The 112586-nt window shown below is 42.1% G+C and overlaps 4 protein-coding genes and 1 long non-coding RNA gene across 8 annotated transcripts; 2 read left to right on the top strand and 3 right to left on the bottom strand.

The window, feature by feature from the left end:
• Positions 1–36043: 36043 nt before the first annotated feature.
• Positions 36044–66884, bottom strand: RTF1 (RTF1 homolog, Paf1/RNA polymerase II complex component). Its single transcript, XM_055715239.1, has 18 exons — positions 66702–66884; positions 64035–64145; positions 55101–55248; positions 53395–53599; positions 51165–51279; positions 49450–49561; positions 47859–47994; positions 47110–47287; positions 46100–46182; positions 44842–44929; positions 44645–44752; positions 43981–44058; positions 42762–42883; positions 42338–42395; positions 41699–41776; positions 40409–40504; positions 39987–40098; positions 36044–38189 (listed from the first exon to the last, which is right to left on the bottom strand). Exons 1-18 carry the CDS (start codon positions 66777–66779, stop codon positions 38083–38085), a joined length of 2013 nt encoding a protein of 670 aa, XP_055571214.1. The 5' UTR covers positions 66780–66884; the 3' UTR covers positions 36044–38082.
• Positions 66885–66960: 76 nt separating this feature from the next.
• NDUFAF1 (NADH:ubiquinone oxidoreductase complex assembly factor 1) lies at positions 66961–75870 on the top strand. The gene is made up of 5 exons (XM_055715243.1): positions 66961–67128; positions 69312–69937; positions 71844–72029; positions 73121–73195; positions 75403–75870. The coding sequence occupies exons 2-5, from the start codon at positions 69428–69430 to the stop codon at positions 75541–75543; spliced, it is 912 nt and encodes a 303-aa protein (XP_055571218.1). The 5' UTR covers positions 66961–67128; positions 69312–69427; the 3' UTR covers positions 75544–75870.
• Positions 75871–76631: 761 nt separating this feature from the next.
• On the bottom strand, positions 76632–88730 carry NUSAP1 (nucleolar and spindle associated protein 1). 2 transcript variants are annotated; one of them, XM_055715241.1, is made up of 12 exons: positions 88562–88730; positions 87505–87570; positions 86285–86470; positions 85124–85298; positions 83290–83382; positions 82453–82565; positions 81615–81680; positions 81241–81425; positions 79514–79686; positions 78791–78901; positions 78108–78219; positions 76632–77681 (listed from the first exon to the last, which is right to left on the bottom strand). In XM_055715241.1, exons 1-12 carry the CDS (start codon positions 88652–88654, stop codon positions 77594–77596), a joined length of 1461 nt encoding a protein of 486 aa, XP_055571216.1. In that variant the 5' UTR covers positions 88655–88730; the 3' UTR covers positions 76632–77593. The 2 variants fall into 2 exon arrangements, with proteins under 2 accessions (XP_055571216.1, XP_055571217.1); XM_055715242.1 differs by lacking the exon at positions 81615–81680 and having other exon boundaries at positions 88562–88728.
• Positions 88731–88965: 235 nt separating this feature from the next.
• OIP5 (Opa interacting protein 5) lies at positions 88966–95090 on the top strand. Of its 3 annotated transcripts, XR_008733091.1 has the most exons (6): positions 88987–89303; positions 89476–89542; positions 90290–90412; positions 90887–90968; positions 91249–91378; positions 92343–95090. XR_008733091.1 is itself a non-coding variant. In XM_055715567.1 (5 exons), the coding sequence occupies exons 1-5, from the start codon at positions 88997–88999 to the stop codon at positions 92433–92435; spliced, it is 672 nt and encodes a 223-aa protein (XP_055571542.1). In that variant the 5' UTR covers positions 88995–88996; the 3' UTR covers positions 92436–95090. The 3 variants fall into 3 exon arrangements, 1 of the variants encoding a protein (XP_055571542.1); XM_055715567.1 differs by lacking the exon at positions 91249–91378 and having other exon boundaries at positions 88995–89303; XR_008733090.1 differs by lacking the exons at positions 90887–90968; positions 91249–91378 and having other exon boundaries at positions 88966–89542.
• On the bottom strand, positions 93411–112162 carry LOC106631151 (uncharacterized). The gene is made up of 5 exons (XR_008733092.1): positions 112033–112162; positions 106779–106815; positions 105982–106213; positions 95863–105198; positions 93411–93425 (listed from the first exon to the last, which is right to left on the bottom strand). It is a non-coding gene; the product is annotated as an uncharacterized LOC106631151 (long non-coding RNA).
• Positions 112163–112586: the final 424 nt, after the last annotated feature.

Raw genomic sequence — 112586 nt, 5'->3', positions numbered from 1 at the left:
ACCTAGAACAACAACCAAAAAAATCATACATATTCTAAGAGAAACAGAAAAAAAAAGAAGAGAAAGTACCTCTACAACATTTTCTGCCTCTGGAGCTTCCTGTCTGGACCCAGCTTTGCACAGCTCTGGCTCCAATTTGTTTTCTGTTTACTTAATGCCTTAGCTCGAGTAAAGAGAAGGTGTATCCTTGAATGCTATACGTACAGCACAACCCATTACTGTCTTTCTTCAGCAAGGCAGTTTGAACTTTTTTTGCAGCAATATTAGACCCTAGGAAAAATTGAAAGAAAATATTCAGGCTGAGTGACCTTTACCTTCATTTTTAACATTTTCTTTGCTCTTAAACATTCTCCTTCATCCGTACACTATCCCCAGGCTATGCAGCCTGTCAATTTCTACTTCAAAAAGGGTCTGATTCAAAGCTCACAGAATTCTGTCTGAGATGTTTCAGAACTGATGTCAAACACATTGATTTCTACCTATTCTGGAGTGGTATGCAACCATTTCACTTCTAGCCTTCCTGGGTGCCAAGAGCTGTTTGGTCACCTAAGGGTGGACAAACATTCATATCTGAAGTATTCAAAGGGATGTGGATGAAATTGTGTGCATTGGATTCACCTTGAGATTCACATTTAGAGAAGGAGAGAGGAATCTATGAAGGCAGAAAAAGGGATTCAGTATTTTAATACTCTGCATGTGGAAATCTTTTTCCACTATCTGTCCTTAATTGTCTTGCAGCTCACTGATGATATTATGAAAAAAGTTGTTCAACTCCAACAAATATATAAATAAAAAATGGACCTATCCTACCCATAGGACCCCATAAACTGTGACAGCACCTTTGTCATGAACAAGAAGGGGATTCTACCAGGTAAGACAGACTTTCTAAGCCTGACTTATTACCTGCTGAGACTAACAGCAAGTTGAGCTCACAAAAGCTTTAGGTCTGTTTCGGGATATAGTAGCTCCCTGTCGTTCTGCATCAGCAGCTCTGCCTAGGCTTGCCTTTTAGTTCATTTCACACCCTCATTTGTATCTCAGAACTGAAACTCTGCAGTCTGCAATAGAGTTAGGTGTTTAGTTTGGGAGATGGAAATCAGACCGCATCATTAGACCACGCTGACAGCCTAAAGACATGTATCACTGGCACTTAGCTATCCAAAGAGAAGGTCAATACCCTAGGAACCAAGTTCACAGCACAAGCCTGATGTGTTCAATTCCTGTAAAGCCTAAAAGCAGTATGGTTTCTATTAAAAAAATGCAAAAGTGCAAAGTGGCTTTTATGGTAAAGTTTCTGATTCTATGCTTTCTGCAGGAATAGCACTCTGAACTGTTGTCCATTTAAAGGAAAAACAAGAAAAGCCACAGAAGTTCACTGCAAGTTGCCCCCCAATACCTGTGTTTGTCATCTGTGACTTATTCATCCTCTGACAGATGATAGACATTTATTGACTATTTTGGCCAAACTTAATTTAATAAGCTTTTAAGACTGAATAATCTCCAGATAATCTTTGTACTGTATCCCGTTAGGCAGAACAAAACCTTATCAGCTAAAACCACTAGCGTACCAGTTACACATTATCTATATGCCTTTATAAGTGAAACTACCAACCCAAACAACTGCAACAGAAGTATGACCTACAGGCAACAACCACCAGTTATGACTGTTTCTAAGACAGCAATACCTAGAAAAGAATCAGACGATGGTTGTTCTTATCTGTACGTATAACAGAAAGACAAACCCCACCCAGGAGGCCTGAATTACAGAGGAGTACTGTGGATAAAACTAACTGATCCTGATGGAGCGTGCTCATTATTAGGAAGCCTAAGCAGAAGCCTCCAACATATCAGGATAAGTGACATTTGTAGTAGAGAAATAAGGGGTTTTTTTCTTCCTTTATCTTACTTTTATTAAAAACCTGGAGAAATATATGGTACAGAAAAGACATAAACAGATCACAAAAAGGTGTTTTAATAAGCTTATCTTTACAGATGTGAGAGGGATCAGCAAATGCTGATATTTTTATGGAATAATGAAGAAAATCTTTTAATTGCAGTCTTTTAAAACATTTAGCTGCTTTTTCTGGTAAAGCTTTTTTTTTTTTAAATTCACTTCCATTTCCGCCTGTGGTGGGAAAAGGAGAAGGTATAGCAAAGGAAAAAAAGTGCCCAAGTTTTCAGTTTCGGTGCCCTGTATTACAGCATCCCACAGCTCCTGGGAAGTCCTGCTTGCCATACATAAAATTCTTGAAAAACAGAGTTGAAAATTTCCATGACTTAAAAGACTTGACTTATTTAGAGTAAAGCATCCAAAGATGGATGTTTTTTCACAAAGTTCTATTCCTGTTCCTGGAACAACATTGCTAGCTTCCTGGTTCACATCACAGATGTATGAGAGCTTCTTAGTGAAATGGCTGAGAGCTTCAGTGTGGGAAAAACATTCCTAGATTTAATGGGCCAAGAGGCTCTGGTTATCCAGGCTAGTTTCCTGCAGAACTCATGTCAGATTTAGTTACTGCTTGAAACTAAATATGTGGGTTTGGGCTAAAACACACTTTTCAAAAAAGCACCCAACCTTGAATAAAATGTTTTTAATTATAAGGAATCCATCCTCAGTTCTTCTATTTTAATTCACCACCACACATGTTTTTCCTAAGAAAAATTTCACCTTTTTCCCAGCCTGAATTTGCTGCCTTAGTCACCAGCCCCAGAATCTCATTAAATATTTCTCCAGCCAGCTTGAACATGCTTCTGCCATCAAGCTTTGGTCTGCAAAGTGGAACAAAGACAGGAATAAAAACAAGCCAAGAGCAGCTGGTGACTTTGAAATGCACTCATCATAAACATATTTCAGGCACTTTGCTTATTCTTATGACCCTCCCCAATCTTCAGTATTGTCCATAAAGTACAAATAGAAGTACTGGAGCTGGTGCCAGGAAAGAGCACGTATCAGTAACACAGAGAAGACATCCAGCTTCATTAAGTCAGTATTTGAAATGCAGTGTTTCCCAAAAAGGTAACACACAGGAGCCTAAAGGGCTGGCTTCATGCTCTCTTGCCGTATGATGACTTGTAGCAGGCATTAGCTATTACTCTCTTTTTTATCCTTTAAATTTATCCTTTCACTTTTTAAACAGTGACCAGCAACAAAAACCACTGACCTTAGAAATACCAAATAAATTCTAGTTTTAATTGCAAAAAATGAAAACTAAAAACCAAACTTGCACGTTTTCAATCTGAAAAACTAGATTTGGGAACGACGATAAGTAATAAAGTCTTACAATGGAAAAAAGTTGTACAACTTTAAACATAGGAGTATCTGTAATATGGCACCCTTTACCTCCATACGTGGATAAACATTAACAAATATACTTGCATGGTAGTTCAGAAGAATAATAATATCAGTAACACGCAAACTGCTGTATTATTTGTCCCAAGTAAACTAATGAAAATGGGTGATACATATTTAAATCTCCTAAAGATAAATTTCTAAGTGCAGGTGTGTCTCAAACAAACATTTTGCAGGGAGGAATCTTGGTCACAGTCAAACAGGGTGATCTTCAGCACTTAATCTGGGGATAAGATTTGCCATGTAAAAAGTAAAATTACAATAATACCCATATATGTTGCAGATACGTTTGAGTGCCAAGGCAAATAGTTGAAGTGACAGGGTTACCTAATAAAAGGCCAGCAAGACCTCTGGAAGCAGATAGCAGGATTAGTGATTAGGCTGCACTCTCTGCATAAATACTGTTAAATCTCTGGATGGTTGATTTGTGACCCAGCTTTTCCATAACTCAAAACTATTTAAATTTGATTATTTGAATGACTAATGCAAAATAAAGGGTTTTTGTGGTATTTTATAAGCAAGTTCCTTCAATAGTCTTAAAAACCACAAATAAACAAACCAACCAACCCAAAAACACTGAACAAAACTGTTGATCTGGGTTTGGAAGAGATACACTTTCTTTCCTCACAAGGGAAAGGAGTGAAAGTAACATGCTTGTTACAAATGAAAAAGCAATATTTACTGAAGAACACTAAAGAATATACAAAGAAACCTCCACAGCCCCTTGGTTAATATGGCTCAAAAAAAATAAAACTCATAATCAGATCATTGCCCTTCACACATCAGTTATTAGCATTGCCTGTTCTCAGGCCTTAACAAATGCAGTCTCACCCTGCTATAACCACTAATGCAGTCTGTCATGTCCCACCCATTCTCTACATCTTCTTTGCATCCTACACTTTGATCGCATCACACATCAATTGCTTGTCTTTGCTCTAAAGACCCTGCATTTCTTTACTGTGTTCATCAGAAGTGCAGCTCTCTCAGCTGCAAGATTTTGAAACTGATACTATATTAAAGGTTCCCCTGAAGTCCAGACAAACTAAATCAACAGCTTTTCTCTTAACTAGACCATTTCTTTTATCAAAGATATCAGATCAGTACAGCATGATCTACCTTTGGAAAAATGTATGTTCCATTTAATTGTCCTGCCTTAATTACTCCTGTCCTTTAAAATTGGTTCTAAAGCTTTGCAGACTGTTGAGTCAGACGAATGGCCCTATTGTTGCTTGGATCAGTTTTACTGCCGCTCCTGGTCCTTCTTTAATATGGGTACAATATCTGCTAGCAGAGTAACTGATGGTCCTGTGGAAATGCACAGTCTGAAGCAGTCCAGAGCTGCAGTGGGTTGAGCATGACCCATTCTCCACAAGCACTGAGAGACTTTGCGTGCTAGGATCTGGGTATCTAACAATCATGCTAATAAGCAAGCTGCAGTTTTCCAAAGGCTCGTTTGATCAAAGTGAGCAGTTTCCATTCAGAAAATAATAATAATAAAAAAAGTCAAATTATTCTCCAAAGCCTTGACAGTACTATGGCTGTTCGAAGAAAATTCACTATAACTTTATTTTCATTGTGGGCAAAATGCCTGCATTCCCCAGGCTCACACTCAGATGCTTGAAGTGTTTTGGCTGGCTTGAAAAGAAAAAATAATGCATTCTTTCTTCTCATTGGAACTATTTGGTATAATCACACAGGCTTCCATTTCTGATGTTTTGCTTTATTGATGACAGGAAGATCTTCAAAACAACTTGGTGTGTTGGTTAACGCAGTGATGAATTATCTTAGGGGTAATATCCCTACAACCAAAGTTCTGCCATTCCCTGTTTACACATACTAAAGGAATTGGCATATGTGCTAGACCTGTTAGGGATATTTTTCCTTACATGAATTTTGAATTTAGACTTCTATAATAAAGACTATATGAATATGTTATCAAAAAGGAACAAAAGGCATTTTTCTTTACAGCCCCTTTTCTTTAGAGAGGCAGGACAGAGTAGGTCTGAGGATCTTAGACCATTGGCAGGTATAGGCAAAACTCTTCTAACTAGTCTTTCCTTTCTCTGGAAGAATTAACCTTCTGGATAGGAGGCAATTGTGTCTCTGTGGCTTATTTTCTCCTTTGCTGTGTGCTGACAGAGATCAAAACAGCATCAGCAATCAATGGAGACAGCTGAATGTCAAAGAAGTTCAAAAGAACATTTGTGAAATGTTTTGCTTGCTTACCTATATATAAACTGTATTTATTAATTGGCACATAGATGTATCAGCATCTTATTCAAGCCTGGATACAGCAAACTTACTATCCTGAACAAAAACTTCCCTCAACCTTCAGAAATTTGCATCTAAATTTTGGTTCTGCATTTCTGGATGTTTGTATCATGATCATATATGCAGCTACAACTCTGCTTTACTTGTGCTTCTTAATATATACTTTCCAACATCCATTTGATACACTGTTTCTAGTTAAATAACCATCTATTATATTTACGGTTTCTCTAGGATATTCTTAACGCCATTGTGTTAGAGGAATGTTTCAGAGTTTAAGTATGTATCCAAAACCTCATTCCTGAAAGAAGTCATACATTTTAGGGTAGCCAACAAACAGGTAGAGCAAGAAACAGTGCCAAACATATAGCAGGAAGTATCAGATAAGCTTAATCTTATGCTAGGGTTTGTTCCAGAGAAAAGGCCAAGAATGAAAAGTTCCAAGAAGTTCTTTTTTAAGTCCTCACAGGCTAAGCAAACTTGATCAAACCCATGTTCTACTCATACTGCGATCAAAAGAAACCTCCACATGGGGTCATTCAACTAAACCTTTGTTTATGAATTTTTCATGTTTACTTGCAATTAGAGAGAAATAAATTTGTCCCTGTAGCTTTTCTGTTAGTTTTAAACTTTATATACATATTTATATGCATATATATACACTCCATTTCTTTTTTGTACAGTTCAGTTATACTTTGATATTTCTAAATGAATAGTTGTTCCTATTCTTTATTTGTTTACTCTTTCTCATGGGGACACGGCACAAGGAACATCTTACTAATTAAAAAAAATACTTTCTACAGAAAAATTTCAAGACGTTTTTACCATCTTTATTCTACTGTCTAATTTCTGAGATTTAGTAGTCAGTATATTTACGCTGAAAAAATAAGCTAAATAAAACACAAGAAATCCAAGAGACAATTATCTTGGGGAACAAGCAACACAACACAGAAGTGTTTCTCTACAGGCACTCAGCTCCAGTAGCACTCTGGCAATTAATGAGTGCCTGTATTAATTTCACAGGCAACAGCCTTCTGACTGCTGACTCGTGATTTTGGTCAGAGCACACATATTACTTACTAAATTCCACCAGCACCTAGCAGTATATGCAGAAACCCTTTAAAGTTTGTCAGAGTAGTCTTTGTTCAAAATGCAATATTTTAGTGGCTTAGTTGAAAAGTGAGACATTTTACATCAATGTATTTCACTCTGTGGATTCCTTTACCATGTTTCTCAGGATTATTCATTGGAGCGGTGAAAGAACACACAATGGTCTATTATTCCCATTTGGGGTCAGTCATCTCTGGCACAAATAGTTTCCTATTCCTTCCACAGATCTTTCCAGCGTACCTGGAAGACATTCACACCCACGGGCAGCTCTGCTCAACTTCCCTTGACTACAAGTGCCAGACGGCATGCCCAGGAGAAGCCACTGTTCTGCTGAACCATCCATATTATTCAGCCATAGCCAGACATTTCTACTAAAAGGCCGATAAAGCAATAAAGTTCAATTCAATTTCAGAGATGGTCAATCTAAGAAGCAGAAAGCAGAGTTTTCCTTAATTTTTTTTCCTGGATGAGTTCACTCTGTGGTCCATCATTTTAGAAGTATTTTGTACACTGAGTCTAATACCTAGAAATTTTATAATACTTTCTCTGAATAGTAAGGCCACTTCTTGCTCTGCAACAGCACCTTTGACAATGGGCAGTCCTGGGACACTTTCTCAAATGTAAATCTGAGGTTGCAAAAAAGGCAATTTCTTAGCAGTCACAAAAAAGCCATTACAGTATGGTTCAATTGGCATTGCACACAAAGCACAAGTTTTGTGACAAAGGACATTCAAGGACACGGCATGCTAACTGAAATCTTCATTAGCATAAATAATACATGACTTCTAGTCATGTAAAATCTTAGCTGTAACACTATAATAGGAAAAACCTTCACACAAGGAAAGAAAACATAATTCAGAAGGGCAAATGTGCTTAAGCTTGTGTACATTGAGGCACATGAACAAGCATCAGTGACATGTAGCAATATTAACACAACTGTTCTCTCTGCTGTGCACAGAAATTTATAATACAGGTGTTCATCTGCATCATTGTGTGTCATCATCCATAGGAAAAGGAAGGAGACAGGAAGGAGCTACTGAAATAATGGTCAGTTCTCTAAAACTTCATACTCCAAGCAGTTCTTGCTAATTAAAATTTTTAAAATTTAATTAAAAATTAACCTTATTTAATAATAACTGCATCTGAGTGTATTTGCTGGGTGTTATGTTTTTTTCTGGACCTAATTTCTTCAGTGTAGATAGGCCAAGGGAGCCATGTTCATTTGCAAAATAGTTTAGCATCGTAAACAAACAGGGACTGAGAGGTGATTCTATTGTTACATTATTAGACCAAAGAGTTTGCATTATAATAATGAGAACCTAGTATCATACTCCTGGACTACGACATTTAGAGCAACAAGGTGTTGATCCTTGTTGCAGTTGAAATTTGGGAAAAGTTCTGAGAAAAAGAATCTTAAGCTGTTTTCCAAACAAAAATAAAGACAGGATTTAATGAGATTCTCGTATGTTTTGTTCAGTTTTGGAACACAGCACTTCAGGAGAGACACCATCAGACCAAAGAGGACTCAGGAGAGCGGTGGAAATGATTAGACATCCAAATATTATGACCTTTGATAAAGAAATGTAAAAGCTGAAGTTGATAGGCTTAAAGAAGGCTGAGATAAAACACACCAGTCTTCAAATACGTAAAAGGTATTTTTGCAAAGAAAATGAAATAATCTCTTGTCTTTGGAAAGAATGAGAGATACTGTGTCTGTACTACAGCGAGGAACTTCAGTTAGATATTAGGAGTAAACTTCTAGTGATAACGTTAGTAAACCCCATCAAGAGACAGTCCAAGAAGGCTGCAGGCTCCTGGCCCGCTGGGGGCTCGGTGGCGGATCTGCAGACCTTCCTGCCCTGCTTGCCTGTGACTCTCACGATACGGTTTTCTTGGTTCTCCGTGCTTCCCCTCCACTAGGACCAGAGCTAACTAGACCCGACCCCCTGCACCAGAGGGCCAGCTCTGGTTTTTGCTTTCCTGAGGGAGAAAGGGGGCTCTTTCTGCAGAGCGTGCTGCTCTCACCCCAGCCTACGCAGCCACGTAGCTGCAGTACAGCAGCAGCAGAGCTGCCTCTGGGGAACCGTCATTACTTCCCTACACAAAGGAGATTTGTTCTGCCCTGGTAACCTACAACAGGGACCAAAATTCTGTTCGGTTGCGGAAAGTCTATGCACACACACACACCAGGGCTGCTGCTTTTTCATGCTTGATGGTGAGTATTACACAATGTGCACATCAGTGGCCAGAAGAACAATGACTTTCATATCCTTGATGCAAAAAACTGCTAGAAGAGTGCTTCCAAAAGCCTGAAGTACACACATTAAGGTCTCAGGAAAAGAAAGGTTTACTTTTTTCAGCTTTGTGAGCATTTCTCAATCAAGTCAGGGGTCATAATTATGTCAAAAATCACCTGTGAGCACACTAAGATGATTATCTTGTCACATACCTCTACAGATGTGAATATACCACCAGGTGTGTGTTAGGCAACACATGAAGAAAATGCATTTATCAACTGGGCAGAAGATTTGGGGCATACAAGGTTGGAATGCCACAGAAAAAGGGATTAATATTCTATAACTGCTTTGCATCTACCCCTTCAGACTCCACAGAAAGCTTAGTCTGAGTCCACCGTACTGAAGGAAATAACAAATAATTTGGTTTCTTTTGTTGCTAAGAAATCAGACCACTCTGAAATCTCCTGACCTTCACTGCCAAGGGAGGAGAGTTGTTCCAGAAAGGTATGGATGAAGTTCAATTCTTAAAGTTCAATCAGCTGTGGCTCAACTGCAATAATTAAAATAGTGCTGGCACCAACCAGTATAACAATTTTAGAAAGCTTCTAACAGTGCTCTACTAGCTGTGACAGAAATGTAGTAATCAAGAATGCGGTTGTCAGAAGTTAGCGTAATCTTTTATTCCCTCATTTTACTTATGTAGTATAAATATAGCATAGGTGAACAGTACTTGGATCCCAGCTTTCAGATCATAATTCTTTATCCACCTACAAAATTGGTTGGTTTTCTGTTTTGGTTTTTGTTTTGTTTTGCTTTGGTTTTTAAATCAAATTTCCTCACTGCCTCAACTGTATCCACATTTTTTTGCCTAGACAGAGACCAAAGTTTCCTGATAGTCTGTAAGCTTTACTCGGAATATTGTATTCTCTGTTCACATGCTGCCATTGTGCTGATAGGTAGTAAGTCAAAGACTATACAATCACAAAGGTAAAACTAAATGAAGAGCTTCCCCCCACTCAGAGTGGGACAATCATCAATACTGGATCAGATCACCCACAGCTTTGTCAGGTCTTGAAAAACTGAAGCACAGTGAGTTAGAAGGTACTGTAGGAGTGTACTTGTACTACACTTGTACAGTGTGTTCATTCCCTAGGAACATTCACTGAGATGTGTTAATGGTAAGACAACAAAAGACTTTGGACACTGTTCTGACCACACTATTTCTACTCTCTAGTCTTTGTAACACAACACAAGGGTGTTTGAAGATAGCTGAGGAAAATAATCTTGTTGATTATCTTTTGCATTTTTTGCAATTCAGAATAACTATTTGTATTAGCTGTATGTTTTTCACTGCTTTCACAAAAATCCCAGAACAAAGTGGAACGTTCAACACATCTGAGCAACAAGGTGTATTAAGATAAGCAATATTAAACAATAGCTATCTTTTTCTCTGTTTCATATAAAGTTTTCACTGAAAAGGTTGTTCCAAGCTAAGAGTTAAAGCCTCATGAAGGGTCACAGCCAGTAGAAGTGTTAGCCGTGAAAATAGGATAGCAGGGTTGGAAGTGAAAACAAAGATAGGACTGTCATCTAGACGGTTTGGAAACTGCTAATGGGAAGTTTTCCCTGACACTCAGAATAAGTTTTCCCATTGAGAAGGGACCAGTGCACACTCACTAGATTCAGGCAAGTTTAGGAAGGGATTGTGCCTGCTGAATCACAGAGTAGTTTGGGTTGGAAGGGAACTGTAAATGTCATCTAGGTCAAGCCCCCTGCAATGAGTAGAGACATCTTCAACAGGTTGCTCAGAACCAGATCTAATGAAGTCTTTCTGATAACCCTAATACACAGGGAATGTAGTGCACCCATACCATCTCTGGAAACAGGTGTCCAGGCCTTTACTCCTGACCATCCCCACCTGTCCCCATAGGAGAAGACTTTTTTTTTCTAGGGACACCTCCTCAGAGAGTCCCTGTACTTTCCTTAATGCCAGCATGGTCATTATGTCCATTTCAGAGGCAAGGGGCTCTCTGCATATCTGACTCCGCTGGGACCTTTTCCACAGCCTCTTGCTGTACAGCTGAGAACAAACGGATGGGTTAAATCAAATTGCATTTACATTGTGCAGTGCTAGCACCTAATGTCAGCTATGCTGACTGGTTTTCATGCAGTGTGTCTTGTTTCCTTTCTTCTGCTTTGTAGGAAGAGTAAGTTTAGTGCCAGCTTTCTGATGGTATCTCAGTACAATCACATATGATACAGCCATTGTGCAGCCTATTCTCAGATTTCACTATACATTTACAACTCACATTTTTGATAACTTGGAATGAGATTTGTATGAAGTTACGTGTCTTGACTACATCCTGCCAAGAGTGATATGGTTTTATAGCCTTAAACAGTGCTTAAACAGCACTGAAAGTGTACGGTGACAGCTCAGGCCCGTCAGCACTCACCAGAGAAATAAACCCTTTCTGCTGGCTTATGCTAAGCAGCCCAGATCATTCTGCATTACACTCTGCTACAACAGTGAGCCTACCACTGCCGTGTCTGGGGAGCGTCCCTCGACTACTTTGCAGCTGATGTTTGTGGTTAAGGTGACATTTTTCCTCATCAGTCTTCTCTCTGCTCCTGGAAGGAGCGAGCCACTGCACCACAGCGTGCCCATCTAAGTAAGCTACAGCCTAACAGAGAGACTGCTTTGGCCTGTGTGCTGCACCCCTAAAGGGCTGGACTGCCAAAGCTAATTAAGACGACCTCCAAGGAGTTCAGTTTTGCTACAGGCACTGCCACAACCCCATTAGAGAGGGGAAATTGCAAAATCTAGAGCCTGGGACTCTGGGGTAGGAAGAAAGCAGGGATTTCCTCAACCTCTAGGCTGGGTCCACAGTCAATGCTCCCAATGAAAGCTGACAACGGTGTGAGGAGGGAGCTTTCCAAGAGGAAGAAGAAAAAGACAGACTAATATATTTTGGGCTATCACCTCAGAGCTACCCTGGAAGCCAGCATGTTTTAGGGAGGAGGGACTGGAAGAATCCCTTCAAAGGGGTGCAGAGAACATTTCTTCTTATCACCACGAGTTTCACAAAGTAGGCTTTTCTGTCACACAGAAGATTCCAGGCTCTGCAGAAGAGTGGGGAAGGTGTGCAAGCACTGTGAAGTCTAATACATAAGCAACTGTCTGAGAAACTGAGGGAGAAGAAAGTTTATGATTTTGTTTAAAGGTATCTTCTTACTGCAACAACTGGGTACCTCGTAATAACACAGAATAGGTTGGGCCTTTGCACACAATTTGGCAAGAATGTGCTTGAAGTCTTGAAGATTTTTCGAAGTGATCATTAAACCACAGAATTTACCTGTATGTGACTGTTAGGAGCAATAATCACTACTGCTTATCACTTCATCTTCACTTGTTTGAAAAGCATTGAGTAACTTTTATAACCTTTTTAAATAAAATGGGAGACTGGGGCCTACAGAGAGATCAAATTACTTACTCTAATATGTTGTTCTGTAACATATGGAAGGGGGGGCTGGGACATAGCTCAAATGAGTGGAAGTGTCCTGCACTGCAGGAATTATATTCATCTACTAGAGTCAAATAAATCACTGAATGCTGTGCATGAAAGTATTAACTGTTCTAATCTTTAATGTCACTTTTGTTATTCAGCACTGTTTGAGGAACATCCTAAGGAAGAGCCATTTGGGGAAGTTTCAAAGAATAAAAACTGAATTAAGATGACCAGGCCAGGGGGTATTTTTCTTTTTGCAGACAGAGTCACAGGCTCCTGCCTGCATAACATTCTTGCAGATATCCAAATAAGAAAAAACCTAATATCTCCAGTGATTTGATTTTCTTCAGCTTTGTGAAGATAATCAGTTTCACTATAGAAGGAAAGCTTTAAGCGTGGCTTCCATCTGCTGTTGCTTTGTTGCAAAAATAAAGTCCTTTTCTGAAGTAGTAAGTGGCACCATCTTCAGCCTAAGAAGTTCCTAACCCCTGATTTCTTTGAAACCTAGGTGGCTATGGTGCAGAGGCAGCTTCTGAAGCAGCTCTGTTTCTTTTGTCTTTTTTTAAAGATCAGCTATTAGCCCTCTTATGACATGGCACAGAGCTGCATGAGCTTTTGTCTGACCCAGCATGACGATCCTAAGGCTTATGAAGGCAGCACCATTAGCATTAGGGGTTTGCATGCTTTCATTTTGTGCCTCAAACAGTTGACTAGTTCGCTCCAAATTCCTTCTTTTGCTGGCAGGCAGAGTACCATAGCTCTGTGCTACTTCTGTCATCTTGACTTCATATCACCTCTCTTTCACAAGAGCAGAGACTTGTCTTCAAAAACTGCTGGTTCTTTCTTCCTGCACCCTTTTTTTGCTTACATTTTTGTAAAAGTAACACGATACTAGAAGAAGGTAACAAAATAGCCCTCTAGACACATCTCCCAGTTACACCGACAGATCCAAGGATGGCTTTCCAAAACTCTAATATTCTCCAGTCTAAAGCAACACTCACTCGTTCATTAGAAGTCTATAATTTCTATTCTGATACTCACAACAAAAGCAGTAGGACTGGAAAATAAGGTTGCATCTATGCTGCTGAGAAGCATTCCGGACTCAGGGTGCCTGCTGTTGTTTGGTGTATGAAGCGAAGTATGAGTTTCACCAGCCCTTGTAGCTGTCAACATCAAGCACCACTATAAAAGAAGTGACCTTTGCAAGAAGAGATCCTATTTTGCCCCATTTTTCTCCTTGACACAACTACTGCAAGCATGCATGGATATACAGATATTCCTACTGCCATTACATACTCTTGGTAAAGGTGCCTTAGTGTGTCTTCGTTACAGGAAGTACTCTTAGTTTCCCTGCCAGAAATCCCAGCAAAATTGAATAACTAGTGCCAGAAGTACTTATAAAGGAGGAAAAACAGATGTTTACTTTGGCTTCAAGACTAGAAGTTGAAGGTTGGGACTCCAAAGATAACACACGAATCGCGGTATCTGATATTAAGCACTGTCTCTATAGACTATCCTAATTTGAAGCAATATAGCCAATAGAAACAAATTAATGCAGAGGACCTAAGCAATCATCAGACATTTAAGTGCCTATATGCTTGGGAAGCTCTGGGACAATAATTGTAAGTCAGACTAAACATTGCTGATTGTAATCCTCGTCCTCTCCTTAAAATAGATACCAGACACCTGAGACATTTCCAACCAGAAAAAAATGACAGGGAGTCTGATTGAGATTTCAGACTCTGCAGGGATCTGGCTGAATATTGATTTGGGAAGGCAGATGAAAAATACAGAAGTGATGAGATGAGAAAGTCTGCCCTAAACATAGGCCCCATACCCTAGGGAAAATCCTGAGGTAGTAAAATGCTGGAAGCGCTTACTGAAAAGACGTTAGCTGTGAAAAGGAAAGTTTCCCAAGAGTCTTCCTGTACTCAGGAATGCAAGACTAATGTCTTTACTCACAGAACTAGATCTTCGTATCTGGATCTTCTACCAGTTTTTCTTCCTCCTACACAAGTCTTAACTCTGGCATCTGCCTGGAGCGAAAAGGAGAATTTCAGGCATCTTGCTCTTCTGAATTTGGTATGTGTTCAGAAGCTATAGTTTCTGGGTTTATCCTCATCCAGCTATTCCATAAAATCTGAAATTACATGTGACCAAGAAAACCGATACATCATTTTAAAAGGTTTTGCACTGTAAATAAATAATTCAACCCAGTGGACAAAGATGGGTCAGAACCAACTAATGGAACAGTGATTCCTGAGTGTGTTTCTGGTCATGCAGATCTCTGTGCTACGTTTTTAGGAGAGTGAATTAGAGAAGCAGTTGTTAAACACCAATGAGGTCTTCTTGCTGCTGATCACTAACACCAGTCATTTTACCAAGGTTTTCCATAAATAACCCAAGCTAGATCTTCTGGACAAAGACTTGACCAAGGATGGAGATTTTTTGCAGAGTATAAATTGTGAGATTTGAAGCTTCCGTTATTAATTTAGGGGATCTTGAATACTTTTGGGGGAAGAAAACACCAAGTTTCTTCAGAGGAACAGAAGAATTTCAGGTAAAGCAGTCAGTCTGTAGTGTCCTGGGAAACTACCACTCCCCATCACTTAAAAAAGAAGCAGTGGGGGAGAAAAAGATTGATATCTTTAAAATACAGTATATGCACCAATTTTATAAATCAAGGCTTTGAACCTAAGCTAGGCCAAAGGAGAGCTAAGGGGAGGGAGGGAGCTGAGGGGCAGCTGGGTGATCCCCATCCCACAGGCAGGGCTAGCCGCCAGAGGGTCACCTTTGGGGGTCACAAGGCCCAACCACCAGGCAACGGCCCAAACTGGCTTGCTTAGAAACAGAGTTAAATTAAATACACTATTCACCCGCTTAGTCCGCTGCCATAGTGCGGCAGTAACGATGAGACACTGAGAGCACAGCCTTTCCTCAGGGCAGCGCTCCCCGAGGGAAGGCCGGGGAGCTCCGCTGGGCCAGGGAGCGATGGTGGCCACTCCTGCGGGGCTGGCCGTGGGGGGAAGCCCAGCGTGAAGCTCATGGCGCTGGGGCAGGCGGCCAGAGGGCTGGGGCTAGCCGGGGGCCAGGCCCTGCCCGGCCTGCGGGGCCTGGAGCAAGGAGCGGCACAGGCACAGCTCAGCTGGAGACGGCGCCCAGCCGGCCAGGCTGAGGGCCCAGGCTGGGCCTAAAGGAGCCCCCGGCAGGGGGGGCCCAGCTGAGGCCGGCCAGGCCACCAGGGCCCCATGGCAGGTCCAGGCCCAGCACCCTCCAGCTGAGGCACTCTCAGGACACCATCGGTGCCTACAGCAAGCCGCAGGCACGAGCCTGACAGGCCTGCAGCTTCAAAAATGTCAGTGTTAAGCTTCTTCTCTTTCCACTTATGATACTGCTGTATTTCTTCTACATAACACTCATTTTGCATTCTTTTAACTTGTTCACTGCACTCTGCAAAAAAACATTTTCAGTGGAGTTCCTTAAACTGGATCCTTTTGCTGAGGCTGGTTGGTTCTCAGAGTCCCACTTGCCTCAGGGAGCCACAGCTTCCTTAAATCTACGGCTGAAAATCATCTCTGGGCTGTTTTCTCCGTAGGTCCGTGCACACGTGTTGGAGACTAACCGCTCCCCCCACCCACGCCCGGTCAGCACCGGGGCCGCAGCAGCCCTCACGGCATGCTCAGCGCATACTCCCACCTTCCCCGCAGCAACTGTGGTGTGGGTGAGGCTTACAGGGCTTCGCGATGCCCACAAGCCCTTATTCTCTTGTGCGCATGGAGCTCATCACTTTTGAGAAGCAACCTTCCAAGCAAAATGTCATATCTGCTGGTGTAGTTTTAATCACATTTGCTGGAGAAAGTAAGATAAACAGTGAATGGAAACAACCATACTGCCATGCCATAACTGTGCATTTTCCTTTCATTCAGCTTCCAAGAGACCTTCACTTAATCCTCTGAAATTAGTTCCCAAGTCAAGTTTTAAAAAAACTATATCTTTTTTGTTCCTCACCTTGTTTGTTCAGTGTCTCCCTCCCACTATTCTACTGGAAAAGAGAAGAGCATGAATAACTAAGCCAGAAATAACACATGCACCAAGCTGCTATGATCAATCCGTGAGTTCATGGATAATCTAATTAGACTAACAGTCTCATTTTAAACTCTTATTTTTCTTGGTTTATTGCCTGCATAAATGATTGCACCCTCTAACCTAACACATCAAAACCTCTGAACTCTGAATCAAAACCGTACAAATTTATTTTTTAAATTGTTAAGAGACTATTTAGTAGGAAAGAAAAAAGGAGCTTAGGGCAGAACGAAGTCTTGACGGAAACCAGGTACATCTTGCATTGTCTTACATCAGTGGCTGATCTGGGTCCATCGTGCTAGTTTTGAAAGGGATAGTTACATTTACAACTCTGTCTTCCCTGAGAAAAAAAGATTACTCAAGGCATTTTCAAACATTTCATGACTCTCCAAAACAGATCCTAGCATGTACTCTCTCCAAGGTTTGGCTCAGTCCTGTCCCTCAAAGTTGTCAAATTTTACCAGCCTAATTTTAATGTAACTTTAACTTTACTAAAATCCTATATTTTAACTTGGAAACTACTATGACTTTTCCCCCCCCCTTTCTATTTTTGTGTAATAATTCAGATGTGCGCTATCCCTTTTATACACCTGATCATGTTCAATAATCATCTTGCAGGAACCTGATAAAAATTTCAAAGCCTCCACCTTTTTAAAAAAAAAAAAAAAGAAAAGTCTTTTCCACCTTGTTTGCCACTGTTAAGTCTGCTTTTTTTCTAGAATATTTTCAGTTTTATTTTTCCGTTGCGCAAGTAAGTAACAGATCACAATAGTCACATTTTTAATACTGCCCATTATATTACAAGGAAGTCCAGTCCTCAGCTTTTTATTGAAAACTTCCCAGTTTCAAATATTTTTAGCTATGCCAATTAAGAGTTTGGGTTTAACTCTCTAGTCTTTTAAAATGTCTGTATTTTTTCCATAGGAATATTGGATTGTGGATACTCTATAGTCGATGGAAAATGGGTACAGCCATAGCTTTTTGCAAAGCATTTGAACTTACAGTAATCAAACCGTAATATAAGCAGTTATCACATTTACCATGGCATCACAAACATACCAGGTATTATTCATAGTTTGTTTAAAAATGAGATTGCATATTTAGTACTTGAACAGTACTATTTCTGTGAATTGAGAAGATCACCCGAACTAGCACAGAATTTCTCTCAAGCACATGCAAGCAAATCTAGGCAGATCTTAAGCGGTTATCACTACAAACTACTTGGGTATTTCTGATTATTTTTTTTACGTTTCACATTCTTTGATATGCTTCTACACCTACCTTCATTTGAGGTTAACAGTATAGAAGTTTAGCCATTTTTATATTGCATTATTCCCTGGAGCTAAAGCTAAACAAACTTTCACACCTTCATTTTCCATAATTACTACAGAATTAAGCCATTTAGGAGGCTTCTCTTTGCTGTTTTATTTATCAAATTCCTCTCTGCATTTTTGCTGCAACACTAAAGAAACATTTGTTGAGTTTTGTGTTGGTTTGGGGTTTTTTTTTTGGCAGCACAACTACATCTTATATTACAGCAATTTCCTTCTCACACCTTTAAAATATTTCTAAATTGATCATCATGTCTGTGAGTACATGTCTACGTAATTTACACATCCTCCTAACAAGCCCTGGCATGTTTATAAGCATGGAATAAATCTTTCTTCTCTAAAACAGTTGTAAGCTATTTATTTCCAAGATTTTATATTTGTATCTAAATTACTTAAGCCTGGGAAATTATTTCTGTGCTGTACATTCTGAATCATGTTTAACAAGAATTTTTTTCTTATTTTTTTCTTACTGCACATGAACTCGTTACCTCACTGTCTGCCAAATGCATATTAAGATTTCAGCCAACAAGTAGATGTTCCACCCTCTTGACACAGCTCTCCCTTTAATGTCTTCAAAATAATTCTTTTGCGTTGTACAAAATACATTTACTTGGTTTCTCAGTCAGCATTTTCAGTCCTTGTCTTTAGGCTTTTGTGAAAAAGTTCTGCTCCCGACAGGTGTGCCACCTCTTTGCAAATGCTGGGAGCTGCTTCAGCCTCTGTTCTTCCCGTGTGCAGCCCTGCACGCCGCTCCCTGCCCACGCGCTGGCTGCTCTCTGCAGCCTCCTCCTTGGACCTTTTAACTTCCATTCTCTTCTGCCCATTGTCATTGCTGTTCCTGGTGCTTATTTAATATCATCTGGGTTAACACAGGCTTTTTCCCCTCCAACACTTGGGAGCCTTCTTGCTTTTATTTTGCATTCTGTTGTTGTTTTTTGTTTTCCAAGTAGGAAAATTGGGAAATTCCATCTATATCTTCCTTGGGTTTGGATGTCAACATCCTCTCGCAAGATGCCCTTGGATCAGACAACTTCTCCCCAACATCTTTTTACTCAGTTTTATCGCAAGGACTGAAACCACTTCTCTTTATTTCTGGAAATTCAACATTCTTTGGTACCCGATTGACTTTTCTTACCTTGTATTTTTGACAGATAACTAGCCTCTAATCCAGCAGCTTTTTAACAGGTGCTTTACTTCCCTTTCACATGATGCTCTGGGAGAGACACAACTCGCACCCCAGCATCTCCAGTTTGCCTGCCACACTCCTGCAGAGTTTCAGGCACTCAGGTGTTTTGGTTCCCTCTCCTCGTGCACAGGCTCTTGTGCAGCTTCTCGACACCCTCTTTCTCCTACCCTGCTCCTGGCACAATTGCTTGTGCTTGGCTGTTAATGAAGATGATGCTCCCAGTACCAGGGAGCACTCTTCCATGCTAGCTAGAATGAAGTCAGAGTTGGTGGCTTAGGATTAACCACCATCTCCCCTGGCAGGGCACCCCCGTGCCTCTCTGCCTCCTTCCCCGAAGTTTCCTCTCAGCAGGGCAGGGCAATGAAGCAACCATGGGAGCACAGTACGTGCTCCCTGAATAGACAAAGGACCTTCCCCTGCAGGACAGGCACCGTTCACCAGCACCATGTTTGCCCATAGTAAACAGAGGCTAAGCTACTGCACGTCATAACATTAACAAATCTAGTTATCACAGCATTTTAACAACAGGATTTCAGCTTCTCTTGAGTGAAATTTAAATCTTTCTGTACCATCATTTTCCTTCTTTCTGGATCAAATTATTCACCAGTTTAAATCTATTATTGTGAGCCTGGACAACCGACACTTATGAACCCCAAAGGACAGATTTCTGTAGAGGACAGCCATAGCTTATTTCTCATTTTTTTGTGAAATTCACATCATGCATGTCAGAAATATTCAGTCCTAACACATTTAGTATCTTTATTTAGACCACAGGGTGAAGATGAAAGCATGCTCAGGCTTGGGGTGGGGAGGGAGAGGGAGAGAGGGAGATGATGAAACAGCCATTGTGGTATATCATTGTTTGACCACCTGAGAACTGTATGGCCCTTGGGTTTATTGAGAAATATTAATAAACACGTGAACATAGCAAACCATTTTTCTTCTCTGAAAGCTTATTGTGTGGTTCAGGTTTTTGGAAGAGACTTTTGTAACATTTGTTTGTGTCAAAGATGAATGACAATTCCTCCTAGCTACCTTTACTTAGCCCCAATGCACACATTGTGTAGTCTTTCCTGTAGAGCATGAAAAGAAACAGCAAGTCCACTGAGCATAAATATTTGAGGACAGAATAGAATTTTCTGTCCCTACCATACATTCTTAAGATAAGCCTGGTTTGCTTTTGTTTTTCCAGGAGGCACAAGCAATTCTGCAGAACAACTATTCTGGATGATGGAACAGAAAGTTACAGGTGTTATGAGGGGGGAAGGACAGAGTTACCAGCAGCCCTGTGAGGGAGCGACGGACAGGGTTAACAAGCAAAGGGTCCAGGATTGTGTGAATGAAAAGGAACACAAAACCCAACAAGCCAAGGTTAAGCAAGGTCACCTCAAATTGCTTACATCAGATGTATGTAAGCAAGAAAGTGCCTGCAAGGCATCGTTATGGGAAAAGCCACCAGCAGATCAGTGTGCTCCTGTGAAGCACCTGCATGCTCATGCATGCAGCACAGGGAATAAACATGAGGAGTTAGAGATCTGTGTGCAATTGCAGGGCTACTATCGGTTTGGGATCATGGAGACATGGTGGAATGGCCTGCATGGCTGGAGTGCTCCATCAGAGGGATGCAGGCTCTTAAGAAGGGAAAACAGGCTGGGAAGATGAGAACGAGGAGTTGCCCTCTCTGTGCCACAACACCTTGAGTGCACAGAGCTTTGCCTAGGGATGGGTGATGAACCAAGTGAGAGCCTATGGGTAAGGACTATAGAGCTGACCAGCATGGGTGACATTGTAGTGAGTGTCTGCTACAGGCCACCTGACCAGGAAGAGAAGTCAATGAGGCCTTCTACAGACAGCTAGAAGTAGCTTGACATCCCCAGTCCCTTGAGGGACTTCAACTACCCAGATAAATGCTGGAGGAACAACACAGACGGGCATAAGCAATCCAGGAGGTTCTTGGAGAACATCAATGACAAATTCCTGAGCAAAGTGACAGCATAGCCAAAGATAGGTGCTCTGCTAGACGTCATACAAACAGGGAAGAGCTCACTGGGGATGTAAACATCAAAGGCAGGCTTGGCTGCAGTGACTGTGAAATGATGGAACTCAGAAAGCTGAAAGGAAGGAGTGAAGCAATGGACAGAACGGTCAGGCCCAAAGGGGGTCCAGTACTGACGAACATCTTCATTAATGAACTGGATGATGGAGCAGAGTCTACCCTTGACACAAAACTGGGAAGAATGGCTGATACACCAGATGGTTATCTTGCTATCCAAGAAACCTCTACAGGCTGGAGAAATGGATTGATAGGAACTTTATGCAACTCAACAAAAGGAAGTGCAAAGTTCTGCACCTGGGGACGAACACCCCAGTTACCAGTACATGCTGGGAGCCAACTGGCAGCTTTGCGGAAAAGGACCTGGGAGTCCTGGTGGACACCAAGTCAAACGTGAGCCAGAAACATGCCCTTGTGGTAAAAAGTAAGTGTCCTGGGCTGCCTTTAGAGGAGTGTTGCCAGTGGGTTGAGGGAGGCAGTCTTTCCTTTCTACTCAGCACCGGTGAGGCCACAGCTGGAGTACACTGTGTCCAGTTCAGGGCTCCTTGGTGTCCAACAAAGGGCCACTAAGATGATTAAGAGTGGGGCATCTCCCATATGAGGAAAGGCTGCGGGGTGGGACTGTTTAGTCCAGAGGAGAGAAGGATCAGGGAGGATCTCATCAACACATATGAATATGTTTTGCTTTGAAAGGATGATGATGTTCCATGACAGGACAAGAGGGAATGGGCACAAACCGAAACACGGGAGGTTCCCTGTTAACATCAGGAAATGTTTTTTTACTGCGAGGGTGACTAAGCACCGTAAGAGGTTGTCGAGTTTCCACCCCAGGAGATATTCAAAAGCCATCTGAACACGGTCTTGGGCAACCTGGTGCAGTTGACTGCTTGAGCAGGGGGTTGGACAAGACCCTTCCAGCTTCAACCATTCTATGGTTTTGTGATTATACAACAAGACTCAACAGCTGACTGAAGATGAGCATTTCTGGGCTAATCCAAGGGGAGTCTTGGCTTTGGTGCAATAAACCAGTCAAAAATTAAGTTACAAATGCCATTGTTAGGAGTCCTTCCAACCTGCCATCCTGTAAAGTCAGGACATACAATAGGCAACGAACTGCTTTTCTTCATTACAGGAGCAATCTCTTAGCCTAATCATAAGAACTGCATGATGACTTTTTAACTGTTTCATAGTTTTAATGGAAATATTAAAGCACTACTGAAAAACAGCACCTGAAGTTTGAATGGACAGCACTGTTTTCCAAGGCTGCAAAATACCACAGTTAGGTTTAGTTTCTGCATTGGACAATGTCCTCTGTCCACACAAAGATGCCTATTCAGGACGCTGGAAGCAGGCACAAACATAAAAGCAGCAATGTTTTAAGACAAAAGTTTTCATTCAGGCCCTGTGATTAATGCAAGGAAGTACTGGAATAAATACTTGTAAGAGCAAGCAATCAAACTACCCAAAGATTGGATTCACATAAAATACATTCACATAAGGTGTTTGCTTTGTTCATTCAGATAGGAATTTTTACTGGTGTATTTATCAAGTGTTGAACAGAGTAAAGGGATCAAGTCATTGTGCCTTTTCTGTGATACTGATCTGACACTTTTTTACAAGAGTTTCTTTCTGGGCTTGTTTGTGCTGGTAAGATGCGAGGTGGAAATATTTGTTTATTCTGAACTGGATTGACACTAGCAGACAAGAGATCAGTATCTTCAAAATTAACCTGCACATTCATTACTTATTTGAGTGGTATTTGAAAAAATAATTCACCTGATTTATACTACAAGTTCCTAAGCCAAGCAGATGCTGAAGTTATACCTTTTAATTTTTTCTTCTATCTCCTTGAAAAATATCCTTTTTTTTTTTTTTTGGGGGGGGGGGGGAGCGGGGAGAACATTTGAACATTTCAATCAGTTCATCTCTGTACTTAGTTATTTGTAAGATCAAATGAAAAGAGAATGTGTGCTGCATATAATTTTCAAGCAGAAAAAGAAAGTGATAAGGAGAGAGGACAAGAGTACTAAAAAGCTGTAGAAGAACCACAAAAATTTGTGATTTATTCCTCCCATTTTTCATCAGAAAATTAAATTTTTCAAACAACCTTACAAAAATCTCAGGCAGGTTTGAAGAAAGGTTTTATGGAAGGAGAAAATATGTGGAAGGCAATACAATTATCTTCTTTTTGGAAGGTGAGAAAATAAATATTCTGAATACCCAGTATACGGATATAAACTTTTCATCTGGAATACTTAAACAGCCTTGAGACTTTAGTTTCCTTTTCAAACACATTAAGAGAATAGTTAAATAAAAAAATACCACTCACGAACATTTTCTTACCCTGCTGCATTTGCACAGAACCGAGCTGCTGAAGGTGCTCCGTGATGGGGAACGGCAATCCCTTATTCTCTCCTTCAAGACATCCCCCTTGAAGCACACAGCCCGCCTGTGGCATGCTTGGTGTCACATCCCAAGGCCCCATGTTTGCCTCTGATGTCCTAGTAAGTGCTACAGTGATCACAGAATGGGGACACGAGTTTCTAATGAACAGCCAAACGTTTGAGCTGGCAAATGTGCTTTTTTCAGCCTTCAGACCTTTATGTATAGGCTGTGCCTCAGGGCAGGTCTGTGCTCTTTTTGCTCTGCGTTGCCTTCTCTTCTGCATTTGAGCAATTCACACCTAGCAAATCCATGACTAATCATTTCTTCTGACTTGGCCTCAAAACAGAAACGTAAAAGAAAGGAAAGAAAAAGCTGCACCAGGTATAACTGAAGCGGCAGCTGAGCAGTAATGTTCGCCAGCCGGCAGGATGGAAGAACCAAAGAGCAGCGAGTCTGTACCCCTGCCCCAGCTGGGAACATGGTTTCCCTTTTAACGGCCTGCTCGACTGTTCTGTTGGCGACTTGCAGCCCAAAATAAGACTGCAGGAGCCGGTGCTGGCTCAAGATCATCATGGAAAAACCTCTGCTGCTTGCTCCCTCTGGATGGCCGCAGTCCCCATCACTGGGGTGCGCTGCCTGGGGCAGAGCTGGGGAAGGCTGAGCACGAACAGGAGAGGAAGGAGGTGGCTGGAGGTGGCAGATCCGACGGGGGGCTGCAGGGGAAACAGAAGGAGCATTCGAGACCCTTGGGAGCATTTGCACGAAACTGCTCCAAAACCTGAGAAGCAGCATGGTAGAAAGCATGAGGAAGCTTGTCTGAAAAACATTTAGGTTGGCCATAGAGATTAGAGACAGGAGATGGCATCTCATTAATGATGAAAGATAATTAGTAGGGTGGGAATAAACAGCACAGCACCTTGTAAACGAAGGCATATAGCCAACGTTTGATGTAATTAGCAAAATATATACCAGAAAAAAGGATAACAAGAAAGAGCAGATCATACATGTTGTCAACCCAACTGCAAACAGTAAGATTTTAGGACAAGTCCCCCAACGGAGTTATCTTGTAATTAAATTAAGACAGACGTCAATGTTGTGGGGACAGCACCTGACAGGCTCTATAACAATTTCTCCACTCTCTTTTCTCAGGACAGCACAGCTCAGCCAGCTGAGCCCTGGCAGCAGAGGAGATTATGAGCACAGCTACCTGTCAGGGGAATGATGCTCACTGTCCCACACCAGGAAAAAACCCTGTCTCAGCTCTGCTCATGCCTCAGCAAGGAGCACATGCAGCCGCCAGCCAGCTCTGAGAGGTGATAGCTGGGCAAACGCTCTGCCGCTGCACTGCTCATGTTGCAGTTTGTGCTCTTTTTCCAAATAAGAAGTGGACACTTTGAAAAGTATCACTGACATCACTCACCACAAACGTACCTGTACTACCCAAACTGAAAAGTACCTTAATGTGTTTCCCCCAGGACCACTTTTTCCTCTTAGTTCCTCTTCACCTATTCATTGCTTGGCAAAAGAAAAAAAAAAAAAATCACGATCTTTAGCAACAAACCAGCTACTTTAAAGTCTACAATCACACCCATGCTACACAATTCCTCTGCAAATTTTGGATGCGATGAAGACCATCACATTTTCTCCTCAACCCTTGCTCCTCCTCCAATAGACTCTTACCAGTGGATCTCAGAGACTGCTCCTCTCCGTGTCTCTCTGCTTCTGTTGCTTGGGAAAAACATTGTGGCTTCTGCCACTTTGCTCTTGTCTGGGTTTCAAAGGAGCCTGTGAACAAGCCCAAAGAGGCTGGGTCTGCGGGTGGTTACACTAGGTACAACAGCTTTGAAACAACCTCTGGCTCAGGATGCCCCTGAACTGTGGGTGATGAGAAGCTGGGAGAAGCTACGAAGGGGAAAGAGCACTTTCTTTGTGCCCTGTTTCTTACCCTGTTGCCCTAACCATCCCACGCTGGCTGTTGTCCGATGCGGGATAAAGGCCCAAAGGGTGTTTGATCAGACCGAGCAGGGCAGCTCTGTTGGCAGCCCTTCCCCGCCTAGAAGAGGAATGTTGCTTTTCCCTCTAAAGAAGTGATGGAGTATTTTCTGGCAAAACTTCTGGCAGTCTAACTGCCTCCTTGTGGGAGCCCTTCCCCACCTGGCATCTTTGTTTCTCCACCTGACAGATCTGCAGGATTTATAAGTCTCTCCTGTTAGGAAGCTGTTAGAAAACCTACTATATTTCTCCCTCACCACACAATTTCACTGTGAAACTTTTCTCACAAGCTCTCTGCTGTTTTAAATGAATCCCAAATCAATTTTAAGACCAAAAAGAGATTATTCTGCAAAACTCCTGTCCCTCCAGCCCGATTACCAGCTTCAGGAGTCTCTGTGTTAAATCTGTGGAAACTCAATGTAGTGTTCACATCTGATGTGAGTTAGCTTGTAGCCTCATGGTCTGCTATTACCAAGAACAAGAAATTTCACCTTAGGCGTTCTACCATTACAAGTAAGTCATCCTCCTCTTTTTTTCCTGATAACTCAAGAAGTATCTGTTTGATTAAATTACATTTTGTCTTAGCTTTGTTTATGCCTGAAGGTAAAAGTCTGGGATGAAGACATACAAGACAAAAAGAACATGTAAACATTTTACCAGGTGTAAGCTGGACACCATCTCAACCCATTCAGCAAGTGAGCCACCAGCTCCTTCCACAGCCAGGCAAGCAGACCACTCCATCTCACTTGCATCCAAAGACTGTGGTCTTAGTCCTCCCACACCAAGAGAAACCCCTCAAGAAACTCACCTTTTGCTACCCCTGCTCAATGCTAGAATTAAAAAAGCACCTGGTATTGTAAAAATAGCCCGACTGCTAATCCACTGAGACTGATCAAATCATGTGGCTCGGTGCACTTTCAAAAAAAGATACTCCTCACTGGATCTTGGCTGTGTGTGTCTGTTTCTCCTCGCTAATAGACTCAGTAGCTTTGTCTCAAGATTTTTTGAACAGTCTAATTTCCGTCACAGGACTTCTAGAACAGTCACCAGATTTTCTAAACGCTGAGCCTTCAAATTGTCTTCCGTTGAAGAGAGGTGAGTACCAGGTATGATATTTTCATCAATTTTACATGAATTGCTTTATTGAGGAGCCTACAGTTTCCTGATGTGGTTGATTTCCCAGATGATGTGCATGCTGTAGCCATTTATTAAAGAAAAAAAGGTAAAGAGATTAAAAAGCCCCCATGTGCTCGTCAAGGTGATGCTTTTGAACGTGCTTGCCCAAGTGGATGGTTACCATAGCTCCCTGCCATGGCTGAACGGTGCTTTGACTCCCCAAACTTGACAAATCGATTCTTTTTAATACCGAATGACTTTCTACAATACCCTGTTGGCCTTTTCCCAGGGTTAATTTTCAGCCACAGTAATAAGTTAAGGGTAGAAATATACATATATGTGTATATTGTTTTATAAAGAAACCAAAGGCAATACTGAACTCCAGGCACTTTTTTCCAGAACCTAATTAAGTACAGCTGTGTTATTACAAACTTGTGCCAAAAAGGCAGTGAGGGCATTTGGAGAAGGGTGCTTACGAGACGCCGCTGAGCTGGGGGAGTTGTTCAGCGTGCTCAGTAGCAACATTGCTGCCTCGCTCTCCTGAGCTCAGGGGATTGGGAAAACAAGTCCAGGGATCACCAGTGGAGCAGGTGGATCCAGGCCCTGCTTCAGAAGAACAGTTCCCAGGTTTGTATGGGTCAGCCTCTGAGGCACTGCCTCTCATTCTCCTTGTCCCCCAGGCTCCACAGCCTCAGCAACACCAGATCCCTTTACTCCATCCCAGCACCCCAGACCTTGCTTTGCCCGAGCCCCACAGCCCCCCATCGCAGAGGAAGAATGCAGGAGGGGACAGTGGGAAAGGCTGTTTGTGGAACACTGCTGTGCCTTCTCCCTGGTTTCTATTGTTGCCACCTTGCCAAAGCACAGAGCCCAAGTGAGTAAGCGCACCAGAGCGGTCGGGCTTAAACCCCACACTTCACCTTCCACGTCTGAAAAGCCCACTCAGCCAGAGCTAGAAATGCTTTCATGTAGCACGGACCACTCACTCTGTCCTCTGACAGCCCACTCAGCCTGCCTTTCCTTTCAAAGCTGAGGCCCAGATCACATTTGATATCTAGTTACATTCCTGACAAACTCCCACTTCAGCCCAGTGCTATTTTAACACCTGAAAAAACATCTGTTGTTCTGCTATGGCCATCTGCTACCATCCCCAAGAAGTCAGGCCAAAAATAGCCAGGTACTTTGAAGAACAGTGTTAGTTGAGACTTAATATGTGTAAAGACAGTCCCAGAAATGGGTTGTCTTAAAATCTCTTATGAATGAAAGGGACTTGGTTTCTACTTCCAAGTTAGCATCATTGTTCCCTTTGAAAAGAGACTGCAGCAAAGGGAATTAACATACCATATAAATACACAAGGTGCGATGAATTTATTTCAAGGTGGAAGTTAATGAGCAGGAACACAGAAAAACAAAGGGGCAATAAGCACCCTTTAGAATTTAAATGCTCTCTAATTTTATAGTCATAACTTATGCTTAGTAACCAGGCATCAACAAAGTTGTCACGAGTGGTGACTCACTCCATGGCAGATTACAGCGGATCCCATTACGCACCACTTCTTTAAGAGAGCAAGACCAAAGAATTAGGCCAGGCTGCCTCTGCCCAGCACTCAGAACTTCAGCGTGTGGCAGTCTACAAAGATCTCAGTCTTAGCTTTCAGGAAATAACACAAAATAATCACCAAGGGAACAGTCCTGCCCCGTGACTTTCAATTCAGGTCACCTGTGAGTGAAAATATTCCTCATGAGGACTCTACCCAATCCCCACTGCCTCCCACAGAGTCTTCCCATCTGCTGCAACAGAGGCTAAATAGACCATGATATAGTATCTCGGACTGTCTGTTTTCAGGCTTCTGGGCCGTCATCCCTAAAGTGTTTCAAGATACAATTTATAAACATAATTTTCCCCACCCCATACTCTTATCTGCCTCTGGAAGGGTACGAGCTGCTGTGAACAGATCATGCTAGCTGAACCAGGCAACAGTGACAGGAAACCCAGAAGTAAATTCTGTAACATTAATGCTGTAATATTAAACACTCTTCAGTGCTAAGCAGTAAAGGGATTTTAATTTAAGGTGAAAGTTTTTTTTTTTGTTAATATCCCATATAGCCCACACAGTTACAATAGTTCATTCCCACCCCCAGACTTTGTTTGCTAAGCCAAACTGCAGAATGCTTCACCGCAGATCCTTTACTAGAAGCAGAGCTAAAAACCAATTTTACAGAATGCTAAAATTGTTCTCAGCTTACTTTTAATTTCATTTTGTGCCATCACACCTTGCTATCTTCAGTCTCCTCTCTTTGATCATTTGAGAAAATATTGTGGAAGTTTGTAATGGAAATAAAAATCAAGTAATAACCAATCCCGATTCAAAATGCAAAATGACTGCTTTGTATGTAAAATTCATCTACTCTTTTTCAGAGGAGGACAGCATTTATTTAAACAGTCAAGTTTACTTTAATAGCAGAAAAACAGTTTGCCCCCATAGTCCATTATAATACTTCCAAAGGGAGAGCTTCATTACACAGAGGACAGCTACTCTGTTTTTCATTACTAGTAAGCCTTCAAGAACAACGTACGAAACAAAAATTTGTCTTTTTTTTTTTTTTCTTTTTAGTGTTTGTGCTGTATACAATATGCTTTTCCAGTCCCATAGATCAGGGTTTTTTCCAAATCAAGGAAGCCTACAATATTAAACCAACTGTTGAGCTTGTACTTGTGCCATCTGCAGCCAGAAAAAACCACCTCTCTTGGGAGAGGATGTAATTTTCCGTGGTAATCTTCTAAAACTCATTTGGGGTACAAGCAATAATGTTCTAATTGCCATACCATCAATCATTTAAACAAGTCAGTTGTTGCTTGAATAAGATGAGAAATACCTGGTACAGGTAAGCAGCAGAGGCTTCACTAGAACTGTCCCCACGCCAGCTGCCAAGCCGCTGGCATTCAGGCTGCTTCCTCACATCAGCTCGTACCTCTGGCTACTGCTTCCAGTAAACAGCCTAAAATCTGACAGCCACACAGCTGGTTTTAGCAGCTGATCTTCTACAGAGCAATTGCACCTTGAAAAATAATGGAAGCAAGTTACCTGTTGGCAGAGGTGCCACCAGGAAGAACGACAGAAGGAATGAAGGAGATGCCATTCACACTGTGGCACTCAAAGCAAATACTCCTGTGCCCCAGGTGGGGTAGCTGGCCATTGCACATTCGTCTGTAGCCGTGAAGGAGAGCAAACAAATGATTGGAGAACGGTGCTTTCATAAAGCACAAAGCCACAATCATCATGGATTTCAGATGAAATTTTATCTGTTCAGTTTAGTGGCTCATTTTACAGCTCTCGAGATTTCCCCCTCCTCACTCTTAAGTGTTTGAATTTCTTCCCTGAAGCAGGCACAGTGAAACAAGGTGTAGTGATCTTGTTCATGCTGCTTACGAAGGCAGATCATTCCAGCTTCTGATCAGTACAGCGCCTTCCTCCAACCCGCTGAATCACAAATGCAAACTCCCTGAAGACTTGATGTATTTTGGTCATTGTATGTATATAAACTTGTGCCAGAAAATAACCTCTGTTCTTTGCTTCCATGTATGTTATTTAGCACTGAGCTGTATTTATGATTCTTGTCTAAAATGGGCTTTAACAACTTGACAAAGTTACTCATCTGCAGGGTAATTTACTACCCCATCCGCTCTTGTATTTTCTGCAGAACAAGCTAGCAGAGGTTTACGAACAAACAAAAAACCTGCCCCAGCAAGCCTAAGGAAAACCAGGATTTTTACTTGAGAATTAACATGAGATCTAGGACGGACATTAACTTGAGACTTCCAGCGAGTATTTTTCATGGGTTCACAAGTTGTGAGCCCAGGTTTCTGCACTGAACTACTGCAATTTCTCCAGAACAGTACTCAAAAAACCCCACAGCTTTCATATAGGAAAATTCTATACTAAATTCTTTACTAAAACCAAACAAACTTGTGCAGGATCCATGATACTTTATGCAGATGCAATTAAGTCAGGGATGCTGCTTGCAAGCATTTGTATGAGTAACCACCAATTTCCCAATTAACCTATTTCAAAACTTTAACACTCCTTAAAACTAATTTCAGAAAATGACTTACTGCGTGATGGTTTTCTACAACATGGGTGAAAATAACGTGGTTCACTGGAAGGCTAGCTATCCAAAAGCAGCACGTATTATGTCTTGAACTTTGCATAGTATTCATCCTCATGGACCAGAGGGTCAGTATTTTCCAGACTCTGATGACACTTTGCCACCCAATTAGGGCTCAGTGTTTCTTCTCTTGTCAGGGGATTACAAGTGTGTGGAAAGACAGAAGCTCAGAATGTCATACAAATAGTTTTAGTAGAGCAGAGAGTCTGCAACTAGCTTTCAGGAATTAGAAAGACATCAGCTATTACCAGGATCAAAATACTAAGGCAAGTCGATCAACTTTTAATTTTTATTTTTTTTAAGCTTCATATTGAGAAAAGAAAATCACAAAGAAAACACCTCCTTAACTATTATTCTTCAGGAAACGGAATTACACTGCCTTACTTCATACTGCGTAAGGGTAGTAAGTCTATTAAAACATTCGGCTCACTCTTCAACACTAAGTGCCAGCAATTGTAAAGAGAAAACAGTACTTTTCCAATTCAAACAATTCCTCTCACGTTTCAATGCTGAAGACTGAGTGCAAAGAATACATTCTACCCCAAATGTGTTCCACCCAACCTAATCTCACTCAAATTACTTGCCCTACAGAAAACACACTTTATCACCCACAGCTTACTGGAATGCAGGATGCTGAGAATTTAGGAAGAGCCAGCTGTTAAATTCCAGGTTCTTCCCAAAAGAGAGTCGCTGTCTCCCCCAGCAGTGCTACAGTAGCAGAACTGCTCTTTACATTTTCCGTTCAATTGAAAGGTATAAATTACAGAACTTTTGCATGGACTGTGTATTTAGAGAAGCCAGGTTGTAACTAAATCAATAACCTATAATCCTCATTTGCAAATAGCTACATGCTGCCTTTGGCAACCTGGGTAACTCCAATCAGTTGTTTTAAAACAGCAGCTTGACTATGGAGCAGAAAGTTATAGTGAAGTAAACTTGGGTTTCACTTAGAATTTACTGTAAATAGGATCGTTCATAGTAGAATTTTGCTGGAAAGGGACCTCAGGAGGTTCCCAAGATTAACCTCCTGCACCCAGCAGGGTCAGCCCCAAGGCCATGTTGCTCAGGGCTTTACCCAGTTGAAAACCTCCCAGGGATAACAACCTGCACAACCCCTTTGGGCAGCCTGTTCACTGACTCACTGTCCTCATGAGGGGTTTCATTACCTTTAACCAGAACCTCCAGTTTCAAATTATGCTGTTGTTTTTCACTCTCCCACCACACACAATTTTAAAAAGCAGATTACTTCCCTGATAACTTCTCCATATTTACTGGCAAGGCTTTGTTAGCTCCTCCTGAAGCTGTCCCTTCTGTTACACTGAAGATCTCGTCTATGGTCAAAGAGGAAGCATAATGTATATAAATGAAGCTAAGAATTTACTGTTAGCATATGGAAATGTTAACCCAAATCAAGGATTGCTATTAGCCTAGATCTACTACATAAAAAGAAAGAGTAATAATGCAGTTAGAGTACTTCTATACAGAAGTAGTTGCAGTAATAGAGTTAAAATTGTAACACACCTTCCTCTGTTTCTGTCCCTTTTCTAGGGGCTATGTTCATCCTCCTGTTGCCCCTCTGAGTCTGAGTCAATAGGCTCCAGGCTGGTGAGAAGGATAACATGTAGCTGCCAGCTCCTGGAGTCCTTTGTTGGGAGGGGTACGGTGCCGCTGTCTTCCTCCTCCCTCTAGGATCCACTTGGGTTCTTTTTATGTTTGCTAACGTGCTTTCACACCTTTCTCTTTCCTTGTTTGTCTACAGCTCCATGCTACATCTGAATTTATCATATATGGTGCCCTTCACATATATTAGATACCATTTCTTTGTTCTGTTACTCCCTAAACAGTATTGTCCAGTTCTGATTCTGTCTTTTTTTTTAAAAAAAAAACAAAGAAATCATCCATCCCATCTGTCCCCCAATCCAACAACAAAAAATACTCCAACCAACCAAGCCCATACTTAAGCACTGGTGAGTAACCACTTGAAGGTTTTTAAGCCTGTCTCCAGTCCCACATGTGTGCCCCATCATTCGTCAGTAGTTCTCTATGCTACATCCTTTGTTCTTCTGTTCTAAAGCTCTCTGCTATCATACCATGCCTGCATTTTCCTCCACCACACCAGCGTTTTGGTCATAAGTATCTCATTCTACATAAATTAGCTGCTTATTGCTCTCACATACATGAGACTACAGTTATGCCACACAAAGGTAAACAGAAGTAAAACACATGAGCCATAGACACCTGACCAGTTAGAAAAAAAAAAATCGCTGTTACAGCAAAGCTTAGTAAAGCAAAGCTACAGGCAGGTCAGGAAGAGTCCAGAAAGGGAAGCCTGATCAACCTCAGCCCTGAGGCCTTGCAGACTCAGCACTTAGCTTGCGGCCTGCTGCTAACAACAGAGACGGTGTTACGGTGTCACGTCACCACCATCTTCCACTCGAACAAGCTCCAGGCCCTGGCCATCGTGGTGGCCCTCTCCACTAAGCTCACTCCAGCTGTTGCAATCTTCCTTGAACTGGGGAACCCACAAACTGGACGCAGTATTCTACACGCAGTCTAACACGAAATGCCAGATACACCATCATAAGTACTATCGATACTCACCCTCCCCACCTCACAGGTGATTGCAGTATATTAGCTATTCCAGGGAAGCTCCTGCTTTATTTATTTTCTGTAACTATGCATACGCTTAGCTGAATACTGCTTCTTCTCAGTAGAAAGAGGAATGCTAAAGAAAAACAGTCAAGTGTCTGAAGACTGGCACACGAGGAACACCTGCCTGTTATGCCCTGACACAGCTGGCCCACAGGAGCCAACATCTAGATAGGTGTCAAGGCACAAAAAACCCCAAGGGAGTATCTAACAGGTGGATTTCCAAACAGCTAGAAGAGTTTGAGATGTTACCACCACAACTCCCTTCATGCTTACTACCCCTGCAGTCCAACTGAAGAAATCGTTCATATGATATTCCTTCTGCCACTGAGCATTTTGGGGGGGGGGGGGGGGGGGGGGGGGGCCACGCTAAAACCTCAAGCAGCTGATGATGGTGGTAAGGTAGAACCACTGAGTGCTTAACCATTCCAGCTAAAAGAAGAAAAAAAAAGAAAATTCACCCATTTATTCAGCTACTTAAGCATCTCCCCCTAAAACTGAGTTACTTTGCTGAAGGCAGCAAGACTGCATATGGATCAGTAGTTTAAGTATCAAATTTACAGCACTTCTTTCCCCCAAAATTCCAAGCTTAACATGGTCTAGTATCTTCTAGTTAAGATGGGGGGGAACAAAGACACCAAATCCCAAACTGGAGATGACAGCTACGTGCCTTTTCATTCCCTGGCATATATAACCAGTGCAGCATTTGTGCAGACTCTCATTTATAGTTCTCAACTTTTCTGCTTTCACCTTCTGCTAGGAATGAACCAACTGTGAAGCACTTTCTTCACAACTAGTTCATTCGTTTTCCTTTGAGGCACAACTCTTCCTTTGGCTGACTATCCTTCCCAAAGCCAGTAAAGACTGCCAACCCATCCTCCAGACCTTTTATCCTAAAGATTCCTTGAAAATCTGTGACCTTGCACAGCAGCTTAAAAGCATATGCTTTTTAAAAAAGCTCCTAAGGAGGTAGAAACCTCTTGTTTGAAGCACACCAAAAAAACACTTTGTTAATCAAATCTCAGTTACAGCTCTTCAGAGTAACAGGCTGAGCCTCCCAGGCTGTTCAGTGATACACCTACGGAGACAATTCTGTTTCCCAGACAGCCCAAGCATGAACTCCACAGAGGCACACACGCGCGGTCCCAGAAAGGTCCCAGAAAGGATGCGTGTGCTGGGAAACACTGCCCTGCTCCTGGTGAGCCACCACGGCTGAGGCAAATTCTGTGCGACGCATGTAGGAAGGGGGACGGGGCAGCACGTGCAGGGCAGACGGACAGAACTGGAAAAAGTAGTATGAGATTACTTACAGACTCACAGGGTAACAGGTCAGAGGGGAGCTCAGCGAGATCTCCGGTCCACCCTCCTGCTCAAAGCTGGGTAAGCTACAAGGTTGGATCATGTTACTCATGGGTTAATCCAGCCTTCTCTTGAAAACCTCCAAAACGGAGACAGAACGATCTCTCTGGGCAACCTAGTCCCAAGGGTGAAATTTTTTTTCTCTTACATCTTGGCAGAACTTGTCCTGTTCCAAGTCATGCCTGTTGTGTCTCACCCTCCCTCCAAGCACCCCCTGAGATGAGTGTTGCAGCTTCCCTAAGTTCAGCTACACGCTTTAGCATCTTTGATTACAAAAGTAGCCTGGATTTCTACAAGATGAGCAAAGTCCGTTTTTTCATGAGATGCAGCAGAGGTGCAAGTAAACTGACCTTCCAAGCAGCTCCACTTAATTCTAGTGATAAGGAACAACTCCAATTGTTAGAGAGCGACCCAGGAGTCAACAGCCACCCTTGCAAAACAGGGGGCTTATTTTTCATTAGTTATTTTACAGTATTAGTATTTTCATTAAAATCATCCAGACTGATAAATGAAGTGTCAGTTTCTAGAAAAACAACATCCAGACAGGAAACCCTTAGCACCTCAGATCAAGGCATAAACAATCAACCTTATTAAACCAACAAACCAAGTTTATTTATAGAGGTCTGTACAATTGTGATGAACTATGCTAGGACACCAATGAAACAAAGCAAACAAGTCTCTCCCGCTCTAACAAGCGGGAGGTGTAGTCACTCACCTTCACATGCACTTAAAAGAAAAAAGATTACAGCTTTCATACACAGTTCTGTAACTATTCAAGAGAACTTTCCTGATGTATTGTTCTCAAAGTTAAGAGGTTTGCATGATAATTTACTGACTGTTGCCTCTCAAACCCAGTATTTCAGCAGAATCCAGAGACTGTGAGAGGGCAAGTGGCAGTTTCATAGGTGCAGATAACTACGTCATAGTCCAGCATTCGGATCTGCACTCTAAACTCACCGCGTCTCCTGTTTTGGTTATCTCCATCAAAAGTTACGTGCAACACTGTAAGGGTCTCATCAACATTTTGGCTGTAGTATAGGTTATCCTTGTGTTACCTAAAACCAACACATCGAGGGCAAGCTTATTAAAAACACTGGATCTGAATTACCTTTACGTTTCGAGACCGCTTGTCATTGTGTCTCAGAGCTCTGAGGCATTTCTGTGGAAAAATCAGTTCCTGAATTGCTTGATTTGGCAAGTATTTCTGCAAAGCATTGGAGAGCGATTATTTTGAAAACTGGCTATTGCAAAATAAGTTTTGAATTTTTTTATTACAAATCTGTAGCATCATTGAAGCTGTTGAAAAAACCAAAATCATATCAAATGCATATCTACACAGTGAATCATGACGTCTCCTATGAAGTTATCATGGTAGATTCTATAAATCCACTCTTAAAAAAGTACGTATATGCGAGAGCCTACTACAGCTCCAGAGAAGCTGCTAAAATAGGCCATCAAATAAAGCAGTCTATGATTACATATTTACAGAATAATCCACGTGTCCCAGAACTATGGAATATTCAGTAAATAAGTATTGAAGGATTTCTAATTATTTGTTTACACGGTAATACAAGCCGCTTCATAGGTTGATTGTTTTTTTTATACACAGTTCATAGGATCAATCTGCACACAATTACATGATGTTTCTTTAAAGCTACTGTTAAAAAAAGGAAGAGAAAGTTAAATAAGAACTAGATTAAAGTTTCATTAAGAATCCAACAAGAAAGTATCAAACACAGGTTTAAATGTAACCAGTGTATGATTTCAGAAAAACAGTAATGCTCCGACACAAGAAGAGCATCAGCATTTTCCCTCTTCAGGGTCCCCCAGAAACATTCCTATCCAGTTCAGTGCTTAAGTTATTATGTACGTACTGGCCTGAGTAGGAACAAACACGTGCTTGCACGCTTACCTGAACGAGGGCCTCTAATCTTTTAGACTTCTAATTCTCTTTTAATTTAGTTCTTAGCTCCACATGTTCAGTTGTATCTTGTTTGGAAAAGTTCTTTGTTAAATGTCACTTATATTTACACTTTGATTTTTTTTTATTATTTTTTTTTACACCTGAGTGATAATTTAGCTGTCACCTTGTGTCCAGTCAAATATTCCATAAAGCCATACAATTCTTGTGCTAGTGTTGCACTCCACTTGCACTAGTTTATATATGAAAAATGTGCATCAGCTACCTCTCATACATTGCCCACTGACCTTTCTACTATGTCCTTACTATATCCTTCCCCTTCCACACAAAGTGATTTTTTTTTTTTAATTTTTTTTTTTTTTGTTTATAGAAGCCCCGTTTAAATTGTTCACAAAGCAAAAAACAAAGTGAGCTGGAGCCCAGTGAAGACACGATGACTGAACAAATACGTAACACTGGAGGCTTGGAGAAGGAATTAAAGCCCAGCCAACGAGCACCCCACCGCCATCCCAGAAAAATCTACTCCATACAGTTATAGCTGGAGACTCCAGATGTGCTACAGATGACAAGTCCCACATCAAGAGCTGTGTACCTCTCTTTCATCAGTTAAGCTTAAGTAAAAAAGGGAACGTGAAGTTAAACAGCTATATCAGCCAAGCCGTTTTAGTAAGAAGAATCACATTTAATGAGTTTGTTTCTTGCAATTTCAGATGCTCAAGTACAGCTGGTAGAAATTCAAAACAGCCGTAAAGAACTGTGACAGACGGATACAAATAGTACTGCAGCTTAAAAATGATAAAAAACACCTGAAAAAAAGTCACACAACCCTCCCAAAAAAATTTACACTTTGAACCTAAGCCAGTTTTTGAAGATTCCCTTCTCCAAAGCTAGGATGAAGGAGGAGGAAGAAGAAGAGGAAGAAAGTGCAGACGACCTTCCAGCCACAAAGGTCTTGCGCCAATGTTTATTCACCGTGCCTGTGGTGGTATGTAAGGGGAGATCACCAAGTGCTGATTCTGCAACCACCAAGAGACTCCTATGGAAATCCAGACCTCAGGCTAATACTGAACACAGAGTGGACCAACGAGCTGCATCAACAAAATAAAAACAAAACTCAAACTAAAAGAAATGGGAAAACCCCAAATAGCACAGATCCACATTTGTGAGGGGGGCAGGAGGAAAGGGCAAGAAGGGAGGTCTATACAGTAAATAGTTGAATGGTTTATGTTACAGATGACTGGCAGTTTTAAAGAGTCTCTTCCCAGCTCCATTGCTGCTCCAACCCAGAAGGGAGAACTGAAAAGGGAGGAAGAAAAAGGTAGGACATCGTCATGGAGCATGCAGGATCAGAAGCAGCAGAGTGGGCGTGCTCAAATAAGCCCCCGCCTCTTTTTGTAGTCTTCCAAGTTCAACGACCGCCGAGGGGCACCGTCCTTTGCTGGTGGAGCCTTGGAGGTGATGGCCAGTGCCTTAGATTCTGTTGGGGATAAGAAAAGAGTGAGGACGTAAATACATGAAAACTACAGATTTCCACTTGCTGTTTTTGTGGACATCTTCACCACAAAATTGCGTTTGGCTTCTCTAGTATAAATCAGGTTAGACCATCAGTTAATAATACAGCTTATCTTCATAGACAAAGCATGTGCACTTTTGATTGTTTGTCAATTCAGCCTCCTGCTGATAAGCAAACTTTCATTTCTTCTTAAGAAAACTACTCTATAGCACACTGAAATCACAATACAAACAGAGCCTTCAGGCTCAGTTCCAGGATCTTCGATAAAACATTGTCCCATGAGAATAACAAGCACAAGGGGACAGATAATAAGTGGACAGAAGTCAACTTCCTATCCGCATCTACAACAACATTTTAGTCATTCCCCAGGATCGTTGCTAAGAAAGGGGACTGCACAAAGGAAGATGCCAAAATGGTATCTAAGGGAAAAAACCCAAACCAGTCATACTTCTGCCTATATTGTGTGTGTCTCATCCTTCTCTTTTTCAGTACCCTTCCTGGTTTTCAGCGTCCTTCAGTGCCTAACCCCCACCCGCTTGCTGACTCTCTAAAGTACATAACCATCTGTCTCTGCAAGTCTCCTATTCTTGGCATCCTAACTCATTCCGTATTCTTACATCCAGAGTCCCCACCTCGACCTAGTTTGGAAAGGCAACCTCTCCTACTTTCCCTTCTTGACAAACTTTTAAGTCTTTGTGTGTTCTGATGGCACTTCCTAAGCTGTTGACCTCCAAGAACTTCAGCTCATATTCTTCCAGTGATGCAAAAAATAAGAAGGCTCGTGAGTCAAATTGCATTGGTATATTCCCACGCTTTCCCCTCCACTGCAAAACAGCTTGATAGGACGAGAGAAAACTGCCTCAAGTTGTGCCAGGGGAGGTTTAGATCTGATAGTAGGAAAAATTTCTTCACCAAAAGGTCTGCCAAGCATTGGAACAGGCTGCCCAGAGAAGTGGTTGATTCACCAGCCCTGGAGGCACTTAAAAGGCACTTAGGGACACGGTTTAGTGGTGGACTTGGCAGCGTTAAGTTAATGGTTGGACTCAAGGGTCTTCCAACCTAAATGACTATGACACTAAACTGTTCTTGCCACACATCTCGGGCTCTCAAAAAGTCAAGATCACAAAGAGGAAGGTCAGCAAGTTTGTGTCTATACCTTCACTTCCTGACCAGTGTTTTGGTTCCCCTAAAATTTTGCTAAAATACAATCTCCAATACCAGTTCGGGAACAACAACTTTGTAAAGCAGCAGGTTCAAAATCAAATAAAAATACTTTATCCACATAGCATGTATACAGATTATGGAACAGGACATCACAGGCACCTAAAGTGTATCTGTTCTCAAAAGTGATTAGACAAATTAAAGAAGTAAATATCAAGGCAGGCAGATATCAAGGCTTATTAAATGCAATGCTCCCATCTGTTCCCCAAAGATTATGCAAGTCATCGATACTGTAGATTGGAAGAGTAGGTCAGAAAATGCTCATTACGTCCTTTTCTCCCTAGGCATCTGGAGAAAGGATATGGCGACATACAGGCCTTCAGTCTAACACAATACAGTTGTTCCCGTTTTCTCAATGGATGTCATTGGCACACATCCCCACCTCCTCAGTTCAAGATACTTGCCAAGATGACAAACACAGAGTCCTTTCTTCCATTTTCCAAAGCCCACCAATGATTTTGAAAGAATTATTCTGGAAGAAGTGAGCTCTACCATAATGAGCTGGACAATCGCATCCCCAAACTCAGCTAGAACACCCACCTGAACTGGGAACCTGAAGATCAATCTTTACATCAAAGTCATGCACTTTGAAAAGATCTTCTGAGAGGTCACTGGCTGATTTAGAGTTCACATCTTTATCCTTCCCTTGACCCTGAAATAAAAACTACAGGTAAGTCTTCAACCCTTAACTGTCCAAACAAACAGAGATTAAAAAAAAAAAAAAAAAAGCAGCAGCTTTTTCCCCCACTTCTGTCCCAAACATACTTAGTTTACTTTCATACTGCTAGAGAAACTTTATTTTCTTTCCCCAAGAAAGAAAAAGCTGTTTCTTTTCTATGATAATGCTCTACAGGATACCTATTTCTAGAACTGAAGCATGCACATCTACTATTAGTCATAAGCTTCTAGAGCAAAATGGTGACAGTAGGAGGAACGTAACAGAGACAGAAATGGAAACTTGCCTTACTCATGTCCTTTGGAGCATCTGGTAATACACCAGACCCGTATTTTGCATTTAGCTGGGCAAGAATGGCAGCTTGGACAGCAGGATCTCTAGACTGCAAAGGGAATGAGGCAGGGGGGGAAGGAAAGGAAGAAAAAGTCACTGTACTTAAATCGGCAAAAACTATACTGTTATTTTGTTAAAACGGCACTCATATCCATGAATCTAAAACCATAGGAGGCTGTAGATCAGTTAGCCCAGCCTTCAGGATTTCAGAGACAACTGAAATCATCCTGATACTGTCAGATGCATTACACAGGTAACAAACTCAAAGTTAGCCTTCAGAAAGTCTTTCTTTAAGAAAATGAGAAACACATTTGCTGTTGATATTGCTTGCTCCCATGACTAGTCCACACTACCATTGAATGTATTTGCTTTCAGCTTACAGTTCTGGCTGAAACACTACTAGAGAGAAGAAATCTTTAGAAAACCGTTTTCTTTACATAATAGTTATCTATTATAATAAGGCTACTCAGTTATGTTTTTTTCCTAATAAAATAATTATTTCTTAAATAATTATTTAATTCAAACCCTGCAATAAAAGTCCTTTTCTATTCCCTTGCCTGTTTGTGGAGACTGATGAGAGCCAACCTGACCAGTCTTTTTTTTTTTTTTTTTTTTTAAGTACTGATACCAGAATGTTATCCTGTTCCACAACAGGCCTCAACAAAGCCAGATGACTTAGATGCTGGAGCTGATCACATTGCTATCCATCATTTATATAGCTAGAGACTGCAGTTTTGCATAGTATCGCAGGGAAGTTTGTGACTTCTTTAAACTTTTGTTTAAAGTTTGAACTACTTTATCCGTCACAGGCCCCAAAAGTTTGGGCTCCTCTCTACTTCACAGATCTTTCAGGAAAGTTTCAACTAATTAGAAGCAAAATTCACACTTAAAGCAAACTGTCTTCCCAGCGCTAACTAAATCTGAGTAATTCTACATAGAAAAACTCACTACTGAAGTCTAAACCACAGTTGCTTCACCATGTACATACCCACATCACTTATGTCCTTCACACTTTGCATTAAAAAAATGTGTGTATATTTTTTTTTTTCCACTTTTTCCTTCTTTTGGGATAGTCAGACCAGGATGTCAGTCAATTATTATCTCACTCTAGCATCTGGAGCGTTAATAGCATATGGCACAGATGGGAATGAATACAAACAACATTCTCCTTCCTACTTGCTGCATTGCACTGGTTTATGTTTCTCTGCAAATTGCCTCAATTGAACTTAAGTATTACACTCACATTAGACACTATTGTGGGCTTGCACTGCCGCCTAGTAAAGGGGTCCATTTGTTGGTTTTTCATGCTGTGACTTTCAGCCTGAAGAAGAAAAAGCACATGGTTTTGCAGAGTTCGCTACCTGCCCCCTTGTAAATCCTCCCACAGCACCCCACCCATGCCTGGGCACTATATATATAGCTGGCACTCATCAGCTGTATATGATATCAAGATCAGAGGAAAGCTAGCAACAGATTACAGATTAGAAAGACTGTGACACAACCACAGCCCTATGGTTCACAGGGCAAAACACAGAAAATAGGTGTGCAACTCTTGGGACAGTTAAGGCTTAACCATCTGTTAACAAGCTTAACTTTTCCTTAACAGAAGCGTCAATGCAGAAAATTGAATATTTCCTTTAATATTTTATTTTATTCTCTGAAGTCTCCTTTCCAATTTCTTTCCCATACAAAATGCACTACATGACTACTACAGTCAGTAACAGAGTTATCAAAAGGATAAAGTGATCTGCTTTCATGTCATTTGTCTATATGAAAAATATCACAGATCATTAAAAAAATTTAATAACTTCACTATGCAATTATCCCCCTTTGCATCATTTCATCTCTACTTGCACAGAAGTATTAATTCAGCACTATTTACCACAAGAGCCTTCTCAGACTCAACGATATTCCACTCTCTATTTCTCTGGTTGATGTAACTGCAGAAAGAAAAAAGGAGGGTAAGGTAAAGAAAAATAACGTGACTGTCATTTATCAATCCCTGCACAATAAAACACCTGACAGCTTCATCCTGATCATAAATTATTTTTATCGCAACACAACTGCTACCTGGGGTACGTGGAAGAGAATTTACATTTTTGACGGTTTTAACTGAACGACAGATACAAGGAAGTGAAGATAGGCAAACACTACTAGAGCCATCACAATACAAATTTCATTAATATATCGTACCGGAAAGAAAAGACAAAATCTTGCAGTTGATTCATTACTGCATTAGTTTCTCTTCTCTGTATATTTTGATTGATACTATTTAAGAAAGAACATTCCCAATATCTGTTTCTTACCTGATTGCAGAAATATTTTTTGTTCGTTGACGATCCAGGGCCTCTGCTCTCTCTTCAAGTTCATTAAGCTGATCTTGAATCTGTTTGGCCTTATCTTGGTCCCCCAAGTCCTCAGCCATAGCCTTCAACCAAACAATAACTCATTAGGCACTACTCTACCACAGAGCTAGTCAGAGAAACAATGGACAGACCCATGAATCAGCCAGCTAACACTATTCCAGTTGCAAATGTTCTGCCCCACATTGTAAGAATACAAAGAGCTAAACTCTCCTTACAGCTTAAGGCAAAATGGGACTTCTTACACCAAAGAACTCTGAAAACCTTTGAAACCCCTTAAACTAAGGAAGAGGTAGGAACAGTACTCCCAGCATGAAGAGGAAAAGTCAGTCAGATGATTTTAAGTTACAGGCTTGATTAAAATGTAACATCTCTATTTACCAGCTCAGGAAAAGAACGATTATTTCTGCAACTGTCAGCTGCCGCTTACTCCAGGGAGTTGGGAGTCCCCTACCAGCCACCAGACGCTTATTGTGCCACCTGGTGGCACTAAAGAGCAATTGCACCCTTCTGCAAGGGAAAACCAACGGCGCGTCTTCATCGCGCGCAGTACTGAAGCAAGAATGTCTTGCAAGAGGACTGCACAATTAAAAACAAACAACATGTGTTCTGTCTATCTTTATCTTCAGAGATACTTAAGACTCTGTTTCGTGACTTTGGCTTCTCACCACTGTTAGGCCTGTTCCTTCCAAGAGGCCTACACGTAAAACAGTTCAATGGCAAGTAAATCTTTTGGCAGCGTATTCTTTTCAATATCAATTACTGGTCACAGAGTGACAATTCTGTCAAGCCTGAGTAAAAGACAATTTAACACAACTTATTTTTACTATTTTAAGAACTATAGGAAATCAACTTTCAAATGTTGTTATGCAGTACTTTGGAAGAAGAGGAGAAAAAGAAAAAAGAAAATCAGTTCCTAAAGCAGAACAGCTTCAGGCCTTGTTTAAGGGACAGCTATAATTGTTGGCAATTGCCTTAGAAAAAGAATGCAATAGCTTTAACTGGGTTCTAAGCGTTCTGAACCCAGCGATAAACCTTGAGATCCACCTTTTTAGCTGTATAAAGTCGAGCTTACTGCTGACTACGGCCAAAATCCAGATGAGCTCCAGTTCTTCAAAATCAAAGACTGCATTAAGCTTGCAGGCATCATCTCATCTCTCACCTTCTCCTTTAACAGCTGAGTTTTCTTCATAGCATAATTTGGAGGTGCTTTTCTGAACCTTTCCTTCTCTTTCACAATCTGTAAGATGCAGAAGAAACAGCAAGAATACGCAAACATGAGGTATCTGTTTCAATACTTGGGTCACTAAAAGCAACAGACTGGTATCACCTAAGAAACGTACTTAGTGCCACAGAATTTTACTCATGCTTTTTCTCTCTGCTGCATTTTTAAATTTGTGACTTGGTAATGAGTTACAGCTCCATTCCCCTCACTTAAAACCTACAAAAAATCTGATGCTAATCACATTTGGTCAGTATTAAGCAAGTATTAAACTGCAGAAACTAAGAAATGCATCTATCATGATGCTGTCAGCTTTTCAGAACTTGAGAACTAAGTTGCCCGACTCTAGTTAGGAGTTCAGGGTTCTGCAACACAAGTTCAAGAGCAGGTAACAGGGCACAAAGGATGAAGTAACGCAGGAGTGAGCCCCAAACAGCTGGATCACCAAGCTATTCTATCCAGTTAGGCAACTTCATTATGAGCTTCTTATTTGCTTAGGAAGCAAATACCATGATCATCTTGCTCTGCAACAGCTAGTGCTCTACTCCATGAGTACCTGTCACCTTAAAGTATTGCCACAGCCTCACTACAACACACTGTTTACCTCCTCAATGTCCTGGTCATTAAATTTGTAGTTGAGGGCTTCTTTGATGGAGACTTCCTTCTTGTTTATCTCATCTAGTGTGGGCAGCTGCATCCCAGCAGAGAACATCTAAACACAAGAGACAAAGAGGTTACTTCCTACTTAAAAGTATCCTTGGCAAAAGGCTGCTAAGAAACTAAAAGTCTGACAAAACTTACCGCTTCCTTCCACTTCATGAACTCACTTTCAGTAAATTCCTGATTTGAGACAAACTCCAAACGGAACACCCGTGAATCACTGCCATGCCTGCAACAACAAAGTGTATCAGCATCCCTCTCTGATGGTGCAGAGCTGTTATCTTGGATCTGTAGACGTAAACTGATTCAAGTGGCTGGTTCTGGGCTCCTTAAGGTAAATCTCATGGCTCACATGCTACCTACTCCTAACTTCAGTCAGGTCAGCCACAGTTCACGACCCTACATCAGCTATTAGTAATAATGCAAAGGAATACTAGACTGTGAGTCTGCAGGAAACGGTTGCTCAGGAGGAAACAGAAACAGACCTCTCAAACCTAAACCTTACCTACCCTATTCAGTGACAGATGGCATGATCTTCAGAAACACAAAGCTTATGATTTCATGTTTCAACCAGTACTGAATTATAGCATGCCGGAGGCAATCCCTAGCTAGTTTTCTATTCATTGATCAGTCAAAAGCCAGAAATCCCTAAACGTTTTCTGCAAAACACTACCTTTGGCACTACCAGCTAACTACTATACTACTACTAGCCAATAGTAAGATTAGTTGCTATGGTGTAAGTTTCACTCCAAGCATGGAGCTCCCTCCTGAGGCAGCCTAAGAAGTTACTGAATGTCCCAATGGATTTAGGTAAGACTTTTTGTTTTTACTCCACACCTGCATCCACATGCGTTCTCCACACACCTTCCTGTTTCTCCCAAATAGCTCACATCATCTTCACATCAAATATCTCACCAGGATGTTTTGTATCATAACTCTTAACGTTCACCTCATGATCCTTATAAAGGCCATAAGAACAACAGAGAAATCCAACGCTACATATTCAGCTTCTTCCCTCCAAAGTACCATGCTGTAACACACATGCCAGACCCAACCATGTATGCCTTTAAATGATGCGCATCTCTAACACCTGATGACAACAACAGTGGAGAAAAGATAAAAAAGAGCTCAAGAGGCATACACTAACACAAATGAATGGCTCAGATATCAGCACATCATAGGCCTCTGCCGGAGGTTTTTTTGTAACTTCCATTACGCTGAAGGGGGGGGACAGACACACCCAAACAAACAAATCCAATCCCAACATTCCACCACTAAATGGCAGGGTGAGACCCAATCTGCTTCCTAGCTCTCATCTCCAAACCACACACAGAACGTTTTATTTGCTATGAAAAGGACACCGATTCATGAATCGATGAGGATGACTTTGGTATCTTACCGCAGCTGCAGTCCTTTGTTTGTCCGGGTACCACCAAGCTGGTAAACCTTTGCAGTCTCTACCACACCAGTTATTTCAGCAACCTGTATCACAGTGTAAAATACAAAAGAGGAAGGATGCAAGGGGCTGGATTTTTTTGTGTTTTCCTGGAATCTAATCTAGCATATTCAAACCTTTTCATAGAGATCAAAAGCCTTAACTAACTGACAAGTCTAATTAGATCAGGGAAAGCAAGACTCTTCAGCGTACATTATCAGGTACTGAATCAGTTGCATCATGCACCACCTATGAGCTGCCAAATTATACCACCTCAATGCTTGATACAGTTTTTCCATCTTCCCAGTTCTGCCTTCCTGACCAAGTGGTGGACACTTTTCTACTTTTCCTATTTCTTTTTCAACTAACACTGGTTTGGGTTAATGTATGTCCCAAATGAAATACACTAGTGCTGCTCACACACTAAACGCAGCCCCTCCCAGGGACCTTTTTAATGCAATTTTAGAGAATATTATTGCATCCTATGATCGTGCAGTTACAGCAATGAAACAGAAAAACAAAACTATGCTCTCAATCGCTTTCTCTTCTGAGGCACGCTAATGTACTAGAAACACTTCGGGGAAAAAAAACCCAAAACACTCCGAAGAAAACCAACACACCAAAAACCGAGACCATGCAATAACTTGGGAACATTCCCAGAAATAAGGAGTGAATGTTACTCATCCTTACTTGGTCAATACAAATGATGAGACAAGACAGCATGAACCAAAGCTGGAAGAACAGGCTTTGTCAGTGCTCCCTTTCTCTCGCTAAATGTATTTCTTCACCTAGCTGGTCCCATAGATTCATTTATTTTTAAACCAGTCCCCTCCACTTCTTTGGCAACAATTACGTTTTCTGCTTATAAGCAATCTTTTTATATTAATCACTCACAGGTACCTGGGAACTGCTAAGCTGCAAATATTATATTACAGCACTATAAAAAGAACTAAATCCGCTGGAGCTAAACTCACCCGATAAACAGGTTTGCTATTGTGATTTCCAATGCCAATGCGGACAAAGCAGCCAGTGACTGTCTTGGCGAAGAAGGGCATATGACACCAACGTTCCAGCTTGTGTCGCGATAACCGTACTCGGTTCAGCTCTTCAGGCAAGGACACTGGTTGGGACTTGGGAGGAATTTCTTCTTTCCTGATTGGGAAAGGTGAAAAGGAATAAAGAAATAAAAAAAAAAAAGTAGAGACAATCACCAAAAAAGGGGTCCTGAGCAAGGTGCAGCATGCGTGCCAACTAGTTAAATTACCAGTAAAAGTAACGATTCATCATACACTAGTTACCTGTTGATATGTGAACTTAGCATTCATAAGAAAGGCTTAATGTGAAGTCCCAGACTTGTTACTACCCCTGCCACTGCAAAGCAGACTCACACACCAAGGCAGTTTATAAGCCACTGCTCTAAGATAAGCCACCATGCACCTCTGCCCTGCTAATACGCCAGGGTTCTGCAGCTGCTAAACTGTAGGACTAAACAGACCTGTAAACAGCAGCGTAAATGGGAGTAAAGGTAACAGCAGAGAACTGAAGTTGCAGACCCATCCAAGGTAAATCAGTCCCACGCACCATGATATAGAAGCCAAGGACTCAAATCCAAGCGATGCAAGTGTGTCCAAACAATTCTCTAAAACAGTACATTTACATAAAGTAGATCTCTGGTTTTGAACACACACTTGCAAGTAATCACAGTCCAGTGTTTACTACTTACTCTTCCTCTTCATCAGAGGATGAGGATCTGGATGAGCGATCACTTTTCTCACTAGACTTATCATCCTCTTCCTCCTCTTCATCATCAGAGTACACTTCGCTAGTTTTTAATGGCTGTTTTTTTGCAAGCAATTCAGCTGGGGGAAAGAGAGAGAACAAGGAAAAGCAAGCTGTGAAATTTTTATGAAAGCTTCCTTTTAGGCCTGAAACCTTACTGGGGTTTTTTTTTTGTTTTGTTTTTTAAAAAGAGGCAGGTATCCAGTGTAAAATCAACAGCTACAAGTGCCACATGTTCAAATCCACTAGTAAGCTAAGCATCCCACTGTATATATTCAAAGAGAGAAATCAAAGTATTTAAAAGCATCTAACATCTCAGTTGTGCTTATGTTCAGTCTCCCAACTTGACTGTGCATCGCAATACAAGATACGACATAACAACTGGATAAACGACTGTGGTGGGTTGACCTTGGCTGCACACCAGGTGCCCACCAAGCCGCTCCATCACTCCCCTCCTCAGCAGAGCAGGGGGGCAGAAAGTAAGATGGGGAAAAAAAAAAAAAAATCGACTTGTGGGTCAAGATAAAGGCAGTTCAATGAAGCAATAGCAAAGGTCGTGCAGGTGGAAGTGAAAGAAAACAAAAGATGTTATTCCCTACTTCCCATCAGCAGGTGATGTCTGGCCACCTCCCGGGAAGCAGGGCTTCAGTATGCATAGTCGTTGCTCCAGAAGGTAAATATCACCAATAACAAATGCCACCCACCCCAGCCTTCCTCCTCCTTTCTCCAAGTTTTGTATCTGAGCAGACGTCACACAGTATGGAATATCCCTTCGGTCAGCCAGGACAGCTGACCCAAACTATGTCTCCTCCCAAGACCTTGCCCATCCCCAGCCTACTGGTTAAGGTGGGGGAAATGTTGGAGACAGCCTTGACGCTGTGGGAGCACTGCTCGGCAGTAGCCACAACACTGGTGTGTTATCACCACCTTTCTAGCTACCAGTCCGAGCTCAGCACTGAGGGAAGCTACGGGACTCAGCCAGACCAATACGACAAGATGGAACTATTAAGTTAGACAAGTCATTGTTACTTTGCAAGGGGATAAAAAAAATAAATCTCATGTTTGGAGAGGACGACAATAAAAGCCAGTAGAATAACAAAAAGAGTTGCATTAAAAGTCTGTGGCAAGACAGACAAGACGATGTGCCAGTAAAGAAACAAACAGATGTAGACACGGTCACACATGTGCAATAAATATGGTTTGGAAGGTTCAGAGATTAAGTAACAGAATCTAAGTGACCAATTCAAATAATGATCCAAACATTACCAAGTGCCATTTAATGGACTGTGATGAAAGTCTGCTTTGTTTTCAGACCATTCTGGGGAGGGGTGGTGGGGAGGAATACAGACAGCATCAGTGGAGTCAAACAATATCCTAGGTAGTCAAATCAGGCAAAAGACCAAGGAAAACTCGGACACAGAATTCATTCACACCAAGGTGTAAGAATGTTGCAATTATTAGAAACAAAAAGCAGCACTTTCAGAAACCTGTAATAATGCCTCAAAAATTGTAGCAATAGCAACAGACTTCCATACCTGTTCTGTTCTTCCTTTTCTCTCTTTCTGCTTTTAGCTCCTCCATTGCCTGAGATTTCTTGTCTAGCTTCTCATCCCGCTTTGATCGCCGCTCTTTGTTATGTGACATGACCTAAAAACATGCACAGAAAGTCCCTCAACACCAAGTGCAATCCATACACTGAAATGCATTAAAACAAAGATTGTTTGCACACTTTGAAAACTTTTCAAACAGAAACTACTAGCAAACTCCATTTCAAAATAATTTTTTCCAAGTTCATTTTTACAGAGGCTCAGGAGAGGGAAATTAATCTGAAGTATATTTCTTTTTTCTACTTTGTATCAAAAATAATGAACATATTTACACTTCAACATTTCTGCCACCAAGTTCAGAGAAATAAAATGGAAGGAATTCTGCAATGAACAAGTAATGAGGAAAAGCTGGATAAATACTCTTCTCATTTGCTTCTCTTTCTGCAAGGCCAAATCAAGGCGCTTGCATTCATTCAGTAGCAAAAAGAAAAGTTACGTTAAAAAATACTTAAAGTAAAAACAAAGTTGTGTGCAAACTTGGCAACGTGGATTCAAACCTTAGATGTCATACATCTTTTAAAATTTTCTATTTCTAACAGGCCTGTCTGGAATACCAGGTAGCATGGAAAGAGCTTCTACAATAAGCATAAAAAGTCATCTGAAGTAAGTCAAAGTAATTTCTGGAAGACACTGTGAAGAACTCTGCATAAGATCCTTTTATATATGCATATATATATATATGCATATATATATATATATATGCACCTACACATGACATATCATGTATTTGGACTGTATAAGTTGAGAAGAGCAGGGAGATGAGATTCAATCCACTTAACATGTGCCTAAGGGAAAACTCATCTCACCTAATTTGATTTGTGTTAAACACCTATTTCAACTAGAAAGTAACATGGAGTGAGTTGCCAGCTGGAGATGCCCTCCTCCAGCACAAAGACAGAGGTGACAACAAGCGTAAGGAATCAACTAGTTCTTAGATGGCTGAAGTTAGGCAAGATGAATCCCATTCCACTCTGGGAGCCTATCTGCTCAGACTCTAGAAGTAGTTAAGGATGGGATCTTAACCACTTGAAACTACAGCCAATTCAGCCATTTGAAACTACAGTTCAGTTACAGATACCTCACCCCAAAAACAGCTATTATCCTCTTTCTACTTGAGGTGGGAAAACTATGGAACTAGTTCTGCTCCTCCTACAGTTGACTTTTTCCTTGACATTCCAACTAGCAGAAACTAAGCATTCTTTCCATTGTATGTGCATGCAAAATAATTAAGACAACAGCCCGAGCAGTTCTTGGCCTGCTCTCTCAAACTTTCGCTTGCAAGAAAGATGGCATATGTAACATTTCAGACTGAATGACAGAAGTTTGGCTACAGGAACTGCAAAAGGTTGCTTTCCTGTTCTCATATGGGAGGAGTATCACAACAACTCTACATATAGCTGCAACTTTGCATTTTTCATTAAAAGGAGCTATCAGTGTACCCCTCAGCAGGCCAAAGATGTTAATTTCTTCAAATAAGCTGGAAAGGCTAAAAGATAGCTTGAGCATATAAACAAACTAAATTCTGACCTGCTTACCACACTGTTTGACACTAAGGGAAAACATCAGGGGCAGAGAGAAACAGCATCCTATCTCCTATTGCCAAGGGAAAAGGGTTTGTTACTAAGGACAGTTTCATTTCCTACCTGGGATTCCTGGATCTGTGTGAGTTTTTTCTTCTCCTGCTCTTCCTCTTGCTTTTTCTTTTTCTCTTTCTTTTCTTTCTTTTTTGCTGTTTTTAGTTTCTTCTTGATTTCAAATCTAGTAGCAGATATTGAAAACAAAAAGAAGGTATGAAAGAACATTCTCTCCTTGAGTGAGCAAAGTACTGCCCAGATGCTGCAACAGCTTAAGTTGTTAGCAGGCTGTAAGAAACACTTCCACTGCTTGCCCCAGATGGATAACCTTTCAATGCTATTCTGTCCTCCATTCCCAATCCCTTCCCTCCACAAGAAAAATAAGGTGAAGAAAACCTGAGCACAGAAAAGTGCAGGCTGACAGACAGCTAACTTAAAGGGCTGATGAGACCGCATAGTAATGGCTGCTCCCCAGAAATCTGTCCTTACTCCATCCTTGCCAGTGCAGTGTCCATTGTGTGCTGCCTCCAACTCTAAAAACAATTGGCTATTTCACATCATCTGAATCTCAACAGCTAAAAACTTGGTTGTTTAAAGCCATTACCATGCTACCTTTTCACTGCTTAAACTCCACCTTTCTACTGGCACCAGTCTGTATAAGAATGACCGCAAGAAGAGTCACAGCAAGTTCTCCTTTAGCAGTTACAATCCAAATCAGACTCTGTCAGTTTCTGCAGTCCAATTTAGTCACTTCCATTTCTACATTCATGAAATATGTCACCCTGAAATCTTATTTTCAGCCACTGTCTTCAGAAGAGTACTGATTTTGCTGGAACTGTCCTGTGACAGATTCCACTGCACCATGGACTGGCCATTGCTTTAGTGAAGTGTGCACATGGACAAACACAAGAAAAAGATTATCTTCCAACAACTGAAATTCAAAATATGTTACCCACATGCATGCTACACAGTCCATTCTTCTTCAGTCCTTTACACCTGGATTTTGCAGGTAAGAAACTGAAATGCCAGATGAGCTCATTGCCCTTTATGCCCTTACCATGAAGTGTAACACACAAGGCACAGGCACGGTATCACACGCAATGCCTGCTGTAATCCCAATGAACTCACAGCACAACAGACATACGAAGAGCTAGACAGCGTTTGGAAAGATCCAACTTACCATAAAGTTAAATAACTAACCCCCCTCAGGTCTATCTGCCAACCCCTTTACATAGAACAGGACAAACTCGTTTAAGATTAAATCAGTAACTCAAGCTTACATTGTTTAGCTTCTATCAAGTATTCTCCAGCATTCATTCTAAAAGACAGCCAGTTACCATGGAACAGCAAATGAAATTAAAAAACGTGGCATCCTTCTACCCGATCTAAATCCCATCTTTCACTCTTTCTGATCCCCTTGAGTAGAGCAGCAGACTAGAGAAGACATTGAAAATAGTATTAAAACCACACACAGGCAGTGCTCTAACTATGGCTTGGACAAATGGACAGTCTGAGTAGCAGCTTGTATTGACATGATTTACTCAGGTGTTAGTCCTCTAGAGAAATTTCTCAGCAAGTGAGAAAAAGAGAGAGAGATGTCACTGAAGAGGTAAGAAACTGCAAAAAACTTGCCCCATGTGCCAAATCTTTTCTGTTAGACACTTGGGAAGAAAAATACCTCTACTACAAGGAAGCTGCCTGACAGGACAGTATTACAGTAACAAATAAAACCACAACACCTAAGGCAGAAATCCATAAATAATCTATCAAAAATGAGATTTCCAACACCACTCCTCGTTATTTCAATACCCTTCTCTTCTATTAGAGCCCCAACCAGCTTTACACCCATACAGAGGCAACCCTAACACTGCTCTGTGCTTCACAATAGTTTTCCAAAAAATTCCAGAAGCTCACATACACCTTACACTTTGTTAGCCTTTTATCACAGTATCAACGTGTGACAGCTAATACAGAAAAAAAAGACAGATGAGAAAGCAGTCCTTCTGGCTGTCTGGTATCTAGCATGCAAAGCAGTAATATGGCTGCAATGGTAGCTGACAGAACCAGGTATATTCAACAGCTGAGAAACTTTCAGAAACTGACTTTCACAAGAATGCGCAGAATTCCTGCTGTGTGCTTCTCAACTAGCAACAAGGACAATTTATGCAAAAAATCCACAATGATGCTTAATTCACTTAATAGCGCTGAACACCTGGACCTCAAACGTGAGAGCAGAGTCAGCATATTCTCCATTCACCCTCTATGGATTTGCCACCAAGTATCAACACACAAAATTCACCTTCTTTTTAGCACTTCTCTCTTCTCTATCCGGTTAAACAGCTCCTGCTCTCTCTCCTTTTCTGTCATTTGTTCCAGTCGAGCACGGTCTTCTTCATCTCCCATAAGATCTTCTCCATAGCCATCATGGAATTCCTCATCTTCAGATGAGGAATCTGAATCTGAGCTAGATGAGGAGCTGTTGCTTTCAGAGTCAGAGACTTCTCCTAAAACAAAAATACAAGGCAGCAAGATTCAGCTGGGGCAAAGCCCAACCACTTTATTGTAGCATGTTAGCAAAGGATACCAAGAATTAATTTTACACTCCTCTTCCACTATACTAAAAGCATAAATATCATGAGAGCTAAACCCAGGAGGAAATACTTTATCATCTTAAGATATGCATGCTAAGAAACGACAAAATGAGCAGTACTACATGTGAACACGGATTGGGTAATAGTAGAACAAGCAAATTTTAGGAGAGCTTTTGGTTAGTGGTATTGGGGTCTTAAGGTGAAATTTCTACGCCTATATGCTTATGTCCCTGAGAAGTTGCTTATATATCCATAACCTGGTTAAGTGCATGTGCACACCTCAAATGCCACCATTAACCACCACCTCATTATAGCATCCTGAAGAACCAAAATCCATCATATGAATTGCTACATCAAAAGATAAAAGTTGAACACACTACCCTGAGGACTGGCAAGTCTGTGATGCTAGCTCTATTACTGTAACTGTAGCCCTCTCAGTTGCACACGGGCTCAGGGAACAGCTGACACCCCAGTAATACTGGGTAATGCCACCATTAAACCTGATCCAAGTCCAAGTGCTGTGATTATCTCACCTAATCAACTGCATCACACCCAAAGCAGCCATTAAGATCCTTTCTTTCACTTTCATTCTGGTCTCGTTATTTCTAACAGTATGTTATATTCCAGCTTTGCAAGCTTACACTGGGGCATGCTGATTTGTAGGCACTGATATATACAGCACGATATAATCAGTCACTTCATGCTTTGGTCTGTCCCCGCTGTGTTTAACATACTCAAAACTGTAGTCACCTTCATAGTCTTCCTTAACTTTGTTTTTTTAGTATCAACTGAAATCACAACTAACCACCTGACAATCTTCCTGAGCATGATGAAAACATGAAAGAGCACAGGAAGTTTGCCCAGCATCAGAACAGATTCAAGATTCATGTAAAAAAATTCTGATGAAGTTATAGTAACTATTTTTCTTCTTCTGTGACAGTATAAATATTCACAAATTCCAACTGAGTGCAAACGCATGCAAGGTAAGTTCCTATTTGCATCACGCTCAACACTATATACCTCTCCCTTTTTCATCACAAGAGAAGTTTGTGAAGGGAAAATACATCAATGGGAATAAAAAGAAATGCTACCCATGCTACAGATGGGACATGCTAGAAGGAAGAAAAAAATTTTCCAGGAGAAAGTCAAGTAATGAAACATGTCATACATGCTTCAGATGAAACAGTATTTAGTGTTTTGGTTGTAATGGGGTGCTTACAGCAATGCTATACCGAATTATCTGCACTTCAAGCCATGGCAAGCTTAACTGTCATCCAGACCATTGTTAACACAAACAAAACTCCTTGAAGGCAGTCTTTAACAACACCATCTAACACCACTCACTCTTCACTGTGTGGAAAGGGGTACTTCTGTTGGAAATACACTGCAAGTAGATGCACACGTGTTATCTTACCCTCTTCAGGTGCTGAGCTCTCAGCTGAGCTGTCTTTATCTGAGCTGCCTGAAGAGGCAGCTCTGTTCGTCTGTTTCTTCATGGCTCCTTTCTTCTCTGCCTTACCCGTTTTTCCCTTTTTTTTGTTTTTAGAACCTCCAACAGTCCACTGCAAGGAAAGAACCAAGAAAGGGATCGTGAGACACAAACATCACTCTCTTCTTCCTCTCTCAAAACACTGGAGTAAAAATAACAGAAACAGCCCAATACCTGACAGCAAAAAAATCAATCATACAAGGAAAAAAAAAGCCAATAGGAAATTTATCAAATGAAAGCATCTCAAAAGTTTGTGTTTTGGAGGTGGGGTCTTGTGTAGTTGTTTGGTTTTGGGTGGTTTTTTTTCTTAAAAAACCCAAACAGTTAACAGTGCAAGCCAACAGTTGGTAGAGTGCTTCTTTTAAAAAACAATGAAGACTTCAGAGTCTGCAATACCTGTCAGGAGAAAAGAGGTACTAGAGGTTTCTAGGAAAATAATTTTAAACAAGTGTCCAACTGCATTTGTACAGATTCGCTTCAGTTTACTACTATTAAATAGAAGCAACAGACGTGTTTCCAGAACTAGTTTATTCGAGAGCAGGTTTTAGATTTCATGAAGGCACACCAATTATATATGAGTCTTTCCAAAATCTCAATTTTACCAAGAGTACACAGCATCTGTATTTTTATGCAACAAACCACGAGCTCACTTGTGTATAGACAGTAATGTCAGCCACAGCCTGCATCTACGTACCCAAGATGGAATCAGAATCAAACCAGAATCACAGAAATCAGGAAAAAAAAAATAATAAAAAAACCCCACAAACATCAGGCCTTAATTTTCATTTTCTTTTAATATAATATCTTCAATTAACTTAAACTGTGGTTTCCAAGTGCAGCACTTATACCACCACACATACATGGCTAGCAACTTTAAATCCCAAAAGTCCCAGAAGAAGAACTAGTATTTACCTTACATGTGACTTATTAGAATTTTTGCATTGTCCTAACTACCTGGGTAAAGCCAGAAGGGAACAGAATCAGTTAGGATTGCCTGTGTATTATTTTAAGGCTTTACAGTATTTTGCACTTTACTACCTCCCCTAGAAATTCTCGAGGAGCAAGACCTTCAGGGGTAAGACAGTTTCTTTCTAAATACTTTTTTAATACATATATATATTTTTTATACTGTTTATCCTCTCCACACCTGTATATTACTCTCATCCTTCATGCATATCACCATCTGTTCAAGCACGCAGTCTACTAAAAAAATACATTCCCAATTCAAATGAGCAAATACTCTTTTGCACAACTGAGATCTTGTGCTCAAAACTAACTGGAAAAAATAAATATTCTTTAGATTTTACCTCAGGTGCACACAAACATCAGGCTTCTCACCCATTCACCTCTTCCTGGGAGATGAATCAAGTCCATCTCTGCAAGCAGTAATCATTCCATCAAATTTGATTACTACTTCTGCCCGATTACGCACCATCTTCAGAGAACCCTGGCGTTCAAATACTCTTAAATCGAACTCAGCCAAGTAGTTCGAAGCTACAACCTGATCTACTAATATCTTTAGTACTTCCTACGTTTTGATTATTCTCACCCCCAGCCTTGCACCTTTCATATTACTAGCTGCTTCATCATCACCTTTAAGCATAAGCTTGTGTATTCAAAAGCATCTGTCAAAGGCCAGGCAGAAGTTTTCTTTTCTGAGGTAAACACGCAGCTACCTAGTGGTGTACCAACTGCAATGCATGCCCTATGCAGTTACCCCACTCTGTTTTCATCCACAGGACAGGTGAAAAACTGCACAGAACGCGTCTCACTTGATATCAGCCTGAGCTGGCACTCAAGTCTTTATTGGATTCCACATTAAAGTTTTACTTGTTCAGTATTACAATACCGCTGTCTAACAATATTCCTGGTTGATTATGCCCATGTAAATCAGTTAAGAACAAGCACGTACTCTGCCTGAATCTGCTCAGACCTCAACGTTAAGGAATCAGCCCCCAAATATGACAGAAAAGTGCATTTTTGCTATTTGTTCAAGAGCTCACCCACTGCCAGCATACTAGTGAAAACACAACAGTGAGAAAGTGAAACTGAGCATTTAGCAAGGAAGAGCAGAGCCCTCTGAACCAGGTATGCAGAGGTGCCTCCTTCCCAGAGCTCTGCCACTTCTTTCAGTGTTCTAACACTGAATTACACCTTGCGTCAGCATGCTGTCTGGCAAGAAAGCAGCACACAGAAAGCCATAGTATACACCATAGTTAGAGCAAGACCTTGAGAGGTCAGGCTGAGATGAAAGAAGTTAAGATCAGATTAAAACAGCGGGACTTCAGTTAATAAAATGTTTAATAGCTGTAGATACATGCATTACAGACCACTGATCTCAGCATTTAACTCACAAGGGAAATTGTGGAGAGAACCTGGGTCCAGGAAGACAGAACTGAAGAGAAAGCTGTGTAACCACCTCTTGAACAAAAAAAGTAATAAAAAAATAATCTGCACTAATCTAGGAAATTTTGTTTGGGTTTCTATTTCGCCCTGGAGATTACACTTCATCCTGCTTTTGTTTAAGCAAGTGACCTCTACATCTTTTAAGTCACAGTAACTGGTTGTCACCTGCCAGTTTCAGCGCTGTCACAAAGCCAAATTCTTCCTCATTCAACTCAGATGCTTCAGGGGTTATTCAGCTATCCCAATCTCTCATAAATGCCTGGTCATTCCTGGTACCACTACAGGACAAGGGTTCAAGCAAGCCTTCAGGACAAACAAAGCATCATAACCAGGATGTAGTTAGTGCGAGGCTCTTTCAGGCTCAAAGATTGCTCTGCAGGCTCAGGAACCATCAGTTGTCTTCTGGACACTGAATGACCACTCTGTATTGTTCAGAGAGAGACTAGCCAACATCAAGTTCCTTCTTGCAGCAGAGGAAGACAAAACAGAGATTAGCAGGTCTGGGAGGGGGGGTGAAGACAATATTGGAAAGCCATGAGCTGCATGGCAACCTGCAGTCCAAACCAGAGTATCGAGCCCCATCCTCGGGCTCTAGTATGGCAGCGGAGGATCAAAAAGGCAACAATATGTTTGCATGTAACATGAAGCAAAAATGCACACAGTTAGTCAGAAGTGTTTGTTTGCTCTGTTTCCCTTAGCTCCACACATCCCAAACAGCAAACAACCACCACATTTTCCAAAACATGTCTACTGCTACAGCTTCTCCAGGTTCCCTCTTCCATGTTCCAGCCAGGCAGAACCAGTGAACAATTCTCACACATTTTCCATGATTATAACGCCTCCTCTAAACAGTCCCTCTATTCACTGCTGCCTCCTCAGCCACCATCTGGAACCCTCCATGGTTCCAGACACAGCAAGTTAATAAACCCATGCAGAAGTGTGCTGCAACATGGCTTTCTACTTACTGTTTAGTACTATCAAACAACAGAGCTTTATGGTTCGTTCACAGGAAGTAGCCAGAAGAACATTTCAATTTTTCCTCTTGCTTCCAAGGTTCACAGTGCCAATAGCTTGCATATTTTCCCAAGAAATGGCTGTACTCAGTCTTAAAGGTCCTGTCCAACCTAAATGATTCCACAATTCTAAGTAGTCCAGGTGAAACCCCAGTACCCAGAATGGACTGCCCATAACAAACAAACAAAAAAACCAAACACACACGCAAATCCCAAAAAACCCCAAACCACCAAAAAAACAGAACCCACATTAGAAATTAGCCAGATTTATAAGTCATCTTCTACAAAAGCAACTACGCAAAATCATCGAAGAAAATAATTTATAGCTCAGCAAACCTGGAACATATTTCCACTAGGGAGATGAAATGAGATTGAGGAGAAAGAAGAAAAAAGCAAGCTCTGATAGTGCAGAATGCAGAATTGTTTTACCCCCACTGCTCAGATAGTTGCAATTTTCTTCTACTCACACAGCATCTAAATGCATTATCCACTGAGATTTTATTTTGCAAATAGGTATTCTTATTTCTTTTTTTAACATCAAATCAGACAGAGATGCACAGCAACGGTTACCAGCCTGTCCCTGCAACAATACCCTTCCCTTCTGGATATGGCTTTTATAAGCAAAAGGCAAATGACAAACCACAACACCAAAGCAAAACAGGTCCCTTACCAAGGCATTCCTTTCCCTGGCCAGATAAGTTTGTACCAAGTTACAATACATTAGCCCAGCTTAAAAACTTTCATCCATTCTCCTCTATTCATATAGGAAAAACAAAAGGCAGTCCTCCAGGCAAGCCACCCAACTACCTTCCCAATGACACCAGTTCAGTAATTAGAAAACTTAAGGGATCATTTTAAACACAAAGAGGAGACTCAAGGTGTCAACACCAACATGGAAAGGAGATAAGCAAATAAAGGAAACACCTCCTGAAGCCATAGAACAGGCTTTGCCAGGAACTGCCTGAAAGGCTTCATGGGCCAAAATATCACCCGACACCTCATCCACCCTCACCCATTGTCCAAGTACTGCTCAAAGGAGCTCACAGAAAGACAACTACAAGTAACTGGAAAAAAACCCCATCTACCTATAGTAGGTTCAAATTCAGTTTAAGCTGCAAGTCGACATATACTCTAGAAGTATTTTGAGGGGTCCACGTATTGAAAAATAGCAAGAACTGCTGAGTGGAAACATCGAGATAGTAGATACTAAATACGAATGAAGCAGCACTCTCCATAACTGAAACAAATTCCGGGATGCCACTGGCTGTAAAAACCTGCAATGTTTTATTTAGGAAGCCTGGGCCAAACAGCTGGAGATAGCAACAGCCATAAAACACTAAGTCAACAAGCGCCTTGCATGGCTCTAGCATCACCAGCCAGCAAGCATCATCTGGACCAACAAAGACTTAATGACTTCTCTAGATAGATATTAGTGCCTTATGACTGGATTGTTCTCAGCAAAAACTGCTCCTTGGGTACAAAGGGAAAGTCCATTCAGAGAAAAAAGTAAAAATCACACACTCAATTCCAATACCACCACGAGTCTATTTCTGGAGCAACCTGCTCCACTTCAGAGCTCCTGCAGACTCTCATACCACATAAATTAAGTTCCCAGAAGTTATCCCCGTGCTAGTTTGCAATTTAAAGAAGCTACCTGCAGACCAAATTTTATACTAGTTTTGTACACAACTGATTTGCATTACTTCTTTGGACATGCTGGCCTCCACGCAATTAGCCTGTGCTATTCAGATTTGCGCTTGCACTTTGGGGCAGGAAAGTAACAGCACCTCTCTTCCTTAAGGAAAGCTTTACTATTGCACCCGTTAACAGCTGAAGGAAACTGTCTCCAAGAAAAGTCAGTTACAAAGCACACAGCCTATAAGACTGTGTATAAGAAGATTAAAGCACAGATCATTTCAAATTTCTTAAGCTTGAAACAAAAAATGTATGGCAAAGGCCTCACAGGACTGGAGAACCCACTCATTCTTGAAGGTCTAATTAAGCAGTATTACAAAATAAAAGCACACAGGAGAAGACAACACTTAGCATCACAATCTCTACAAACCCACAAGACACCCCAAAACAGAAGGAACACATGGAATTTTCCGATAATCCAAGGTTTTCTAGATTGCGTTAACTCAAAGTGCAGTAAGTAGATCCAAACTTTCAAGTCCTTTCCTGATAACATAAAAAGCATAAAAAGCCATAAAAAGCCTGCTACGCCAACTGTTACTGGAGACCAGTTTCCTCACTAGCTGCATGACCACTGCTCACCTCCTCCTCTGTCCCATAGCTCTTGACAAGATCTTCAGCTATACCATTCCTACTAAATCTGTACATTTGCAAATAAAGGCATAAAAAGACATTCCTCACTAAACTCCAGGCTGCTGCCAAGCGTTCACAATATAGCTTTTCTTGTCCTTCTTTCTGCTATTACCCTAGAGCTGTTAAAAGGCACAACCAAACCCCTCACAACATTAGAACAAGCGCAGAAGGATGACACAGACACACATCAGCATGGCTAACAACAAACCTTTTGAGAGAAACAAACAGGACCTCCTACAGCATTGTGGCTCTGTCTAATCTGCGCTGATGTTAGTGAAGTTGTTGCAGAAGTCATCCAGGCCTCACCACACAACAGAAAGAATTCTCTTACTGCAACCAATGACACCAGGATAAAAGGAAGAGCAGGAACCCAGAACTAACCTACTACAACTGAGGAAGGCCATGTCTTCATGAGTGTCTTCAATAAGCAATGAGGGTACCTTGCGGACACGTACACCCCAAGAGTAACCTGGCTAACACCAAACTGGTTACGTGCAGCAGGCTAGCAGTTTGGGATAGCAAGTTCTTGAGCAGTCATGGCCACACATTACTCCACAGATAAATTAAATATCTGCCTCCACACCTGTGTCCGGCTTAGTATACCTCTCTGCAACGGTAGGACTTCTTATTGCAGAGCCCTGCAGTCATTGCTGTTTATCAGTTCTCTGAACAACAGTCCATAGTCAATTCACTCATGCACGTTCCACAGATCCACCAGAAGACTGTTCAGAGCATCCTTCCCATTTCATTGCCTGCAACTCAGCTTCATTCCCTTGGCTAGACAATTTGATTCAGACTACAGAGGTCCTTAAAGCGTTATAGAACCCACCATCTGCACCATGAACACCTGATGGGGCTAAGAGCTTTCACAGAAGAACATTCTCATCAAGACACACAATGATAAAACATTAAAGATCTACTGAAATCCTGTGGGCACCATTGTATAGATGTGGCATGATTTGTACATGCTGTTATTCTGTAATTCCAAAATGCACTTTCTCTCCCCTATGCCCCACAAACTTTTCTCCCTTTAAAAAAAATGCAGAATGCAGCATTTGCCACTGAAGCAGAGGTTTAGGCTCCTTTCCTGTACATGCAACGTCAGTCCTGGAACCTTTAGGTTTTGGCAGGAACCATAAAGAATGTGCACACTACAAAACCTGCGTGGAAGCACATGGGTATGATTAAGCATGTTTGCCCAGGGCAATGATTTTCATGCTTTTCCCTCAAGGTCCTCATCTTGCAGGAAGTCCAGCAAGACAATTTCAGCTTTTAGATCCCCTCTCCCAAACCCCAAGGTTGAGCCAACTTCGAATCCATCACAAGAACACTGATTAAAACCAAAATCGTTCAGCAGGAGTAGTGTAGTCAAGCCTAGGGATGCACACAGCTGAATGACTGGCAGAAGCAGAACTGTTATAACCCAGCCTGTCTCACCCTGCTGTGACAAGCAGCAGTTCAGAATGCATATTTCAGGCACAGGAATAGAAGCAAGTGTCCTAATTACCTCTTCTCTAAAGCTTTTCCTCTTGCTGCATGGAGGTCAGAAAGAACAGAGTATCAATTAGAAATGATACACAGATTACAAAAAGTATCAAACGTACATGCTGCAGCAGAGATACTACTGCATCTGCAAGGTTTGTGCAAATTCGTGACGAGATTCATTGCCATATTTATGTATAATAGAAAGACAGACTTTCTTGTCGTTATACAAGCTAAATAATAATCTGAATAATGTAATTTCTTCTGTCAGTTTTCCGAGAAACACAAAGCAGAAGGATTTATCATCGGCATGCTCTCCACACCTATGTCTACTTTTCCAGACAAGCTAGGCTCCACATAGCTCAGAATAAATAAGCTGCGTGCCAGAAGATCTGAACACACACAGTGACAGACTGAGTGGTAACCCAATAACAAACCCAATATATCTAGTCCATTCACAATTCTCTCTCTCCTTATGCCTTAAGCACATATTAGAGTCACTTTAAAAAAAAAAAAAAAAAAAAGAAAGAAAAGGATTGATTGAAACAGAGTTCCAAGCATATTTATTTGAAAAATGCCTCGGAAGAGGATTAAGCTATACATTCTTTACATTTATTGGAAGAACTCTGCAACACTACCAAATGCTTAATAGGTTATCATTGGCCTACCCTACTGGTCTTCAAGCTCTCACGAGGAATAGCACTTCCTGTATTTTCAGAAAAAAATATCCATCCCAAACAGATCCCTGTTAAATTTTTAAGTATAGATGGAATAAATGACCTCACTACATTGCGCGGAAAGCTTGCAAGAGACATGTAAGCCTTCAAGAAAGTGTTTTTTATTCAAATACCTGTATGACCTGTTTGTCAGTTCCTCCGTTTTAATTAAGTCTATTTCAGTTTTCATTTATAGATGAAAGCAGAGACTTTTACCCAGCTCTAGAAGGTAGTACCAAGAACAAATAACAAAAACAGATCTAGCAGATAAACACAATACAAAGAATTGACAAAATGCTAGAACAAAGCAATGCTAAATTCTTCCTTGCCTGGCTTTCTTCAAAACCACCAATAAAACACACACTCTTGCATTTTCAAATGACCAGACAAGCTCATTCACAGCAGAGTTCTTGGGGAATCAAAGTAGCTACACAGAACAGTGTTACCACCCGTAAAAGAGTAGTACCACCTGTCTTGATCCTTTCCCTCTCTGAGGAAGAAAGGTCTCTTCTAAAGCTGAAAACATCTCCCTCAACTCAGAGTCCAGCTTTAGCAGCTGCACTACTACTTCAACCACAGGCGCTACAGAGGAAAAACACTAGTTTTAAGCGGGCAGATCACCAGACCGTTCAGAACATATGAACGTGGGATCAAAAAGGCAGTCAACTTTTCCACAGACGTTTAGACTGTTTTGTATACAGTTACAATTCAAATCCTACTGATTAAAAGAAAAAAAAGAAGTATTTCTGAGTACACATCCTCTGGGCTTAATGGGCCTCCATCAGGTCCACTGAAGGCCAGTCCCACTCCGTGAAGTCAGCAGGCTAAACATACCGTACAATAAATACACTTTCACTGCTTAGGTACAATTGGACAAATCATTCACAGTAACTTCACTGATAACATGACAAACTCACCTCATCATCACTGTCTGATGTCTCAGAGTCTGAAGATGCAGTAGGCTTGCTTACAGGTGGCTCCTTTTCTTCAGAGTCACTGCGCTTCCGTTTGGCCAATGACAAGAGCTCCTGGTGTGAAAAACCATACATTCATTTTAAAATGTCGTAATTAGTTTTATCAATCCAGGTCAATGTATATGCACCTTCTCTGTGATATCCGAGTACACCCCAGTAACATGATTCTCCCCACAGACTAAGGAACGAAGTCTATTTATGTTTTATAAATACATGTACATATACACACAGAATTTTAACAAAACTGGATGCTACAAAAGCATTTTGAGGATAACAAGTTATAAGAAGTAAATACTACTGCCATTATTTTCTCGGCACAAACACCGTAAGACAAATTACTTTCAGAATCATCTCCAGGTTTCTTATTTGGATTGGGTAAGAATTCAAAACCACTCTAACTACACTGTATTAACCCAAAAAGCCAAATACTACTAGAGAGCAGCTCCTTCTTCTAAACAAAAGAGATGTTTGCAATTATACATTTTTAAAGGGAAATGCTTTGGACATCACCACATTGTCATGGCTGATAGTATTTAGTCAGGCTGTTCAATTCCTTCTCACTGTGCCTACACACCACAGAATGCACTTAAAGCTTTAGATGGGCACAGAGCAGAAGACATCAAGGCTCAAAGTTTGTGAAACTAAGGAGAGTCGTTCTCCAAATGAAGCACTTTACTTGGCTCTTTGTGCTGGTGTGTGTTGCCTTTGAATCTCATCATCTGCTGTTCATAGCTTGTTCAGATGACAGCAGCAGCAGCACACAACAAACATTTCTGAAGCTGCATTACTGTCTTTATAATCCATGACACAATGTATTCTTTAAAACACTGCTTTGGGGCTGATGAACCTTAGCTGCAAGTAGAAATACAGTCACGCCAACTTCTGCAGTCTTGGGAAGTCGATACTAGATTGGTTTGCATTAGTTTCATAACTGGAAGATTATGTCCACAGCAAACGGATTAAAATTTAGTACCCCAAATGAGAACATACACGCTGCAGAAACTGATGGCCTAGGCTACTTACTAACAAAAACCCTTTCCATTAGCAAAGGCATTTTACAAACCTTCCTCTGAAGAAGGCACTCAACACCAACAGAGCACGTTCATACAATTAACAGTTCTCTTCAGGAAGCTCCTGATGTTTTCTACAACCTTTTCTAGGATTTCTCTCACACACCTGTCTCTAAGCAGTCATTCAACCCAGATTACCTCCCTGGATGCTGTCTTGGCATATCCACCACTACTTTTATTCCAAGCAAGTTTCCTTCTTTCTCTCTACCCTTGTTCTCTTTTGCAAGACACTGTATTAAAAAGGCTCCTGGTCTTTTGATTCAACAAGCCTGGAGTGCAGAGGAAAGCTGCCAAACATTTAACCTACAGGGGCCTCACTCAGTAGACTCTCATCCTTAAATCACACCACAAAAACATTTCTTCCTTACTACGTAGCCTCCATCCTCACACATACATATCCCTGCTGTTACAGTTGCTACAAGCAGCTCAGTGGAGGGGGAAGCACCTACTGCTCAGGTACAGCTGCAGAGGCATGCTTCCAGTGAACGACGGAACAGATGCAGAACCAAGGGGTGATTCCTACCACCGTCACTGATCTATGCCAGAGCTCGTCCAGCCCCTTCTGTTTTCAAGCTTCGGAGAAACCACCAAACTAATGAACTAGTGGTGAGATGCTGGCAGCTCGAAGAACTCGAGGGGCACACGCAATCATCAGGGCACACTCTGCTCCAATACATTTGTCTACCTGATTTCATTTTTCTGAACCTCCAAGCCGCAAAACCATTTTTGAGTGTTTGGGAAGGCTTTTTATTGCAACATAGCAACAGCTTCTATATTAAAAACCCTGAAGGTCCAGCACGTAAATTACATCAGACATGTAGGCTTCAGCACAGCCAGCCAGCCAAACGTCCCCCCGGAGCACGCGCTGCCACACCAGCCGTAACGCTCGGTACCTGCCAGGTCTTGCTTTACCGTTCGAACCACGGCATCGCCAACCGCCACAGCGAACGCAGCCCCCTCCCCCACCCCCAGCACCGAGGCGGGGGCTGCCCCTCCGCAGCCCCGGCCCGGTTAAAGCCCCCCTGACACCGCGCTGCCCACGCAGGACGATACCCCGGCGGTAACGAACCCCTCCCCGCCGCACCGACACCGGCTCCCGGCCCCGGCTGTGCTGCCCGCCCGGGGAGCCCGCCCGCCCCAGGGGCTCGGCGGCGGCAGGGACGCGGCGCGCCGGGGCAGCACAGAAAAGTTGCCCGGCCCCCGGGGCCGCTCGCCGCGCTGCCCCAGGGCTGCCGGCGGCCGGGCCTGGCTCCCCGCCCCGCAGGGCCGAGCCGCCCGGAGCATCGCGCCACCCTCCCGCGAGCACCGGGCCCGCCGCGAAGAGACCCCGGGAGCCGCCGCGGCGGGCAGGCCGGGGCCCTGTCGGGGGGGCGCGGGCTCCCCTCACGGAGGCCACGGGGACCCCCATCGGGCTGAGGAGAGCGACGGTGGCGCGTAACCCCGGGCGGGAGCGAGGGAGCGAGGGGAGGGATGGCGGCGCCGAGCCCTGCGCGGGCCGGAGATCCCAGGCCCCGCGCTCAGGCCGGGCCTCCCCACGCACCTGATCTAGGTTCTCCTCGCTACCGCTGTCCTCAGTGTCGGAGTCGATAAGGACACGGCCTTTCCGCTTCTTCACCATGGCGGAGCCGGCTCTCTCCGCTCCCCGCCCCGGCGGCGGCGCGGCGCTCTCAGCGGCCCGGCCTGCCCCGCGCCGCCCGCCCGCCCGCGACACAAAGGGCACGGCGCATGCGCACGGCGCGGGGGCGGGGCGGGGCGGGGCGGGGCTGCGGCGCGCGGGCCGCCCCCCTCAACGGCCGTCGGGGGCGTCGCGCCGCCATGTTCCCCGCTGCCGGCTGGCCGCCCCTCAGCCCGCCGGGGCGCGAACGCCGTCAGGGGTAAGGCGCCGGGGCACCGTGCAGCGGCCTCTCGCAGCAAGGAAGGGGATCGCGGCGGCGGCGGCGGATCCGGAGCGGCGCGGCGGCGGGGAGGTGAGGCGGTACCTCAGCACCGGGAGCTGTTGGCCGCGGGGCCGGGGGTGCGTGAGGTGTGGGGAGGCGGCCGGTTTCGCCGAGAGGCCGCCGCCGTGTGCCGGCCCCGCCTCAGGCCCCCGCGCCGCGGTGGGTGGAGGCGGGCCCGGGGCCGGCGCCTGGCCGCGGCTGTAGGCCGGGTCTTCGTGGCCGCCGAGCGATGGGGCAGCGCTGGCCGCAGCCCGGCGCGCTGGTACCCCCGCGGGCGGGTGTCGGTCCCTGGCGGCGCCGCTGCCGCCGCCGTGCGCCGGCCCGGGGAGGGGGGAAGAAAAGAGCCGGGGAGGGGGGGGGGGGGGCGCATAGGGCCGGGAGGGGGCACAGAGCCGGGGAGGCTTTTTAATTTGCGGATCTGCGTAGAGTGGGGCGGTAACTGGGGGCGATAACTCGCCGCGCTCGCACAGCGGCCTGCTGCTTGCACACTGAGATTTCCAGGGTTAGTCCCCTGACACCCGCTCCCCTTAGACAGCGCTGGTTACAACTTCCTCGCTTGAGTCCAGAGGTATCATCAATGCATTTTTGCCCTGCCCCGTCCTCGGGTGGATGGTCTTCCTCTGGAGGCGGGTAGCTTTCAAGGAGGAGTGTTTTTCTGTTAAAATCATATAATGAGGATGGGTCAATGAAAGTGCAAAGTATTTTAACAATTCTTGCCAAACTTCATGGTTTGATAACTAGGTTCATCAATCTCAGGTCTCATCTGCGGGCCTGTTCTTTTAAGTTCACCTTCATGGGTAGCTAATTCCTATTTTGTTTTGACAGATAGCCTTTTTAAGGTTTTCTTGACCTCATCCTTTGACCTGTTCAATGTTTGATCTTGCATCTTAGGGAAAAAATCGAGCAAAAGTAAAATTTTTTACAGTTTCCCATGATCTCCTTCTTGGTACTCGGAGGAAACAAGGAGTCGTCTGTGCGGAGTGGGGTTCAGCTTGGCTGTGGGCTGCAGCTTTTCAGTAGTTTCCCTTGCCGTTTGAGGCAGGTTTGGCAGCAGGGCCCAGAGGTGGACGGGGTCACTGCTCGGGGTCTTGTTGCTGTCATGGTGTGTGCCCTGACTCAGTCCCACGGGGCATGGAAGCCTTGCACATGGGGTTTCTTTGAGGAACCTGCTTCCTGTCTTGCTGAGTGTGTGATAATGTGAATTCCTTCAGTGTAGTTCTAGTCCACCATGCATAACTTAACTGGAGTATGGAAATAACGGTAGTGAATTTTGCCACGAGTGGGGAAAGTTATGTGGCATGTAGAAAGCATCTGTGGGGTGACTGGCTTTATTCTTAAAAGCCTAGAGAAGGTGAACTGATTTGACATAGTTTCAGGATTTATTCTGTAGCCAAATAAAATATAAAAAACCCAAAACAAACAAAAAAACCCCACCAAACCCAGGCAACTAGTCTATCTAATGTTATACATCAGTGCTAATAGCCTCTGTACAGAACACAGCATTAAGGTTCTCCCTTATGGATTAGAGAATAGCAATGCAGCATAGCTGTTCCTACCAGCAGTGATGCCGAGAGAAGCAAAGAAGATTTTCAGAATTTTTCAAGAGCTTTATAAAAAAACCTATCAAATTGCAGTTTTTCATGTTAAATTCTTTGGCCTCTGTAATCCTCAACCACATACGTTAAGGGGGCAAGGGGCTGGATGACTTACGGAAAAAGCATACAGTATGGCTGCTATAGGATTTCATATCTGAAAAGTCTTGACATCTGTGATTGCCAGGTGAGACTGTCATTCTAGTGCGTATGGCAGCAGTCTACCTGTCCTGACTGTGATTTTCTTGCAGGTGATAGTACTTTGTAGTTGCATAGATGCCACCTTTTTAGAAACCTTCTTCCTGAAGTTGTTTTTGCTACTGTTACTTACTGATGGTAAAAGGGATGAACAGGAATTGCTTTTTTCTATTTTCAGTTTTATTTGAAGTATTTTACTTAGTTTTTCTGACTTGCATGGGTGTTTCGCGTTACAGGGAGGGGGGAATGCATAGGGTGGAAATCATTAAGTAAACTAGACCTCTGGGGAAGTGTAATAGTTGATGTTATTTTTTATTCCTTTTTCCAATGGCTGAGATTTCTAGTTAATACCTGTTTAAAAAATTAAAGTTTTACAAGCATCCTATATGTAATTTTTTAAAATTTTTCTCTTTTTCATTAAAGGTGAAGATAAACTACAGTAACTAAAGTAAGATAGCTCTGGATACCGGTCTTGTTGTTAAATTAATTACAGACCTGTTAATTGCCTTACTGGAAGTGAATTCTTCAAATTTACCAGCATGGCTCTTACTGTTACATTGCTCAACAGTGCTTACTTACATGGTCGATGCAGCAGGCACAATGTTTTGCATCCCTTAATTGGACCTCTCCTCAGCAATTCTACATCAAAATTGTATAGCAGCTACAGGAGGCCAGGGGCGCAGCCCGAGAAGAAACCGTCTTTGCAAAATACTGATTTCAGTTTTAAGAAGGGCATTGATGTCTTAAAGACGCAGCTTAGCATGCTGAAGAAGGAGACCGAAGATCACATAGTAGGGCCTGGAGGCCATTCGCTCAGTCGGTACCTGCTGGAGCAGACAAGGGTGGTGTGGGAGTTTCGGTGCCAAGAAGATTTAAATAAATGGGTTATTTCTTCTGATGTAGAGATTGGAGGGAAGAGTGAAGTTTACCTCAAACTGGGTAGGAACAACCAGGCTGCTCTGCTGTATGGAAACCTCAATACAGAAGTACCTCGCGATGGGGAGACAAAATACAGTGGATATTGTAGTATGAGAGCTAAACCGCTGGTGGTAAGTACAGCTTCATGTTTGCATAGCTTCTGTTACTTCATCGGAGAGCATTTTTGTGTAATCCCAGTGACAACAAGTGGACTGTTGTTTACTGCAGTTGAAACTGGTCACTTTCAGGAGTGTTAGATATTCCTTCAAGGATGTAGTTGCTGCTTTATCCTTTGACTTGGAAGGAACTTACAACTTTTTCTTGTTTTTTTGTTTTACTTTCTTGGAAAAAAAATAATAAATGTTTGAACATTTACTTACGTGCGGTAGGGCATCCACTCATTAAGACAGCCCTGTTTGCAGCCTTGTTGGAAATGAAGGATCTGTAATGAACCATTATATCCAGAACTGATACGATTAATATAGACGTGTGTCCCTAGATTTTAAGTTAATCGAATGTGTCATAAGGACAAATTTTATGGGCTTTAACTTGGCCTATTCATCAAATTTGGTTTAGGTGAATGAGCTCATCTTTTTTCTCACAGGAATGGAAAATAATGCTTTGAAATGTACTTTTTAAGGGCCTGGCTCCTACTGCAAATCAGGAAAAGCAAGACACAAATCTTGGATAGCTTAGAATTGAGCAAAATAGAGCCAGAAATGGATGTGCTTATTATTGATGCTGCTTGTTTCATTCTGTATTTTTAAGCACCTTTAAAAGCAAAGGAACATTTTGACTTAGCGTATACAATGCTTAACTTCTTAGTCCATTCTGTTGTTTGTGAATTGGCACAAGTACACACGTAAAGTCTCTTCTGGGCCAGAATCTTCAGGGAGCAGAGAGAGGAGTGAGCAAAATCAATGGACAAATGAGCAGCAGATGAACATTAAAATGGTGACACTAGGTCAGAGCAATGGAACAGCGAGTTGAATCTCACCTGAGTTAAATTCCTAGGACTGCTACAAACTTGTGCAAATGTGACCCAGACTTTCACCACCAAATTCTGAAGTGGTGGAGTGTATCACTCTACCTTTATCATGCAGCTTGAAATCAGAGAGTAAAAACATAAATATAAATATAAAAGCTCCTCTTTATGTAAGTAAAAAGGCTCAAAGCTGGCAAAACCATAAAATCAAGTAGGTGTAGGGCTTGTATTAATGTATTGATGATCTGCTCCTCCTGTTACCTATGAGACGAGTTGGTAGAGGGACAGTTGACAGGTAACCATAGTAGTGCTGTAAAAGAAAGGGGAAATCACCTAATTTTTGGTGCTAATTTTTATTTGGTTTAAGCAGTTCTGGCCAAGAATAGCCCTGACCCTTGCCCTGCATTGCTCTGAGTGATCTCAGTGTAACTCTCTGAAGACTCAGGGACCTGCCAGTGTGCAGATCACAACACTGGGACTTTTAAGATATTTGGAAGAAAATGCAGTTGAGAACCAGACGTACTTGCAATCCATATCCTTGTGCACAGTTAATGGCAAAATGTGTTGGAAAACATGAAATGCTTCCGCTTCTTAAGTCAGTCTTCAATAAGGGAAGTTATCACGGGATAAATTATTCCACTTAACCTTCTTGTAATCACCTCTGAATAATCCAGTACTGACCACAGAATATTAAACTTAATGAACTACATAACTACTGATCCATCACTATAGTGTTTGTGTACTTGCCTGGCGGGGAATTTGGTCCTAGGAAGGAAATCTGTTTTCTGATAGTTACAAGATGTGGTTTCTAATTAAAGCGTGAGTCCTCAGAGTGGTAATACTGCAGTTTGTGGGTTCTAATACAGTGCTGAAGGACATTTGGAGAGATCAGCAACTAGTATCATGAAAGAGCAACCCAGTTTTCACTATGTCACATTGAGTATTATTTGACATAATAATGAGGGCAGAGATCAAAGCAGTCGTGCTATGTTCTTTGTAATGGAAGTTTCCCTTTATTAAGGAGGAGTAATTCTATTTATTAATTTTTGTAGGGATCTTTTGCTAGGAAGAAGTATTATGACTGGTCAAACTTCAATAGTCTGTATTTACGGGTCCGTGGCGATGGTAGACCTTGGATGGTAAACATCTATACAGACCCTTACTTCTCTCATCAAAAGGACGACCTCTACAACTACTTCATGTTCACCCGAGGAGGCCCATACTGGGAGGAAATAAAGGTGAGCTAATGAGTCTTTCAGACTAACAAGACTGCCTTGGGGTCCTGGCCATCATAGCTCTGTGGAAGGGGAACTTTTCCGACAGGCACAGTTTGTTGCTGATGCTGTCTGTTCGTTTGGCTGTTAGTATCCTTGCACAACAGGCACGTGCCTGGGGCTTGGGAGTTCCCAAAACTAAATCACTGGGTTGTGGGAGGGCATGCTGTGTCGATTGTGTTAAAGATTTGATCCGCTATGCCTGAACGCCTGCTGTTAGCTATTACTGGCGAAGGAGAACACAGACAGCGATGGAAGCTGAGCAGGTGTGGCTAGGAATACTCTCTGTGGTAACCATTTTATCCGTAACGCAGACAGACGTAGGCTGGCATGGGATTTGTACCCTGCGACAGGATTTGCTTAACCCGCTGACTCGCTGGAGTCAGTCAGAGGCTCAGAGGTGTGCTTTCTCATTTATGGCCTTTGAATCTGTGACACAAAATAATACTTGTAAGAAGTGGGAGTTTGGGCTCTTTTCTGATGAAACTTGACTTGCATGTTTTCCCCTCATCTCTGCTAGCCAACCCTCCGGCTTCCTATTTCTTATGACAGCCCCTCCTCTTTCTGGCTCCCACTGCATTCGAAGTTATTTTTACAAGATTCTGAGCTGCTTTGCTAGAGTACTGATGTCTCAGTATGAAGTTTGCACTATGAAATGCATGGCTTGGGTACAGGCAAGCTGTTGATATACATGCATGCTAGACTTTTCAGTAATTTCTCTTTTATGTTGACATGTTATTGGAAGGGGATAGTCTCGATGTCAAGAGCCACCTTCTGCACTGTAGCCTTTTGTCATGTCCTAACAGGGTAACAGTCCTGCACAACAGCTACAGACGGCCGCCACACAGCACGTGGCCCTGGAGCTGGCTGTGAGTGGTCAGCAAAGGGGTTAACGTGGCCCGTTCTCTGCACCAGTTCTGCTTACCAAACTGGTGCTGGTACCAGATGTAGCAGAGTTTAATTTAATTTACTAAGACAGGCTTTTTTTCCCCCCCTTGATTTTTTATGTACTGCTGACACTGAAGTCTGTGTTTGTTTTGTTCCGTTCCTGTCAGATCCCATTCTCCAAATTCTTTCTCTCCAGTCGGGGAAGAGTCCAGGATGACCAGCACCCTATCTGGTTAGACAAGGCAAGTTGTCTGTAGGCTTTGTATGATCATATTGTCCTATAGATAATTTACAAATTCTTTAATGTTTGTGGATTTGAAATGGAAGGGCCTCTTCTTATAAAGTACTTGTTTTTCTGCGCTTGCCTTTGCATTTAAATTATGCTGCTTTGTGATAGAAGTGACGCTCACTTCAGAGAAGCTCCAGAAATATTTTTAAGAGACCTGTATAACCAAGAAACTACTCACAGTGTGGCTTTTCAGAAAAAAAAAAAAAACACCCCCCCCTACTTTTTTAGGAATGATCAAAGTGACTAAGTAGTCTAAAATGGTGGTTGGCACAGTACTGCCAAAACTAGTAAGAGTATCATATCATCAGCTTTCTTCCTGGCAGAAGATTGGGAGGGGTGTCATACTGTGAGGTTTTATTTGAGGATGTACTGTGTCAGTGACCTTGATGGTGCACAGTAAACTGATTTATTTATAGGCTCTTTTTTAGTTTTTTTCAGGCTTTCTAGTCTAAATATTAAGTAAATGTGTTAAGTATTTTTTTATTTCTGCAAATAGGTAGACTAATTCGCTGATTCACAGGAGGAGACGTGTTGGGAAAAGATTGTTTCTGTATCTTTTTATTTTTTAAATTTCAGTGACCCTTGTGTATGTAATTGAGGGCAGCTTAATGCCCAGTGACTACCAAAAGGAAAATAAACAGTGTTAGAAATATATATGGGGAGAAAATTAAAGGCCCATCACTTGAGTGTTAGTCACCTGGAATGTTGCATTCGGTTCCTAATTGCCTTAATGAGGCGGGGGAAAAAAATCAGGAAAAATTTGAGGGTAGTTCAGTCATTGGCAGCATGAAAACAATCTGTTTTAAAACAGAAGTTGAGGCTGTAGGAAGCAAGTATGAATGCTATGAAGAAGGTGGATCAACTGCAAGAAAAAATATGCTTTATGGAAGAAAATTGCTATAAAAGGCCTATATTTAAATACAGACACTGCAGTATTTATCAGGATTTGGGACATAAAGCCATGCAAAATGGTAAATGAAAACAAAGTTGTGTATGGGGCATTGAAAAATATTTACCAGGAGTTAAAGGGACAAAAGAGCACGTGATCTAAGCATCCTTGACTTCGTTTTCATTCCTTGTTACCTTATGCTTATTATTTCACAGTAAAAGTGATCACTTGCATATAATACAAAATGTAATTTTCCAAGTGTATTTTAAAGAAAAACAAAAATAGGCAAAGCAGTGTGAAGGCAGGTAAAGAAACCTTGATAAAACATTGCAGTCCCTCGTGGTACTACTCTGCGTTTTCCCAGGAACCAGAGAGGAATGTCCGTGCACTTAATTTCCTTAGCTATTACTTATTTAGCATACATTTGCAATGGATATTTAGCCACAGCCCACAATTACTCAACTTTATCTGACACATCCTTGGCATTATTTTCCTATATGTACAGCAGCCCTGAAAATCACAGGTACAGCTCCGACCTGCACTGCTAGCCAGGCTCCAGAGCAGCTGCTATTTGAAGGTGGCTGGCCACTGGTGACCCAAGGCATCCCCAGAGCAGCCAGCAGTGGGGGCTCTGAGAGGTGACATGCAAGGAAGCTGCCTGAGCTGTGCAGTTTTTATGAAATTTATTACAGTTACAGTTTTTTGGGGTGTTTTTGTCTTTTTTTTTTTTTTTTTAAATGGAATAGTGTTGAGGGAGGACATTGGGGGAAAGGAGCAAGGAGTGTTCTTATATTTAAGAACATTATTTGTATTGAGGAGCAGTGGCATAAGTCAGTAACAAAGCTCTGTGTGTTTTACAGTGCCCGCAGGTCTAGAAAGGAAGTTTTCTTCCATCCTTAATTACATTCTGTTTGTGTTTCCTGCTCGCAAGAGTTGTGGCAGACTTTGTGAAAACATGTTTGTACACCCAGTCATGATGAAACTGGCCAGGCACAAACCCTGAAGGATGAAACTTGCCATGTTGCTTTAGGCTCGGGCCACTTGTAATAAAGGGTTCAACACAGTGGTGGAAGGGCAGATGTGAAGTAGTTTCCCACTGGGGTCTGTACAGGAAAACGTGGCCATGAAGCATTTGAGCCTTAAGAAATGCTGTTGCTTTTTGAATAAATAGTAGATGGCCATGAATTGTTTGTAACGTATGGAAGTGGTAGGTACAATTGTGTTAGTGTAACATAATTGTCACTGTTCTAACCTATGTGTCTTTTAATTAGATTAGTACCCTTGGATTCACGATCGGAGATAAAATAGATGGTCCATTCCAGCTGGAGATTGATTTTATTGGGCTACTGAATGATAGAGCTCACACGGAAGAATTTGCCTATGAAACATATGAAAAGAATCCTAAAGTCTGAGTCAGGCTGGTGGCCTTTGGGATGTTCTTCGGATGCCTGGCTCACTTTTGCAGAACACTTCTTAACATGTGGCTTACAACTTGAAGATTCTATGTAAACATTAGAAGTGCATGACACGTTGATGGTGTCATTCCAGTCTGACTACTGCCATTGGCATCTCCAAGCTGCCAGGTACAGAATCCTGGGGAAGACCGGACATACATGGCCTGGAACACAGCCTGAGAAGAGCTGTGACATGCTCATACGAAGTACGGACTGTTGACTGGGTGAGTGTTGGTTTCGGTCCTGACCTTTACAGAAATAAAAGTACTTTGCAAGTTTGTTGTAGTTCTTTTTTATACAAGTTCCATTTTCTACATTATATGGTTTGCAGACAGCTGTAAAACACATGTCTATTTTTAAACTGGAAAAAGTATGATGAGAATTAATACCCTTAGGAACGGTGCTTAAGTGTGATTCAGCTGTTGAAATTTGTAAAGAGCAGCACCAGAAGTGGAAAAGGCAGAAGCATTTCAACCTTCAGCTTTGGCTCCCTTGAGTAACTAAAAAAAGAAGCTGCCCCTGCCAGGAGGGCTGAAACAGCTCAGCCCAGCTATGCTGTCAGAAGCACAGCCTCAGGTGGTGGCAGGGAGGCCTGCTTCCTCCCTTTGGCTGGGAAGCCTGGGTTTTGGTAATTTGAGAAACACTCTATAGACCAGATGCTGCACAGTTGTGTTTCAGCCACCACAGATGTAGCCTAAGGAAAGCACTCGCCTCCCCTGCAGGGACCTTGTTTAAGTGTACTTTACAAATATTAACTGTTCCTTTATTTTATATTAAAGAAGCTACAATAAAGCAAGCTGAAACAGTGTCCTGTGCTAGCATTTTCCTCTTGCACAGGGTTAAATAGTTTAAGAGTACAGGAGCAGTGGTGGTTATTGTTTCTAATGATCCCAGAACAGCCGTACTTTCATGAAGCAGTAGGTTGGCTAATCTGTGACAAGGATCTTTGACATGGCTTAGTAATTACAAGTATGAACAAAACGTGCTACATTAAGGAGCTAGTCACACATAGTACACTAGATGATATAACCAGGGATAAACAAGATAGAGAAAATATTTATTTTGCCTCCATTAAGTTTATAAAAAAATGGCTTGTTCTTGACACTTCAGCACATACACGACAGGACACTAAGTTTACCGAAGCAATTATTTGCTCAAAATTCCAGCTGACATTACAAGTGCCGAATTACCTTTCCAGTTCCATCTATAAGAAATCAAGGCAGCTTTTCTATGTATTTTTTTTTTAAATTAAACCAAACAACTTTTAAGTCTAAGGTATTGAATGTGCCTTGACACTACTGTAACCTCTGTTAAGCATCATAAAGCTGAAAAGCAGAAATTTATTTACAGCTCCTGTTTCCCATAGAAAGGAACGGAATGACTCAAGTGTTCAAAGCATGCAGCTGGCAACCTGGAGAGCCACTTTTCAGTTGCTACTTTTTAAGAATATGGTATTTTATATCAAAGTTATACTGTAAGCTTTTAGTTTTTCCAGAGAGCTTGCCTTTTTTTTCTTCTCTTGGGAATTCCCTACTACTTCACAGGCATGCAGTCAGAAAGGCTGTAACTTCTTACAGAATTTGAGGACTGAACTGGGGAACAGGCAAGGCAGACATCTCGAACAGTGGGAATGTACCAGTAGAACAAATATTTGGAAGTTGCTGTCTGAACATGCGGTGTAGTGGGTAACTAAGGCCTTCTGGTGCAGAAGTCAGTCCTAAGCTGCAAAGTGGCTCCTTGAGAGTCTTTTTTCCACTTATTTTTTCTCCTTTAACATCTTTCAGTTAAAGGAAATTATTATTAAGTAGCTAGAGTTCTAAGCTCTTAAAAGTTTAGAGCTTTCATCTTGTTGGAGAAGCATTACACTCAGATGCATTAGAAGGCATTACATACCATTCAATGCTCTCTGGATTCTACTAGCTAACAGCAACCTGAACTACACACAGCACAAACATTAACAGGACACAAACAGTATTTACAGTGATTTCTTGGGTATTTCTTATTCCTCCTAACCCACAGACAGTCCTCTGCGGTTTTCAAGAGCCTGAGCCTTTTTCTTTTTTCTCTCTTGCTCATGTTTCTCACGCCTTTCTTCCCTGAAGGGGAAAAAGAAGAGACAGATGTTCTATTAAAGGTGGAGGTACGAGCAACTAAAGGAATCTGAAGCTGCCCACGGCTTAAAATTTATTCGACCAGTATGCTGCATTTGCCATGGGTGGAGAGTGCTGTTGGGATTCAGTCTAAAAATGGTACTTTCAGGCAAATACTTCTGCTTAGACATAACAGATCTAACGCTCAAGGTAACAGCATGTCAGCATTCACAGCTTCTTCCAAGGCAAAAGGTAAACTTCCACTAAATAAGTCAGATTCAGAGCCGCTATCCTGATAGTAGACATACTACTGGAGGCAAAAATTGCTTTAACATGAAAGTGTTCTTTCCTGAACTGCATATTTAAATCCTAATGAGGAGTGAGTCACATTATCATTTAACGCTATTCATAAAAAGCTAGTGGTGTACTAACCTTGTCTGGAGATGCGGCTGCTTGTAGTCTTTCTTACGTGAAGAGACTTTGCTACCGACAGATCTACTGAGGACAGAGTTTTCTTTCAATTCTCCCCAAGGTTTTAGTAGTCCTACAGTTTAGGGGCAAAAAGAGAGACTAATTAAATTACTAGTTCAGTAATTGTCTGCTTAACTTCTTATCACAAATTTTACATTACTTAGCCTGTCTTTTGCTGGTTGACTTTAAAATGAAATGCCTCTTCAGCTGTATTACCCATTTCACCAGCATGTTCCCCGTGAGTAATTTTAGTTATCAGTAGTAACAGGTGACTGTACTTGCAAGTAACACTCACCACACAAATGCCACACAACAGCCCACTTTTAAACAAAAATAAAATACAAATAAGCCTTATTGTGTAAAGAATATCTCATCTCTACATATCTTTGCATTCCACTGAAGAGACATATTTGTTATATTTATGGGCTTTTGGTCATAAAGACTTACTCTTCAGTAGGAAGCTCTTAAAGCACATATTACAAAGAAATTTAACGTCAGTCCACAGACAGTGGGAGCCTAGAGAGGAGGGGAAAGGGGCAGGAGAAGAGACTGAAGACTTCGCTGTCCAGGTTTGTGTCAACGCCTTACCCTGCACACAGGGTGTGAGTGCAGTGACTAGCACAAACCACACAGGATCACAGTACCTTTATGTGGCTGGTACCGGAGCGGCCTCGAGAGACTGGCTTTGAGATCAAATGTCTTCCTTGCACTGGTGGGTTCTGCAGAGTGAGCTGCAAACTTGAAGGGGGTGAGAACTACAAAAGACATCAAGATATCACAGTTACAGTAGCAAGAACGTCGCTGTACACAGCAAGCTGGAAAGTGCCTGTGAGGACCACTTTGCAACTACCAAGAGCAAAGAGCCATTAAACGCTATCGCCCGCTACCTCTAAAGCCAGAATTGTACAATTACAGCTCACCCGAAACAGGCAGCTTTCAGGTCTGGAGACAGCAAGGATTCAGGGTCGCCAAGGCTGATAATGACAGGTTGCCCTATAGCACAGCTGGAAGCCTGGTGCATGCCAGTCCCACAAGGAGAACAAGACACCTGAGAAGGTATTGGGAACACCCCTCACCGCAGACATGCTCTCCCTGTGTTGGTTGTACGAGTCTTCTGCTATGTAGTCCCTAAAGCTCTAGAAGATTCTCTGTCCCTTTCTGTAGGTAGCTAGGTACCATAGGTTTAAGTCTTGGCACCTAACCGTAAAACACTGGAAACCAAAGAAAATACTTCTGTTTCTAAAAAAACAGTCACAAATTAGAGAACAAAATTAAAAGCTGGCTCTGCAAGACATTAGGTTATTAAAAAATATAATTCAGTAAGACAAAGAGTCCAGATCTGAAAGAGCCAATACCATCCACTTTACCGTTTGGTGCAGTCACATCGTTGTTTCTTGCACTTCCCTTGCCATTTTTCTGACTTAGTTTGCAGCTCTTCTGGCCATCAGGCATGCAGATCTCCTCCAAGTATGGAGACATTCTAGACGGAGTCTTGATAAGAGAGCGTTTATACTCATTATCTTTTGTGGCTTCTGAGAACCTGAAAATTACCAGAAGTTTGAAGGCAAAGTTAGTCATCTACAAGGAACGTAAGCAATGTGACAAAACACAGAAGATTCCACCTTCAGCTTTTCTTACAGGTAGAAGATGTTCACAGCTTATACATAAACTGCATTACAACAGGCTGCCTTTCTTGGTATTCTGGACAGTAAATCTATTTGGCTGCAACAAGCCAGGATATTTCTTCACCAACAAGCATGATTTACTTTAGATTTGGATTTATTAGTAAAACAATACATACATAATTACTGTTAATTTGAAAACTCAAATTAAGAAAAACTGAAATAAAACTAACAGAACTCTACTCAAAAGAAGCTGGAAATTTCAGTCAAAACACAAGTTGCCTGCATACCAAAATACACAGACATGCTCGCTGTGTGTACACATATATATAAATACATGAAGGAAAATTCAATAATCTTGTACGAATTAAATTCCCTTATCAAAAAGGTACTGAAAATAACCACCCCACACACACTTTACTCAGGGACAAAAAAGTCCCAGCAGCTATAATCTTGGCATGCAAAAGAAGTGAAGCAAAGGTTCCCAGAAAATCAGAAAGTGACATCCGAGATTAACTGCGTATTGCTAGCAGGAGGAGGAGGAGGAGAAGGGTAAGTTACAGAATGTCTAAATCCAAGCTTCGGTCACCGTGGAAGGTTTAGTAAACCAAATTAATTTGGAATTGTTGCAATGGTGTAGAAACAGACAAAGAGTAGAGAGAAGGACTTCGGCTAAAAAAACTGGGCAAAAGGACATTTATCAATGGAGCGGCACAGGGACAGCCCTTTTGGTTCCTTCTTTAGAGTTTTTTGTTGAAGCATTTAGAAAAGTTAGGAATATGCTAATAAGTTCACCAATAACAAAAGCTCATGAAACATTAACATAATAGAAAATTAGATTACTGTGTAGGAATAAGGATGTGCATGTGATGTGTAAAAGGAGATGAGATTTAATAGCACTGGGCATGAACTCATTCATTGAGCATTTCCTCATGACTTTCTGGTGTCAACTTGATTTCCATCTGATAGAAACAACCTGCTTACAGTACTTAATCACAAGACGAGCCCCTGCTGCGACATCAGGGGGGCAGGAGGGAGGGCACATGGAGAAGAGGGAAAGAGTACCCAAAGCAATGCCAAATGAGGAGTCCATTGTGAGACCCGCCCGGAATACTGCCTACAGTTCTGGTGAAGTAATCTCAAAGATAAAGTATAACAGAGACTATTAGGCTGCCTGACAAAACAGAAAACCTAACACAGTAAGAGGAGGAAAATAATGTAACTTGGCTGGTTTAGCAAAATGAAAGCTGAAAGAGATGCAAAGCTCCTTACCATCAGGCATCAAAATGAAGACTCAAGATAGCAACAGTACAGTAAGGCTTAAGCCAGCATTCAGGCTAGGCTGAAAGTCAGTAATTGGAATTACTCTCATGTTTGGAATAGAAATAATGTAGTCCAATCACAGTCAGTGTTGACCATTTCATGCGTATCATACCAAATTGCTCACCGGTAGTTTGGTTTGTTGTTTTTACCTGACATTCATTTTGGTTGTTGAAAGGGCAGAAGGATTAAAAGGTTTGCTGGATAAAATACTCTGACTGGCAGCGTTCAGAGAACGGCATGGCGAGCGCCGGCTGTTACTCGGAGTACAGGTGGCGGAAAATTTGACCCTCTCTGTATTTGGGCTGAATAAAAGTGTTTTGCCACTGGCTTGTTTCTAGGGAAAAGCAAATCATGAGTTAGCATACTCTGCTAAAACCTTTATCAGAAAGGCAGCATAGAGGAAGGGAAAACACACTGTGAATCAGAAGCACACAGTCTCTTCAATTTTTCCCTTTTTTTCTTTATAAGCCTATTTTGAACATAAGTAGTTTTGTTACTATTAAACTGATCTGAAATTACATACCTTAGAATTGTTATGTGGAGTGCCTTTTTCTGATGCTCTTAAGCAACTGGATTTTTTGGCCAGTACCTGCCAATAGTAATTAAGATGGCTTCAGCATACCCCGATGCAATGTGTGCCATACAAGAGAGGGGAAGCACTCAGGATTTACAGTGCGTCTCTTCAGATATCGACGTGGAGCTGCTAGGTTAAGGGTTGGATTCGATGACCTTAAAGGTCTTTTCCAACTTAAATGACTCTACAGCAATTAACATACTCATTTGTATATTCATTGATTCACTACTGTCACTTCTCTATGGTCTGCCGCACTCTAAAGGAGGCCCCCTTAGCAGTTTACACCCACGCAAGCGTGGCACACAAGAGCTGAGAACAAGAGGCGCTGCGTACATTTTAAAGGAGTCTTACACAGTCATTGAGCAACGGTGCTTTAAGGCACGGAAGAGAAACTTAATTCCTGCTCTTTGAAAAATAACCCGTCCCCTTGGTTAAAGTTCTGCAGGAACTAAAACTTGTAAACAAAAGCTCCAAGAGATTCTTCACAAAAGTAATTTTCATATAATTATTTTTACTCAAAACTGACAAGTTATTTGTCAGCTCCTGTAACTATGACCATGCGCTGTGAATACAAAACCTTGCAGAACTATGCAAGTCATATAGGAATAACTGTACATAAGTAGTTACATAGGACTGCAGTTAAATTTCACTGATTGTAACATTCCACTGCAGGTGCGTGTGACCAGCTACTTAACTGATCTAAAGGGACTCCACAGGACTTCTACAGGGAGGCTCTGGAAATAAATGAATACGGGAACAATGGATACATTTCTGTGTTATCACTTACCTTGACTTCATTGAGAGAACTGCTGCAGTTTTCAATCATTTTTTTTTTCCTCTCAATGTAGTCAGCAATAGATTCCATTTTCTTGAAGTGAGCCTCATGCAACTTTTTAAAGTCTAAGAAATTCCAAAAATAAAAAGAGTCACATATCAGATACGCTCCTAAGGAACTTTACTACTTAACGGGAGAATCTTGCAATATCTATCATTATGGCCTCAAAGAAAATAACATATATCCCTCTAATTAAAAACGGTGTACACACAGGCAACCAAACAGCATGAAATAGAATCTACTTCACCACCTGCACAGGCAGTTAGCTGATGTGTGCTCTGGAGAATTACAGAATCATAGTATGGTAGTTGGAAGGGACCTTTAAAGATCATCTAGTCCAACCCCCAAATTCTGCAGTTAAAAAGAAACACTTCCAAATTTAAACAAGCATCTTTTACAAAGCGATGAAAATGAACCAATACATAATAATACAGCACAACTGTAGTATTTATGAAGTGAAAACTAGGCAAGCGGGAGTAACAGCGTGTCTTACTGCTCTTTGTGGTTTTGAAAATCCTGAAGGCAAGTATTATATCCAGAAGACATGAAAGCTTTTGATGTATCAGTTTTATGATATACATGCAAGTCATTTACTGCTACAAATTTACAAGTTGGAAGATATACCTTAAAATGTCACTGCTGGGAACTTTGTTTGTTTGTTCGCTTGCTTTTTAAAGAGAGGATGTTCTCCAAACAGAAATAGAAATTTGGGTTGCAAGAGATTTTAAGACATCTCCTTTTACACACAGGCAACACATATCCGTTTCTAAAGATGGCAGGTTATCTTACTTGGTGTAGTAGCTTTCATTCCTGTTTTCCCAGACCTAGATGCATGGTGGCCTGCATATAAAGGGATCGTCTCTCCTGCATGATGAGCATCACCTGGCACGCAGGAAGGTTATACAAAATCATTAAAACTCCTGGAAAATACTTTAATGTCATCACAACCTTTTTTAAGAAGTATTTGTTCCAAAACACACCTTATTTTCTCAAAACCTAAACCCACTTTGAGGCATAAAAACATCAGCTGGAATAAATCTTAAGTCTCTCAAAAGCCTTTTCAATGCTCTGTCACAGCATCCCTCGACAGACCACAAGCTCAGAATGGATCTCACAGGTGTACTAGGCTATTGTCTTTCCAGAGTAAAGTATTTTACAGGGAAAGTTAACAAGAAAACTATGCTGTGTGGCAAACAAAACCAACTTTAAATTCACAGGTCTGGATCTGTTTACAAAGCTAGTGTTTTTTTAAAAGGTTGATGACAAAGAAGAAATACTTTTTGGCCAGTTTTTCTGCCACTGCCTTATATACATAATAAGAGTCTAAGTTCTTTTTAGTATCTCTGTTCTCAGGTATAGTATTAAGCTCACATTCACATTTTAGTGATTTATTAAGAAAAAAATCAGGTAAAGACTTCACATCTACTTTGATATTTGCATATCAAAAGCAAACACTTGCTTTTCTGTTAATTCACATTCCCTTTAAAGTAAACTTGGATGACTTCAATATATTGAAAGAAATCCTCACTGGAAGCAAGGAGTGGGGGGTTGTTAAAAAAAAAAAAATCAACTTTTCAACACTGAATGCAGACATAGTATTTTTCTGTTGCACAGCTCTTGCTGTCTGAAGTTACTGAAAAAAAAGAAAAACAAAACCAGAAAGCAGCACAGATACTTACAGTTATAGAAGAGACTTGTACAGTGCCAACTGTGAGGATGAAAACTGCCTCAACAAAAGCATCCTCTGCAGGCTCTATTGCTTCTGTTCTTAAAAGAGCCTTCATTAAAAATCCTCAGTTTCTCAATTAGTTTCAGAATTATAAAAGACTTCCAATAACAATGTCCTTCATAAATCCTGAACAGCAAGAATATCTGTAATACCACTCAAGGACTACGTACGCTTGATCTAACAGGAGCAAATAATGGCACATATCTTATTTGACAGCCCCACAATGTCAATATATTATCAGATTGGACCGACAAACTCCTTTATGTCAGCTGCATGCACAAAGGAATGGGGGAGAAATGAATTCGTATTTTCAGCAGCATCATGGTTTGAAGGTTTAAAAAAAAAAAGCCACCAGATAGAAAAGTGATCCATGGTAATACACTCTGATATTGTTAGGCAGTTGAAACAAATTATTAAGAATTCTGTCTGCATGCTCTTCTCTAACTTTACTGCTGGGAGGAAAATGACAAAACCTGTTCACCTGTGGGCAAAGAAAAAAGCAGCATAGGAAGCAAGCTCTCCCTTCCCTGCCACTTCTTAACAGAGCCAAGCGGCACCTCAGGGGTATTCCAGAAGGCACTGATCCTAAATGAGGCACGAGTCAAATACACTCAGACCTTTGAGAACACTGTCACTAAAAACATCAGGTTCAGAGGTCTGACGTATAGAACAGCAGAATTCCTACATCCACAAACTCTGTGATATGCGTTACAACACATTAAACAAACAAGTACGCAAACTCAAACGAGACAGACTTTCTTCTGGTATCCCCAAATATGGTACCGATCACCAGATATGCCACAAAAAAATGTTTGCAGACACAATAAAATAACAAAGAGGTGCACTTTAAGTAGTAAGAAGTACTGCTGGACTTCTTTGGAATTTTTTACTTACATTTATGTCCATTATTTTTAGTAGAACTCTTCTCTGATGGTTCTTCCTGATTGGTACCCATCCCTGGCTTCCCAACAGCACTCTTTTTAGTTCCTTGTTCCTCATTCTGGAATACCTTCTGTCCCTTTTCATGCTCACCCTGAGGCACTTTGTTTTCTTTCATTTCAGAATGTTCCTGCAGTTTAAACGTACTTAATTTAAACAGTTTGCTCCAACTGAATCCAAAGAAAGGCTGCTGTCCCGAGAACAGCCAGCCAGTGGAACAGAGAGGCTGCTAGACTCGATCCTTAGACGTTTCCAATATCAGATTAGCTAAAGCCCGAAGCACTGACCCCACTTTGCCTGGGAGAGGGAGGAAGAGACTTCCTGAAGTCCAGCCTGAATTAACCTGTGAAATACTCACCCTGTTATTTCACAGCCAGATCTAGATTAGAAAGCTTTTACCTGTACAGCCCTTAACATTTTGGTATGAAATCACATGTATTGACAAAGGTTAATTATTTGCAAGTAAAAAGAAATTCACTGGCTATGTTATTTTTTACTATTGTAGCTTTTGTTACTGTACAATTCTGTCTAATGCCAATACACACTGACGCTCATCTTCTCATTTTACTCCTCTAAATTAAAGTCTCATTTCGCCCACTACTTGCATGTAATTCTAAAGAAAAATAATTCTACCTCCATCTCACCTTGAAACTTCCCTCCCTCAGTCAATATAACCCATGAAGAAAGAACCCTCTGAGGAGTGAGAATTAAAAACTTGAGATGTTTAGGCAATCATCCAATTTGTGAGAACAGCCTTATTTTAAGTTCTGAAAGTAGTCTAAGATTGATAATACTGTGATGAACTAGTGAAAGCAATCACAGTCATATAAAATATTTGGAATTGTGTATTTCTTAGAGGAATTCAATTTATTCTCTTGAAGTAATGACTAGCAAGTAACCTCTGTTCATCATGGAACGGCACATAGTCAAGACTGAGAAAAAATCAGTAGTACAGAAGACCAGTACCAGAATGTTTGCATACAAAATTCTTATATATACGCATGCACACACATATAAAATATATACCACCTGATAAACAGTGGTAGAAAACCCCATCAAATTATGCTTGAGGGAAGTGGGGGCAGCCAGCACGCACAGCCAAGCAATGCAATTCACCTTTTTCTCATCAGAAAGACCTGTATTTTCTTCACTGGTAGTTTTCTTCTTGGAGTTCTGCTTTTTTCTGGTTGTTTTCTTTTCTTTATCACACCTCTTTGTAATGAAACACATTGAATCAGGCATCATTTCCTCCCGATTGCTCAGTTCATCGGATGTGGTAGTAGATGCACTTATTTCAGAGTCCTACCGCAGAGAAATATATAATGTGGAACACATCTGACAAACAGAACTCAGATGCTCCAAAGTTTCCATGCTATTAATGGAAAAAGTATTTCACAGAGGAAAACCAGTAGCATACCATTTAGTAGCACAGTAACAAAGAAATTGGCAGTATCTAGATTTCCCTAAACACCAAAGTTCATTGTTTGAAGACGCCAAGGAGAAGTCCTAGAATCGTTTCATTGTATGGCATTTTAATAAAATTATAAAAACCTAATACTTAGTATTTGAAATCTAACTTCCACAATGCTGTGAGCTTCCCAGATTTGTACATTTCTGGGGAATACTCTTCACCAAAAAAAATCAGAGCCTTTCACACTTGTTAAAAATAAGCTGACAAGGATTACACCATTTCCTCAAACCTTCAAAGAAGATTTTAAAGGAAACACGCTTAAAGGGTGATATATTTTAGGGAAAGTAAATATCGATTTACTTTCCATCAAAAATGTAAAAAATAATAGTCATACCTGACAAAATAATGCAGCATACTAAAAACTTAAAGAGTTAAGAAAACAATACCTTAAAAAAATTAATAAAGCAAACATCATAATTGTATCATTTTTACTACAGTGTCAGCGTAAGTAAATTGTAGTAGATGCAAAATGGTTTCCAATGTGTATCTAGTCCCTTTCATCTAGGCACACAAAACAAATAAAATATTTGTATCTGGAGCTGAACGGGCAAGAATAAACATTTGTTCAATAGAAATTAAGTGTTACTGTTCACAGAGAGTAATTTTGTATGAATACTGAAAAACAATGTTAACTTTGGCATCCGAGATGAAATCAGCTTTGGGTTGTACAGGAGGCAGCTTCAAAGCTACTATTAGTTTCTGTCAGTAGTCAAGTGCATTAAACTAAAGGCACTATTAAGAATAAAGTATTTTTACTACAGATCACATCGTGGTGGAAAACAACCTTCAGTACCTGCCCTGCTCTACTGGTTACTAAGTTAGGTCTGGCTTTCTGAAAAAGGATGGCCGATTTATCATCTATTACCATATTTTCATTATCTGCTTTTGCTCCATGGAAGTGTTCCTTCAGTGCTTGCAACAATTTGTCTGCCTGGAGAGAAATCAAAACAACATATGAAGCAAATATTGCATTAAGTCATCAAACAAAAAACTGTATAAACCCAGCCAGTGTCCTATAAACTGATCCAACAAGCAAAGGGAACATTTCCTGCCATCTAAGGGATTAAGGCATGCCTAGAGCTCCGTCCAAGTCAGTCAAACTAGAGAGAGTGCTTAAGGCCACAGATAAATATGTGGCATACTCTCCACAGAGGCACAACAAGTTTTCCTGACTGGGTTTCTTCCCATCTGTCTATTGTCCAGAAAGTTTAATTGCTCAAGAATGAAGACGACTGTTTTTAGTATCACTGCGTAGCTGAACACAAATTAAGTTCTATCAAGTTTCTAAAGTAACTTCTGCCTCGCCCATACTGCGGGCACAGCGTTCTCGTCCCCTGCTTATAGTCAACGGCAACAGCACGGCAGCAATAACGTTACATCGTTGGTATTTCAGGCTCTGAAACACCTAATTGAAAAGGGCAGCACCAAAATCAGGCCTGAACGAGAGGTTTAGCCACGAGGTAACCCAGACCCCGAGCCGAGGGCCCGGCAGGCCGCAGCCCGCCAGGGCAGCCGCCCCCCGCGACCCGCGACCCCGGCAGGCCCCAGCGGCCCCCGGCGGCAGGGGCCCGGCCCGCCCTCGATTCCGAAGTCGCTTCCCCGTCGCCGCCCTTCCAGCTCCCGCCGGTAAAACCCAAACGGAGGCGTACGCCGGGGAGACGGAGCCCGTGCCGCCGGCCTTCCCGCACCCCAGGAACCCCCAGCACGAGGGGACGCTGCCCCCAGGCAGGGACGGCGACTGGAGGCCGCGACTGCGCCGTCCCCAGGCGGGCGCACCCCCTACGCGACACCCGCTCCCCTCAGCTCCCAGCCGGGCCGGGGGCAGCCCCGGGGCGGGGCCGGGCCGCTCCTCGGGGGCAGGCGGGAGCCCGGGGCCCCCTCAGCCGCCCCCGGCTCGGGCCCGGGGCGCTGCACCCCCTCACCCGGAGGTTGGCCTTCAGCCCGGCGGCCTTCGCGATCTGCTGCAGCTCCACATATTTCAGGGAGTCCAGGTGCCGGAGCGAGGAGAGCGCCATGGCGGCTCGCTACAGGATCACCCGCCGCCTCACCGCAGTCGCCAACCGCTGCTTAACTGACACAGCGGGCGCCCTCACCGCCGTTCGAAATGGCCCGCCGCGCCACGCCATTGGCTGGCCCAGGAAAGGGCGTGGCCAGGGCTACAGAAGCCGCCAACGGCGATGCAGCCAACGAGGTGTGGCTTTCTTTTCAAATTCGATAGACGCGGACAGCCCCGCCCTCCCCCGCTGGATTGGGCGGCGGAACGGCTCGGTGCCGCCCTCTTCCCAATAGCCGCGCGCTGTGAGGATTGATGCGGCCGCTGCCCAATGGAGACGCGGAGGCGTGAGGCGCGTGTGCCAATGGGGACGCCGGCCGGGCGGGCCCCCGTGGCGCGGGAGGAGATGGCGGTGCGGCGATACCTGCAGGACCTCTTCCAGAACGTGCAGCTCCGCGACTCGGTCACCGTGGAGCGGCCGCTACCCGCGTCCCGGTCCCAGCCTGAGTCTCGCCTGCCGCCGACTGGGGACGCCGCGCTGTCGTGGCGGCCGAGACCGCTGCCGAAGGAGTGCGCCGTGTTCCAGTGCCGCGGCTGCCGGGCGGTGCTGGGGGACTCGCTGCAGCTCTGCGCGCAGGAGGAGCGATGGCTCGGCCTTCTCGTCTGCTTCAGTCGGTGCCCGGCCCCTCCTCCCTTACCAACACCTTTCCCCTGCCCCGGTCCCGACCCCCGTTCTCGCTCCCTTCACCCCTGGCCCCGGGGAGCGGGTGCCAGCCCCGGGGCGCGGAGTCGCGCAGGCCCGGCCGGGGCCCTGGCCCTCAGCGGGGCTCCGTTTCCCCTCAGGAGTCACGAACGATGTGGTGTGGGAGGACGAGCTGCTGGTCGGCCTGGAGGGAGCCCTGCTGGGATGGTGCGTATGGAGGAGCCCTCGCCTTGCCCCGGTAGCGCGGGGGGCGGCCGCGGGGGCCCGGTGCCCCTGCCCGCCCCTCGCACGGCGGCCCCGGCCGGGACCCGCCCGCCCCGGCGCTCCCCGGCAGCCCTGCCTGTGAAGGAGCAGCGCCGTTGGGCGCTGGTTGGTGTCCGTGTGCGTGCGGAGCTGCTGCTGCCTGCAGCGGGCAGCCGGCCGGGTGACCCTGGGGCTAGTCGGGCGGCAAGGGCCTTTCGGTGTCACCTGAGGGCCTAGGGAACCCGCAGATTGTTTAAATGATGTTTAAAGGCCGTTTTACTAACTACAAGGGATGGGAACTTTTAAAATATACGACTTGCTGTGGGGGTTCTGGGGGGTTTTTGTGCTTTCCACCCCCTGCCCCTCTGCTTGAGGCAATAGCCTGTTTGGGCTGGAGGAAATGTCGGGGGCCCAGGCGGTGCCTTTCCGCCTCTGTTTGAGCTGTGTAGCCTCAGCAGCTCTGGGATAGTAAGATACGTGTGTCCTCCCTTAATTGCAGCTTCACATATGGCAGAGATTATTTCTCACACAACGTGCCCAACTATTTACATGTGCGTTCTCTTTGTATCTATAGTTTCTTTAAGGAGAAACCATTATTATGTCTTCTTTTGCCATCCTAACAGAACTGAAGATTTGATGTCCTCTGACAGGCATGCAGTGTCTGGTTTCAAAGTGTCTGTTTAATAACGTTTCCCCCCCTTCTCCTTTTAGCGCTTACAACGAGTTATCCTGTCGGTTGTGTGGCATGTCCGTGGGCTTTATTCTTTGTTCTGCCTCCACTGACCTGGTGTATCTCCGAGGCTTCTTCTGTTTCTTCAAGGAGAACATCCTCTGGTGAGTGTTCTGTGTTCTTACGAGCAATGATTTTACGGGGGTTTTAATTTACTACAACAGGGCGTACAACTAATCTACAACTAACAAAAGTGGCTTTACTTTTCACTGAGCGTGTTGGTATGGGATTTTAATATCCTCTATGTTTATATTGTTTGTGTTGTCATGACTCAATTTGATTTGCCTTGCGCTTTGTAAGTGTCCTCATGTAATGTCAAGGTTTCAATTTAGTTGTTTGTAATACTGAAATCATCAGTTCCAGACTCACTTAGCTAATGTAAGGTATCAGAGTAGTTCCATGGTAGACTGAGGACTTGACTTTTTTATGCTTTAAATATTTTCACAGTGTATTGACTACTTTTGGCAACAACCCTGCTTTTAAAATCATCTTAAATATCTGCCTAAACAATGAATGCAACTACAGGGGTTTTAACTGGTTTTCTTGGGTTTTTTTCCCTTTCTCCTTTTGTTTTCCAGTTATCTCCTAAAAAAACAAATGGTAATAGAAGCTTCTAAGGTGTATTTTCCTGCTGTGACCTTAAAGAAACAAGTGTTGGAAGTAAGGTTTCTACATTAATTTCTATGGAAAATATTTTTTAAATGCTGATATTTTTGGATATTAGTCCAAAAATATTGATACAATTACTTTTTTTTAAGTGCATAAGATGGAGAAAATACTGACTTATAAACACAGTGACTGACTGATGTGTGCGACATGCAGAACATTCTCTAGGACCACTTACCAGCAAAACATACCGAGCTCTAGCTAATTTTCTGGCAAAAGCGTGTTATGCTTTTATCTCTACACTTTAAATGGTTCTTGGTTTTTTTCTTTTCAGACTTCACCTAAGTATTACTACTTGTGTTGTCCCTAGAACTGATGATTCATGTTGAAGAATTATTTTTTTTAAAAAAAAAGGCAATTTGTTAATTTGAATTGGATTCTAACCCCGTTGTATATATGGCTATGTAAGCTCAGAACAGCATGGCAGTATTTAGTTTCAGAAACAACACTAGAACCTCCCTCCTTTTTTGGTGTTTAAATTGGATGTTCTTTTCTGTAATTTGGTTAGTCATTGTCTGAGTAAATTGTCTATCCCATAGCTCAGTTACTGTGTGTAGGAGGCAGCCAGTGTATCCAGTATTTATGTGCTTGCTTGTTCCATACTCTTTTTTTTTTTTTTTTTTTCTTTCTTTCTTTCTTGTTTAGTTTCTGGTTTAAGTGTGGAAATGGGCCTGTGACATGTTTTTTCCTCTTCAAAGTCATCTTCCAGTGTCTTACCATAAAATCAGAGTGTTTTTATAAGTCTAGTGAGGCTAAAAATGCAAAAATTCTATCCAGGCAAGTCTTCTAAAGCTGAGACACATTTTTTCTGAAGTAAAATAATGGTAGTACTTCATTGCAAACACAAATTATGTGATTGTGGAGAGTTTGCTTATTGACTAGAACAAGTGCAAGAATCTGCTTTTTGAGACATGCCAGCAGGATTTTACTCTTGTGATTTAGATGTGTTAACCTCAACCCCAGACTCTGGAAATGGGATTTTTGAGGGACCATCCACATCTGTTCCCTTGCTAACGATGAAACAGTCTGTCCAGATATTGTCAAAAAAGGCCTCTGGCTGCGTCAAAACCTGTAACGAGTTAACTAGGAAAGATTGGATTGATGATAGTGAGGCTCCAGTAACCCTGTTTCCTTACGTAGACTATTTCCATGCGTCTCTGAAAGGGGTGATGCTGGCACGTGTTCGTCTCTCTCTCTGTAGCGCAGGCCTCTGGTTTGGGCTGTACTAGACATGCAGTATAGAGATTAAAGCCCAGGATAATTTTCCGTCTTGAAAGTCAGCTGCTCTTTAGCCACTGGAAGTGGGGTGCAGCTCATTCAAAGATCTAGTGTTAGGACATTTTTCTCTAGTTTTAATTTCTCTTCTAGCTGAAAAGAAAGATTGTGGACCTCAACATTCGCCTAGAATTGCTGATGAAGAAGTTGAAGGAACTAGAACAAAATAAAGTGGCAGAAGGGTAAAGCTCTGCATCAGTTGCAGTTGACCTACTGCCAGGATAGTCGAGGTCAACTAATATACCATTTTCAAGAACTGCCGGAGTTGTTTCTGCATCGCTGTTGAGTGAGTTCATTATGGTGAAATAATGCACCAGAACAAGTTTGAGTGTTGATCCGTCACTTTATCTACTTACGGAAAGAACCGATGCTTAATTGCATCCCTTCAGTCTAAGGGGAACACCTGAAAATCTGACATACTGAACTTATGCTTGGAAAAATCAATAGCTCACCCATGCAGCATATCGCTCTCTGAGACAGTATAACCGTGGCTTTGATTCTCTCTAATGACTTCAGGGGGAAAACAGCCTTTGAAATACTGAAGTCCAGCTTCTGGAACTATACAAAACATACCAAGATGATGATATTCGAGAGGAGCTATTATAAATGGGAAGTTCTTGTCCTACCTTTCAATATAGATACACTGTTAATGGCACCTAGCAGTTGGTAGTGGCTCGTTAGCCACACCTGGTATGTGAGGCACTGCTGAATGGCTGCCTGATTGCTGCTTTTAGGTTTGCTTGTGTGTGTGGCCTGCAAACGGAGCAAGCTAGCACAGTGTGTGTAGTGCGTGAATCTGGATGGCACGACGCGAGCTGGAGCACAAGGGTTTCGATTTCAAATTCAAGGGCAACCCTTGAACGTACATGTGCCCGCCAAGTCCTCTGCAAGTGCGGCCCCATGGCTGCCCAGGACCGAGCCATGTTCTGGCAGCTCCATGAAGCTGAGGCTGTGAACAACTGCCTTTAACAGATCCGAGCCTTCCTTGCTAAGGCTGAAGCTGTGAAACCAAGGAATAGTCGTTTCTTCTTCACTTCTGCTCTGTCATGGGAACATTGCTCAGCTGAAGTCGTGATGATCTGCCTGCTGCCTTCACTTGGCCAGTCAAGATGTTTCATAAAAAATACCTAATGGGTGCTCGCTGGCGTTTCTCTGTGTTGAACGGGTTCCAAACATCTAGGAAGTAATTTGATGGAAAAGAAAGAACATTACTTACCCCTTGTTCTTGGGACAGAGTATCTCAGATTCTTGTGAGCTGGGAAATTAAGGGTCCTTTACTCTCCTTTTTGCTGCCTGAACGGTTGTTTTAAACCTTCCATAAAGTTTAGCAGTTGTCTGTGGTAGTCTAGGGGGGGATTGTATTTACCTGATCAACTTAATTCCAGTGAGGCAATTTGCTATTCCCTTACTTCTACTTCCGTATAGGATTGGCTGGTTGCATGCCCCATTGCTGCTGATGCCAGTACTCCCTCTATTTCATGGTCTTAATTGTTTTATTTGTAAAAAACCTCTTGTAACGGGCTTGGAGTAGAGGTGACAGAACTCACAGCAAGGGACCTCAGAGGCTTTAGGTGGGCAGCTGGTGCTTGCAGTACTACTACTGACTGGTCACCACGCTGCCTCTTGATCCAAGAGTTCCAGGTTGTCTGTCTGTTCTGATGGAGCAGTAACATAGAGTGTCAGCAGCCATTCTGCAGGGAGAGGGAGGGGATCTTTCAAATTCTAATACTATATGCTATCTGAATTAATGTTTTACGAGTTTGAAGAGTGTAAGTGCAAAAATACAGTGCTTTCCCATGACAGCTAAATTCAGGGTATGAAAAGTAACTACCTGAAGTAAATGTTACATTCCTGAAGATCAGTTTCATTGCCTGTAACGATAAATGTTATTTCCTCTAAAATGAGCTCTATCCCAAACCCTTAACGGCAAGGTTGTTCTTAACAGTTTTCACTGTATATGCATGTAAAGTTCAGACTTGCTGTTATTTGATTATTTCATTATTAAGAAGGAAGTTTTTAAGGTGGTGTGGTGCAATGACTTTTGCATTATGTTTAAGGGGCTGTTGGTCATTAACTGGGGTCTTGTGACTTAAGTTCATTTTGTGCAAACATCTCCCCTTCTCTGCTGAATTTTTTCCATTGTATAAATTCACTTTGTGTTGCTTTTAGAGCTCTTTTGTTGTCAATCAGTCTAAGAAACGTGATTGATAACGGCACTTACTCACTTTTGCCCTTTTATTCTAGTTTCTGCACTGAGGCTGTTTCTTGCTGTACATATACTTTTCATCTATACCATGTATAATAGTGCTAAATTGGTTTACTCCATTTAGCCATGTGTCCACCCCTAAAAGATATGTCAGTTATGAAGTTTTTTATATTATTTTTCAGTTGTAAATAAACTTTTTAAACAAATTTGTAAAAAGCTGAAATTCAGAAATGCGTATTGTGCAGATTGCTGATAGCATCATGCGAGTCCTAAGTCCACTTCTTTTCTTTAGATTTTGCTGAAAAAGACCCATCGGTTTCTCGTGCTTGGGTCCTGGTTCATTATGCAGCATTAAATTAGCGGTTCCTTGAATATATTACTTGGCATGAATTTAAACAAATAAAGAGTATGTGCTAAATAACAGAGGGCAAATTTGTAAATGACGTTTCTTGAATCTTTGGAATGGGGGACCTCTGCTCTGTTAAGCTATGGTCCTTCGTGTCTATTTGCCAAATCACATGTTTTCTTGGTGCTGCTGCCTGGTGTAGCTGCTGACGCTCAAAGCAGCGCAGTGTTCTGTCCAAGTTCCGTTTTAAGAAGCAAGCCGCATAAAATAAATGCATTACCTTGAGTAATTTGAGATTAACGTTTACTGAGAGACCAGTTTAAACCTATGGGTGCATTTTAATTTACGTGGTAATTATAAGCTTCTATTCCTGAAAGATTCAGCATGTGATCCCACAGCCTGCCCCAGATTCAAATTCCTCTTAATCTATAACTGACCAACAAATACTCATTTTTCTTATGCTAGTGTAGAACCTGATCTCTAATGAGGCATCCTGAGAGACGTGTTCTAGCTTTAAGTGCAGCCAGGGGAGGGATGGATTCTCTTATTTAAATGAATACCAACCACTTAGAAAGAAAGCAAATCTCAAGGTCAGGCCACCATAGGTCAGCTAACCAGCAGCTGTCTTCTCTGGAATCTGAAGACAAAAGCAACTAAAAAATGGAATGTATTAAGGTGGTTGAACAGGCTACTGAAGTCGTGCTGGTACCCTTCTCTAAGCTGGCATAAGGGTTAGCAATCCCGAACAGGTTTTGGAAAGCTCGTAGCAGGGACGGGAGCTTCTGCTTCAGCGCTGTCATGAGGTGGTGTCATGCTGTGGTGCTACAGCACTTCCCCGAACTGCTTTCAGCAACTGCAAGGGAAGTTGTGCCCCCCTGCAGGCTCTGACATGCCAGCCGCAGAAGGAATTTTTCAGGAACATAGTTGCCAAAACTAAACAATCCATATACATGAAGTTCTTCTGAGGGGCTTATTACTTTTAGGCAAACTATACAAGCAACAGATGCTTTCTGCTATGATGTGAAACAACCCTTGGTGCTTTTCTCTGACAAGTTGCCCACCTTAGTATGAGTGGAGAAACAATTTTTTCTTCAGTTGCCTTCCAAGAAGTCAGAGCTCTGGTGCCTGAAGTCTGCTGGAACAGCTGGACCCAAAGCAGATACTCAGCACATGGGAGTTCAGCTCCAACAGTTAAGTTTCAACAAAGGTACCGCCAGTACTGACACATCTCAGGAGCGGAGCGTACGGGAAGCTGGTTCATGTCTTCTCAACAAATGACGCATCCAGTTTTAGTGCATTCTCAGCCTGTGCTGCTTTATTGCTAAAAAAATTTGTGTACAGGTGCAGAGTTTCCAAGTTCATTTTTAAACAGTTCCTCTTTACAGTGTCAAAAGAATAAAATCTTATTTTGAAATCCTCAAAGATGCATAGATATAAAAGCAAGCTGCCTTTTGGAAAAACATCAGAATTTGCAGGGAGACATTCTTTCACTGTTACCACATAAAACATGTGTGCAATGGGAGTACATAGTTTCTAGCGACACCAATAATTTCCTCCACTAACCCATGTGAGCATGCCATCAGAAGTTCAGTATAAGTATTTTCTAGCCTGTTTTTTAAGTACTAAGGTAATTTTTAAGAATCTGTAACTAATACTTCTCCTTTGCAGTTACATCATACTTTTCAAAAGGGGGATATCTCCACAGACATCCTGAAGTAGCTTATTCTTAAGAATTTACATCAAAGGAAATAAGCATTAACAAAGGATACAACTGCTTACTCATCACACAAAAGAAACACATTTAACAGGGTTTAAACCAATGCAAAGTGTTCTAAAGAATACCTGGTAAGAATTAGGTGACCAAGGTTAACCACTGGGCTAAACTGGTTTTACAAATTCCCTTTTTGCTCAAAGAAGCTGGCTCAAAGGATTTCATCTAGTCTAACTTCTGATACCATAAAATAGTTATCTTCTAATATTCCTGTTTTCACTTGGCAATTCTGGTATATCTAGAAAGAGCGTTCATGAGAAAAAATGTAAAACCCGTTCTAAACCCAAGTCACGGTGCTTTATGGATGGTTGGCTATGAAGTACGAACAGGAGTTAACTTGACACACAATTTCTTCCTCCAAGACACTTCCTCTTTCTAACTAAGAAACAGGACTGAGCCTTTGTACACGGAGAAATGTTCTGCACAAGTTAAACCCACCTACAAAATTAAGCTAAGATAGAAGTATGGAACTCTGCAGTAACAAGCTAGTATTCTACATGTTTGAATACAAGATTAAACTTGGAAAAGTATTAGTGACGTAGGCTATGCCACACGTTCTATGTGATTTTCAAACTGCCAGCAGAAATTCACTGCATTACCCACTAAAAGACTTGGGAAATATTACAGAGAACACACTAAAAGTTTACAGAAAGATGGCACCCAAATTCCCTTTTATTCAATAAGTGAAATAAAGAAAAAAAGACTTATTGCAACCTGTGTTGCAGAAGATAAAGACCTTCAGTGATCAAATCTCATTTTCTGTTTTTAAAAATCTCTTCAAAGAACTTAAAAAATACACAAGATTACCAGTATTTTCAGGTTCATTCCTGCAGGTGCCATTATTGCTGGCTGGTACCAGTTATGCTTCAGTACAGCTGCCTATGAGGCTAGAGAGTTACCTGAAAATACTGTCTATTAAAAAGCTATTCGACACCTGAAAGATATGTACTGTGCTTATTAATTTCAGTCTTCTCCAAATAATTTCTCTCACCACACCCAAACTTAGTACCTACTGTCTGGCAAATACAACACTCAATTTGAGTCTGTGGTTTCCGTTACTTGGTTTTTTGTGTTGTTTTGTGTTTGTTTGGTTGGTTTTTTTCCCCACCAGTTGCTCCCCCCTGCATCTTGTAAGAAACTCTGCACCCTTTTCCTTGCTACAGCTGCAGCAGGTGAGAAACCTCATCTCGCCCCCAAACATGCTTAGTTCATGCCCTGCTTTTTACATGCTCAGGGCACTAATATGAACCAGACAAGAGGTTATAAAGGCGAGTTCTGCGGATCCTGGTTCCTGATTTACAGTTTTGGTGCCATGCTTCTGTCCCTATCTATATAATCTGCCCCTTTCTCTACAGAGGCAGCACATTCTCTAAAAAAACAGAATTTGAGAATCAAAGCAGGAAGTTCAAGCTATTGGTATATTAATTCCTATTGCTTCATTATGTATAAATGCATATCTCAATTTACTGGTAATAACTACATTACACTAGACATTTTGAATCATGCATAATTAGAATACTAGCTCTAAGATTTGGTTTGTGGGCCTGTGCCGCTTTCCTTCAGTTTCTCCATGCAGTTCTTCATGCCTAAGGCATTACAAACTAGCTGCCTTTCATTTGAATGGCACACACACTTCTTTGGAGGGGAAGTGGAGAGAAGCAGACAGGATTTACGTAGGACACACTAAACAGTATGTTACCTTTTCTCCTTAACCTTAGATGTTGTAAAGCCTTAGGGAATCTGTCTATATTATAACCTGGGACATAGGCTCAGAGACAGAAACACGCACTGACATCGTGAACACCGACACTCTCTACAACTCAGGAGAAAGTGTAAAGCAGACTGAAAGGGAACAGACATCAGAATCCATGGTTAGTATTCTGCACTGTTAAACAAGACAACCTGGTCCAACTGCCAGCTTTTGCGTGCCTGTTGCAGCACTACAGGGGCAAAATGCTGGATCATTCATTAAAAGAAATCCAATGGAATCTAACTTAAACTGCCATTATGCAGCTCTGTACCTGAACAGCAAGCAGGATTATTAGTTTTGGGGGAAGACCAGACAGTTTCCTAGGGATGCAGGAAGCAGTTATTTCCAAGACTGGTTATCCATCAAAAACTGTTCTCTTCCATATTTTTCCCTTCTCTGCCCAAAACCAGACACTGCCAGCTCTTGACAATGTAATCCTTGTGTAATGTGTCAGTGTCCTGATGCTCAGTACAATTTCTTCTCACTCACTGTCAAGGAGTCTTTGCAAGACATTCGTTTTTGTCCTAAATTTGATGGTTATCCTCAGTTGCAGAAGGTACAATTCCTAAAGGTGCAATTCCCAACACAAGTACTGGCTAGATTGTCTGCAGCAGCACTACTGGATATGGAAACAACATACGCTTGTATCATCTGGGTTTAGTACTGCTAAAGGAGGGATGACAGTACTGGTCACTACACCTTTGATAGCCCACGCTGAAACGTGGTAGCATCTCGCACTTCTACTGAAGTTTTAGAAAGAGCGGAATCAAGGGGGCTGGAGCAGAAGCCATGCCATAGTACAAGAGCTGAAAGGCAAAGGGATTCCTTTTGTTGCTGTCAATAGCAATTTCTAGTCTAGTAGCCCACAGAATACAGATCATTATAAGAAGTCTGGACTGGGAAGAACATGCAGATAGCTTGCCAGGCTGCATCAGTCCTGATTTCCTACCCCTCTTTCTCTGAATGAATAAACCCTTGAAGAATTCTGTTCAGCGATACTTCTGAAGTATGAACGTGACCGTGGTTTTCATCATTATTCCATAATTATGTAAAATGTACTTGCTGACCACAGACCAGAATAAATTTCTAATTTCTCTAATGTAATGAGATAACAATCAAATTAAGGTTCCCTATGGCCAGCTTCTGATTTTATCAATAATTCAATAACTGGAATTTAAGCGGATTACAACCTTCCAGATCAATTAGCTTTTCATATGCATATTACAGATTAGACAACAATTAATTTAGGCATTCTCACGCTTATCTCCATTACTTTATACTGTAAAAATGCTCACAGCCCTCACAGACCCATTACCAACTTATGGAGAGCCAAAGGGCTTCACCTCCATAATTCTGAAACATTAGAAGCCTCCGTTCAGCTGTAAGTTGCAGTCCACATTACTTCAGCTTTCTAGAAGAAATCCAGCCAGACAGAGCTAAACCTCTGATGTAATAATTCTGTTCAGAATACATTATTATCTGTTGGGCTGCATTGTCTCAGTAGACTACATACCTGCACTGAAAACAGTGTCAACTATGGACATTTTAGAACCCCTGTAACTCTTTCATGTAACACTTTTGATAGTGAATACTTTGCTGGGTGCAGAGGCTGCAGCTGTAGATCAATAACCCCCTGTGTTACCACAACCTTCATAGGACTGTCCTCTGCAAAACTTCAGGCATCAACAGAAATCAATTATGGTCTGAAACAAAGCGTTTAGCAAGGCTAAAATTATTTTTTGCTGTGAAGTAACATTTTTAGAATTCTACAATTGTTCTTCAGAGGTACAAATGACTTGAGTGTCAAGTGTTCTCTGATTTTTTTAGATTTAAAGACCGTCTCAGATCGGTCTTTTTAAACAAAGAAAACAAAAAGTACTTCCCACAATAAAAGCTTCTAACTTCAGGATCAGGTTCTCTTCACAGTCCAGTATTTGGAAGGGTTTAGTTTCTTCTCAGAGAAACAGAGCAAGTGCTAGACTACAAAAAAGGAATAAATATAGAGAAACTTCAGCTATCCTTTCAAAAAGAATTGTCTGCCCTTCCCCCAGCACTCATTGACAGTGCTTCAGACATGAAAAGCTGATATTTGTTTTCTTGTATCAGGTTCATTAACTAAGTAATCAAGTGCCAAATTCCCTCCAATGAGAGGAACATAAGAGGAATTCACCCATCTTCTCAGGAAGAGACTCTTCATGCAACTCCCTGCAGCACAGAGCGCCACAAACTTTTTTGGTTATTACCCACTTACTCTACTGTACAGTCTTGCTAATGCAAGTTATTTACTATCACATGCAGAACAGTTATTGCTACTAAAGTTCTATTTTCTTATTAAATCATCTTATGGCTTTGTTTGCATCAGGGATTCTTCCCCCTACATACTGTGCTATTTTGCATTCCAGTTTCAGAGGTATTTTTCAATTGATTCTCCCAAGCACTAAACTACTTTATTCAATGGTACAGCTACTTCCATTTAGAACTGAATCTAACTCTCTGCACAGGTCCCCCAGAGCTCTGCTGTAAATGGCCCACCTGTCCAATTTTCTTGTTAATGTATTAGATACAGAGGATTGGTTTTTTGGGGCTTGTTTTGTGGTTTGAGTTTGTTTGGGTTTTTTTCCATGTTACATACATGAACCCTTCATGGATTACTGGTTTTGCACCAAGCACGTGCTTCTTGATTAACCACTTTAGAGATATATTGTATCAACATCACAAAACCAAGCTACCCATTCCCTCCCTCCCTCCCTCCCCCCCCCAATGGCCATTTACACGCAGATCTCAGGAAAAAAAGATGCAGTATCCTCTCTAAACTGAAAGTGAATTTTGTTCTTGCAAAAGAGAGAAATGAGTGAAGAGCAACACTGGGACCAAATGAAATACTTTCTCCTAGGAAATCAGAGAATGCCATCCACAGAGCATTGCACAACTCAGGAATCATACCAGTCTCTTATTTGACCAGTCCAAGCTGCCCATTGAGTGCTAAATCATTTGGACCTCCCCTGGTCTAAACTTTCCTTCTGAAAAAAGCAGAGGGAGAGGCAGAAATTATTAAAATCAAACTTAGAGCTGGAAAGCAATACTGGAAGTTACCTAAAATACAGGATAGTGAATTCTCAATCATACAGGGGTGGGGAATCTCTGATCCATAGGCTAGAGATAGCCTGCTGCACAGATAGAGCCTGCAATGTTGTTCTTCAACAGCTCTTGACTTTATCATATTCTCTCTCATTATTATTAACATTAAGATGTATGTAAATGCAGGATCCACCAAAGATGTTAAAAGATTCAATAGGACTTCAGCCAGAAAAGGTTCCCCATTCCTGCGATAATGAATAAAAGCCTTCTATGCGTAACTGGCAGATAGCATTTTGCAACCATTAACTTATTATATAATAAGGATAATGTTTAACCAGTTATAACAATTATATATCAGATCTGAAAAAAAAAATACCTAAGAGATTTTGTAAATGATCTTAAGGTAGCAGAGATGCGTACAAAATGCACACGAACTCCTTAGCGTATTCATACTTTTTTGAGTATATCACATGATGGGTAATAATAAAAAGTGCTGCACGTGGAAGAAAACACCTTCGAAAAAGACTAAAAAGAAAAGAATCCCACTGAAAGAGATGAGAATTCTAGACGTTTACACACACTAGCTTACTATTGCAGTTGGACAGATAGACTAAAACCAAAGTCAACTATGATTCTATGAAGCCCGTTAAGTGAACGCATTCCATTTCTAAAGATAGCTTTGCCATTGTCAAAGGGAGGATACTGCATGTTTAGACCACATTTGTGACATTTCTATTGTATCCCTTCCAGTGTTAATTACATTATCATCACTGTTTATTAATAAATTTGTCACTCTGAAATTGTAAAAATACTACTAGGCTCATGCACTGATCCTAACATGGCACTACAGTTTGCTACAAAGCACTAATGCTTATGGAACTATACACATCTCAAAATGGAAGACATTGGTGATTTTGTTGTTTTCAAACAACTTGTAACATCATTTTGTCCACAAGTATTAAAATATATATATGTATATATATATGATCTATTGCACATGCCCCTTGTTTTTGTAATCTTTCACATGGGAAGATTTCCAACCAACACAGAGAAAAAGTGGAGCAAGAAAAAGTAAGTAGGCTGAGGCAGCATTTCTAACACAGCAGTTTTATAAAGGTGCTGGCCAGAAAGGTATGGCAATGGGGTCTTCTGGGCATGCACTATTGGAGTATTACTTCTGTGAAAGCCACAGATCCTTAGCCTTGCAAAAATACTATGTTCTGAAATTAAACTTGAAAACTAATGTTATTACGCTGTCATGGATAGGAGTCAGGGAAAATCAGCAATTCTGGTTTTTTGTTACAATGCAGGGTTACAAAATATTGAAGATTATTCCTGTGGAAAAAGAAATCAAACAGCTGCAAGTGTCTACTCTCTAGCCAGACAAATGTCTTTTGTACATGCCCACAGGAAACAAAAATAACTTCCTGTCCCCCAAGTATTTTGTCATCAAGCTGTGCAAGAAAACTGCTAGCTCTAAAGTCAGAAGGGTAAGTATGGGCAGAAGGAAGAAAAGGAAATGCCCAGACCTAAAAATCAGATGTTTTTTATACCAGATAACTCCCAACCACTTATAATCCTATGATATTGACAGTATTTTCCATCACTTAGAGATGGATCCTGCTTCTACAGACATCTACATTAAATCCCACTGGTTTTAACACAAGGAGGCCCTAAAAGGAAGTGTGCTTTTTTAGTTGCCTCCAAGGCCAGAAAATTCAGACCATATTCAGCAAAGAAATCCTATGTTCTTAAAAGGAGTCAGGCCAAGCTGGTGGTCACCTTGTCAAGATCAATGTAACTCTTACCACACAGCTCATCTCAATGTTACACACAATTTTAGTGCACCTCTCTGCTCATTACAGCTGGCATTACTGTGATACGCAGTGTCTTGCCCACTGCTCTTCAGCTTTACGTGTCTGATCTTTTCATTATGAAAACAAAAACCAGGTAAAGCTGTCATTAAATCTTATCGTTACAATGCAAGTCTAAACACAGACCTAACCCTACTCCGAAGATTAGGATCAACATCTCCTCTTGTCCTTACTCTGCTATGGAACTTGGTCCCATAATACGTCACCACATTTTAGATATCAGAATGCTGCCCTTGCAGTCTATCATTAAGATTTAAGAAGGATTTCAGTTGTTGGCTTTTTCAGCCACGTGCAGGCTGTCTGGCTCCCTGCAGCAGTTTTCTAAAAGGAAAACCAGAACTAAACCAGAAATCTAAAACAACCACCCCCCACAACCATGCTATTATCTCCCAAACCCTATTAACAGAACCTATATACCTTTATTTGATCCAGGTTTGAAAATATTATTTTAAGCTATTAAGCCACATTTTCTAAATCAGAAGCTTGGAATAAGGTGCACTAAGAAAAGCTCCAGATTTGAAGTGGAATAGAATACATATCCCAGTTCTGGGGTTTTTTTGCCAAGAAATCTTACTTGTCATATACAATACCATAGCAGGGAGCACATAAACAATACGCTCCCATTTGAGAATGACAGAAAACACCCTATATAATCACAAATGATGGAGACAAAGAATCTTGTGTAAACATACGAACAACAGATTGCGCCTTAGTTTGGGAAGAAATAAGAGGAACCAGAAAAAGGCTTGTCCTAAGTATTCCTGCTCTCTCTCAACTCACGCCTCTTACGTGGCTAACAGGCCATTCCCTTGGGCCTGTTTCTACCTAGATAATGGAAACATACAGGTCATCTCAGTTTTCAATCACAGAAGAATCAAAAAGCTGATTCCATCAGCAGTATGAAAAGCTGAAACTGTGCCAAGGAAGCTGAGTGGATCAACTGCAAGTTTACGCCTCTGGTCTCTTCCATCCCACCAAAAATTAATTTCTTCAATAAAGAAATAAGTTCTGCCCCATCTCTTTTACTGCAGAATATTTTTGTTCCTTTTGCTGCTAAGGATTCATAAAAAGCCACAGAGAGGGAATGATTTAACATAAACCTAATTGTTATCCTGTTACCACAGAGGCTTTTAAAGCTTCATTTTTCTTTGCTAAAAATGAAATGGTGCAGAGTAATTTCTCCTTCTGGTGAAAGCTCTTCATATCCAGCACTTACATAGGTTTACACATGCAAATATACATATTGATCACAGACTGGGACAATGCATTTACACACTATAGACAAGGTGATTCTGCATTTGTTCCTGTGCATTAGCTGCTTTATGCAAGTTGACATCAAGACATCTATCTACACAGGCAAGCCTGGGTCCTGGAGCAGAAAATACCTGTACGGGATGTCCCCAGTTGATTGAGACCTCATGTCAGAGCAGAAAATATGTTCTGGTTTTCCTGCTGCAACTTTTCATACAGGTCAAGACAGTTTGGCATGCAGACACTTTATCTGCTAGGAATTCCAATATGACACAGTGAAGTACCTAACCTTCCTAAAATGAAGAAGGAGATACCAGTGAAGAACACCAGCTTGCACTTGTATCTGATTGCAAAGTATTTCTCATTTTAAAACAGAATGCAGAAAGCTGGATGAAGAGCTGGCACACAAAACATTTCTTCAGGGAAACAAATGCTGATTTCTGTTACTCTGCTTTCGAGTTTTGATAAAATGGTGGAGCACTTCTGTGGGAGAAGTCATGTGGTGAATCCAATGTTGGGTGAGATGGCTGAAACTGGGAGTGGAGAGATCTTTGTTCGTTCAGCTCCATGGAAGTGAAGGGCAGGTTTTTGCTTGCTAGAAGAGAAACATTCACATCCCGCAGCTTATGAGCAAGCAACAGAACCACCTTTTTCTTGAACGTCAGGAGAGGATCTGGAATCCCAAAATAAAAAAACCAGATGAGGTAGTTTAGGAATCAGAATAAAATACATTTCACATTAAAATGCCCACTGGCTCATTACTTTAAAAGCCTGACTCTAACGGACAAAATCAGCTGGCTTCACAAACCACAATAATCCCTTGCTCTTTATGATTTTTTATCTTAACTGTACATGTCCACAAGCTGGTTAAGGAAACACTACAGAAATGCGGAACTATACACTTACTTGGAAGCAATGCACCTAAAACCAAACCAGTGTTAATTAGCTATGGGGCTTCTTAACTATGGCTCCAACACAGAGCATGACAATGTTAGGTAGCACCAGAATGTACCCTGAACTACAAAACTGTCAGTGCTGCAGAGGAAAAAAGCACTTAGGCAGTTGGAAGATCACACAGATGATGTACTTATTTTTACTCATTTCTCGCCACTTATCCACAGTGTAGACATACTTCAATACCTCATCTTGTCACTGATCTCCTGGCTTTTCATCAGTGACACTCACTTGGTATCACCTAGTCACAGTAGCTGTTAAGACGTGATTTTTTTGCTTTAAGTTTGATGCCAGCCTGGGTTGGAAGGTAACGTGGGTGCACTCCTGCACAGCTAGTGCCAGAAATGTTTATTATCATTCTCCTGTATTACAGTGAAAGATGTGAAAGAAATTTTTTTTCTTTGGTTTCTCTTTCTCACATACAAGAACATGAGGATATGACCTATTTTCTAACCCCTTCCTCTCTTTTCTCTGTCTGTATTTATCATCTTATTCCGATTACCTTAACCCTTTAGTTGATCAAGTTCAGAAATAATCTTCCAGTGACGATTTTCAACTCATATGTTAGAAGCAGCAGGTAGGTCATGAAAATGGAGATAAGAGTGTGGGTCGTCATCATTTTCTCTCTGAGGCACTCAAATATGTCAGCTGATCATGAGCTTGACCATCCATGCTCACACTGTTGGGCAAGTCTTATTCTTGTTATGAAGATGGGGAAAAGCAGACCTGGAGAGCTGTAACAAAACATGCCAAAGGTTTGTGACAGAGCTCAGAACACAATATAGCACTCTGTTACCTTAACTACCAGAATTTCTTTATTTCATTCACTGGGAAAAAAAAACCCAAACAACCCAAACCAAAACTCCAGAAGTTGATTGCCATTCTTAGAAATTTTGAATGAACTTTTTTCTGTTTGATAATTGTCATGCAGTTATGTTTTCTTCCAGTCACATTGTTTAACAAATACAATTTTTAGGATAACTACTCCAATACAATTACACAATTCATGTCTCTCAGCAGAGCAAAACGACAACATGGGACAGGAATTTTACAACTATAAAAGCATTTATTCTTCTTAGAATACATAGTTAAATTGAGCTTTCTTTCAAGCAAAATCTAAGCTGAAAGCTGACACTGTGGCAACATTCCAGTTCTCTGAAAGTATCCTATGAAAAATTAAAATCTCAATGACTGATTTCTTTGGACAGAAAAAAAAAAAGAAAAGAAAAAACCTAAATCAACCTAAATCAAAGAAACTTGACAATTTTAGTATCTAAATAACCTTATGGCTTTACTCACCATTATTTTTGATCAATCCACATTCTCTTCAGAGAGCCTAGAGAGAAAGTGATGAACAAATGAAATTAAATTTGCATCTAGGAAGCAATTCAGATCATGCATGATTATCTGCATGAGATACACAAGATTAGCGGTACCTTCCAGGAACCAGTTAACATTTTTAGACATTCTACAAAAAACATGTTGATGTCACTTTTCAAATGATCGTATCCACCCGCCTACTGTTTAAGGGAAAGGATAGTCAAGTGAATTGGGCCCAAGTATGGAAGACCCAGCACAGGAAAACTTTAACTAAGAACAGGCTGGGGAGGAAAAGCAAACACCCAAAAACATGCCTGAAAGACTTCTGTTCAGAAAGCATTCTGCTTCCTGGAGTAAAACCATGCATGTCAAGCATTCCACAGAATGTAGTTTACACAGTCCTGAACTCCTTTTTGTCCAGGGATCTGTTGGTTTCCACTTAACTGAGAACAGCCTACAGCCCATGCCAAACTGACTCTACCTGGAGCATTAAGTACACACCGCTACTGAAACAATTTTTAATTGTGCATATTTTGAAGATAAATGACCTTGTTAGGGTAAGCTACCATCAACAGACACATTTCACAGGAACTGAGATGGACACAATTTCAGTTTCCAGTAGGGCAAGAAACTCTCTCCTGTTAATAACAAACCGCTCCCAACAGCAAGGAAGCATAATGACTGTTCTCAAGGATGCTGAGCTGACAACCTAACGGAAAGAATAATGGATTGTAAGCAGAACTATCTCATCACACAGAACTTAAATTATTAAAAACTTCCAGTATCCTCACCAAAGTATTACTAGCCTCCACACTCCCGCACAATGCAGCATTTCTGCAAGCACCAGGGACCCGCACCTTCAGAAAATCCGCAGTCATCAGATAATCCCTAGCGCTGTATTTCTGGGCAGTTACTCCATTCTCATGTTGTCAATTCTGACCCTTGCTACACAAGTCCTCCCTCAAGAACCTGTCAAGCACTATGTGACTTTGTGAGATAAAGGAACAAACAGCAAATTAATCAGAGAACAATTAATTTGACAAGGAACAGTTATCAGAAACTCTTCCAAACTTATATATCATAATTGAAACAATTCCCAATGCCAATCTTTGAAAAACTGGGTTTTCTATCACTTATTTTAAAGCTACAAATGAACCAAACTAAATACTAAAGTAAGTCTTATTATAAAAAAGCAGCAGGTGACACTTAAAGCAACTCATACAAGTGAATAATTCATCCAATACTGAAAATCAGTTGGCTTTAACCAATTTCTTTTTTTTTAAAAAAAAAAACAAACTTCACTGACTTTGGATGCCCCAATTTTTAACTACTCTGCTTGATATACTTTCTATCCCATTTTCATACGTTGTGTGGGAACAGAGTTCACACTAGTACCAACAGAGCTTGCAAATGCAACTGGATATAAATCAAAGCTATTAAAAATTAGCAGTCACCGAAGCTGATGGTGACAATATCAACTCTACAGTTAAAAGCTAGTGGAAATTATGAAGGGGGGGGATGACGGATGACAGACCAAAAGACTGCTTTTCTTGTTTCATACCTTACTGAACATACAATCAATTGATCTGGAACAAGTAATATTTGTGAAAACTGAACATTATATATATTAATCCTTTTATGTTAAGAATTCAGAAAATATTATTTTAATTAAAGTTTTTACCTATTTGGGGTTTTTTTGCTGTACTGTAACTAAAGATTAGTTTCCGCGAACTTTACATCTCATATTCAGATAGACAGCTTCTTGGGTACAGGCAACTAACTTCAAGAATTTCAAAGCCAAAAAGAGATGAAGAAATAGCTCATAAATAAATTTACCAGCAGAACTGCAATATTTGTCTTTTCATATAGAGCAACATGTCCTATTACCAAAGCATCAATGCAGGGGTGGGGGGGAGAAGTCACTGTTCTGACATGACATAATCAGCACACTGGAATTGGAAATCATACTAAAATGAATAGTGTACAGCTAAACTACCAAGATTCACCCCACCCCTTGCACCCTGTTTTAAGGTACCTTTAGTTTTAGTTACACTGGTCAGCAAAAATTCAGATCCGTCAGATCTGGCTTTCCAAAACACTACCTTTCTCCCTCTCACTCACACAGAGATGCTCCAGGAGACAAGCAGAATTAACAGACATAGAAGATTATTAGCCCTCTCTTCCCTACAGCCCAAGAAATAAGTGAGGAATGAAAGATCTAGAAACAGGTTTATGTAGAAAGACCAAGACACAAAAACTGGAAAGTAAAATGTGGTGGAGATGTGTGAAGATACAGAAAGCAAAATTAAGCACTACAGATCACAAATTCACTAAGACCTTTCCTATGTCTTAAAAAGCATCGATTTTAACCTGGAAAGCTGATAATGACAAAAGCTTAAATCATAAACACAAAATACAGTAGAAGTAGCTTACAGTCCTGCAAAAAAAAAAATAGCTGCCTTTGTGCTTCTTTCACTTTCTAGGTAAACTTTTAAAAAAGGCATCTAGACCCAATCTATGAGGCAGTGTAATAAATAGAAAGGCTAGGTACTGGTGTGACTGGAGAAAGGTAAGGAACATACAGCTGGAACAGGCCTCTCAAAAGGGCTTGTGTTAACGGCACCCAGGTTAGCAGGTCAGCCAGACCCCAGCACATCCCCCTGCGGTTTCAGTTTCGGAAGACACCCAGCTCTGGAGACAAAGAACACTGATAATCCACAGAATGGGACAGGGTAGAGACACAGACCACTGTCACCTCCAAAAGGGTACACAAAGGCGTATCTGAAACCTAGAGTGGTTCCCAACCTAGGAAGAGGCCAGAAGGCATAAGGATGTGCCAGCTGATGTCCCTTGTGCTCTACAAGGGATCCTGGACTTAGCATCTGGACATGAGCAACACAGCGCCAGACTGCTGCACACACAGCTTAAACACCCCTGCCACAGCGCCTGGCTGCTGGATAGACACCTTAGGCACTGCACGTATTCTGCCACTTTAAGAGATTGCCAGCCTGAGTGTTTTGTTCCACTTTGTATTCTAAATAAAACCACCTTCCTCTCTGGTGAGGTTTCCAATGGCTATTTGCTACATTGCCGTTACAATCTTGTAACAGTACCTCCTACAGCAGCAGAGAAAGGAGGGAGGACTGTTGTACAGTGGGCTTTCTACTCCATGATACACACACCACAGTAACATGCTCCTTGAGTGTACTCAGGCAAAGAAACATCCCTTCCTCTGCACCCTATTTTAGATAAATCCTCCTCCTCTTTTTTTTTTTTTAATCCTCCAAAGACTGCACAGGCCCTCGCATCTTCCATTCACGTAACCTCCGGCATGTCAGGACTAGTTTCAAACACTCTTCCTTTTCTAGTTTCTAAGAATGAACGTGGGAGGTGTTCAAGAGATCCTCCAGACTCTTCACAGACTCAGTCAGAATTTTTAGACTTAGCTGGCCCACAATTTTTGACACGCCTGTGTCACACAGGTCACCATTGTAAGATTTACAGCCAGTTCATGCAAATCTTTACTGTGTAGGCAAGATCGTAAAGCAGTGCATATAGTTGATTTGACATAAACCGGGGTAACCAAATACTCTTGAATTTTTTGTTTGTTTATTTTTTAAGATACTACTTGCCACAACTCTTGTGCATTCGAAGCAATTAAGAATAAATATTAATCCAAATTAATTTACTTACTGCTAAAATAGTGTACAACTGAAAGCTGATCGCTTATTATTCTTTTAATGATAACATAAAGCAGAATTATCTTTAAATGTAATATGCCAAAGGCAAATCTCCAGCATACTGTAACAGATTGCGCATGGGCATGTGTAAGTAAGAGTATTCATCAATAGCAGCACACTGTGCCTTAATGTTATGTTGCTCATAAGCTGCTATTACTGTTCCTACATGAATAATAAAACACGTGGAACTGGTAAAGTGTGCCTTAGGAAATTTTTCTCATAAGCAGCTACTGCTTTCAGAAATAGTTGTGACAAACACACTTGTTTGGTGAAGGAACAGAAATACAACTACCTCATTAGATCACGTAAGACAACATGCCGTATCTCCACAAGGTCTAAAGCTGTGCTTCTCATTTAACCACTTCAGTTTTTTACTTTTAGCTAACATGAACACTGAAAGTGTGGTCACTTAAAATTCTATGACAAATTTGAGATTTAAATAATTGTTATCAGATGAAGAACATAAGGAATCTCATGCCAGTGACAGTAATCCTTGTGCTTTCAGCAAGACGTGTTCCCCCCCCCCTTTTTTTTTTATTTAAACAAAGTACCATTCTACATTACAAAATACCTCCAATAATTTTGAAAAATTCAGGGGTTACCTGACCTGCACGTTACCAACGTGGAAAGGAGAGAGTTTTTATTAAGTTTCACACCTGTAAAGTCCTTGTCACCTGGTTATCAACAATCACATGAATTCATAGGCTATAATCCTCTCCACGAAAGTTACATTGCACTGCAGATTACTTGTACATCCTGGTTTTGCCAAATGACTCGGAAGCCATCCCCTTTGTGCGGCCATGTGTCATTAAGACATAAAGGTATCAGAAAAGGATTTAACTGCTTAGTAGAGTAGCAAAATCCACCTAGCACACGGATCCCACGAATAACCATGCCACCAGACGACTCACTACCATCAGCCAGCGCAACCAGCCAGGGCTGCACCCGCGGCGGCGATGCAAAGCCTCATTCCACAGGAGGCCCGGCGGCTTCCCCCCGCCCGCGGCCGGCCGCCGCTGCTCGCCCCAGCGCGGCCCCGGCCGCAGGGCACGGCGGTGCGGGGGGCGGCTCGCTCTCCCCCAGCCACCTGCTACAGCCCGCTGCCGCTCCCGCCGGGGCCGCGGCGCGCCCTCAGCCCCAGCCCTGAAGTTACAGGGAAGCGGCCCAGGTCCCAGCCCCGCGCCCCGGCGCTCGGGGCCGCCCCAGCGCGGAGACCAAGCGGCCGATTGAGGCAGGCGGGGGGCGGCCCGGTGAGGCGACCGGGCGAGTGTGGCGGCCGAGCGAGGCGGGCTCACCGGCCCGGGGCGGCGGCGCAGGGCCGAGGGCACCTCAGGAAGCGGCGGGCACGAACGTCCCCGGGCCCAGCCCAATCACGGAGCAGGACGGGGAGGCGGGTGCGCGGGCGCCCGGGCCCAGCCCAATCAGGGCACGAGCACCGGGTCCTGGTTGGGTGCGGCCCCACGCCCGACGCCGTTGTTCCCCGCCGCACTCACCTGAACGCGGCCGCGGCCGCGGGGCTGCGGCCGGCCCCGGCCCCTCCGCCTCTTCCTCTCACTCCGCCATCTTCCCCTCCTTACCTCGGCCAGCCGGCGGGGGGCTCGCAGCGCCCAGCGACGCCGGGCCCGCCCACTCGGCCGCAGGCCTATTGGGTGCCGCTCCTATGCCATCAGACGTCCAGTTTTGGCAGCGATTGGCCAGCGAAGCCGTCCGTCACAGAGGCTGGCCTCCCGCCTCCAAGGCTTTCCTTTCCGATTGGCCCCGGGGAGGGCCCACGCCTGGAAGGGGATTGGCTGAAGCCGCGCGAACAGGGCCGGCCAGGGGCGAGGCCTCCGGTGACCTCCAGAGGAATTTAAAGGAGCCGCTCGCCGAGCGGTACGCGGTGGGGCGGCTCCGGCTCGGCGGGGGGGGGGGGGGGGGGGTGTCCCCGCTCTAGCAGCCCTACCAGCACCCGCCTGGAGCTCCGGGGTTGCGCCACGGGCCGGCACCCGGGGCGTGGGGAGCATGCCCGTCACGGGGGCCGCCCGGCCGGGGCTGCTGTGGCGAGGCG

The sequence above is a fragment of the Falco cherrug genome, chromosome 7 (genome assembly GCF_023634085.1).
Source record: "Falco cherrug isolate bFalChe1 chromosome 7, bFalChe1.pri, whole genome shotgun sequence".
NCBI lineage: Eukaryota > Metazoa > Chordata > Aves > Falconiformes > Falconidae > Falco > Falco cherrug.
The sequence above is the reverse complement of the archived record's forward strand: the minus strand, read 5'-3'. Positions and strand labels throughout refer to the sequence as shown.

Coding starts and splice junctions, on each gene's coding strand:
- RTF1 (XM_055715239.1), bottom strand. CDS start 66,779: ATGGTGAAGAAGCGGAAAGGCCGTGTCCTTATCGACTCCGACACTGAG. Junction 44,753..44,841: donor TCATGAAGTGGAAGGAAGCG/GTAAGTTTTGTC, acceptor TCTTGTGTTTAG/ATGTTCTCTGCTGGGATGCA. Junction 42,884..43,980: donor CTCAGCTGTTAAAGGAGAAG/GTGAGAGATGAG, acceptor GTTTGGTTGAAG/GCTATGGCTGAGGACTTGGG.
- NDUFAF1 (XM_055715243.1), top strand. CDS start 69,428: ATGGCTCTTACTGTTACATTGCTCAACAGTGCTTACTTACATGGTCGA. Junction 69,938..71,843: donor TGAGAGCTAAACCGCTGGTG/GTAAGTACAGCT, acceptor TAATTTTTGTAG/GGATCTTTTGCTAGGAAGAA. Junction 72,030..73,120: donor CATACTGGGAGGAAATAAAG/GTGAGCTAATGA, acceptor CGTTCCTGTCAG/ATCCCATTCTCCAAATTCTT.
- NUSAP1 (XM_055715241.1), bottom strand. CDS start 88,654: ATGGCGCTCTCCTCGCTCCGGCACCTGGACTCCCTGAAATATGTGGAG. Junction 85,299..86,284: donor GTCTTTCTGATGAGAAAAAG/GTGAATTGCATT, acceptor TTTAAACTGCAG/GAACATTCTGAAATGAAAGA. Junction 81,426..81,614: donor CTCCACATAACAATTCTAAG/GTATGTAATTTC, acceptor GCTTTTCCCTAG/AAACAAGCCAGTGGCAAAAC.
- OIP5 (XM_055715567.1), top strand. CDS start 88,997: ATGGGGACGCCGGCCGGGCGGGCCCCCGTGGCGCGGGAGGAGATGGCG. Junction 89,304..89,475: donor CGGCCTTCTCGTCTGCTTCA/GTCGGTGCCCGG, acceptor GTTTCCCCTCAG/GAGTCACGAACGATGTGGTG. Junction 90,413..90,886: donor TTCAAGGAGAACATCCTCTG/GTGAGTGTTCTG, acceptor TTTGTTTTCCAG/TTATCTCCTAAAAAAACAAA.